General features: G+C 41.0%; 1 protein-coding gene across 1 annotated transcript; it reads left to right on the top strand.

The window, feature by feature from the left end:
- The first annotated feature begins 93221 nt into the window (after positions 1 to 93221).
- RGS8 (regulator of G protein signaling 8) lies at positions 93222 to 143492 on the top strand. Its single transcript, XM_070749002.1, is given in 8 exon segments — positions 93222 to 93260; positions 93262 to 93313; positions 93316 to 93422; positions 93640 to 93695; positions 108707 to 108808; positions 112458 to 112522; positions 140277 to 140443; positions 141408 to 143492. Coding segments are annotated over 8 exon segments (771 nt in total). The 3' UTR covers positions 141591 to 143492.
- Positions 143493 to 144179: the final 687 nt, after the last annotated feature.

The raw sequence follows: 144179 nt of genomic DNA, 5'->3' as shown, positions 1-144179 counted from the left end.
TCATAGAGTTCAAATAAGCAATCAGGAAACAATATTAATATAAATCATAAGGATACAAACAACAAGTTACAGTCATACAGTCATAAGTGGGAGGAGATGGGTGACAGGAATGATGAGAAAAACTAGTAGTAATCGTAATGCAGCCTTAGTGAATAATATGACAGTGGTGAGGGAATTATTTGTTAACAGTGTGATGGCATTCGGGAAAAAATATATAATAAAATATAGTAATAATAATAATGCACTAATATAAAATATAAACAATAAGTAATTGCAATAAAAATTAAAAACTAGATTTACATTGATGGCTCTCGAGTCAATCTTGAAAGAGCCTCAAAAAAAAAATCTTTCTAGAAGGCCATAGGATTGGAGGCCATTCCTGGCTCAGAAATTTGAACTGTTTAATGGAAGGAAAAGCTCCGATAGAAAATGCCCATTTCCTCCTATTGTACTTCCTTAGTAGGTTCTTTAACTGGATTGGGCAGGCAGATCTGATTAAAGAAATTTCTTATATATCCAAGCTGCAATCTATTTAAAGGCAGTGACCAGCACCTTGAATTATACTCCAGAACAAGCCGATAGGCAATTCGACTCCTACAGCATTAATATAATATGGGAGTACCAAGATTGATGAGTAAGGCTGTGTTTCATACTAGTGGAATGTTCCAAGTGGCCGTCAAGGACAAATTCGTGCAGAATGAATTACAGTAATCTAAAGGAAAGATGACAAGGATCTGAATAATTGTGCCTTTCTTTCCAGTTAAAACCACAATTGTGGCAGCAGCTCAAGATGAGCAAAGTCATGGTCTCCACCTACTCCTCTTGTAGGAACATTAGTTGGGGGAGGAGGAGGGGACTTCAGATTTCAGTCCCATTATGATTGACTGATGGATAACTCACATTTCTAAAGCCATTCAGCTTCTCAATAGTATAAAACAACATCAGACATAGAAAAAGAACATCAGTCTGGTTGATCAAATAGAAACTTCTGATAGAGGAAACCACATTTATTTATATTTTATTTTATTTTATTTTATTTTATTATTTTATTTCATTTCATTTCATTATTTTATTTTATTTTATTATTTTATTTGTTTTGTCAAGTACGTATTGATAGTATACAAAGATATAACAATGTTTATATACATGATAGTAAGAGAGAAACATAAGGACAGAGGACGGTAGGCACGCTGGTGCACTTATGCATGCCTCTTACTGACCTCTTAGGAATCGGGTGAGGTCAGCAGTGGATAGTTTAAAGTTAGGTAAAGTTTTGGGGGTTAGGTGATGATACTACAGAGTCAAGTAATGAGTTCCATGCATTAGCTACTTGGTTACTAAAGTCGTATTTCCTGTAGTTGAATTTGGAGTGGTTTACTTTAAATTTGTATATGTTGGGTGCTTGGGTGTTGTTGTGGTTGAAGCTGAAGTAGTCCTTGACAGGAAGGACATTGTAGCAGACTTGGAGAAAGAGCCAGGTTTTCTGGGCTCATGCAACGTTGGGCCAACTTGAACCTTTGAGGAATACAGAGGCCAGGCTGTTATGTAGAGAAGGCATGTTTCCAAGTCCCATCAGATGACATTGTTTAATAAATGGGATTCAGGCATGTCAGCTGTATCTGATCTTACCTGATGGTCAGAAACAATGGAAGAGATATGGTCTCTCAAATAACTAGCTCTGTGCCATGTAGGGCCCTGTGAGAAATAACTGACCTCAGTTACCCCTGGAAAACTACTAGTAACCAATTCAGCTCCCAAGTTGAGGTGTTCCATGGGTGTACCACACAGTATGCCCAGGGCTGGGCAGCAGGCAGGACGGGGTGGAATGCAGTTTCACCGGCGGAAATAAAGATGTGTGCACAGCTCCAGCTGATCGGCGGCTGTCACTTCCTGGACTACCGGGCTCGGCTCAGCTCTCCTATTTTTCCCTGCTGCTGCTGCATCTGTGCTCCTTGCTTTTTTCCTCTTTCCTCCTTCCTGGCCTCAGACGAGCTTCCCTCGCTTCTGCCCGGCTCCCCTCCAGCCTCATGCGGCCACCTCCCACCTGAGGTGCAAGCAGAAGGCGTGGGTAGAAGTGGTGCTGGCAGTATTTATGCTTCTGGCAGCACCCATTCGCCTGTCTACCCAGCGTGAGGCGTGAGGACGACCCAGGAAGGAGAACGCAGGAAAAGCAAAGCAAATTGTCACCCCAGCGAGCAACGCTGGTAATGTTGTAAGTCAAGGACTTAACAGTTCACTTGAACAATGATGATTGTTCAAGCCATTCCAACCTGGTCCCATGGCCAGCAAGCCACTCCTACCCAGTCACATGACCATTAAGCCACACCCACAAAATAAGTCACAGTAAAAATTTTGGCTGCCCCAACTTATTCATTTACTTATTTTATTTATTTAATTGGATTTGCATGTCGCTCCTCTCCGAGGACTCGGGGAGGCTCACAGCATATATCAAAACAGAACAATAATATAAATACAATTAATACTACATTTAAAAACAATCATGTAAATTCAATTAAAAGAAAAACTTACTAACCAATCATTCAACAATCATACTTAAAATATTCATTGGTTAGTCTTGTCCATTGAGACCAACCATCTCCTTGGATTTCTGAAGAACTCTTATAAAATGGGATGCAGAAGTGCTTGGAGCAAAGATTTTAGAAAACAAGAGAGGTCAAATTTCATCTGCTCTAATGTCAAAACCATATTTATATATCAAAAGTGAAAAGATGAACAGTAAACAAAAGGGATTTGTTTTCTTAGTAATGAAAGTGCAATAGTTTAAGTATTAAACTGAAGGTGTAATAGTTCAAGTATTACAATCGTGCCAGACAGAGAAGACTGTATTAACAGCTATAAAAATATGTGCTATATTACATAATGTTGTTAGCAAAGTTGTTTTAAAAAGCCAGGGATCTGATTGTCTTGATGAATATATATTTTAAGGCAAAAAAGTAGCATTACTGTCCTGTCTTGATGCAGTTTGGCAACACATTGCATGAATTTCAATAATTTTTCTTCCAACTAACACTATACAGTGGAACCTCAAGATACGAACTTAATTGGTTCCAGGGAAAGGTTCGTAACACGAAAGGTTCGTAAGACGAAACATTGTTTCCCATAGGAAACAATGTAAAGTCAATTAATCCGTGCAACAAAAAAAAAACAACCGCAAAAAAACGCTGCCGCCCGGCTGTCACCTTTAAAAACAGCCGGGCGGCTTCCCTCTCTCTCTCTCTCCTTCCTCCCTCCTCCTCCTCTTCCTCCTCCTCCCGTATTCCACCTCCCTCCCAGCCCGCTAGGCAGGCCAGTGGTCCCCGTCACGGCGGCCCGATTGAGGGGCCGGCGGTCTCCGCCAGGGAGAGCTTCCTGGCTTTCGTTCTTGTTGGATTCGCGCGTTTTCATGCCCAGGAAGCTCTCCGAAGTGAGGAGAACCGCCGCTGTCGCCGCTCGGCCGCGCCTCCTCGCCCACCGCCCGCCCGCCTGCCCAGGATGCAGACCTGCTGCCTCGCCCTGCGCCTGCTGCCGGCCCGATCCTGCGTCTATTGCTTCTGGGCTGGTTCCATTCTGTTCCCTACCGGCCCGATTGAGGGGCCGGCGGGAGGAAAGCGAATGCCTCTCTTCGTTGCGCTGCCTGGCTGGCAGCGGAAGATGTAAACGAGCCCACGGGGCCGGTCTCCGTGGCCGACAGGGAACGGAGCCTTCCATGGCGGCTGCCTGCTGGGCTGGTAAGAGGGGGAGCCGAGCCCAGCCCCGTGAGCTCGGTTACATCTTCCGCTGCCAGCCAGGCCATGCTGGTGGAAGCGCAACAAAGAAAGGCACAATCTTTGGGGTTTTCGCTGGGGGGGGAGGAAGTTAGGAAGGTCCTACCTCTCCCCCCAGCGAAAACCCCAAAGATTGTTTGCTGCCATACGATTTAGCAGCAAAGTGACGTGGATGGATGGAAAGCTGAAACAGCCCGTTTTCAGCTTTCCATCCCTTCACGTCACTTCGCCGCTAAATCGTGTGGCAGCAAACAATCTTTGGGGTTTTCGCTGGGGGGGGGGAGGAAGTTAGGAAGGTCCTACTTCTCCCCCCAGCGAAAACCCCAAAGATTGTTTGCTGCCATACGATTTAGCAGCAAAGTGACGTGGATGGATGGAAAGCTGAAACAGCCCGGTTTCAGCTTTCCATCCCTTCACGTCACTTCGCCGCTAAATCGTGTGGCAGCAAACAATCTTTGGGGTTTTCGCTGGGGGGGGGGGGAGGAAGTTAGGAAGGTCCTACTTCTCCCCCCAGCGAAAACCCCAAAGATTGTTTGCTGCCATACGATTTAGCGGCGAAGTGACGTGGATGGATGGAAAGCTGAAACAGGCGAAAGGCGAGGAAGCCTATTGTAGCAGCTGCCACAGCGGAGACATTTGGGGTTTTGGCTGGGGAGGGAGGGGAAGGCAGGAGGTCCGGCCCTTCATTTGCCCTCCCAGCAAAAGGCAAAGCCGCGCAGCTCCGCATCGCCGAAGGAGGCTTAACCCCACCACTCTGTCCCACCCCTCGGCCGTATCCGGCATAACTTCCTCCTGCCTATCCCCGCTCTTCTGCCGGCCACGGCCGAGGGGTGGGACAGAGGGGTGGGGTTAAGCCTCCTTCGGCGATGCGGAGCTGTGCGGCTTTGTCTTTTGCTGGGAGGGCAAATGAAGGGCCGGACCTCCTGCCTTCCCCTCCCCCCCCCCAGCCAAAACCCCAAATGTCTCCGCTGTGGCAGCTGCTACAATAGGCTTCCTCGCCTTTCGCCCGTGCCTGGCGGGAGCTGAAGAGTGCTTTGCCCAGTGCAAAGTTGACAGCAAGCAGCTCCGCAGTCCCGAAAGGAGGCTTAACCCCACCCCTCTGTCCCACCCCTCGCCCGTGGCCGGCAGAAGAGCGGGGATAGGCAGGAGGAAGTTATGCCGGATACGGGCGAGGGGTGGGACAGAGGGGCGGGGTTAAGCCTCCTTTGGGGACTGCGGAGCTGCTTGCTGTCAACTTTGCACTGGGCAAAGCACTCTTCACCTCCCGCCAGGCACGGGCGAGGGCGTGGAAGCTTATTGTAGCTCGCCCATGGCCGGCAGAAGATCGCTCTTGCCCGGCTTCCCCGCGAGGCATCAGGTCAGCATTCTGGGCGGGCGGGCGGCGGACGAGGAGGGGGAAAGCCTCCTGCAGCAGCTGCCACAGCCGCCGGCTTCCCCGCCGCCCGCCCCACAGAATGCTGACCTGATGCCTCGCGCGGAAGCCGGGCAAGAGCGATCTTCTGCCGGCCATGGGCGAGCGGCAGGGAGTCGGGGCTGCTGGCAAGCGCCCCAGCCTGGCTGTGACCTTTTAAAACAGCCGGGGGGCTTCCCAGGAGCCTCCGGAAGCCAAACGCCAAACCCGAACTTCCGCGTTCGGCGTTGGGAGGCTCCTGAGAAGCCGCCCGGCTGTTTTAAAAGGTGACCGCCGGGCTGGGGGGCTTCCCAGCACCCCCCCGAACCCCGAACCTGGAAGTTCGGCAAAAGTTCGGGATTCGGGAGGTTGCTGGGAAGCCCCCCAGCCCGGCGGTCACCTTTTAAAACAGCCCGGGGGCTTCCCAGGAGCCTCCCAATGCCGAACCCGGAAGTTCGGGTTTGGCGTTCGTAACTTGAAAAAAGTTCGTAAGAAGAGGCAATTTTTTTCTGAACCCCGGGTTCGTATCACGAATTGTTCGTAAGACGAGGGGTTCGTATCTTGAGGTACCACTGTATAATTTAAGCCCCCCCCACCTCTTTAATTATTGTTTTCTTCTTGTTCTGCACATTAGTCTTTTTTATCTGTCAGTGCTGCCTGATGGAAGAAGCGACAACCTATAATTTTATTTTCTGTTTGAAACTCAGGTTCTCAACTGGCAGAGAAGACTTCGTTCCAAAGATTATTCAGGATTAAAGGATGACTCATTTGTAATTCTCCTATACAAAAATCAGCAATGATACAATACTTCCAAGAAATATTTTGGAGACACTTAATACTCTTTGGAAAGATGGAATGGAACCAATGTCCTCAGAACTATAATTGAAAAAATCCTGTCTTTCTTTTACATATGTGTTTAGCAATGTGTTTAAATTCCTCTCACAATTCATAGGACCATTCATAGGATCAAATTTCCTTCTGAGTAGTAAGGCAGATACAGATCAACACTTTGACATATATATTGTGGTCTTATTAAGATGATTAGAAGGTTATATATAGTTAATACTATATATAGTTATAATAGTTTTATATATATATATATATATATATATATATATATATATATATATATATATATATGGATGTATATATATATTTGTTTTCGTAAATTTTCACGGGTATATGTATGTAGATTGTTCTGAGTTCGGGTTTTGCCCTGTGTAATATTTTGCATGTTTATGCGACGTTTCGGCGAAATCACATTCACCATCATCAGGCTAAAGTTCCAATCTTTGTGTTGTTGTAAAATGGAATGTTAGCAACTGTCATTTCTTCCTAGTATATAGTGTGGGGGTGGAGATTTGTTTTGAATGACTTTGAAAAAACTAAATTACTCCACAAAACAGAGAATTTATACAGAAGAATTGCTCTAGAAGCTATAGAGATTGAGAGGAGACCCCTTTGCATAAATAAAAGAGATGACACGTCCCGACTACCAGAAATTTGGAAACCAGCCTTAAACAAAAAAAACACTTCATAATAATCAGCATGTCAATCCTTCTATAATTATGATTTTAGAAATTTGATATTTGGAAATCAGCCTTAAACAAAACACTTCATAAAAATCTCCATGTCATTCCTTCTAATAATTATGATTACACCAACCAATCAGATCACTGAAACATAATCACCCAATCTATTTGCTACATTCAAAACAAATCTCCACCCCCACACTATATACTAGGAAGAAATGACAGTTGCTAACATTCCATTTTACAACAACACAAAGATTGGAACTTTAGCCTGATGATGGTGAATGTGATTTCGCCGAAACGTCGCATAAACATGCAAAATATTACACAGGGCAAAACCCGAACTCAGAACAATCTACACACACACACACACACACACACACACACACACACATATATATATATATATATATATATAAAAAACTATATATAGTTAATATTATATATAATATTATATATAATATACTAATATCAAACGATCTAAGTGCCAAAGCCCACTGCAACAATATCGCCAAAAAGGCTTCTAGAGTTGTTAACCTGATCCTACGCAGCTTCTGCTCTGGCAATCTCACACTACTCACCACCAGAGCCTACAAAACTTTTGCCAGACCCATCCTTGAATACAGTTCATCTGTCTGGAACCCATACCACATCTCGGACATCAACACCCTTCAAAATGTCCAAAGATACTTCACCAGAAGAGCTCTTCACTCCTCCCCTCGAAACAGAATACCCTACGAAAGCAGACTATCAATCCTAGGTCTAGAAAGCTTAGAACTACGTCGCCTAAAACATGATCTAAGTATTACTGACAAGATCATATGCTGCAACGTTCTACCTGTCAATGACTATTTCAGCTTCAATCGCAATAACACAAGAGCACGCAACAGATTCAAACTTAATATTAACTGCTCCAAACTTGACTGTAAAAAATATGACTTCAGCAACCGAGCTGACGAAGCGTGGAACTCATTACCTGACTCAGTAGTGTCAACCCCTAACCCCAAACATTTTTCCCTTAGACTATCCACGATTGACCTCTCCAGGTTCCTTAGAGGTCAGTAAGGGGCGTGCATAAGTGCACCAGTGTGCCTTCCGTCCCCTGTCCAATTGTCTCTCCTTATCTCATTTATCTTTTCTTCCTTTCAAATATGTTCACCTATACTTTTATATCTTTTCTTCTATTCTTTTCTTTACTTATATTATTACATATCTTTCTCTTCAATGTTATTATGTATTGGACAAAATAAAATTAAATAAATAAATAAATAAATAAATAAATATTTATAATTTGGACTGAATTATGAAATCCCCTTGTTGCAGTGTTCTTTCTTCCTGTCTTCCTGTCTTCCTGTCTTCCATAAAATCTTTGAGCTTAAATTTGAAACCATAAGTTTCTAATAAACAATGAAAAGATACAGAATCATTATGACTGTGGACCCAGTAGCAAAATGAGTTCTGAAAACAAATCCCCATCTGTTCTGTCTGGGTTCCCCCAGACCTCAACACCAACTGGAAAAAACAGCCAGACACTCTGGTAAAAGCCAAAAGTATTTTATAGCTGGAAAAAATAAACACAGAGGAAAACCTGTTCTTCCCAACAGACAGGCTATAATACTTTACAGCAGAGTCCTGATGTCCAGACAATACAGCAAGCTTCTTGCTGGCACACCCACCCCAAGGTTTCAGTAGTCAAAGGCACAAACCAGGATTCCAAGACGCCAAAGTTCACAGCCAGGTCCCAAGACTCTCAAAGATAAAACTCCACAAGCCAGGAAGGGTGGGTCTGCCTTTTAGCCTTTCCAAAGAGCACCACACCCAAACCCAGCTGTTGCCTCTTTAATGCTGAAAGTACTTAGCCAATTGATCCCTTCTCTGAGTAGCTCTTCTCTGTCGCAGATCAATTATGGCTTGTGCATTTTCCTCTAAGGAATCCAGGCTGCTTGCTGGGGAGAGCTCCCTCTGGGGGGACTCTGGCTGTCCTCCCTCTTCTTCAGCCTGGGATTCCTCCTCCTCGTCTGCCTGCACCTCCTGTTCCTCAGCCTCTCCCTCTGAGCTGGAAACCGACAGAAGATCAGCCGTTCCCTGAGGGGCCTCAGACGGAACCACAACACCATCCAGGCACCTCAATTGATTTCTCTGACTGAAATCTAAATGAGAAGGCTCCATTGAGAGTGTTGACATTTTCCTAGGAGTTTTGGTATTTTTCACCAAAGAATTTCACCAACTGGTGCAAAACCGCATTTCAACAAATTCTGAGCCAGGAATCTATTTTGAGTATCAGATCTGATTGCAGTTGTATTTTCAAACCCAACAATTAATTTCTATAAGGAAGAGAGGGAGGAGGCAGAGTTGGCCTATGTATTGTATGCTACTCCCAAGAGGGAAACATCATAAAACCAGGATATAACACCAGTTACTTGTTTGGAATTGTTTGTTTTTCTTTTTGAAATTCTGCTATGTGCACGATGGAGATTCTGCTAGGGGAATGTAGCTATTGTATAACCTTAGCGTAAGAAAACACCTGTCTAACCAGCTGTCTTACCCAGCTTAATCCTGACAAGCACTAGGATGACTTTTCTCCAAAGTATACTGTTCAACTTGCTCTCTGGGACACTATCATCTACATTAAAAAAAAAATGACATTAGTATTATTTTAGGATTAGCAGATCTCTGTTGCAAAAATCCAAATGACCAAGAGATGGCAAGAGGAAGTTACCAAAAATTATCTTTATGCTACTTTCTACTGGTTGTCATTAAAATCAGAGTTTTCCAGCCTACATCTGATATCCTTAAGTATCCTGATGTCTGAAGATAATAACAGCTTCCTACGTAACTGTTCTGTCTGGGTCACTCCGGAAGCTATGACCAACCCAAAAAGATAAGCCAGACACACCGGTAAAATTCAAATACAGTTTTATAACGTTCAAGAGAAACGAAGCTAACAGAAAATGTCCTTACAAAGCAGGAAAACACTGGAACTCCAAATATATACACGAAGGCAATTGTCCATGCATCAATATAGGATTCTTGCTGCCAAGACGAGGCTGTAGATAACAGACATACACCTCCCACGGGTCTTCAAGACTGCTGGGCCACAAGCCAGGAACAGAGACGCCGAGAAACAATGCAGGTTACAGCAACTCCAAACTGATCACACTCCACATGGCTTCAAGAGTTTGCCTGCCTTATAAACCCTTCTTTGCTAATGAGGACCACACCCAAGCCCTGGTGTTCCTTATTCAATGCTGATAATATTTCTTCAATTGATCCTTCCTTTGATCTAGACGTCTCTGTTGCATGTTAATGACAGCTTGTGCTTCGTCACCTAATGACTCCAAAGACTCCAAGCTACTGGCTGGGGAGAGCCCCTCCCCGGGGCTCCCATGCTGTTCTTCCTCGTCACATTCCTGACTGTACTCTCCCCCATCCGACTGCCCAGCCCCCTCCTCTTCGCTGTCAGCCTCCTCCGGGCATGGAGCCAGCAGAGACGCAGCTGGTCTTTGATCTGCCTCAGGCTGAACCACAACAGTAAACAGGATAAATCTAGTATTTGTCTAAATAAAAAAAAGCAGAATTAAGTTTGATTTAAAATTAAGTTCAATTAAATTGAATATTAAATTAAATTTAAAATCAAAATTAAAATGATGGAAAGGAGACCTGACAGTGAATTTGTTAATTTTATTTGCATTAAATATAGTTTAAAACGAAGTACACAGAATATGGGTTCTGGAATTCTTCTCAACTTTTAATAGCACATTTATTCTAGGTCATGTGTTCAGGAGGTACAGGAAGGGGATTTTAAGAATGAATCAGTGGCAGCATTCCAAACTCCTATCCAGAAGAATATACTGCTATATTAGGATAATTTTTTTCTTCCTCCCTATCCTCCTGTCACATCTGCTCCATTTTCAAAGTCAGTTTTTCTTTTACCAGTTTTTCCTATTATGTGGAATTTACTTCCACAGAAGAGTTATTCTGCTTTTAGATGGGACAGATGAAAGGCTTCAGCCACCTTATGTAATTTCTTTGAAATATTTCATTGGGTTGGAAATAAGAATAAGAATAAAAAAGAAGGTGCACATGCACGCACACACACACACACACACACACACACAGAGAGAGAGAACCACTCAGTTATAACCAACATGGATTCTCACAAATTTATGTAAAACTAAAAAGATCAAATTTTGTGAACAGTAAAACAAACCTGGTGATTACATTTTAAAATGAAAAGTCTTGTCCTATATTTCTAACTGGAATTTATCCACTCCTGGTAATTGTACCTGTTCTGTCTGGGCAGGTCAACAATCAAAAATAAAGGCCACGCTCACTTTTCAAACATTGATCATGGCAAAAGTATTATTTGTTTACACAAATGCAGGCAAAAACTGGTTAACTCTAAAGCATTCCATGCTAGAAGTGTTCCCGGCTAATGAGCGGAGATAAGCAGATCTGGGCTGCGAGCCAAGAATAGTTAATCTCAGTCCTTAAATGATTCTGGCAGTTTGACCAAATTTAAAATTCAACGAAACTCAGCAACACACAAAATTGGCATGAATAAAAAGTCTGTGAAAGCAGAAAATTCTCTCAGTGTCAATTCACCAACCGCCATGATGATTAATGTTGTTCACCACACCCACTTCCCCTCAGAATATACCCCTTATATATTGACAATGTGTGGCCAAGTGTCCTATAGGTCTACTAATGCCAATAATCCCTTCTTTTCAGATACTCATGTCTAGACCTAGTCCTGACCCTTGCATCTAACAGGGGGTTCTGCTCCTCTAATTCCCCATCCTCCTCTGACTCACTCAATCCCCTAACTGGGGGTGCTACAGTCTCTGGTGGTTACTCAGTCCCTGATTCCCCTTCACTCTTACTCTCAGACTCAGAATGGCAAGAACACTGGCCTGCGATGCGAGTACTCATCCGTCTCTTGATCCTCAAAATCCATGACCAGCTGAGCCGGATGTGGACCACTCACAACAGTACCAATAAAGGAGAATATTTGTAGCTCAGTAGTTGAAATAAAGGGTCATTGGTGGTGCTCATGGGTTAATAATAATAATAATAATAATAATAATAATAATAATAATAATAATAGCAAAACTACTGTGGGACTTCTGACTTCAGACTGACCAAATTCTGAAGCATAACACACCAGATATTGTGATTGTGGAGAAAAAGAAAGTATGGATCATCGACATCGCAATCCCAGGAGACAGCAGAATTGAGGAGAAGCAGCTAGAGAAATTAGTGAAATACGAAGATCTAAAAATCGAGCTGCAACGACTCTGGCATAAGCCAGTGAAAGTGATCCCAGTGGTACTTGGCACGCTGGGCGCAGTACCAAAGGATCTCAGCGGACATTTGAAAACCATCGGAATTGACAAAATCTCCATCTGTCAATTGCAAAAGGCCGCTTTACTGGGATCGGCAAACATAATTCGCCGCTACATCACGCAGTCCTAGGTGCTTGGGAAGCGCCCAACTGGTGATGAAATACGAAATTCAGCATAGTGATCTCGTTTGCTGTGTTGTACTGACATAATAATAATAATAATAATAATAATAATAATAATAATAATAATAATAATAATTTATTAGATTTGTATGCCGCCCCTCTCCGAAGACTCGGGGCAGCTCACAACAATAATAAAAACAATGTTACAGTGAAACAAATCTAGTATTAAAAGGAAAAAAAAAACATATAAAACCCCATCATTTAAAACCAAACAACACATACATAACAAACCTAAAATATAAAAGCCTGGGGGAGGTGTCTCAGTTCCCCCATGCCTGGCAATACAGGTGGGTCTTGAATAATTTATGAAAGACAAGGAGGGTGGGGGCAGTTCTAATTTCCGGAGGGAGTTGATTCCAGAGGGCCAGAGCCGCCACAGAGAAGGCTCTTCCCCTGGGCCCCGCAAAACGACATTGTTTAGTCGTAACTAATGATGTTACATAGTTTGGGTAGTGAAATGTGTGCAAGAAATCCATGAGATGACAAGGTGGGAAACAGGCAAGGGTTGAAGAGGACTGAAACTTTCCTTAAATGCTCAGAAACAGGATAGAATTTGGAAAAAAACTCCTCTCTGAATCACTGGATGTACGACGGTGTAAGAGGACAGGGGTGTAAAGCACAACCCAGCTTGCAGGATTCTGTTGTTTTAGCCAGCTGGTCTACAGTAGTTCTAGTCTTCCTGTGCAATATATTTCCTGGTCTGATCCACCCTGAAGGGCTGATAGTGTCACCTGGATGTTTAGTAATCCTGTCAATATTTCCATGTTATATATTTTACTGCTTCTTTAGGTGATAACCAGTAGGAGGCTGCTGCACGGATGGTCCAGTGCACAGTCCCAGTTGAAAAAATGGACATGCGCATCATGCCCGCGCCCGCATGAGGTCCAGCTTTTGTGCATGCACAGGAAGTGAAATCTCACGCGAGGATGCTTGTGCGTGTGAGATTTTGCCATTTTTCAGGGATTTTCTGCTTTCGCGCATGCGCAGAACAAAGAAATTGTTGAAAATTGGCAAAATCTTGTGCATGCGAGCGTCCTTGTGCAATATTTTGCTTCCTGCGCATGTGCAGAAGCTGAATCTCATGCAGGCATGTACACGAGTGCATGCCAGATGCACGCACACCCGCACCTGTCGCTGGGAGCGCATCGGTAGCACTGGCGATGGGCAGCCCTTCACTGGTGGTAACATACCACTGGCATTGCTATACAGTAGTCCCTCGCTATACCGCGCTTCACCTACTGCGGCTTCACTTCATCGCGGGTTTCTGAGGAAGCCGATCGGCAGATTTAAACAGCCCACCGAACTCGATCGGCAGGTTTTTCAAAAAATAAAAATAAAAATCTAAAATTGTAAATACTGTATTTAAATACTGTATCTAAAATAAATACTGTGTGGGAAGGGTTTATAAATACTTAAAACAATGAAAACTTACCAAACAATTACCATATAAATACTTAAATAAGTACTATCAGTCGATAAATTCCCCGTCGCGGATTTCACCTATCGCGGCCAGGTCTGGAACGTAACACCAGCGATAGGTGAGGGACTACTGTATTAACCATTTTTTTGAAACCTATTTTATTCAGGACGGTCAAATTCGCGGCCCCTGGGCCAGATGTGTCATGCGCAAAAGGGTAAAAAGCAAAAGGGGAAAAAGTCCTGATACGTCATGTCATGCTGCGAGTTTGACACCCGTGCTCTAAAGCAATCTCACTGGCTCAGAATTCTGGGAAGGGTTTTGATTATGATCTATAAAGCCCTTCATGGCATCGGACCAGAATATCTCCGGGACTGCCTTCTGCCACACGAATCCCAGCGACCGGTTAGGTCCCACAGAGTTGGCCTTCTCCGGGTCCCGTCGACTAAACATTGTCGTTTGGCAGGACCCAGGAGAAGAGCTTTCTCTGTGGCGGCCCCGACCCTCTGGAACCAGCTCCCCCCAGATATCAGAGTTGCCCCCACCCTCCTTGCCTTTCGCAAGCTCCTTAAAACCCACCTCTGTCGTCAGGCATGGGGGAATTGAAATTTTTTCCCTTCCCCCTAGGCTTATAGAATTTATACATGGTATGCTTGTTTGTATGATTGGTCTCTTAAGGTTTTTTAGATTATTTTTTAATATTAGATTTGTTACATTGTTTTCTTTATTGTTGTTAGCCGCCCTGAGTCTTAAATAAATAAATAAATAAATAAATGAATGAATGAATGAATGAATGAATGAATGAATGAATAAGGGTAGTCCAACCTACCTCAGCATCCGATGCCTTATATAAGGAGCCATCTTCATTTTCTAGTCCCGTCGCATTCTTAAATGAGGCCGGGTGCTTCTGTTCTCAAGCTCATGAGCCTATTAAAATTGTTTTCAGATGAGAAAAATTTCAAACTGACACCATATTGTGAGAGCTGTGGGCTAGGGAGAATTTAAGCTGCTGACAAATGTAAATGACATCTGCATTTCTTCCTTCTGCAGTGCAGCCACACCATTAATGTTTCCTCAGCTCATTACTTAGGAGAATCATTAAGGTGTCTATATTTGTAGAAAGATGTCATGTCTGTTTCTTGGACTATTCTTTTCTGTTTCCATAGGGACTCTGAAAATCAAAGCGGTTCCATTTTTAAAAAGAGACATCTCTCAATATTTCAACACAAGTCATGCTGTCTTGGAGATATGCCTTATACTTCAAGTATTTCCTATCCCTGGAGGATGTCTAATGTGGATCTAATTTGTAATGAACTATAATGTAATTACAATCATTGTGGTTCCATGGATACATCTTCTTAAAATTCTTAATATTTCCCTTTGATCCAGCAAGGGAAATGCATACCTAACAGGGTGACTTTTTGTGTGTCATTTGCCAACAATACCTATCAAAGAGATGGGAGCTTGCAATTATTGGTGCCTGCTATTGCATTTACAGAGAAACACTGGGGGAGAAAGAGAGAAATACTTGAGAAAGATAGCCACAACAGTTTATGCATGGTATGTTTGTGTGTATGTTTTTGCTTTTTAATAAGGGGTTTTTAGTGACTTTTAAATTATTAGATTTGTTATACATTCTTTTATTGTTGTTGTGAGCCGCCCCGAGTCTAAGGAGTGGGGCGGCATTCAAATCAAATCAAATCAAATCAAATCAAATCAAATCAAATCAAAAAATGTCCTTTGGGATTTTTGTTGTTCTGTTTTGTATCATATTTTAGCCTTGCATCTATTTTCTCTATTTAAAACAGGGGTGGGTTGCTACCATTTCTAACTAGTTCTTTAGAACTAACTATTAGTAGTTTAGTGATCACCTGGTGATGATGACCAGTGTCTCCATGGATGCTGCCATCTTGAATTTACTTAAATAACATTTCCAGCAGCCGGTTAGGTCCCACAGAGCCAGCCTTCTCCAGGTCCCGTCAACCAGACAATGTCGCTTAGGGGGACCTAGGGGAAGAGCCTTCTCTGTGGGTGCCCCGGCCCTCTGGAATCAGGTCCACCTGGAGATTCGCACTGCCTCCCACTCTCCTTGCCTTCCATAAGAGTCTTAAGACTCACCTATGTTGCCAGGCTTGGGACAATTAGGTCTCAGCCCCCTGGCCAACGAAATGAGATATATATATATATATTGTATGATTGAGCTGGTATGATTGTTTTTAACTATTGGATTTTTAGATTGTACTTTTAAATTTAATTAGATTTGCTGTTGTACTGTATTGTTATATGCTGTGAGCCACCCCAAGTCCTCGGAGAAGGGCGGCATACAAATCCAATTAATTAAATAAATAAATAAATAAATAAATTAATTTATCAGTTTCCGGATTTATTTATTTATTGGATTTGTATGCTACCACTCTCCATTGACTCAAAAAGGAGATAAATCATTAGCAGCTTCTAATCTGCTGCTCATTGATCTTAGTTCCTACGCATCATGAAACAGGCTTCCCTATGGATGCATTGTTAACATTTGGAGAAAGAAGCCTTCCTATGAACTTGCTAGCTATGCTATTTACTGAGTTGGACTTCACTGTTCCTGCCAAAAATTTCGTCTTGATATAAGTGAGGGAGGCAAAGAGCAAAAGAGTCATGGTGGACAATATGGAAGCCTCACATTCTACACCTCCCTCTTTTGTTTTAAAGAAAGAAAAAGGTACATATGATTTGTAATGGGTGTTGATTTTGCTTTTACAGGGCGGGGCATTTGTGTCAATCACTCTGATTTGATTATCTTGGTCTAGAATTTTTTTAAAAAAACCCCAATGGTACAAATCACTATCAACATTCTTATGTCTTTTAGGAATGGTGTTGATTCCAATGTCATTTGGCCTGAGACTTATTAATTAAAAATAATAATAATAAGGAGCCACATTTTTCATATTGATGCTTCTGATGCTCTTCTCAGAAAATGAAACAGAAACTGAGGATGCTTCCAATTTAATTAAAAAAGTCCCCTCTTATTAAATAATTTAAAATATTTTGTTAGTAACTTTCTATTATATAATTTCATAGAACTCATAAAGCCTAACAAACAAGTACGAGCTTAACATTTCACCTGGCCAATTAAAACCAGCACTCCATTAAATTAATGTTTCAAATTTGATTAAGCCACCAATTAGCCAGTTAACCTTGCAGTCTGAAAGATTACTCTTGTCATCGAAGTATATGTAATGAGGGAAACCAGAGCAGTCAGGGTAGTAGTATCCTTAACTGTTAGAAAAGAGTTCACATGGATTTATAACTATAGATCACAGATGGTAGCCATGGCCAGGAGGATCTTTGCAGTGCCAGTTGTACCTCTTCCAGGACCGTGATGCTGTGCCCTGTCGTTCATGAACCTGTCCTCTTTCAAATGGATTACTATAATGCAGTCTTCCTGGAGCTGCTCACAAAGAACATCTGGAAGGTGCATTTGGTACAAAATGCAGTAATGTGGACAATTATGTGAGGTAGGACCACCTCTTCCCAGTTACATCTATACATCCCATCAGGTCTGGCAGGAGAAGTATACTTTGGATCCCATTGAAGTTTTTCTGTTGGGCTGAGAAATATACCTTTTTTGCTGTGGTGGTTGCCCTTTGGAACATCATTGTCATAAAGTTTAGATTAGCAGCATGGCAGCATGAGGTAGCCACAAGTTTGCCAAATATCAGTCCCATAAGAATCATGGGGTTTGGATTTTAAACGCATTGTGTAAGCTAGCCCACTTGAGCTACGTTGATTCCAATATTACCCTATGATGCACCATTTCACCCATTCAAAGAGCCATGAGAAATGTAATAATAGATAATATTTCTCTGTACTTGTTATTCTGGCTGTGTACTTGAAGGATACTTAGCAAAGATCGTGTCCCTGGTTTAGATTAAAGCTTGTTCATATTGACCCCACGTTTTGCTTCAAAGCCATCAATCTCAGAGCAATCTATTTCTTCTGTGGGAACTGTCCCTGGTCCTGAATATTATAGAAGCACCACTTAGAATACACCAGGAGTAAGATAGGAAAGGGAATATGCACAGCAATCCAAACTAAACTTCATGTTTTACTTAAACTTCACCAACAATTCAAAATAAAATGATTCTCCCTCATCCACTCTTTCCCATTATTTTCCATTCTTTAAACTTACTGAAAATCAGTGGCTGTTTATAAAAAAAGAAAGCAGAAGATCATACCTACACCTATATACTCTCACACATATAAGCCTAGGAAAAGCATGATCCCTGGCCATAGGCTGTTTTATTCATTTATGCACACCATTTTCTCCACCTGTCCTTATTTGATCAAGATCAATCCACATTAGTCTTTGTTCAGTTCTGGCAGGTTTCAAGCCTGATATGAAACATTGTATTAAATTCAATTTTAAAAAAACTTGACTGACTAACTAGTAAATGGTGCTCTTTAAATATGTCATCTTTGCCACTTGATGTCTCTCTATTTCCTTGGAACATCTTGTACTTTTTTCCCCAATTGATAATGTTGATCCCTCTGGGTAGCTGCTGCCCTGGTTTCCAAAATAACAAATCGACAGATATAATTAAATCCGCACATAACGATGCTCACTTAGAAAACATTCCCATCTCTTGTCTTCCTCTTAAACACCATGTTCCTTTCAGTCTGCGGCTGTCACTTTGACATGTTACTGTTTTCAAATGAAGTAGGCTTGGCTTCTTGTTTACAGTACATTGCAAAATAACTGGTAGTTATATTTTTAACAAGCAAAGTTGAGAACATGGCACATCTCTTCCAAATTGCTAGTAATTGTGGGATGTCAGTATTGCTAATTGATCAAATATTGTTTGGAAATGTAAAAATCTGGCACAAAGCTCTTTTGCTTCAGCTCTGTTCCATAGAAACAAAATATTGACATGCATTGCTTTCTAAGTCCACTTCCCAAATCTCATTTGAGAGCCAGAGTTCAACCTCCTTAAATGAGAAACTTGTGCCTGTCAAAATGGTCTTAGAATAGGTGGATAACCTATAGCAGGGGTGTCAAACATGGGCCTGTGGGCCAGATTCATCACATGCTAGCCACGTCCATGTCCAGTTTAGCAAAGGAGGAAAAAAATTGCAATATGTCACAGGGAACCTCTGACCTATAGCCTCCAAATGTTGAATTGCAATTCCTGTTCTTCCTCCCCATTGATTACATTATTTTAAGCTCATATGTGTTGAAGCTTAATGCCTGGCAGCTGTGCATTACCTACCACTTCATTAAAGTATAAGCAAGGAAATAGCAAGCAGTGAGCCAGATGAGTTCACCTCTCTATCCAGCCTAGGAATGCCTGGACTAAGGTTTTAAAGACCACTAAGACCCACTCTAGGAATTTAAATTTTAAATTAATTAAAAATAAATTTATGAAGCAGCCCACAATTTTCTTTCCCATTGAAAGAATCCACCAAATCTACTACTTTTATCCAATTGGAAAGTATGTATGTATGTATGTATGTACGTACGTATGTATTGAGAGTGTGATTGTGTAGAATTGATTGTTTATTAGTAATAATGGGTTTTCAATTTGGTTTTTTATATTGGATTTGTATTGTATTGTATTATTACTGCTGTTGTGAGCTGCTCCGAGTCCTTGGAGAGGAGCGGCATACAAATCTATTATTATTATTATTATTATTATTATTATTATTATTATTATTATTATTCAAATATACTGACCTTACTGATAAGGTGAATCTAGGTGGCTTACAAAATGTGAAAAGATAAATATAGAAACAATGACAATTACAATGCCATAGGAAGCTAGGGCAGCCTGGGGATGACAACTTCTTTCTGTCTGCCATTTCCAGGAGTGAACTCCCTGCTTGGGGTCCCAAGTCAACTGGCAAAATCAAGTTGTGATTCCTTTCTGGAAGTTCAATAGGGTGGTGGCAGTTCTCATTTCCAGTCCTAGAATGTTCCACAGGAACACAACAGAATAGGCTCCTTGGCCCCACTATCTGGCATTCCTGGGCCAGTGGGGACCACACCAACCCCTTTTCCTCAAGTGAAATGGACAGGCCAATCCCATTGGAGCAAGATTGTTCCACAGATACTCATGTCATTATGCCATAGTCTCTGCTGCTTTTTGTTGGACATGCAACATCACAATAGCTATAAGGTGTTCTAAAAGAGGTATACTGTGTTGCCTTTTAGTTTCTAGTTTCATATCACAAGTAACTGTTCTTTTTGCCGATGATGTAAAACTCTTCAACAGCACGGACAACACAGCTATTCTCCAAAAAGACCTTGACTTCGTCTCAGATTGGTCTATCAAATATCAACCAGCAAATGCTCCGTCCTCCACATCGGCAAAAAGAATCCGAACCTCATATACAAACTGAATAAACAAAATCTCACAGACAACCCCCACTCAGTAAAAGACTTTGGAATACTAATATGAAATGACTTAAGTGCCAAAGCCCACTGCAACAATATGGCCAAAAAGGTTTCTAGAGTTGTTAACCTGATCCTACCTAGCTTCTGCTCAGGCAATCTCACACTGCTCACCAGAGCTTACAAAACTTTCACCAGACCCATCCTCGAATACAGCTCATCTATCTGGAACCCATATCACATCTCGGACATCAACACCCTTGAAAATGTCCAAAGACACTTCACTAGAAGAGCCCTTCACTCCTCCACTCAAAACCAATACCCTATGAAACTAGGCTTACAATCCTGGGTCTAGAAAGCTTAGAACTACGGCGCCTTAAACATGACCTAAGTATTGCCCACAAGATCATATGCTGTAACATCCTGCCCATCAACGACTACTTCAGCTTCACCTGCAATAACACAAGAGCACACAATAGATTCAAACTTAATATTAACCACTCCAAACTTGACTGTAAAAAATATAACTTTAGCAATCAAGTTGTCAAAGCGTGGAACTCATTACCGGACTCCGTGATGTCAACCCCCAACATTTTTCCCTTAGACTATCCACGGTTGACCGCTTCAGATTCCTAAGAGGTCAGTAAGGGGCGTGCATAAGTGCACTATAAAAAAATAAAAATAAAAAATAAAATAAAAAATAAAAAATAAAAAATAAAATAAAAAATAAAAAATAAAAAATAAAAAATAAAAAATAAACTAAAATAAAATAAAATAAAATAAAATAAAATAAAATAAATAAATAAATATACATCCCAAAGGGCCAAAGCTTCCACTGCATTGTGTCATTTCCTTGCCTTCCTGCAAATGCTGCTGCTTTGCACAAATAGCTCAGGGCTCTGCTTTTGTGCTGCAACTCTGTCTTAGGCCAAAAATATGTAGGATATACAAAAAGGGTGAAAATGGGAAAGAGGTGTTCTATATGCATCATTTCAAAGTGTGTCCTTCAAAGGACATTTTAAAAATCGTGCTGGTAAATGTTAGTAGGCCAAAGTAGATTATTTTTTAAAAATAATCTATCCTGATTTGGAAATGAACATGCTGCATTAGGTGACTTTATAGAGCAAGGGTGTCAAACTGGCAGCCCACAAGCCGGTTATGTCATGCACAGGCCACGCCCACCCCAGCTCCTCAAAGAGTATAATGTCACAATACATCAAGTGATGGCAACGCTGTGAGTCTGACACCCTTGTTTTAGAACTACCCAGGTAGATGTTGCTTTTTACATGGACTTGTGCTTTTTCCAAGTTTGAGGAAAAAGAGGGTATACTGGAAAATATTAGGGAATTAGGCTGTACCATCCAGAAAGGAGTGGGCAGAAACAATTACCCAGAAAACGTTGGACAGAGGAAAATCTGAACTGAGTTTTCTTAGCTGGAGAAAGGATTAAAGATTAATAGCTGGCAAGGTGTTTAAGGAAGCCCTCAAAGAATATCTGGTCCTGAAGCTATGGCCCTCCTTCTTCCTTTCTTCCATTTCCCTGCCTAGAAATTGTTGGTGTTGTTGAATCATTTCCAACTATCTGTGACCTGATAGGCAGCAGTATTCCATCAGGATCTTTTGAGTTGTCATACACAAATGTTTTTGTCATCATTCACAGTAACAATAGTAACAGCACTTAGACATATATACTGCTTTTACAGCTCTCTCTAAACGTTTTATACAGTCAGCATATTGCCTCGAACAATTTGGGTCCTTATTTTAAGCACCTGGGAAGGATGGAAGGTTGAGTCAACCTTGAGCCTGGTGAGATTTGAACTGTCAAATTGCAGTCAGTTGGCAGTCAGCAGAAGTAGCCTGCAGTACTGCACTCTAACCACCAAGGCTCAGTATCTTGGCTTCTATTCTGTTAGTCTCTTTAATTTTATTTTGAGAACCTTTCTATGGGTGCAGACTAAAGCTTTTTTTGTTTTTTAATGAATTAATTTACTTATTTATTAGATTTGTATGCCACCCCTCTCCACAGACTCGGGGCGGCAAAAATAATAAAACAATGTATGACAAATCTAATATTTAAGTAACTAAAAACCCCTTATTAAAAAAGCAAAACATACACACAAACATACCATGCATAAATTGTATAGACCTGGGGGGAGGGGATATCTCAATTCCCTCATGCCTGATGACAGAGGTGGGTTTTAAGAAGTTTACAAAAGACAAGGAAGGTGGGGGCAATTCTGATCTATGGGGGGAGCTGGTTCCAGAGGGTTGGGGCCGCCACAAAGAAGGCTCTTCCCCTGGGTCCCGCCAAATGACATTATTTAGTCGACAGGACCCAGAGAAAGCCAACTCTGTGGGACCTAACTGGTCGCTGTGATTCATGCGGCAGAATTGCTCTGGGAAAACATTTCATTTGAAGCAGCAAGAGAGTTGTCTTAGCATATGGAAGTGCTGCCATTCCTTCTTTCCAAAACGACAACAATAAAATTGGACAGTGGCAATTTTTCAGGGGAGCAAGGACCCAAAACCATGTTCTTAATCCTTCTCCTGGCTGCAATATTCTTCCCTCCTGCTTTTATGCCCATTTGCTTGACTTAGGCTTAAGGTTCACATTTCTGTTTATAGACCCTGTTTAAAACCTTGGCTGGATAGAATACAGCAAAAAGAAGATTGCAATGAAAAAGCACCAGTGAAGGAAAGTATTAGCATTTTCCTTTTTGCTCTTCGTTTTACTCCTGCAAATCATCTCTCTGCTTCACGTGGCAAAAGGAAAGCAATTCTCCAGATATATAAATTAATGTAGGTGTAATTGATTGTGAGGAAGGCAACACAATGAATAAGCAGATTATTCCAGGCAGTTGAACTGACTTTGCTTTTAGCACGATTATGTCAGGGAGAGAAAGCATTAAAAGAGAGGAGCAAAATAAATATTGTATTTTCCCCTTCTTTTTGACAGTCATCAAAGTATTTGCTGATCCCCCCCCCCCTTAGAGATATAGTATTTAGGACAAATGTGGATGTTTGTGGGCTGGTTATTTCCACTGGTAGATGGAATGACATGTTGTTACAAAGGAAGTGGAACTCCTGAGCATTCAAGGAGACTAACTTATCTATCTATCTATCTATCTATCTATCTATCTATCTATCTATCTATCTATCTATCTATCTATCTATCTATCTATCTAGTCAAACAATTATAGGGTGATAATTTGTACAAATAAAACATTAGATAAGTAATGATAAAAAGTAACAAAAGAAGACAATAGGACAGGGACGGTAGGCACAGTGGTGCACTTATGCACGCCCCTTATAGACCTCTTAGAAAGGGGGAGAGGTCAATTGTAAATAGTCTAAGGTTAAAGGTTTTGGGGTTAGGGGTAGAAACCACAGAATCAGGTAGTGCATTCCAGGCGTTGATTACTCTGTTGCTGAAGTCGTATTTTTTGCAGTCAAGTTTGGAGCGGTTGACATTTAGTTTAAATCGATTTCATGCTCGTGTGTTGTTGCGGTTGAAGGTGAAGTAGTCATTAACAGGTAGGACATTTTGGTATATGATTTTATGAACTATAATTAAGTCGGAATGGAGACAACAGAGTTGTAAGTTGTCTAAACCAAGAATTTCAAGTCTGGCGGAGTAAGGTATTTTGTTGTGACAAGAGGAATGAAGGACTCTTCTTGTGAAATATTTCAGGACTCTCTCAATTGTGTTGATGTCAGATATGCAATGTGGGTTCCATACAGGCGAGCTGTATTCTAGGATTGGTCTGACAAATGTTTTGTAAGCTCTTGTTAGCAGTTCAAAATTACCAGAGAAGAAGCTGCGAAGGATTAGGTTAACAACTCTTAAAGCCTTTTTGGCAATGTTGTTGCAGTGGGCTCTAGGACTTAAGTCATTGGATATGAATACTCCAGGGTCTTTGACAGATTGAGAGTTATCAATAAGTTCAATTCCTCCAATTTTATATTTAATATTCTGATTCTTTTTACCAATGTGTAAGACAGAGCATTTAGTGGTAGAGATTTGAAGTTGCCAGGTTTTAGACCATTCTGCTATGTGGTCAAGGTCTTTTTGAAGGGTAGCAGCATTGTCGGTGGTATTAAATAGTTTGACATCGTCTTCAAAGAGAATGCAATTACTAGTGATGCAATCGCAAAGATCGTTTAGCAAGAGTCTCTGAGCTAGATACCACTTGTTAGAAGTTGGATGGAAGGATAAACTCCACAGGAGCACAACCGAGAGAGGAAAAGAAATGTGGAAATAAGTTAAAATTGAAATAAATTTGTACAAAAATGTTGACAGTTTTGCTAAACCGACTGCTGAGCTTGATCGTCCATTGATTTGAATTCACAGGCTGAATTTCATTTTGCTTTTGTATGGGAAAAAAATATCCTGAAGCAATGCTTTCAAATTAAAGCATCTAGGATTAGAAGACATCATAAAAATAGGAACATCCTTATCAGCTTTTATAATGTGCAGCAAGTGGGTTTGATAAATTATCTCTTTAGAAGAAACATTTTTTTTTCATCTGCTTGCCCTTTCATATACACAAAGCCCAAAATAGCTATTTATGAGTAAGTAGTCATACATACTGTTGTGGTTCGCTCTGGCCCAGCTCCTGCCCCAAGGACTGTGGATGTGGGGGAGACATCCACATGCTGCAGGCCTGTTTTGCCCCTGGTGGAATCTGCTGATGAAGGCTCCTCTGACCAAGAAGACATGAGTGACAGGGAGGAGGAGAGCGTGGCAGATAGATCAATTATCTAGCTCCTCCTTGGATTCAGAACAAGAGTTAACGATACAGCCACGCATGCGGAGAGCGATGCATAGTCAACAACAACTGAGAGATTATTACCAAAGAAAATGAGGCCACCTGTGGTTAGGTGGGGCTGTGGTAATTAGTGAGGCTGCTATAAATAGCAGCCTGTGGGTTTAGCCATTGTGGAGGATTATTTGATCGTTGTGTTTCGTGACTGCTTTACTGACTTTGACCTTCTGTGTGCTGATTTTCCCCCGCTTTGAAACTAAACCAGAGCAAAGTGTGTTTCACTTTGTGAAAGAAGAAGGACTGTGAATTGCCTCACAGCTGTAAGCTAAGTATCTCAGAACTGATAAGGGACTTGTACCAATTACCAGTTTGTTTGGAGACGAGTGCTCTTTGCTATACCAAAAGAGGGCTTAGGTTAAGTGAATTTTCATTATAAAGAACATTGTTTTGAATTTTCAAACGTGTGTGTGTCTGAAATTTGTACCTGTGAATTTTTGGGAGGAGTCTGCCAGAGAGCTCGACAGAACACATACTGTGTAAGAATGAGGTCTTGATCCTGAAATGAAACTCTACCATTACATTTAATAATGGAATCTAAACACCCAATATATATGCTAAGAAAGGCTTGATATTAAGCAGAAGACTTGAATTCCATTCCCAGCACTAGGTCATCTACTCACTGTTATCATCATTTACAGGTATTTATTGAAACACAGTTCAACTGGCAGAATAAGGATCTGGCTCATTAGCTGAAATTACAAACACTTATGCATTGCATATAATGGGGTTCCCAACTTGTGAGCTGTGGCCTACTAGTGGATTGCAACTGGGCCATGGAAATAGCCAACCAGCATGTGTTCAGACACAAATATCCTCACTTGCACAAGCAGCAGGTGCATATGTGCTGCTTGTGCAAATGGAGCTGTATGAGTGCAAGCACACCTGCTAGTCACTCTTACAAAACCATCCTCTCCCCCCCCCCACCCATTCCATAAAGCTGGAAACATTGGGTGGCTCTGGCATCTAGAACTTACACTCAGTAATGGACAGCTAAATTTTTTACTACCACACTGTGGGTGGGGCTTATTTTGTGGGCATGGCTTAATGGTCATGTGATTGGGTAGGAGTGGTTTGCTGGTCATGTGATCAGGTGGGAGTGGCTCGAACGATCATCATCGTTCAAGTTAACTTAAATCCTCGAATTACAACCTTACCAGTGTCACTCGCTGGGGTGACAATTTACTTTGCGTTTCCCGTGCTCTCCTTCCTGGGTTGCCCTCCCCACCTCAGGCTGGGTAGCTAGACGAATGGGTGCTGCCAGAAGCTTAAATGCTGCCAGCACCACTTCCACCCACGCCTTCTGCTTGCACCTCAGGCAGGAGGTGGCGACGTGAGGCTGGAGGGGAGCCGGGCAGGAAAGAGGAAGGAGCAAAGAGGAAAAAAGCAAGGAGCGCAGTAGCAGCAGGGAAAAAAAGGAGAACCAAGCCGAGACCAGTAATCCAGGAAGTGACAGCTGCCGATCAGCTGGAGGTGTGCACACATCTTCATTTCCGCCGGTGGAACTGTGTTCCACCCCATCCTGCCTGCCGCCCACCCCTGCTTACAATGCTTCAGGATCAGCTTTGGGTTTCCACAATGCAACTTTATTTCCCTTACTTGGAAGCAAAATTGAGATATTTTTGGCTCACCTGGTATGAAGCTAATGTAAAGAGTTTGGAATGAAAATGATAGTGCAGAAGTGCCCTAACTCTTTCTCAAACATCTTAATTAGCTAAAGTGGATATTTCTTCTGGTTCTGTTTTTACAAGCTTTTGTATTATAACAGTGATGGTGAACCTTTTTTTCCTCGGGTGCCGAAAGAGCATGCATGTGTGCTATCGCACATGCACGAGTGCCCACACCAATAATTCAATGCCTGGGGAGGGCGAAAGCAGCTTCTCCTGACCTCTAGAGGCCCTCTGAAGGCTGGAAATGACCTGTTTCCCAACTTCTGATGGGCCCAGTAGGTTCTTTCCCCCAGGCTTTTTTATATTTATGTTTGAGTGTGTATATGTTGTTTGCTTTTAAAAATATGATAGGGTTTTATGTACTTTTTAATATTAGATTTGTTTTCGCTGGAATATTGTTTTTATTATTGTTGTGAGCTGTCCCGAGTCTTTGGAGAGGGGCGGCATACAAATCTAATAAATTGAATTGAATTGAAATTGAATTCTTGTTTCACCTTCCCCACGTTCCAAAGGCTGTCCTGGAGCCCCAGGAGGGTAAAAACGCCTCCCCTGGAGGCTCTCTGGAAACCAAAAACACCTTCCCAGAGCTTCTGTGCAACATACATGTTGGAGCTGAGCTAGGACAATGGCTCGCGTGCCAGCAGATATGGCTCTGCATGCCACCTGTGGCACCCGTGCCATAGGTTCACCATCACTGTATTATAACAACCCAGGAGCACCATTCTGTTTCTACTTCCATTCAATCACCTATTAGGTTTTTCCTCAGCAGGGTGGAATAGAAATAATTAAACAGGTACAAAAAATCCAGGAACTTCTTATTATTTTATTTTTAGAAAAGCTAATGGTCATGACGAAAGCATTCCAGGGACTGGAGCGTATCAAATACAAATTCAACAGTGTTCAAAGTCCTTCCTTCTCTTTCTCCTTCCTGATTTACATAAGGACCTAGAAACAATTATTTTGGGAGCAGGAGATAGACATTTTTTATCAGTTCCTTGTTTTGTTAAAAACCAGATTAAAATATCTAGCTATTTACGTTTGATCATGTGAAAACTAATTTTCACCTCAATCTATTGTATTTATCAGATTCATTGAATGCTAAATTTTAAAGTATCCGAGATGACCATGGTCATACAGCTATTTGGTAAGCCCTAAAACACCATTGTAAAATAAACTTCAAAATATTGTCTGAGGTTCTGTTTGGTACACACTGTAGCAGCTAAAACTATTAGCAAAAACCACTTGATACTGGCTATTCTTGTTCCTAGTCCTCCAAAAGTGCCAGTATACAGCATTACAAATAATTCAGGAAGCAGCAATAATAGTTCCCCTACATGATATGTTACTGCACACATCAAAACAACTGCTGTCTTAAAAATGGAATATTAAGGCAAAAGATATCTGCACTTAAGAAAATTGTACTACTTTGGTCTTTCAAAAGAAGCAAGATTTTCCATTGTCTGAGAAATGGTAGGAAGAAAAGCATAGAGAAAATAAAGGATAATAATAACAATTTGATGACAACATTTGGCAAAGAGCTTGCATAATGTACCAAACAACGTTTGGCTATTGCAGATTAGAACCTAGTATGGGAACTTATGTAACATCAACAAATAATCCTTTACATTTTCTGTTGCACAGAGCATCCATAAAACAAACAGGAATACATTACCCTGTAACAGGTGGTTTCGAAGTCCTATTCCACTACTTCACTATATTTGCGTTGATTTTATTGAGATCTTTACAGCTAGGTTAGAGAAGTTTATATGGAGTTGAAAGTGTGCCCAACATGCTTAGAAGTTTATGTTAGATCCATTATACACATATGAATGTAATGATGACAGATCATTTAGTTTTGGAAAAGATATCAGAAAAAAAGTGAAGTTGGTGTTTGAGTAAGAAAAATAGAGGTAGTTACTGTTATATTACATTCCAAATTCTGTGTGATATTTTCCTTGTCATTAATGACTTCAAACAAATATAAGAATTCACTTACCATAAGCTGCTTTACAAGGTGGCAAAATTGCTATGTAAAGCAAGAAAAAAAAAAGCAGATTTAGAAAACAATCTTGACCAGTATAGGGCTGCAAAAATTTTACTACCACGCTGTGGGCGTGGCTTATTGTGTGGGTGGAGCTTGCCAATCATGTGACTGGGTAAGTGTGGCTTGCCACCATGTGATGAGGTGGGAGTGGCTTGACGTGGGGGGGGGGCTTAAAGGTCATGTGACTGGGTGGGAGTGGCTTACTGACCAAGATAAGTTTTCAAATAAGTGATTGGACTATTTTTCAATTGATTAAGTCACATTAGCCACAAAAAGGACAAATGATAGACAGCATTATTTGTTGAGGAGCACAATAACATTTTAAGGTTTTGTACTGAACCCATAAGGTTCAGTATGATAACAGATTAAGCAAGTAGCTCAATTTTCTTTAATTGCTAAAAAAGTTCAGTTCTAGATAATGATTAAAATGATTAAAGCATTTATGGATTAAAATGTACTATTTAATTATTTCCTATTTTAAAAGTAATTAAGGATCATACTAAGGTACTAGAGAAGGAAGGACAATAAAAAAACCTATTAAGTATTCAATAAATAGTACATAAATTTACTATCCCCACTGCTTCTCTCCCTCCAATGGGGGCAGCAGCCCATCACTGGTCTTGACCGATTCCTTTTTTTTGTTTTTTGGTACTAAAAAAGGATGCCAGGTTAATAATACTCATAGTTGTACATAGTTATATAATTTGAGGCTTAAACTGTCTTTCACTATTTTTTAAAAAGTCTCCCTGAACAATATGTGTAAAAGGTTAGTCCTTCAACAGTTTGTTTACTGAATGTTTGAATGTTAATGACCTATGACTGTTTTTCACACTTATGACCATTGCTGCATCTTCATGGTCACATGATCAAAATTCAGATGCTTGGCAGCTGACTCACTGATGATGGTTGCAATCTCCCAGGGTCATATGATCACCTGTTGGGACCTTCTCACAAGCGAGGTCAATGGGAAAGCCAGATTCACTTAACAGCCAGGTTATGACCTTTAAAGCCCTACATGGCAATGGACCAGATTACCTCCGGAACCGCCTGCTACCGCACGAATCCCAGCGAACGATAAGGTCCCACAGTGTTGGCCTTCTCTGGGTCCTGTCGACTAAACAATGTCATTTGGCGGGCCCCAGGAGAAGAGCCTTCTCTGTGGCAGCCCCGGCCCTCTGGAACCAACTCCCCCCGGAGATTAGAACTGCCCCCACCCTCCCTGTCTTTCGTAAACTACTCAAGACTCATTTATACCGCCAGGCATGGGGGAGTTGAGATAGCTCTTCCCCCTAGGCCATTACAAGTTATGCATGGTATGTTTGTGTGTATGTTTGGTTTTATAATAGGGGTTTTTAGTTGTTTTTATTATTGGATTGTACATGTTGCGTTTATTATTGTTGTTAGCCGCCCCGAGTCTGCGGAGAGGGGTGGCATACAAATCTAATAAATTATTATTATTATTATTATTATTATTATTATTATTATTATTACTAACTTAACTGCAATGATTCACTTAACAACTCTAGCAAATGGGGAAATTAATTAATTTATATGAGCATTGAAGCAGGGTATTTAACTATGGTTATGTATAACATCACATGAGTCTGACCCAGAAGTGTGCTGTTGAACCTGCCATAGAGCAGTAGGCAAACTGTAGAACATCTATTTTGTCAATGATATACATTTCATTATAGCCTCTGACTTGTAATGCATTGGTTGTCCTAAATCCTATCATGGAATCTAATTTGGAGGTGTCTAGTTAGTTGAGTCACAGTTTAGGAAAAAATATGTTAGTCGTGTATCTTAATTTCTACTTCTGTTTGCATGAGATTGTTTGCCAGAATATCAGGCAGAATTTCAACTGAGTGATTATTTCTTTTCAGTTCTTTCTTTTTTTCATTCTTTCCTAGAGATCAGGGCAGTTATTTTGTCAAAGCATTTTCTCAGATATGACATTACGCCACTGTTTGTGTGGTTTATCTCAATATTCCAGATGATCTACTTTGACTGGCAGAATAGTAGGAGCTTACAGACCTTTGACATGATCAGTTTCTTTACGAAAGCCTTGATGGCGTTTATACTATCGCTTGACTTACAAATGTACAACTTATAAATATAGAAGCTGTTCTGTTGGGCTCTCTGGTAGACTCCTCCCAAAAATTCACAGGTACAAATTTCAGACACACACACATTTGAAAATTCAAAACAATGTTCTTTATAATGAAAATTCACTTAAACTAAGCCCTCTTTTGGTATAGCAAAGAGCACTCGTCTCCAAACAAACTGGTAATTTGTACAAGTCCCTTATCAGATCTGTGATGCAGCTGTGAGGCAATTCACAGTCCTTCTTTCACAAAGTGAAGCACACTTTGCTCTGGTTTAGTTTCAAAGCAGGGAAAAATCAGCACACAAAAGGTCAAAGTTAGTAAAGCAGTCATGAAACACAATGATCAGATAATCCTCCACAATGGCCAAACCCACAGGTGGCCTCATTTTCTTTGATAATAATCTCTCAGTTGTTGTTGCCTATGCATTGCTCTCGGCATGCGTGGCTGTATCGTTAACTCTTGTTCTGAATCCAAGGAGGAGCTAGATAATTGATCTCCTTCTGAGCTGTCTGCCACACTCTCCTCCTCCCTGTCACTCATGTCTTCTTGGTCAGAGGAGCCTTCATCAGCAGATTCCACCGGGGGCAAAACAGGCCTGCAGCATGTGGATGTCTCCCCCACATCCACAGTCCTTGGGGCAGGAGCTGGGCCAGAGCTAATCACAACAGAAGCAAATATACATCAAGATATGCAGTCTTAGAATAGCTACACTTAAGTAGAAAACCAATAGAGTTGCGGCAAGACAGACTGGAAATAGCGAGCTGAAAACCCAGGCTGATCCCCGCTATTGGGCGGGTATGTGTATGTGTCTTCGGATTGGAACAAGGGACAGTGAAGGAAAGGCATCTTGGACAACCAAAGAAGAGTAGGCAAGTTCCTCGAATGGTCAGAGACAATTCTTCGGGTAGGGGCAGCGGTGGGCTACTGCCTAGATTTGGAGGAATGCAGTGGGGTAGCGAAAATGGAGTTCCCCCCAGAGCACCCAATTTGCACTAAAAGATGTTGAAAGAAAACGCAGGGCATCCTGGATAAGCCACGCCTACAGTGTGGTAGTAAAAATTTTGGTTGCCCTTCACTGGGTAGGAGATATTTTCAAATGACCACTGCATAGCTGGAGCAACCAGACCAAGTTTAGGTGCAGGAGTCATTTTGGATGGAATGCTGAAACTTGGTGAGAGGGTGACATACTCACAGGTAAAAGGCAACTTTGAATTTGGATTTTTAAAGAATTTCCAAAATGGAAAATAGTGGCTAATTGGCATTTAGGAACTGTGCGGATGAAAGAAAGAAAGCGGAGCCTAAATTAATAAATCCCAAGAAGACTATTTTGGTTACAATTGTAATTGGAGAAAAATAAAATGATAAAAAAGGAAAAAATCTGGGATATTTTTTTTTTGTGGATTGAAATTTTTTTGACAGCTTTGACAATCATCTGATCTGAGTCAATTGTGGATTGGAGAGTGCCATTTGCTGGAGAGAAAAAAATATTGCAACACTTTGTGGAATCGTAAAGAGGACAGCTGTGTAACCTGACCACCTTTTCAGGTCAACAGTGGCAGGGAGTTTGTTCCCATGCCTGAGCTACCTATGGAAGCCCCCACCTCGATGTCCCTGACTGAATGGATGGACACACTGAAAAACAGATACGGGAGAACACCAACAAAGCACTAGCTGAAGGTCAGAAGCCTATAAGAAGCAAGCAGACAGCACCGATCACTCCAGCCCACCTTCCAAATGGGGAATAAAGTTTTCTTGACCACAAAATACATCCGATTGAGAATGCCCAGAAAAAAGCTAGGGCCAAAATTTTTGGATCTGATCCCAATAGTAAAAATTATCAACCCAGTCACTCTGCAGCTTACATTGCCTAGAATACTGGGAAAAAAATTCACCCAGTATTTCATTGCAGCTTATTAAAACCGGTGATTGGGTCAAATATAAGACCACCACTTTCCCCTAAGATACACTATGTAGTGAAGAAAAAATTAGACTCCAGAATGTTTAGGGGTCAATTACAATATCTAATCAATTGGAAGGGGTACACTTTATTTGAAGCTAAGTGGGTGAAAAGTTGGAACGTAAAAGCTGACAAGCTAGTTAGACAATTCCATGATAAATACCAAGACAAACCAAAGGGTCCCCTGGGGTGGGAGGGGTGGTTAAGGATGCTGTATTAAGCCCGTATGTTATTCTTTTTCTTTTCTTGTAGGACATGGTCTTTTCCTGAGGGGAGACTGCCTGTCAGACAGAAGCCATTTTAGTTGGGTCTTTGGCTTGCCACACTTTATGTTATTTTAAATTGTATTTTTAGCTATGGGAATTTGGGAGGGGTAGTTACATGAGGGATGTCTCAATGTAGCCATAACAAATTCCTTCTAGAATAGAATAGAATAGAATAGAATAGAATTTTTATTGGCCATGTGTGATTGGATACACAAGGAATTTGTCTTGGTGCATATGCTCTCAGTGTACATAAAATAAAATATACATTTGTCAAGAATCATATGGTACAACACTTAATGATTGTCATAGGGGTCAAATAAGCAACGAAGAAGCAATATTAATAAAAATCTTAGGATATAAGCAACAAGTTACAGTCATACAGTCAACATGGGAGGAAATGGGTGATAGGAATGATGAGAAAAACTAGTAGAATAGGTGTGCAGATTTAGTAGAAAGTCTGACAGTGTTGAGGGAATTATTTGTTTAGTAGAGTGATGGCGTTCGGAAAAAAACTGTTCTTGTCTCTAGTTGTCTTGGTGTGCAGTGCTCTGTAGCGACGTTTTGAGGGTAGGAGTTGAAACAATTTGTGTCCAGGATGTGAGGGGTCAGTAAATATTTTCCCCGCCCTCTTTTTGACTCATGCAGTATAGAGGTCCTCAATGGAAGGCAGGTTGGCAGCAATTGTTTTTTCTGCAGTTCTGATTATCCTCTGAAGTCTGTGTCAGTCTTGTTGGGTTGCAGCACCAAACCAGACAGTTATAGAAGTGCAGATGACAGACTCAATGATTCCTCTGTAGAACTGTATCAGTAGCTCCTTGGGCAGTTTGAGCTTCCTGAGCTGGTGCAGAAAGAACATTCTTTGTTGTGCTTTTTTGATGATGTTTTTGATGTTAGGTGACCATTTTAGGTCTTGAGATATGATAGAACCTAGAAATTTGAAGGGTTCTAGATGGTCAAGGTCAGCCTTTGTCTTTGTACTGTTGCATCAGCACGGAAGGAGATGGCAGATGAAGATTGCTCAACGTGATGGACTTGGCGGTATGGGGACAAAGGATTGAACTTTAAACTGTGTGGAGAAACCCTTAGGGTTTCAGATTAGAGTTTCTCTTAGATGTGCCAACATGGCTCTGTTAATAAATTGGAACTTATATCCTCACTTTGCCTAAGACTCTGATTTAGTTTTTGATGCTATTTGGAACTCTGACAGGAAAAACACTAAGGAGAAAAGATATAAGACACATAAAAATAAAAAAAGAAAAAGAAAAAATTAAGGGAATGGGATAAAAGGAGGAAATTAATAAGAAATGGAATTCTTGAGAGAATTAAAGATTAGTGGAAAGGAGGAAGGAAAAAAAGTTCATATTAGTAGATTTAAGGAAATGGTATTAATATTATTAATTGTGGATAGTTAATTAAGTTATAGGTTTTCCATGCTAGATTAAAACATGATGATGTATACTGATTATGATAAAATAGATCAGTAATAAATAAGCTATATAATTATGTATATTTTATGACAAAACATTAGTAGGAAAAAGGGGATGGGAAATTTGATATATTATTAATGGTGGATAGTTAATCAAGTGAAAGGGTTTTTATGTATGATTTGAAGTTAATAATATATATTGATTATAATAAAATGGAACAGCAGATGAAATGTGAAAGGGTAATTTGGTTTTAATTTTAAAGACAACTTAAATTATTTTAAATTAGGGATAAGTTGAAACATAGTGGGATAGAAACTTTGAGAAGTGTATGGATAATAAATAAATGTTTATTTATTTATTTGATATTTTTTTAAATGCCACCCTTCTCCTTAGACTCAGGGCTGCTTACAACATGTTAGCAATAGCACTTTTTAACAGAGCCAGCATGTATCATTAAATATGATAGTTAATAGATATGATAGTAAGAGATTAGGAATTTGGGCGGTTAGTAATATTGTTTATATGTTAAGAAGAAAATATTATGGTTGAAATTGAAAATAGAGGGATGATATAAAATGGATTATGCATATGGAGAGGTATGTAAGATTGGTCTGGACCATCACCCTGTTCATAAAACATTTATTTATTTATTTATTATTTATTAATTGGATTTATATGCCACCCCTCTCCAAGGATGTAATATATATATATATGTTGGGAGAGGGCAACAAAAAATTGATTAAAAAAAAAGAATAGCCACACTTTCTTCTAAAACAAAGCATAGCTCTAGGGCTCTTTGAACATTAGACATTTTCTTTTCCAGGTAATTATGGTACAATTTTCTCAACTCAAGCACATAAATAAAGGTACAATATTGTTTTTCATTTCTGTCCCCAAAATACCTAGTAGCTGCCAGCTTTCAAAAGCCATTAAGTAGGCAGTCTATTTTGGGATGAACTGTATTCTCAGAACATCTACTTCAAACACTGGTCAGTGTGATAAACTTGTCTTTTGTCAAATAAAAAGACTTTATTAAGCTCAAAGTTCTATAATAAAATTAATGCTAGCAATCTGTCAAAAAAGCTTCAGAGGTACAGAACATATTCATTCAACCAGATAATAATATTATAACAAATTCCAAAGAAAAATGATAGTAAAATGTGGGCTTTCTTTTGATAAAACATTTTCTTTCCCTTTTGAATTATCTTGGAGGCAAATTTCTTACCACATTTTAGCCATTTTCCCACAAGCAAGTTCACCCACTCAGATTGGCTCAGAATTCTAAGACTTCTTAAGATTTCAGCTGTATTTTAAGAGGAATGTTATTGGGGGTTTTTTTCATTATACAATATATCATTGCTGTTTTTGTTTTTGTAGAAAACAAATAATGCCTTACTATGCAAACTAGAATGTGGATTGGGAAAAATCAGTGATGTAGTTTATTTCTCTCTTAAGAGGAATAGATTTGAAGGATTTTAGTTGCTCCAGAAACTTTGTAGCTCAGTTGGTTGGATGCCATGTTTTTGGGACAATAAAAGGTGGGCATTCATTGGCTCATGGCATTCGCTGAATGTTCTTAATGCTTTCAGATTTCAGCAGTGAAGGTGAATGAAGATGGCTGTCAAATGTTTTGTGAGGGATTGGGAAAGAAAACATGCTAAGCTATGGGACTGGTGCTTGATCACCAGCCATTAGAAAAAGTTCAGGAGTCAGATAGGAGCTGAAGTTTTATCTTTCTAGCTGGACAGTAGATACAGTAGGTAGTCCTCAACTTACAAAGAATCCCAATTATACCTACCAACCGATGAGGACCAAGCTTTTTGAGACAACCCAAGAAAGGGATCTTGGGATTTTGGTGGACAGCTCAATGAAGGTGTCAACCCAGTGAGCAGCAGCAGTAAAAAAAAGCAAATTGCATGCTTGGCAAGATTAGGAAGGGAATTGAAAATAAGTCAGTAAGTGTTTTATTGCCTCTGTACAAATCGATGGTGAGACCACACTTGGAGTACTGTGTACAGTTCTGGTCACCTCACCTCAAGAAGGATATAATGGAACTGGAAAAGGTGCAAAAAAGGGCAACAAGTATGATCAAGGAAATGGAGCACCTCCCTTATGAAACCAGGTTGCAACGCCTTAGTCTCTTCAGCATTTAAGGGGTAACTTGATCGAAGTGTATAAAATCATGCATGGGATAGAAAAGGTGGATAGAGAAAAATTCTTTATCACACAATACTAGGATGAGGGGGCACTCCTTAAAGCTCATAGGTAAGAAAGTGAGGACAAATAAAGGGAAATAGTTCTTCACCCAGAGGGTCGTTGGTTTATGGAATTCATTTCTAGAAGAGGTCGTGACAGCTATCAGCCTTGATAGCTTCAAGGCAGGACAGATTCATGGATGCCAAGTGTATCAATGGTTGTTGAAACGGATGTCCATGTGCCGCCTCTATGTTGGTTGAGGCAGGCAGGATTCCCTTGAGTACCATTTGATGGGGGTCAGGGGAAAAGGAGGGTCTTGCCTTCTCTTTCAGCTCAAGATCCTCATGTTTCATCAACACTCTGCGGCCTGCACTGATTGCCGATTAGTTTCTGGTCACAATTCAAAGTGTTGGTAATGACCTATAAAGCCCTTCATGGCATCGGACCAGAATACCTTCGGAACCTCCTTCTGCCACACGAATCCCAGAGACCGATTAGGTCCCACAGAGTTGGCCTTCTCCGGGTCCCGTCGACAAAACAATGCCGTCTGGCAGGCCCCAGGGGAAGACCCTTCTCTGTGGCGGCCCCGGCCCTCTGGAACCAACTCCCCCTGGAGATTAGAACTGCCCCCACCCTCCTTGCCTTTTGTAAGCTATTAAAGACCCACCTATGTCATCAGGCATGGGGGAATTAAGCCCCTGGGTTATATTATTTATGTATGGTATGGATGTGTTGTATGGTTTTTAAATACTGTGTTCCCTCGATTTTCGTGGTTTTGAACTTCGAGGATAGCCTATACCACAGTTTTAAAAAAAATATTAATTAAAAAATACATCGCGGTTTTTTTCCTATACTACGGTTTTTCCCACCCGATGACGTCATACATCATCGCCAAACTAATAATTTTTGAAAATAAATAGCAAAAAAATTAATTATTGTTAATAAATAATTATGTTTATAAATATCAGGATCACTAAGTGTCTTATTCAATGGTGAGTACCAGTAACAATAGTGAGTAAATGGTTGTTAAGGGAATGGGAAATGGTAATTTAGGGGTTTAAAGTGTTAAGGGAAGGCTTGTGATACTGTCCATAGCCAAAAATGGTGTATTTACTTCCGCATCTCTACTTCGCGAAAAATCGACTTTCGCGGGCGGTCTCGGAACGCATCCCCCGTGGAAATCGAGGGAACACTGTAATGGGTTTTAGATTTTTTAAAATGTATTAGATTTGTTACATTGTTATTGTTGTGAGCCGCCCTGAATCTTCGGAGAGGGGCGGCATACAAATCTAATATATTATCATTATCATTATTGGGAGAAATGAGATGGGATGATGAATGTGTGAAAAATATTGGCTTAATTCCATCTACTGAACTTGTGTCAGTGAGCTGAAATTTGAAACAGGGGCTTCCTCAGCAGCTGCTTCCTAGCTGTCAACTCTCATTTTTTTGCAGAATGGGGTGCCCTCTTCTGAGAGGAACAAGGCAAGCTTTTTGAGGGACAAAATAATGTTGTCCCTCCTTTACAGCAAGGCCTGTACACAACTCTACCAAGCCCTTGATTTATAAGACAGCTATGATTCCTCCCTCCCTTCCCTTCAACTCTGTGTTTCTAAGAGTCCAGGAAATGGCAGAAGGATCCAAAACCTGTTTTCCTTTTGATAAGGCTCTTTTTCCACACTCTGCTATTAATAGGCCTTTTTACTCTGATGCCGGGGTGTAAGGGTGATATTTGTAATAAAAATAAGCACTGCTGTTGCCAGGTAACTGCATTTCTGATAGCACCATAACACTAGAGAGGAACTGAAAGCTGGCTTGAGGAAATGGCTCACTACCTACCTTTGATCAGTGACTCACAGACAGGGAATGAAGGAACATGGCAAAAGACAAAGACCAAATGGGGGAAAAAAAATCTATCCCCATGCCACAAAAATGCAGAAAGATCGTGTATAATCACCAAAAGGGACATACAAACCTTTTGCAGATGGAAAGCCTTTAAAAATGCCTTCTGGGAAGGTCAAAGAGCAAAACAGTGACATGTTACCATGAGTGAAATCGCAGGGCCTAAATTTTGGGCCTTTCCCTCACCAAAGGACAGAAAGAAATTGAATATGTCTTTTTTTCCTTCCCACAAAAAGTCCAAAAATAACATGCTACCAAATGTGGAGTTTACTAACCAAAGTTAGATCTGGGGGCACCAAAAAGGAGGTGAAATGGTTTGGCTGAAACCTACAGACCAACCACCCACTTTCCTTCAGTTGTTAGACATGCCAAGGATGGAAAGCAGGGATAGAAAATGAAATGTTTCCTCTGTTTTTCCTCTGTTTTCCCCCCCAACTAAAGGGTTTATGTTCAGCTCTGCATTGTAGCTAGGGACTAAGAATAGGAAAAATACAGCTCTTCCATCCAATTCCCTTGAAAGCTTTCTGATAGCCAGAGGGACACGTGGCATTCTGATTTTAAAGATGAAACTGGAACAAGATAAATGAATTGGGTTGTTTATGCTCATGCACATTGCATGGACATATCCACTGTCCTATTCAAGGCTCTGAAGAATGAACCCAAGAGGGTAAAGTCCAAGGGCAGCAAGGAGCAATATATCAGGCACTCTGAGATTGTAATAGAAAATATATGTAACTCATCTTTGAAGTGTTGCAATCTTAGTGTTCCCTGAGCTAGCTTATCTACCTTCAGATACAGTGGTACCTCGGTTCTCAAACGCTTTGGTTTTCGTACATTTCGGATACCGAACAAAATTTTCTGCAAAAATTTGCTTCAGTATCCGAACAAAAATTCGGATACTGAACAGAAAATTTTGTTTACTATCCGAAATGTAAGAGGGGACGAGGTGAGAGGGAATGGGTGCCGGAATCCCGACACGCCCCTCCTGGCCACCCTCTTAACAGCCTCCCAGTCTCTACCTTGTAACTGCTCCAAGCTGCAGGAAGGGTAGGGCTGGCTGCAATACCGGCAGCTTCAGGGGGCTCCTTTCCTCAGCGGTTCAGTTGATTACTTCCAGGCAGCTGCCTCAACATTTTCTTTCCCGCCGCCGGCGGCTCCGGCAGCTTTCCTTCGAGGAGCAGCAGCAGCATCAGGAACGTCACGTGTTGAAGGGAAGCCGCCGGAGCTGCCGCTGGGAAAGAAAAGGTTGAGGCAGCTGCCTGGAGGTAATGAACTGCTGAGGAAAGGAGCCCCCCGAAGCTTCCGGTATTGCAGCCAGCCCTACCCTTCCTGTAGCTTGGAGCAATTACAAGGTAGAGACTGGGCGGCTTGAGGAGCAGCAGCAGCGCCGGGAACATTGCGCGGTTCAGTTGGTTGCCTCCAAGCAGCTGCACGAACTTTTTCTTTCCTGGCGGCGGCGGCTTCCCTTCATCACGTGACGTTCCCGGCTGCCAGGAAAGAAAAAATTCGTGCAGCTGCTTGGAGGCAACCAACTGAACCGCTGAGGAAAGTAGCCCCCCGAAGCTGCCGGTATTGCAACCAGCCCTACCCTTCCTGCAGCTTGGAGCAGTTACAAGGCAGAGACTGGGAGGCTGTTAAGGGGGCAGCCAGGAGGGGCGTGTCGGGATTCCGACTCCCCTTCCCTCTCACCCCATCCCCTCAGATCTTTATCCCATAGGAAATAGAGGAAATACTGTAGATTTAATTGGTTCCCAGCAAGTCAATGGGCTGGGAACCAATTAAATCCATTTCCATTATTTCCTATGGGATAAATTAATTCGGTTCTCGACCAAATCGGTTCTCAACCATACTTCTGGAAAGGATTGTGGTCGAGAACCGAGGTACCACTGTATATCAATACCAGGCTAGGAAACATCTAGCATTAATGCAAGAGAGCCAATCAAAGAAGAAACAACATGATGACAACAACGTGATCAGTGATGGACAGAACTGGTAGAAAAATTTTGGTCAGGTACGCAGAACCGGTAGAAATATTTTGAATTTTGTTCTTTTTTTCTCTTCTGGGTTCTGGGTATGTTTTTCCTATTGCAGTAAATGAGGTTGAATGTGTAAAATTTTAGAAGAGCTGTGCATGTGTGTGTGTGTGTGTGTGTGTGTACATACACATACAGTTATATAGTAGATGATGTATATTTTTGTGTGCCTGTGTGTAATATTTATACAGAAACATTGCATATATACATAGAATTAAATAGTATGTTTTGAATGTTCAGTAATAGTAAATAGATTGGGAAATTGTACAGTAATACCCCGGTTATTGCGTCCCCAACCATTGCGAACAGGGTAATTTGCGATTTTTCAACCCGGAAGTCAAAACACCATCTGCGCATGCGTGCCCTTTTTTCTATGGGCATGCATGCGTAGATGGCGCCCGGCAGATCAGCTGCTGGGCGGCTTCCCTGGGTCTTCCCCCTCTTGCTGGCGGGAGGGCGAGCAGCGGGCATCAGCAAGGAGTTTCCCCACCGCCCACGCAAACTCCTCGCTGCCGCCCGCCCTTCGCCCGCCCACGCCGTTCATTCTCGCCGCTTTCCAGCTGAGTCCTGAAGCGAATTCGCTTCAGGACTCAGCTCGAAAGCGGCGAGAGCGAGCGCGGACAAACCGTTCGCAGGCGCTAGCTCTCGCCGCTTTGGAGCTGAGTCCTGAAGCGAATTCGCTTCAGGACTCAGCTCCAAAGCGGCGAGAGGGAGCGCCAGCGAACGGTTTGTCCGCGCTCCCTCTCGCCGCTTTGGAGCTGCGTCCTGAAGCGAATTCGCTTCAGGACTCAGCTCCAAAGCGGCGAGAGGGAGCGCCAGCGAACGGTTTGTCCGCGCTCCCTCTCGCCGCTTTGGAGCTGAGTCCTGAAGCGAATTCGCTTCAGGACTCAGCTCCAAAGCGGCGAGAGGGAGCGCCAGCGAACGGTTTGTCCGCGCTCCCTCTCGCCGCTTTGGAGCTGCGTCCTGAAGCGAATTCGCTTCAGGACTCAGCTCCAAAGCGGCGAGAGGGAGCGCCAGCGAACGGCCTGCCTGCCCGCTAGCGAGGAGCCGAAGTTTGGGGGGCTGCTAGGAAGCCCCCCATGCCGGCGGCGACGTTTTAAAACAACCGAGCCGCCCCCAATCTTCGGCTCCTCGCTAGCGCTGCGGAAGTAAAAACACCATCTGCACATGCGCAAATGGTGTTTTTACTTCCGCAGCGCTACTTCGCGAAAACCCGCTCGTTGCGGGGGGTCCTGGAACGGAACCCTCGCAACGAGCGGGGGATCACTGTATTTCTTTGAGGCGAGGAGAGTCCAGGCATCCTAACCCTAACCCAAACCCTTGACATGAGTGACGTCAAGTTGGCCACCTTTAAGCCGGACACATGACCTTTAAGCCACCCCCTGGTCACATGATTGTCAAGCCACTCCCACCTGGTCACATGGCCAGCAAACCACTCCCACCTGGTCACATGGCCAGCAAGCCACACCCACAAAATAAGCCATGGCCACAGTGTGGTAGTAAAATTTTTTGCAGCCCTTCATTGACCCCGATCAAAGCTGGATAGATAATCAACCACACATAAATAACTCCCCTGCCCCATGCACGGATGATGTTACCTAGCTGGGTAAGGAAATGTCTGCAGAAAGAGAAGTAAACTCAGAAGATCAAAAACTCAACAACTCAAGATTAAGCATGAAACTTAGCAATTACTGGAGCTCCCAAACTGCAGCTAATGCTTTCAGCAATGAACTGTTCTCAGACAACTCCTCCTCATATGTAACTGCAGCAGAAACAAATCCCACTACCGGTAATTGTTTTTGGGGGTTTTTTGTAACGAAGTTTCCATTTTCAAAAAAGGACTGCAGGAAGTCATCAAGTTTAAAGTAGGATGAAGAACAGAATATTTTAATCTTGTCATGTCACTGGCTAATTCTCATTCAAAATTCAGTGTTCTAGGAAACGTAAATGTGATGCAAGATATGCAAAACCTCTTATTCCCTATCAACCCTTTCCTGTATTTCACCAACTATGCTAGAAATAAACATAGAAACATAGAAGACTGACGGCAGAAAAAGACCTCATGGTCCATCTAGTCTGTCCTTATACTATTTCCTGTATTTCATCTTACAATGGATATATGTTTATCCCAGGCATGTTTAAATTCAGTTACTGTGGATTTACCAACCACGTCTGCTGGAAGTTTGTTCCAAGGATCTACTACTTTTTCAGTGAAATAATATTTTCTCACGTTGCTTTTGATCTTTCCCCCAACTAACTTCAGATTGTGTCCCCTTGTTCACTTTCCTATTAAAAATACTTCCCTCCTGAACCTTATTTAACCCTTTAACATATTTAAATGTTTCGATCATGTCCCCCCTTTTCCTTCTGTCCTCCAGACTATACAGATTGAGTTCATTAAGTCTTTCCTGATACGTTTTATGCTTAAGACCTTCCACCATTCTTGTAGCTCGTCTTTGGACCCGATCAATTTTGTCAATATCTTTTTGTAGGTGAGGTCTCCAGAACTGAACACAGTATTCCAAATGTGGTCTCACCAGCGCTCTATATAAGGGGATCACAATCTCCCTCTTCCTGCTTGTTATACCTCTAGCTATGCAGCCAATCATCCTACTTGCTTTTCCTACTGCCCGACCACACTGCTCACCCATTTCGAGACTGTCAGAAAGTACTACCCCTTCTCTTCTGAAGTTTTTGCTAACACAGAACTGCCAATGCAATATTCAGATTGAGGATTCCTTTTCCCCAAGTGCATTATTTTACATTTGGAAACATTAAACTGCAGTTTCCATTGCTTTGACCATTTATCTAGTAAAGCTAAATAAATGGTCAAAGCAATGGAAACTGCAGTTTAATGTTTCCAAATGTAAAATAATGCACTGCTTTTTTTGTCCAAACAGTCTCATCTTCAACTCAGATGAAGCTGCAAAGGGTGGATGGGACTTTGCACAGTTGCTGCTGCCCTCAACTATTTATCCCATTCCCTTCTCCCTTCCCTCTCCCCTGAGCAAACAACGTCAAGTAATTACACTTTAAGACTTAGATAAATATATCGTTACCAGGTGAGATGCAGAGGAATGAATGGGACAAAGAGCGAAGTACAGAAAAAATGGACAATAATGCAGAAAGTTTCATGTATGCATCATGCAGTTTGCTAAAGAGATTGGCTCTAATTAGAACATGAAACGGTCCAGCAGGAAAAAAAACAGAGCACTGAGATATTCTTTTTTAAAAATAATTTAATTTTATTGGGGGTACATTCCTGGTATTTTAGCATATCATCTGTATCAGACTTTTAGTAATGAAGAATCCTGTTTTGTTGTATTTGTAGGGTCCTGCCGTTTTTGCCAAACTGACAAAACAGTGTTGGCTTTGTTATCTTGCAGGTGCTGCCTCATTTGGAAGTATGGGCAATGTCACAACACAGGTGCAAAAGGAGCTGGGCTTTCATACAAAAGCCTAGTGGGAACTACTGAGGCTTGTGAAGCAATAATGGTACATGGGCATCACCATTATATGCCTGAAACTGGACATAGCCCAGCCTTCTGATCCAGCTGCAGCTGCTGAATGCTGTCCAGTGGGTAGCCCCACATAAAATGAGTTGTAATATTCCAAGCAGGAGTGTCTAAGCACGAGAGATAGAACATAGAATAAAAGAGTTGGAAGGACTTTGGAGATCTTCTAGTCCAACCCTATGCTCAAGCAGGAGACCCTATACCTGCAAACTTATGGCACGCCTACCACAGGTGGTACATGGAGCCATATCTGCCAGCACATGAGCCATTGCCCTAGCTCAGTTCCAGCATGTATCTGCGCATGAGTCAGTTGATTTTTGGCTCCGCGGAGGCTCTGGGAGGGCATTTTCGGCCTCTGGATGGCCTTCGTTGGGGTTTTCACTCTCCCCAAGTTCCAGGGAAGCCTTATCCAGGAAAGCCCATGATCTTAGGCAGGACTGCCATTGCCATCTCATTCCATGCAACGATCTACCATAAACATCTTCTGTGACATCACCCAAATTATATCTGAATCACAACCAGATCCATCGGGCTATGGGGCCAGACTGATCAAATAGATCTTTCTTCCCTGTTACAGGGGCAGCCAAATCATTCCAAGGTTAACAAAATATTTTGACTGCACCAGAAAACTGACAGTAATGTTTATTTTATTTTATTTTATTTATTTGTTTTGTCGAGTACGTATTGGTGGTATACAAAGGTATAATAATATTTATATGCGTGATACTAGTAAAAGAGAAACATTAGGACAGGGGACGGAAGGCACTCTGGTGCACTTATGCACTTATGTTCTACAACTCCAGGTCATATAACAACTCTCCCAAAACAAAATTCAGAATATGATGTTCAGTAATGTGGATCCGGTTGTGGATGCTGTTGTGGTCATTTTGGATTCATGTTTGGATAGTCACCTAGGAACAAGGTTTACATTATTTGTTATACAAGAATAAAGTTTTTTTTTTTAAAAAAAAGAGCATTACCCCCTTTCCCTTCCTCTCCGCTCTTTCTCTTTGTGTGTGTGTCAATGTACATACACACACATTCTGTATATAGATAAACACTGTATGTATGTGTATGCACAGTCTTTTAAGTAGGGCTTACTTTGGGGTTAGGGCTTATATTAGGTGCATGCACAAAATATGCTAGTTCTTATTTTCAGATTAGGTCTTAGTGTATAGTGGGGGAGAGGGAAAGAATACTTTTCCCAAAAATAGTAAGAAAAATAAACGTTCCTCTTTGTCCCCAGCAAATATATCCAACATTAACAATTTATCTTTTTAGGTTTAGGTTTAGGTTTATTGGATTTATATGCCGCCCCTCTCTGCAAACTCGGGGCGGCTCACAACAATAATAAAAAACAGTACAGTACACAATACCAAATCCAATGCCCACCCATCCAGTTCCAATTTAAATTAATAATCTCATAAAAAACAGTATATATAAAAAACAGGCACATAGTCAATCAATCAACAAAACAACATGGGCAAGGGGGAGGTGTTTTAGTTCCCCCATGCCTGACGGCAAAGGTGGGTCTTAAGGAGTTTACGAAAGGCAGGGAGGGTGGGGGCAATCCTAATCTCAGGGGGGAGCTGGTTCCAGAGGGTTGGGGCCCCCACAGAGAAGGCTCTTCCCCTGGGTCCCGCCAGACGACATTGTTTAGTCGACGGGACCCGGAGAAGGCCAACTCTGTGGGACCTAACCGGTCGCTGGGATTCGTGCGGCAGGAGGCGGCCCCGAAGATATTCTGGTCCGGTGCCATGAAGGGCTTTATAGGTCATAACCAACACTTTGAATTGTGACCGGAAACTGATCGGCAGCCAATGCAGACTGCGGAGTGTTGGAGTGATATGGGCATACTTGGAGAAGCCCATAATTGCTCTCGCAGCTGCATTCTGCACGATCTGAAGTTTTTATTTTAACTAACCAACCAACAGATATGTCTTCTTTCCATACCTCATCCCATTTTGTATAAAATCATCTCTCCTTACTGAACAGCAAAGATCCAGTAAAAATTAGTTAAAAATACCTAACAGCATAAGTATTGTATATAATCCTCCATTCCATTTAGTCTAAATCTCCCTCATCTCTCTCTTAATACTTAAACATTACACAATAATAATACATAATAAAATTGAACTGTATTAAGCACCACCAGAAATAATAATCCCTTAAGTTAGACATCTAAAAATGATAACAAATATTACAAATGAATCCATTATATCATAATGGACAAATAATAACAAATAACATCACTAAAGATAGCAATCATCATCAAATCAAATAAACCAATGTTGTAGATATTTTCCTTTTTCTTCTCTCTTATCCAAGTCAATTTGTACATTTTCATGAAATAACTCCAATAAATTCTAATATTTCAATTTAAAAGAATATTCTACACCACTCTTTGGGTACATTATTTGTACATATTTCTTGGTTTTTAAGTGATCAATCAGTTACATGTATAAATCCAATATTTCCTCTCTTTTGTGTAAATTGTAATTTTTAAATCCACCTTAGAAACAATTTTGGTTGTCTTCAAACAAGTTTGTTCATCTTCAGGCACAACTCTTTGTTCAGTAAAGAATTTAAAAGATAAACCCGTTCAGATATCCAGAGATCAAAGGTTTCCTTTAAAGAAGCTATCATATGTTTTAATAAATCATATGCTTTCAAGGTCTTGTTTGCATTGAAATGTAAACAAAACAGATTTTCCCCACACAAGAGGGTCATACTAATTAGTTTCAAAATCTTTCTTTAAACCGGTTTCACAAAATTTTAGCATTTAAATTGTTTACAAACAACTCTAAAGTTTAAAGTTATTCACTTACTGTATAATGACAAAAAGTGACAAAATATTTAAAATCTTGCTGAAAATACAGTTTTCTTTCTTTTAAATAGAATGAAGGGAAAGTCACCAGGGAGTTGTAGGCTTGTAGTTCTAAGGGCTTTTTCAATCTTAAAAAGCAATACCAGTAACAATAGCTACAAAAGATGAAATTTGGTCAAGCCTTGAGTCCTTAAGGATTCACTTATAGTGCAGAGCATGATGGAACCCACTAATCCCAGCTGATTACAAATGGCTGCAAAAACAACAGCTTCTGTTGCCTGCTTATAAAAACCAACTGCCTGAAGTACATGTGGGCACTCTCCAGATCTCTCTTTTTTCCAGAAATAATTTCAGCAGTCTTCACCTCACATCCAGCTGCCTTTTCATTTGAAATGCCTCCACAATCTGCAAAGAGCAGAAAAAATGTTGCCTCATCTCATTCTAAACCAAGACATTGAATTTTTAAAAGACTGTTCTCAAAATTCAATTTATCTTGAGGAGAGAGAGAGCAGAGGAGTCAAAATTGTTTTTCAATAGTAGGACACAGTGTGGAGAGACTTATTTATTTATTTATTTATCAGATTTGTATGCCGCCCCTCTCCGCAGACTTGGGGCGGCTCACAGCAATAGTAGTACAATGTAAACAAATCTAATATTTAAGTTAATTTAAAACCCCAATTTAGAAAACCAATCATACATACTAACATACCATGCATAAATTTTATAAGCCTAGGGGCAGGGAAAGTCTCAATTCCCCCATGCCTGACGACAGAGGTGGGTTTTAAGGAGCTTACGAAAGGCAAGGAGGGTGGGGGCAACTCTGATATCTGGGGGGAGTTGGTTCCAAAGGGTCGGGGCCGCCACAGAGAAGGCTCTTCCCCTGGGTCCCGCCAAACGACATTGCTTAGTTGACGGGACCCGGAGAAGGCCAACTCTGTGGGACCTAACTGGTCGCTGTAAGTCATCACTTTCTCTATTAAGAAAATGCACTTGTTTAAATTAATTTTCTAATTGCATACATACATATAACTCAGCCTGTCAGAAAGTTATGTTCATCTATGATCTTGTTTTTAATATTGAATAAATGGTTGGCCTATTGGTTTTAAAAAAACCATTGTGGATGTATTGACTCCAAACTGTGGGAAAATTCTGGCCAGTGGTGATGTGCCTCTGACCTGTGGTGATGTGCCTCTGGCCTGTGAAGCTGGCACCTGAGGAGGCTGGAGAGGACTCGGTGCCAGAGGTGGAGATTCAGCCAGGACCTTCAAAACCTCCAGAAGATCCCATCAGTGAGAAGGAAGAAGAGGAGCCTATATTCTCAATGCATGGGCATGCAGATCTGCCAAAAGTCAGGAATTGTTCCCAGGAGGTGATATCCTCCGGAGTAAGGCTTGGGGAGCATTGGCCACTTCCCTAGCCTATTCAAGGGATGATGATGAAGGAGCTAATTTGCAGGAAACAACTATGTTCTTCGTGACTCCAAAAATGTCTGATTGGCTCTTGTTCTCTCTCTTGGCATTTTTCCTTCAAATTGCTTCTGGCTTTTTGCCAACCACTATAGGATTGCTGTTATCTACAAGACTGCTTACTCAGAATTGAGTTATTATTTTGTGGATTATTTTGTGCTGGCTGTTAGTGAAGTTGAATTCACAGCGGGTGTTCAGAAAAGACTTCTTTAAACTATTTGTGTTTGATGACTACTAAGAAAGCTCATTAGTAGTCCTTAATTAGTAAACTAAGGTTTGTACAGGCTTTGTGTGTGCTGCATTCTTTCTGGTCCGTAACAGGAATGGAGATTTTGCAGTATTCTTCCTGTTCTGCCGGCATGTCTCAACCACCCATAATTACAGGGTAATTAGTCCAGGAAGACACACACCACACGATAAAAGGAAAACCCAAAATTTTTATAAACAAAAAAACAGAAACAGCTCCCTTTTTAAATGTCAAAGGGATTTTCTGGCACACACAAGGCACAAGTTAAATGCAGTCCAATTGCTCACCCAATAACTGGGAAATTGAGTCCAATTCTAAAGTCCAGAGAGTCCACACACACAATCCTGAAGAGCAAAAACCACGATCTTGACGAAATAATGAATCAGATAAACTGCCATGAGGCTAAAACACCAGGCTGCACTTTTATCTGTAGCACTAATTACAGCAGCCCCACCCAACCACAGGTGGCCTAATTTTCTCTTGTAATAATCCTTCAGTTGTTGTCTCCTATGCATCACTCTACGCATGCGTGGATGTGTCATTAATTCTTGTTCAGAATCCAGGGATGATACAGATGACTGATCTCCTCCTGGGTTTTCTGCCAAAATCTCCTCTTCCCTGTCACTCACGCTTCCTTGGTCAGAGGAGACTTAGTCGGCAGATTCTATTGGGAACAAAACAGACCTGCGGCATGTGGATGTCTCCCCCACATCCACCTCCACATTCCTTGGGGCAGGAGCTGGGCCAGAGCTAACCACAACACTTCCCCTGCCATGCCCACCAAGCCATGCCCAAGGAACCATATTTTTTTTTTGAATCCTGCCACTGGATTGCAACTTACTGTGCAATATGCATTCACAACATTACAAAAGACAAGAACATGACTCCCCTCTCAAACATGTGGGGAAAAGCTCATCCAGCTGAAAATCTACCTCTAAAGTAAACAAGTAAATCTTGTTTAAATACAAGAAGAGCTGAGGTAGAAGCTGAATTTACATGATAAAGGTCACAGAAAACTCAGCTCAGTAATGGGGGAAAAAAAGACTAGAACCTGGCTCATTTTTCTGAATAAAGAAAATAAATTGTTTCACCAGCAATAGTTTTACAACCTGCTCCTCAATCCAAACAACTGGTGCCTATATAAGGCGGTCCCAAACTTTAGGTTTCTGACAAAAATCTATAACAAAGACTAATCTTCTATTGTATAGATTAGAATCATTTACCCTGATGTTTCTCCAGCCTAATGAGGCTTACAGGAGGGTAGCATTCTTCTCCCTTAATATGAGCTTTATTGAACATCACCAGAGCCAATTTCTACAGCCTTGCTCTGGTCTTAGAGTACCAGGGGGAGAAAGAAAGGATTGAGCATATTTTTCAGTATTATTTTCACCCAACACAGGGTGAAGTCAGTACTTCTTAGAGATTTAATTATTTCTGACCATTGGTCAGGAAATTTTCCTAAATCTCTCCTTTTCTGCCATTCCCTCTGCCTTTATGAATACCATCTCAACCTTTAAAATGTATTCACCTTGTTCCATCTGAGCTGCAAAGCCAAAACTAGCACAGACCATTTCCAGGAGAGGATGTTATATTGAAATTTCCCTAAGGCTAAGCTATTTAATGCTTTTAAGCAAATGTTCAGATTATAAGGCCTCGCTTGTCATCCTTCTGTGTTTTTCCCATTTTTTTCCCCAGACTTAAAAATACTACTAGAGGAAAATGAAATAGATACATAAAACCTTTTGATTACTGCTACTAGGAGCTCCCCACATTAAAGAACTTATTGTATAACGTAAACTCACAGATTACATCAAGATTTATAGAGTAAATTGGATTTACATTGTAAGGAGGGATGGTAATTGTTTACATATAGCAATTCAAACAATGTCTCAGCTGTTCTACCACACTTGAGGTAGGTGACTGCTTAAACACCACCTTGTTCATGCATCAAACAAGTCTTTCCCAACCTATCTACTCTCCAGATATGTGGATTTCAACTTCCACAATGATAAAAAAGGGCCATTCTAATTAGTAACACACTTGGGGAGTTGAAGTCTACACATAAAGAATATCTGATTTCGTAAGGGTGCTTTACAGTATTCACTTGTCGCTTATTAAATTGAAAAATAATAAAATATCTGTGTAGCTCAGAGAGTTTAATGGGCCCTATTCAGAAATCCCCAACATTTTTTCAGGATGCCTGTTTTCAAATATGTTTGCTCAAAAATTTCAAAGAAGTTTGTTCAATTTTCTGCTGCTATTTGTTGGCTCAGTTAAGAATTTTGTACACTAGTTCCAGAGCTGTGAAATAGTCTTTAACTGATATTATAAATCCTCTTAGGCAGAAGCTGAAGACAGCTTTATTTTGGATAACGCTTTTAACTTCTCACTCTGCATTTAATTGTAATTTTACAGCAAGTTCAATAATTCGACAAAATTATTTAAAGCAGCATCCCCTAACCTTTGGAGCACCTGGGACTGGTTCTGCGGAGGACGTTTTTTCCATGAACCAGTGTGGGTGGGTTGGTATGTTGTCTGAATCCCACATGTGTGTGGATGGGGCATTGCTTATTTGTTAGGCCTGGTTCCTAGCGCGCCATGGATTGGTGATGGTCCATACCCCATTGGTTGGGAACCATTGGTTTAAAAGACCATTCAAAATACTGCATTTGATCTACATTTTTTCCACTGCCCAAATAAAGTAAGGAAAGGAGAGGAAAAAGTGTAGATAAGAGAAAGCAATACCTGCTGTTGTACTTTGATCTTCCTATGTCTCATAATTATGAGGCCCCACAATGTTACTCTCCGCCTTTAAAATAAAAGTGGACATATTAGACACAGTTTGATTACAGTAGTACCTCTAGATATGAACTGCTCCACATGCAAGTATTCCAAGTTACGAGCCGCGACGAGAGCGAAATTTCTGTTCGACACCTGAGCTCAAATTCAGGATACGAGCCGAGTTTCCACTAGGTGGCACAAGAATCTCCTTGCTTCCAGTTATCTCAGCGCGAAAAACAAAGTCTAAAGGCATTCGTTTGAGATGTGAGTTGATCGACTTACAAGCTTGGGTCTGGAACGAATTAAACTCGTATGTCGAGGTACCACTGTATTATTATTTTTTAAAAAATAGACTTCAGGCATGTGCTGCGGTGATTCTAATCCAGGAAATATTTTATATAAATTTTTATATCATAATTTAGAGTTCTGAAATGCTAATACAAATTACTAACATTCTGATACATACATTTTACTTCTGAAATTTCATTAGGGTTATAAAATTGCTTTTTATGTACAAATAGTCCTGGATGTACAACCAATCTTTTAGTAATAGCTCAGAGTTGCAATGACATTGAAAAAAGTCACTTACAACCAGTCCTTGCACTTATGATGATTTCAGCACCCACAATCACATGATCAGAATTTGAGAGTTTGGCAAATGGCATATATTTATGTTAGTGGCAGTATCCTGGGATCAAGAGCCCAGGGTAGGGCAGTGGTTAGTGTTAAATCAGGAGACTGGAGACCACGGGCTAATAATCAGCTCTTTATTAGCACAGACAAGTAGAAGTGATCAGCTCAACTCTCAGTCTCCAATTGAGACAATGGCTTGAAACTGCGGCTATTTATACTATTTTGGAAAGCGGGAAACTTTTGACAGTTCGTTAAAATTGGCAGCAAGTCTATTTGACTTGCCGCATCTTAGCCAATCAGTGTTCGTTTCCAAAACGGCTTACAGAGACATAACAGTTAGAGTGCAGCACTGCAGGCTACTTCAGGTAACTGCTAGCTGTAGTTCAGCAGTTCAAATCTCAGCACCAGTTCAAGGTTGACTCAGCCTTCCATCCTTCCGAGGCAGGTAAAATAAGGACCCAGATGGTTGGGGGCAATATGTGGATACTGTAAACCACTTAGAGAGGGCTGTAAAAGCACTACGAAGTGGTATATAAGTCTAAATGCTATTGCTATGTCAGGGGTGGGTTCCTTCCAATTTGGAACAGATCGGCCCAACTATTAGCGACCCACTGGTGATGTAATTTTGGCATCACAGATCTGGTTCTGCCTGTGCTGGTCAATGTGTGCCGCCATCTTTTTTTGTATTTTTTTGTGATTTTTTTTTCATTGTTTGTATGACTTTTCTTGCCTCTGCTGGGAAAAAACCCCTCCCGCCCATTTGTGGGTGAATGCCAACCTTTATTTCTTCATCCGAAGTACAGTTGAGCAGTTCCATAGCTGCGTTTCAGCCTGAAACCACCTTCTGAGTGTCACGCTGAATATTGCCAGCCCCAGAGACATTCAGTAATTAAAGAGTTAACTGTGTGTGTGCCTTATTAAGATCCTCCTATTATGATGTAATATCCTGCCAAATCTAACATCACTTCCTTCTTCTTCCTCATTGTCTTTTTCTTCTCTTTCTATCCACCATCATGGAAGACGTGTTTGTTATGTTGTCCATCGAGACATGTTTCATTTTGTTTTTATAATAAAAGAAATCTTGTTTTGAACAAATGACTAAAGGCTTCTATCTATCGCCTCCGCGGGATTAAGGTTCAAACGGACTTTAATTACTTACAAACCGCGACACTGAGCATGCACGGAAGAGAAATTTACTGGAAGGGATGCGCACACACAGTGAGCGCATGTGTGCAAAACATTGCGATACTCACCGGTAGCAAAGCTAAGTGGAACTTACCCCTTGCTCACATTATTATCATTTGCAACTTTTCTGGTCATTTTTCAACAAAAAAAGCCAATGAAAGCAAACTTGGTTTGCTTAACAATCATGTGTGCAACAATTCACTTAAGTGTAGCAAAGAATATTGTAAAATTGGACACAACTCATTTAACAACTGCCTTGCTTAGCAACAGAAGTTCTGATCTTTCAGTAATAGCAGTACTTTATAAAATCACATAACATAGCAAAATATGTGTAACATTGTTTAATATAACCCAATGAACCCAGCAGGAATTAAAATAACTCCCCTCCCTCAAACAGCACATGTTTTGCCTCTTGGTGATATTTTATTTTTTGCTGTGACTTTTCGCAGTGAGATAAGCGTCATGAACTTCCTTTAAAAAAACCCCCTCTTCTGAATCAAATTATTCTAACTATTTATTCATACCTAAAAGAAGTTGACAAACTGGAATTCTTCTTCTGGGAGAAAGATTCAAAAAGTTGGGTTGCAACGAACAGGTATGGGAGAGAAGGTGAATGATCCAAAAGGACATCTAATGCAGCCAAATGTCTCACATACCTAAGACTGGCCTTATCTACTCTTTAGAAATATTGGCATGCAACAGCTATTACTATTGCTTCCATTAGCCATCATGGCTTAGGAGCTATAAAGCAACATTTTATTTATTTATTTTATTTTATTTATTTATTTTGTCCAATACAAATTGAAAGTTAAGGAGAATAAAAACATATAGTAGTAAATATCAGGGAAGGGATAGAAGAAGAGATATGAGAATAGAATGCATCAATGAAGAGTAGAGGAGGGATATATGGATGGGAGAAAAGATATATAAAATATAGGAGAGACAATTGGACAGGGGACGGAAGGCACACTAGTGCACTTATGCTCGCCCCTTACTGTGGAAAGTCTAAGGGAAAAATGTTGGGGGTTGGGGGTTGACACCACGGAGTCTGGTAATGAGTTCCACGCTTCAACAACTCGATTGCTAAAGTCATATTTTTTACAGTCAAGTTTGGAGCGGTTGATATTAAGTTTGAACCTGTTGCGTGTGTTATTGCGGTTGAAGCTGAAGTAGTTGTTGACAGGCAGGATGTTGCAGCATATGATCTTGTGGGCAATACTTAGATCATGTTTCAGGTGTCGTAGTTCTAAGCTTTCTAGACCCAGGATTGTAAGTCTAGTTTCGTAGGGTATTCTGTTTCGAGTGGTGGAGTGAAGGGCTCTTCTGGTGAAGTATCGTTGGACCTTTTCTAGGGTGTTGATGTCCAAAGTTCAGTGTGGGTTCCAGACAGGTGAACTGTATTCGAGGATGGGTCTGGCGAAAGTTTTGTAAGCTCTGGCGAGTAGTGTGAGATTGCCGGAGCAGAAGCTACGTAGGATCAGGTTGACAATTTTAGAAGCCTTTTTGGCGATATTGTTGCAGTGGACTTTGGCACTTAGGTAATTTGATATTAGTATTCCAAAGTCTTTTACTGCATTGGGGTTGTTTGTCAGATTTTGTTTATTTAGTTTGTATACGAGGTTCGGATATCTTGGGAATGACAGGTTTGGAAAGCTGACTTTGTCCAAACGAGTGGTGGGAAATCTCTGACTTCCAAATACTGTATTGCTGAATTATAACTCACAACATTCCTCACTACTGACCATGTTGGCTGAGAAAGCTGGGACTTGGACTTCAGAAATATCTAGCAGCGCTCAGAAGACTGCCAAATGCAAAAATACCATTATATGATAGTCAAGAATTAGAAGCAGTTTCTTTGCCATTTTTCTACAAATAGCCATCAGATTTTTGTAACCCAGTTCTGGTAGTGTTGACTCACATGTCCTTTACTCTTTTCTTGAGACAAATGGTCAAAATGACACATATTTATTCATATTCTCTTTCTGTCAAGCATTATGTTAGATGTAAGAGCCCTAAATCCTTCATCAAAAATAACCCCGTTTACTTGTCACAGGTAGGAGGGCTGTGGGTTGAAGCAGGAAGAAATGATTGATAAGAGATGACAGACTGCTTCAAGGCACTACCAATTCCAATAATGAGAAACCATGGCTGGCAGCATCCAGTAGTAGCCAAGCTGGCATCGGATTAAGCAATATGGTATTGTTTTCCCTAGAGTAACAAAGAGAATAACCAGGCATATATTTTCAGTGAAATCAGTGAACAATTGCAGCGCATTAATTGATGGCAGGACCAGCAACACACAGCTGGCAGAATCCAGCTTTGTTTCCTAGTATAAATAGATGTTTGCTGCAGCATAGAAATAACTCTCTCTCTCAGCCTCGGGGGAGTATTAGTTCCATTTTTAAAACAGGTCTAACATTCTTTCAAATGAACTCTACACCCGTGTTTAAAAATATTAGACTAGTCTTTTTACGAAGAATTCTTTAAATTGGCGGTGTCCAACTTTGGCAATTTAAGACACACGATTGCAGACAAAGTATAAACATGATTGTGAATATTTATTTATTTATTTGGTCGGATTTCTATGCTGCTCTTCTATGCAGACTCAGGGCAGCATATATAAGATGTACAAGCATGGTTATGAGTACATGATATTTTACAAAAACATGGGGACATTAGGACAGGGTCAGGAGGCACCCTGGCATGCCCCTTATAGACCTCTTAGGAATGGAGAAGGTCAATGCTAGACAGTCTAAGGTTAACGTTTTGGGGTTTTTTTGGAAGAAACTACAGAGTATCTGGCTCCTTCAGCCCATCTGGGCAGACCATAAAACCCTTGTGATGATATGGAAAGGCAAAAAATAGAGCTAGGAGATGGACACTAAACACACAACTATTACAAGACAATGGATATTTACAAGTGATTGAAAAAGAATTATTTTTATTTATATTTTTTACAGAGAACAAAAAACAAATTACCACATTGCAAAATCTATGGGATCTTTCAAGATGATAATGCACCAATCCATAGAGCAAGAATTGTTAAAGAATGGCACGAGGAACATTCTAATGAAGTTCAGCATCTCATCTGGCCACCACAATCATCAGACCTCAATGTTATTGAGTATTTATGGTCGATTTCAGAGATTCAAGTAAGAAGTCGATTTCGACCACCATCATCTCTAAAAGAACTGGAGGGAGCTTTAACTGAAGAATGGGCTAAAATTCCTTTGGAAACAATTCACAATTTGTATGAATCAATACCTCGGAGAATTGAGGCTGTGTTTGCTGCAAAAGGTGGACCAACACCATACTAAAAGACATTTTGATGATTTTTCAAGGTGTTTCTGTTTTTTTCTAGATCCCCTGTATATTTTTATTTATTTCATATAATATGTAGTTCGAAGTTTTTCACATGTTACAATTTCAAGTCACCATTTTTCATAAAGGCCCAGAGATATTGATCTCTGCTATCTATCAAGTCTTTTATTGAATGTGTCTTTTACCTAATGCTTTTAGTTAGCCACTGGTCTAGACTTAGCTATTATCCTTAATCATATTTGGGTCACATGAAGCATTCTCTGTTAAGAATAAAAGCAACATTACTCAAGGCATCCAAATGCAGTTTTACTCCAAATTTGCTCAGTGCAGGCTAGGATATCTAATCCAGAAATTGTATTGCAAGCCAACTTTCTGTTGCCTGCATCTCACCATCTTGGAGATATATATACAACCTACTAATGTATATTCTAGATGCAAAATTGAATGAGCTATTCAAACTGCTTAAAGCATATCAACAGATGGAATGCAGTGGAATGGAATAGATCAGTAGTTGTTATTTTAAAATGAAAAGTGAGGTCTGATTATTGCCTCCATGGTAAATTTGCTTAATGTCTGACAATGGAATTGTCAGAGTATTCATCCTTAGAAATTTGTTTCATGAATTGAGACTTACTCCCAAGTAAAAGTAAATAACTTTACAGCATGAGCTTATATAATAGATCTCTTTTTTTCATTTTATGGAAGTATTATATTCAAATTGATCTGTCAACAACATTGGACATTTTGTCTTAATGATTCTGATGTAATAATTCATAGTGGTATTTCAATGCTCCGATAAACATTAAATATGAATAATTGTCTTCTGTTTCTGCCTAATCAAGATATTGGTTCATATTTAATTTTTGTTACTTAATTTTTATAGGAGTATTTCAAAACCACTATTATTATTATTTATTAGATTTGTATGCCACCCCTCTGTGTAGGCTCTATTAATTAATTGTAGAACTATTAATTGTAGAACTGTAAAATGACACATATATTTCTTGAAATCTAAATTATTTTTCACTTGCAGAGCATGAGGCTAAGGGAAAACAAAAAGTGGGCCCTTTGAAAATTCTTTTGAGAAAGACTTTTGAAAATATGTTGGCACTTAAGAAAGAATGCAGCGAAAAGCAACAACGGTGATTAGGGTACTGGAGGCTGAATAGTTGTGGGAGTTGGGTAGTTGTGGGAATTGGGCCTAACAAAGTGAAGGACTAAGGATGACATGATATTACTCTTCCAATATTTGAGGGGTTATAACAGACTAGAAGGAGTAACCTATTCTCCAAAGCACCTGAGGAGGGAAGGACAAGAAATAACAGATGGAAAGAGCAATCAAATCAAAAATTAAGGAGGAATTTTCTTTTAATGAGAGTAATTAATCAGTGGAATGGCTTGCCACCAGAAGTTTTGGATGCTCCACCGTTGGAGTTTTTAAGAAGAGATTGCACAGCCATTTCTCGAGAATGGTCATAGTATCTTAGGGGACCTGAAGTCCACTTCATTTGGAGGTCTGCAAATTTAGGAATCTACTGAATTTGGACTATCTCTCCCCATGTGATCAATGTTCTAAGTAAGTGAACTAACACTCCCTCTTCCACCCAGCATAAAAAAGGAATTAGAACACAAAAATTTAGATCAACCTAAGTCTCCCTCCCCATTTTCTCTATTTTTTGTGTACTTAAAACTAACCATCACACAGAAGAAGAGAATGCCAATATAACCTTCCCCAACTATATACCGTCCTCATGTAAGAAACATAGAAACATAGAAGACTGACAGCAGAGAAAGACCTCATGATCCATCTAGTCTGCCCTTATACTATTTTTTGTATTTTATCTTAGGATGGATCTATGTTTATCCCAGGCATGTTTAAATTCAGTTACTGTGGATTTACCAACCACATCTGCTGGAAGTTTGTTCCAAGGATCTACTACTCTTTCAGTAAAATAATATTTTCTCATGTTGCTTTTGATCTTTCCCCCAACTAACTTCAGATTGTGTCCCCTTGTTCTTGTGTTGACTTTCCTATTAAAAACACTTCCCTCCTGGACCTTATTTAACCCTTTAACATATTTAAATGTTTCGATCATGTCCCCCCTTTTCCTTCTGTCCTCCAGACTATACAGATTGAGTTCATGAAGTCTTTCCTGATACGTTTTATACTTAAGACCTTCCACCATTCTTGTAGCCCATCTTTGGACCCGTTCAATTTTGTCAATATGTTTTTGTAGGTGAGGTCTCCAGAACTGAACACAGTATTCCAAATGTGGTCTCACCAGCGCTCTATACAGCGGGATCACAATCTCCCTCTTCCTGCTTGTTTTATTTATTTATTTATTTATTTATTTATCATTTATTTATTTATTGTTTATTACAGCGTTTTCAATTTGCCCAGACTCCCCTTCTTTCCCCCAACCATTTTATATTTGAAATGGAGACTATATATTTCTTGGACAGGAATTCAGTGTGCTTGGAAACACTGAAAAACTTCAATAAAGTGGCATGATGAAAATGTGATCCTGCCTTATCATTTCAATTTTCTATGCACACAGAGGAGGGAGGGAGTTTCACTTGGTAGTTTTCTTTTCCTGCTCCTTCTGTGTATTTAATTGCTGTACAGTGTCCCCTCAATTTTCGCAGGTTCGAACTTCGCGAAACGTCTATACCACGATTTTTCAAAAATATTAATTAAAAAATACTTTGCGTTTTTTTCCTATACCACGGTTTTTCCCGCCCAATGACATCATACATCAGCGCCAAACTTTCGTCCACCTTTAATAAATTTTTTAAAATAAATTTTAATAAATAAACATGGTGATTAATGATCTAAATGGTTGCTAAGGGAATGGGAAATTGTAATTTAGGGGTTTAAAGTGTTAAGAGAAGACTTGTGACACTGTTCATAGCCAAAAATAGTGTATTTACTTCCGCATCTCTACTTTGCGGAAATTCGACTTTTGCGGGTGGCCTCGGAATGCATCCCCTGTGAAAATTGAGGGAACACTGTATTCTCTTTCCTTTTTTACTTACCTTATTTTTTAACCTTATCTTTTTACTTATTTTGTTCCTCTGTGTATTTATTATTTTTGTATTGAATACTTTTTGTTTAACACCCCCACCCCCATTTTCTTAAAATAAGATTACTGCTCTAACAAGGAGACATTACTTGGCATTTTCATGGATTTGGTGTCTTTTTTTCTTGGAAGAAAGAAAAATGGAATGGAAGGTGAATGGCCTGTAGAACCAGTGGAAATTTACCAAAGTGTAGTGAAAAATACATTGATAGTACAAAGAAAGTACAAGGATAACTGGAGGGTATCACTGAAGAATTGGACAGATTGATTCTTTTAAAAGTATCTCTAGCTGTGTATCCGGCTAAAGTCAATTATAAGGGACAAAGTAGCCAAAATAGCCCATGGTCTGCTGATCTTATATCTACCTGACAGATGGGTTGGAAAACTTTGTCTCCAAGGTTTTTGCTGAGCATATAAATAAAAATGAAATCAGTAACAGTAGTTTTATTCTGTCTCTTTGTTTTGTATAATTGGAAAAGTTTTACCTATTGAGTTTTTCTTTGTTGTCTAGCAATCCTTGCCCTAGAAAGCCTAGAACTAGAACTAAGATGCCTTAAACAAGATCTAAATATTGCCCACAAGATCATATGCTGCAACGTCCTGCCTGCCGGCCACTACTTCAGCTTCAACCACAACAACACAAGAGCACACAACAGATTTAAACTTAAAGTTAACCGCTCCAAACTTGACTGTAAAAAATATGACTTCAGTAACCGAGTTGTCGAAGCGTGGAACTCATTATCGGACTCCATAGTGTCATCTCCAAGCCCCCAACACTTTACCCTTAGATTATCCACGGTTGACCTATCCAGATTCCTAAGAGGTTAGTAAGGGGCGAGTACAAGTGCACTAGAGTGCCTTCTGTCCCTTGTCCTATTGCTCTCCTATATCTCCTATACCTTTCTTCTATTCCTATATCTCTTCTTCTATTCTTTCATTGATATGTTCATTGATATGTTCCTATATCTTCTATTCTATTCTTTCTTAGATATATTTTACTATGAGTATATCCTCTATAACCTTCATCGTGTATTTTACTATGTGTATACCCACTAAAACCCTCATTGCGTATTGGACAAAATCAATCAATCAATCAATCAATCAATCAATCAATCAATCAATCAATCAATAAACAATTAATAGACAAAAGTATGTAAAATAGAGATATGTGATGGAATGTAGCCTGGATTGCCAGGAGGCTGCATTCCAGAGGGCCAAGAGACAGTGGAGTTTAGATATATGTGTGGAATGAAGAGATTTAAGACTCTCCTCTTCCAGCAGTTCTCCAAATATATGTTCAATGGTGCAAGTCAGTGGTGGGTTACTACCAGTGCGGAAGACGACTCTGCACTGGTAGCAACCGCCAGATTGTGCAATTTGTGCACATGACCGCTCCGATGTTGGTCCTTTGGGCAGCACCATCTTTTTTCTTTATTTTCTCAGGTTTTTGGCTTTCTCCGCATACACAGAAGGAAAATCTCACAAGGGGATGCTCACATGCATGAAATGTTACCGATGTTTTGCTTTTGTGCATGCGCGGAAGCAAAAAAATCATCAAAATCATGCAAGTGTCAGCATCGTTTTGGGAGATTTCGCCATGATTTTGCTCCTGCGGATGCACAGAAGCAAAATAGCACACGAGATGCATTTCGCACACATGTCCAAATGAAGAGGATGCGCGTCTGAGCCTTTTTTGTAAGAAATAAAAGGAGACAGGCGGCCGCAGGCTGCTTTGGCGGAAGATGGGAGGGCGGGGCCAGAAGTGTTGGGGTTGGGGTTCGAGTTCTGCGAACTTACCCAAACTCTGCCGCCAAGTTTGGCCGAACCCGCCAAACCCGAACATTGTTGGGTTCACCCAACACTATTCGCCATCACTGACCTAGGGAATGTTTTAAGGATAGATATGAGCACTGATACTTCCCACCTTTTCCCCAAAAGACTGGAAAAAGCCCAGCTCCATCCATTCTTGTGACATCACAAAAGGCACCATGCAGTTCTCGAGGTAATTGGGGGAATGAAGCCAAACGAATGTTGCTCATCTAGGTTTAAAGCTTAGTTATCTATAGAATTAATGTATTAGCCTTGCTATGGACATGTTGAAAGATCCATTTGAAGAGGAGGCACAAAGAGGTTTTTCCTGTGTTGTTCTAAACCATAAAATACTGCTTCTGAGCTCCTATCATTCACTGTTTCCAGAAAAGGTGTCAAAGCCTTTCTTTTCAAATTAGTTTTTAAAACGGTTACATTTTTAAAAAAGTATTTAATATTTCATGAAGTATATTTTTAAAATATTTTATAATACTTTTGATTTGTGTTGTCCTATCCTCTTCATATTTTTTAAAAAAGTTTAGACATACTTCTAAAGAGATGCACAAATAAATAGCTTATACATTTAGTAGAAGTCCTCTTATCCAACAGTAAGCAATAAAGCCTATTTTACCTTAAATATATAATAATATAAATAGATAGATTTATAAATAATAGATTTTTTTGGCACATACCAGTTAATGGTTTAGGTGAGAGGTGCTGCTAGGTACTAAACTGCCAGTAAACCATTAGGCATTCATAGCAATGCCCTAAAATGATTTCTGGCATGTCAGTTGTCAAATTATATTCAAGCAATTATGGTTACTGAAAGCTTATAGTTAACTGCATATTCAGAACATAATGGAAATGAGTATCACGTGATTACACATCTTAATATTCTTTTTACCAACTTATATATTCCAAATATGTTTCAATTCCAATTTGCATTACCCAGCAACTAAAAAACATCACACTGGGGAAGACCGCTGCATTGATGATGGACACAGTGTACTTGCAATGCAGGAGACAATATGTGCATGATTTTAAGGTATATTATTTGTTGTTAAGATCCAAGATGGCACCACTGAAGGCTGCCTCAGTAAAATGCTCACTAGTGGTTTCTTTATTTTTTTATTATTCTCTTTGACTCACTATGGACATCATACTCATTGTTGTGGTTGGCTGTGGCCCAGCTCCTGCCCCAGGGAATGTGGAGGTGGATGTGGGGGAAACATCCACATGCCACAGGCCTGTTTTGCTCTGGATAGAATCTCCTGACTAAGTCTCCTCTGACGAAGGAAGCATGAGTGGCAGGGAAGAGGGGAGTTTGGCAGACAGCCCAGGAGGAGATCAACCATCCTTATCATCCCTGGATTCTGAACAAGAACTTATGACAGATCCACGTATGCGTAGAGTGATGCATAGGAGAGAACAACTGAAGGATTATTACAGGAGATAAGTGAGGCCACCTATGGTTGGGTGGGGCTGCTGTAATTGGTGCTACAGAGCAGCGTGCTGATTTAGCCTCGTGAAAGTTTATCTGATTCATAGTTTCGTCAAGATCGTTGTTTTGCTGTTTCCCTGTTCAAGATTATGTGTGGACTTTCTCGACTTTGGAATTGGACTCAATTTCCCAGTTACTGGGTGAAAAATTGGATTGCATTTAACCTGTGCCGTGTGTTCCAGAAAATCCCTTTGACATTTAAAAAGGGAGTTTTTTCTGCTTTTCTGTTGATAAAGATTTTTGGTTTTCCTTCTATCGTGTGGTGTGTGTCTTTTTGGACCAATTACCCTGTAATTACGGGCGGTTGGGACACGCCGGCAGAACACTCCCGAGACCATCTTCTAGAAATTAAGGAACATTTATTTAAGGAGCAGCTTTCTGTGATCCCACTCTCCTATCTTTACAAACATGGAGGAGATTTTAAAACATCAAGAAGCAATTTCTCCGGAGCTATGGATTACTAAAAACCCCAAAAGCAAAACAAAGCCCCAAATGGAGGAAACTAAGACAGAGAGGTAAAAGGATGGGAATTTTAAACAGGCTAAGGAATAGGAGAAATAAAACCCTCCACCATTAATCTTCTTAACCAACTTACGTTCACTTGCAAATAAGATGGATGAAATAACCCCCTTAAAATGATACAATTCTGATTTTTTTGTAATTTTTAAAATTTTTCTCCAGATCAAAAACATACATAACATCACATATACCTTAATATGCATATATTATTACTTAAAACTAATATAATAATCAAAGTTACATTCTAATTTTAATTTTATTATTCAACCTATCTCAATCTTCTCACTCCCCTCTTTCTATCTCAGGTGGCTATTCCATCTCTGACACCTACTTTCTTGCAACTTCTCTCCCCTTTCCTACTGCCATCTCCCCCCCCTTCCTCCTTCCTCCTTCTCTACCTCTGATTTTTTACTTCTCCTTTCTCTCCTTTCTCTCCTTCTTCCATCATTTCTCCCCTTTCCTACTAACATCTCCTCCTCCTCCCTTCTTGCTTCTCTACATCCCTTTCTACTACAGTATCTCTCCTTTCTCTCCTCCTCATCTGTCCTACCATCATTCCAGATACTCTTTTAACTAAGCTGAACCAGCTAGTGGTACCCGAACACACATGTAAGTAGATCATAAGCTTCCTAACGAACAGGAAGCAGTAGGTGAAGCTAAGGAGAATCATATCAGATACCTGTACAATTAGCACCCCCTCCAAGGCTGTATGCTCTCTCCAACTCTCTTCTCTTGATATACCAATGACTGCATCTGTAATGATCCATCTATTAAACTACTGAAGTTCACAGATGATAAAACAGTTATCAACCTCATTCAAGACAATGATGAGGTTGAATAACTAACCTTGTGATGTGACTGGAACAATCTGGAACTAAACACACTCAAAATCATAGAGATGGTTGTAGACTTGTCCATACTTCCATCTCTTACAATGCTAGATAACACAGTATCAATAGTAGAGACCTTGAAATTTTATATCACAAGATCTAAAATGGACACCTAACATCAAAAAAGCACAACAAAGAATATTCTTTCTGCTCCAACACAGAAAGCTCAAACTGCCCAAGGAGCTGTTGATACAGTTTATTTTTATTTATTTGTCAAGTATGTATTGGTAGTATACATAAATATAATACTGTTTATACTGTATATATATGATGGGTACTAATAAGAGGGAAACATTAGGACAGGGATGATAGGCATGCTGGTGCACTTATGCACGCCCCTTACTGACCTCTTAGAAATTGGGTGAGGTCAACAGTGGATAGTCTAAGGGTAAAGTTTTGGAGGGTTGATGATGAAACTACAGAGTCAGGTAGTGAGTTCCAGGCATTAACTACTTGATTGCTGAAGTCGTATTTTCTACAGTCAAGTTTGGAGCGGTTTACTTTGAGTTTGTATCTGTTGTGTGTTCGTGTGTTGTTGTGGTTGAAGCTAAAGTAGTCATTGATAGGAAGGACGTTGTAACAGATGTTTTTATGAGCTATGTTTAGGTCATGTCAAGGGCAATGTACTTCTTCTAAACCTAAGATTTCAAGTCAGGTTCCATAAAATATTCTGTTGCAAGTAGAGGAGTGGAGGGCTCTTGTAAAGTATCTCTGGACAACTTTCTAATGTATTTATATCCGAAATGTGTTGCGGGTTCCAGACAGAAGAGCTGTAGCTCTAGCGAAAGCTCTGGTTAATAATATGATATTACTGGAGAAGAAGCTACGTAAGATTAGATTAACAACTTCTTTTTGGCCATGTTGTTGTCCATTCTATTCAGTATGAATTTGATGTTCTGATTCTTTTTGCCAATGTGTAGGACAGAGCAATGTGTAGGATGTGTAGGACAGAGCATTTGTTAGTTGAGATTTGGAGTTGCCAGATATTTGACCATTCTGACACAAAGTCAAGGTCTTTTTGGAGGGTAGCAATTGTATCGTTTTACATCATCGGCAAAGAGAATGCAGTTGCTTGTAATGTAACCACAAAGGTCATGCCTTGGGGTACACTGCTGTTAACAGGAACAGGATTAGATAGGGTGCTCCCTATTTTGACCACTTATTGTCTGCTGTCCAGTTGTCCAGTCATGTAGGGGTCCAAAGATGCTGTAGGATTTCAGTTTCAGAAGTAGTTTATCATGAACCACTGAGTTGAAGGCTTTACAGAAGTCTATGTAAATTGCATCTATTTATTGGCTCTGATCAAGATGTGTAGTCCATGTTTTTGCAGTGTAGTTGCAGGTTACAGGATAATTTTTTCTGAAACCAAATTGCTTGTTTGAAAGTAGGTTGTTAGTTTCTAGGTGGAGGGTAATGGGTTGGTTTATGATTAATTTCATGATTTTGCATGTGATGCAGCATAGAGAGATGTAATGCAGCATAGAGAGATTGATTTGATATGAGTATTCTAAGGTCTTTTTCGGCCTTTTTTTAAAAGTCCAGTTGTACCATCTATTCCATATTTTGTAGTATTCTGAGTCATTTTGTCCTTTAAGCTCCATGGTCAGCCTATTTATCTTTGCGCACCTGTAAATTTTGTCCATAAATACTGTACATTTTCAGGTGGGATTAAATTTTTCTTCCAGTATTGGGCATACGCTATTCTTGCTGCCATTATGATGTGTATTGTTAAATATTGTATTTTGGGGGGGGGGGGAGGGAGGTATACTGTTTTTCATTATTCCCAGTAAAAAGAATTCAGCAGTTATTCTATCCTATCCTATCCTATCCTATCCTACCCTACCCTACCCTACTCTATTCTTCTATCCTACCCTACCCTACCCTACCCTACTCTACTCTATTCTATTCTTCTATCCTATCCTATCCTATCCTACCATACCCTACCCTACCCTACCCTACTCTACTCTATTCTTCTATCCTATCCTATCCTATCCTATCCTTCCTGCTTTCTTGGTGTTCTAATTTCATTTCTCATGAAGTTAAACCAACACTAGTCATATGAGAGGATGAAATTCTAAAGTGACCTTTCTACGGAAGAGCATAGAGAGGATGTCAGGCCGAACCCATCATTTGGAGCTAGAAACTTTGATCTGCCACAGTAGAATAATCTCATGGGTACTGAAAGGGGTGGTTGCATGGGAGGGAAAGTTACTAGCCACAACAAATCCCTTTCTTAGAGTCCAAGCTCATCCTTTGTTCCGCACCAATAGATGTACGAAGGAGGTCGGTGGAATTCCAGAAACCAGACTGGTCCATGTGATGAACTTGTGGGTGTGGGGACAAGGGGTGAACCTTAACTTGGGTGGGGTACTGGAAGGAAGTTAGTACCATGTGTAAACAACATGGCTCTGTTAATAAATCGAACCTAGGATGAGAGAAATGGACTGAAATGTGATTTATTTTGCAGATGATAATTGGAGTGCTGACAGAAGAAGGCAATCAGTTGCCCATAATTTAGGAGGGATCCATTATGAAAACTGTTGGGGGTAAACATAAGTTTTCAATCAATCAAACAAAACAATAGTTGTGCGTGTGTGTGTGTGGGGAGGGGGGAGGATAGGTTGGAATAGTCTTGTCTCTTGATTTATTTCTTCCTTTCAGGCAATCCAGTTAGCAGTAGTACAGTACTGTATCTTAAAATCCTGTGTGGCTCTTTCAGTCAGGGAAAAAAAAAACACAAGTAGATTTTGTAGGTTTAAGATTGTTTTTGCAATACAACTTCCAATGTATTTCAAAAGAAGATATCCCACAACCAGTTTCTCCCTTCCCTCTAGTGGCATTGATAAATTGACAACAGCAGCAGCAGGAGAAGCTGAACTCTGCAGGGAGAGGCCAGTATTAAGCCGAACAGCCCAACATCTATCTCAGTCTTTACACTTTAGCTTCTCCATTCCATTCACACTCATTTCCCTCTCAACACAGAGTTAGCACATTTATCTCCATCGGAGCCTTGCCACTCTCCTCGAACGGGCACTTCCAAAGAGCTGTCATCCAAATGAAATGTATTACTAGGGGGCAGGGAAGAGAGTCCTCTGGGAAGAAGACAATTGTTTGCATTTCAGTGTTATCTGTCTGCACCATTCCCGCTACCTGGCTCTGGGGCAGAATGAAGAAAGCCCGAATTTAAGATCCTCCGTTGGCTGTCTATGGAAGCTGAGCAAGATGTCTGCGGATGCATAAGATTAGAAGCCAGGAGGAACCTTTCGGTCCCTTTAACTACAGTTGTGACATCCAGTCCTACTCCCATTGGCACAATATTCAGAATCCACAAGCTTCACTGGGCAGCGTAATTGGAAGAAGGTGGACTTTAGAGAGTATCATACCATTATCCAGCAGATTAATTGTTTGTATTTTGTGTGTTTAAATAAAGTTTACTTTTATAATAAATAAACAAAATATTAGATACTAACACACTTCACCTTCTCAGACTTTATATGCATATACTATTTTGAACAAACCCCCTACTTAATTTACAACTATATCTATGGAAATCAGATTTATTAAATTCACAACATACTTACAAACAGTTCGCTCAACCAGGGCCACCATCAGGAATTTTGGGGCCCCATACAGCCTAAGTGTCTGGGCCCCCCCCGGCCATTTTAAAACTACTGCCCCCCAAATCCCGTGCCATGCCCACCATGGCCACACACCCTGGGCAAGCCCTCCCCCGGCCCTCTGAGGTCAAACTCAGCCCTGATGTAGCCCTCAATGAAATTGAGTTTGACACCCCTGGCCTAGAGGCTAAATTCTCTGAACAAGGGATAAGAGAACGAGTATGTTTAGCTCAATAAATAGAAAACTGAGGGGGAATAGAATAGTAGTTTCCCAATCCTTAAAGGGCTGCCACAGAGCAGATGGCATCTATTTATTCTCCATGCCACCTGAAGGTAGTACAAGAAGCAATGGGCGGAACTTCACCAAGAAGAAATGCAATCTGGAAACTTGGGACTGGGCGGCATAGAAATAAATATAAACAAATAAATAAATAAATAAATAAATCCCTTCTTTTTTATTAAAAGAAATTAATAGAAACATAGAAACATAGAAGACTGATGGCAGAAAAAGACCTCATGGTCCATCTAGTCTGCCCTTATACTATTTCCTGTATTTTATCTTAGGATGGATATATGTTTATCCCAGGCATGTTTAAATTCAGTTACTGTGGATTTACCAACCACGTCTGCTGGAAGTTTGTTCCAAGCATCTACTACTCTTTCAGTGAAATAATGTTTTCTCAGGTTGCTTTTGATCTTTCCCCCAACTAACTTCAGATTGTGTCCCCTTGTTCTTGTGTTCACTTTCCTCTTAAAAACACTTCCCTCCTGGACCTTATTTAACCCTTTAACATATTTAAATGTTTCGATCATGTCCCCCCTTTTCCTTCTGTCCTCCAGACTATACAGATTGAGTTCATGAAGTCTTTCCTGATATGTTTTATGCTTAAGACCTTCCACCATTCTTGTAGCCCGTCTTTGGACCCGTTCAATTTTGTCAATAATAATTTAAAAAACCAAAATCCATTACTATTAAAACTAAAACAACCAGCGAAACTATTAATAAAAACAGGTGAGGGCTGGGTTTTTTTCTCTGTTATTATTTAAGTGCTTTTACCATATGCTTTAAATCAAGAATCACTTCTCTCTCTGTTTCTCTCTCTTTTCTGTCATTCTCTGCCTCAATCATTTTCTCATTTCTCTTTTTTTCTCCCCTTTTTTCTATCATTTCTCTCTCTCTTCCTTCCACTCTTCTCTCTCTCTTTCTTCCTCTCTTTCACTCTCTTCCTTCCTCTCTCATCTCTTTCTTTCTTTCTCTTTCTCTATCTTGCTTTCTTCCTCTCTCTGACTCTCTTCCTTCCTCTCTCATCTCTCTCTCTCTTTCTCTCTCTCTCTCTTTCTCTACCTTGCTTTCTTCCTCTCTCTGTCTTCCTTCCTCTCTCATCTCTTACTTTCTTTCTCTCTCTCTTTCTCTATCTTGCTTTCTTCCTCTCTCTCACTCTTCCTTCCTCTCTCATCTCTCTCTCTTTTCTTTCTCTCTCTTTCTCTATCTCTCCACCTCTTTCTCTCTCTCTCTTTTTCTCACTTTCCCTCTCTTGTTTTTTTTCTCTCTCTCTCTCTTGCTTTCTCTCTCACACTCTTTCTCTCTCTCATTCTCTTTCTCTTGCTATCTCTTTCTCTCCCCATATTTCTCTCTCTCTCACACACACTTTCTCTCTATCTTGTTCTGTCGTCGCTCTCACTCTCTCTCGTTCTCCGGAGGCTGGCGAAAGTAATTTTCAATGTCGGGTGCGCGGGCTGACGCGCACTCTCCCCATCCCCCTGCTGCCAGCCCAACCCGGAAAATTCAAAGTAAGAAAAACCTTCGCTCTTACTTTGAATATTCCGGGCAGGCTGGCAGGGAGATGGAGAGAGCGCGCGTCAGCCCGCACGCCCGACATTGAAAATTGCCTTCACCGGCCGGCGGCCCCCGCTGTGAGAATGCCTGCAGAGAAGAAAGAGAGGCGGAGCGGGCAGGCGGGCGAGGGCAGCGGCGAGTAGCCACGGGGGCACGAGGGGGCTAGAGGCACGGGGGGCGGGGGGGGGGGGCCGCGGCTTCGTGCGCGCCCTTAGAAAAGGGGCTTTTGGGGGATGCTGGCGCACGCGTGCGAAGCCTACAACTTGCGCTTGTGTTAAATTTTGTTTCTTTCCTAAGCAGCCTTCTGTGTAAAAAAATCCATTTGGGAACGACTCGTTCCCAAATGGATTTTTTTACACAGAAGGCTGCTTAGGAAAGAAACAAAATTTAACACAAGCCCAACTAACACAAGCGCAACCGCCACCCCGAAGGGGCTCCTACCTTCGCCGCACGCTTTATTCTGGGACTGGAGGACCAAGCTGCCAAAGGCTCCGTCGGGGCTTCGAGTCCTGTCTCGCGAGGGCCAGAGGGCCCGCCTTTTTCATTGGTGAGGCAGGCGGCCGGCAAGAGAGGGCCGGTACTGCGCATGTGCGAGGAGCTGCTCACTGGGCACAAATTACTGCAGGCGCCAGGAGGCCGGCAGGCAAAACCGGCCCCCCCTCATTGTTCAATTTGGCCGGGCCCGTGACACCACTCCCAGTAGTACCGCCCTATCGGTGGCCCTGCGCTCAACTACTAGAGCCAATAATAACAGTTGGCTATCCTTGTTCCTCCCCCCTATTTTCCCTTCTCTCCCCTTCCTCCTTTTCTTTTTTCTTTTTCTTTTCTTGCTACTATTTAATCTATACTCATGTATGACTATAAGTATGTTTATTGATGCTTTGTATTTTAATTGTTTATATTTAATTGTTCAAATAAAGTTTTTTTTTTAAAAGGAAGAAGGCGAAATAACTAGTGAGTTTTTGCCCTTGGACCTACCCTCTGCCCAGGCCTTTGTCACACGTAGCCGAAAGAGAGTTTATTGAAATAGCCTTCCCAGAGCATTGTTAGCTATCTAGGTCAAAGAGAAATCAGGATGACAGCCACATGGTTTTGGAGCGGACAAATTTCCTAAAGACTAATCCATTTGCATATTTATTTCATACTTCTAACTTGGAAAGATATAGTCTAAGAATGACATGTGGTTGACAAACCCTGCAGTTTTTATAAGTATTCTATAATCCATGGATGCACCAATTATTATTTTTTTAAAAAAATGGTCTCCTTTGGGTTACTTCCCTAGCCAGTGCTCAATAATCATGATAGAGAAGAACCCTTCATCTTCCCAATCAAAATGACTCTGAAAAATTTGGGTAAGCTGTGCAGCAAACAAGGAAGAATACAGACTTAAACAGGATGTGATTTCTCTCCTATATCTAGTCATAACACCTAGGTACACTCACATTACACCAAATTCTCTCTGGACTGCACTAGCCCCTGATTGGTCTCCGGGTGCAATTCAGGGTGTTGATAATTACCTTTAAAGCCCTACATGGCTTAGGGCCAGACTATCTTTGAGGCTGCCTTCTACCACATAGCTCCCTGTGACCCACAGAGTTGATCTTCTCCGGATCACATCTGCTAAACAGTATTAGCTGCCGGGTCCGGTGGGGAAGGCCTTCTCTGTGGCTGCTCGACTCTGTGGAACTAGCTTCCTCCTGAGATCTGGACTCCCACACCTTACTGGCCTTCCAGAAAGCTGTAAAGACCTGGCTTTTCCGGCAAGCATGGGGTCATTGATCTGACGGTGCATCATTGGTATCCGGCCATAAATGGCATGCATGGTTTTCAACGTCGATTTAAAATTGTTTTTAACTTGTTTTTAACTTGTTTTGTTAGAGGTTTTAATACTATACTGTATGTTTTATTTTTTGGTGATGAGGTGCCCAGCGTTCCCAGGGAGTTGGGAGGCATACAAATTGAATGAATGAATGAATGAATGAATGGATAGATAAATAGATAAATAGATAGATGGATAGATAGATAGATAGATAGATGATTGATAGATAGATAAATAGATAGATAGATAAATAAATAGATGATTGATAGATAGATAATTGATAGATAGATAGATAGATAGATGATAGATAGATAAATAGATAGATAGATAGATAGATGATAGATAGATAGAAGATAGATAGATAGATGATAGAAGATAGATAGATGATAGATAGATAGATAGATAGATATATGATTGATAGATAGATAGATAGATAGACGATAGATAGATGATAGATAGATAGATCTGTCTTGTATGTCTGAATAATTACTCATTTCTCCTGGATATCTGGTGGAATCCTACATTTTCCTCTGTGCATGTCCTTGATAACTCAAAGGCTCTGCACACTCCTTAACAACCCTTCTTTTTCTTTTTCTCTCATTGTTCTGAAGCTGCAGTAATTAAAGTAATAGGAACAGATTATTCTTTTCTTTCCAGTTCCTCCGTAGGCTACAGAAGCCCTATAGTGAGGACAAACTGATAGTTCAGCTTGATAGAAACAAAGCAGCAATGTTCTTACTTGTAGCGCGAAATTAAGGAGAGAGAGAAGCTTTGTGGTATTGTGGGCAGAGGATGGGAAAGCAATAAGAACATGTGTCACCTAGCCTGTGAAAAAAAACAAAAAAACCCCAACCCTATGGTGTGAAGTAAGGGGTGAATGCAGCATGAGTGTCCAGGGTTGAGTATTCTTTATTGACTTAATAGGCCATTGTTGGATCCCCTGCAAGTTTACATAGCAGCACAGGACCAAATGGCTGCCAATGGAAATGGCTAGCTGCTGGATAGATTGGGAATGCCAGGAACTGCAGTCACTTGGAGCAAGGTCCACTAGACTAGTAGAAAGCTCTGAAGGGCTTAAGGCAGATGAGGTTGGAAAGGAGCATAGAATAGAGTAGAATAGAGTAGAGTAGAGTAGAGTAGAATAGAATAGAATTTTATTGGCCAAGTGTGATTGGACACACACGGAATTTGTCTTGGTGTATATGCTCTCAGTGTACATAAAAGAAAAATATACATTTGTCAAGAATCATGTAGTACAACATTTAATGATTGCCAATAGGGGTCAAATAAGCAATGAAGAAACAATCAATATTAAAAAAAATCTTAGGATACCAGCAACAAGTTACAGTCATACAATCTTAAGTGGGAGGAAAGGATGATAGGAAGGATGAGAAAAACTAGTAGAAATAGAAGTGCAGATTTAGTAAAAAGTCTGACAGTGTTGAGGGCATTATTTGTTTAGCAGAGTGATGACGTTCGGGAAAAAACTGTTCTTGTCTCTAGTTGTCTTGGTGTGCAGTGCTCTGTAGTGATGTTTTGAGGGTAGGAGTTGAAACAGTTTGTGTCCAGGATGCGAGGGATCAGTAAATATTTTCACCACCCTCTTTTTGACTCGTGCAGTATACAGGTCCTCAATGGAAGGCAGGTTGGCAACAATTGTTTTTTCTGCAGTTCTGATTATCCTCTGAAGTCTGTGTCGGTCCTGTTGGGTTGCAGCACCAAACCAGACAGTTATAGAGGTGCAGATGACAGACTCAATGATTCCTCTGTAGAACTGTATCAGCAGCTCCTTGGGCAGTTTGAGCTTCCTGAGCTGGCGCCGAAAGAACATTCTTTGTTGTGCTTTTTGATGATGTTTTTGATGTTAGGTGACCATTTTAGGTCTTGAGATATGATAGAACGTAGAAATTTGAAGGTCTCTGAAGGAACTGAAGCTGAAAAATGTAAGCAAAGATTGTATTTGCAATGGGCTAGAAGTGGAGGGAGAATAATGTTGTCTGTCCTTGAACTCAATTAGGGAGAGTGGCTTGTATAGAAAGTATGGATCTGCCCTACTGCCTTCTCCTGGTGCAGCACATTATATATGATTTAAAGCTGGGCCATGAGGAAATTAATTTAAAATGATTGCTTGATTCACATTATTTTTAAGAGTATCATTGATCATTTTAAGGGTATCATTTTTATCATTATGGTTGTTTTATCAAAATCTATTACTGGTAAGTAGAAGATTGTAATTTCTTCTAATGCCATGATCCCTTAATACAGTTCCTCATGTTGTGATGACCCCCCCAACCATAAATCTAGTACAAATTATCCAACAGAGCTTTAAGCTGATTGGCAGGAAGGTCAGAGGGACACCCCCACTGTAAACATCCGATTGGTCAGATTGTAAAAATATGTTCCAAGTTGCCAGAATAGAAACTTTAGTTCCTAACACCATGGGAAATTTGTCTTTTCCCATGGACTTAGGCAACCCCTGTGAAATGGTCATTCAATCCCCAAAGGGGTCCTGACCCCCAGGTTGAGAACCACTGCTCTAGACCAACAAATAAACTGAACCTTAGAGAATGTTGGGGCAATCTATGCTAATATTTTCCATTTATTATTTTCCTTGCCTCAAAATAAAATATCGGGAAATGCCATTCTGCTTTTAGCAATAGTACTTAGATGTATAAAAAATAGATATACATACTGCTTCACAGTGCTTTACAACCCTCTCTAAGTAGTTTACAGAGTCAGCATATTGTCCCCAATAATCTGGGTGCTCATTTTACTGACCTCAACCTTGAGCTAATCAGGATTGAACTCTTGGCAGTCGGCAGAGTTAGCCTGAAATACTGCATTCTAACCACTGTGCCACCATGGCTATTATTGTCCATTAATTTTATTTGCCACGAGACTTGCAAATACTTAGCATCATTTCAATCCTAAGGGATTGTACCCCTAAAATAGTGAAAGTGTAAAGTAAATGGATTGGATCTGATATATATACAGATGTTTTTGTTTAGCTTCCAGGAAGCAAGCTTCTTTATTAATAATTAATACTTATAGATATAAATATTTAAACTGACCACACACACACACACACACACACACACACACACACACACACAAGTACCACATAATTTTGTTTTAGCTTTTGGAGATGCCATTGTTGCATTCCAAATTCATTGTCATGGTTTGGATGATCTGGCTGATATCACCAGATCTCTTTGGATGATCTGGCTCATATCAACAGATCTCTTTTGCTCTCTTAGCCCTAAATTTCAAGAACAAATAGGACGTGATATATGAGCCAGTTTAGGGAGAATGGGAGGAATGCTGTAGAGCAGAACCAAGAAGACATGGAGATTTACCTTCATTCTCAGCATGAATTCATAGTTTAACCAGCTGAAAAATTATGCTGCCCTGGATGTAAATTCTCTTTCAGAAAATAAAATAAAAAAGAAAATAGAAAGAAAAGAAAGAAAAGGAAAAAATAAAATAAAAGCTTCTGTAAGCAGTTTCAGATTCACCGTGTTAAATTTAGCCCTAAGTATCGCAACACATTTGAAAGTTTGCGTTGTGTCATTGCAGAATGTAAACAAGGCTCATATAAATCTTCTTTCACCAAGAAATCCTATATATAGTATTATGTACTGACTGTGTACATGGTTTCACCCAGGTCCAACATTTGAGCAGGAGACTGCTTAAACACTATTGGTTGAAGCATTTGACAGCTCCATATAAAAGGGTTAGCCGTCAGACTGCAAGTTGCTGATTGCGCAGAGAAGTTACCTAGTAAAGAAGCGTTTCTTAAAGTCTGTCTCCTGTCATTATCCCCACAACTCAACAGTGGTGACCAGGGCTTAGGAACTGGAGAACAAAGACGATTGAACCTTTTAGGCATTGCAACTAGGCAGGCAGTTTTTGGAAGACTCCACTGACAACTAGCCGAGCATGTCTGCCTTCTACCCATCAGTGCCATTTAATCCAGTGAAGGAGAAGTGGGAGACATACATGATGAGGTTTGATTGCTTCCAAGAAACTAACAATTTGTTATGTCTGGCATACAATAGAAAAAGAGCACTTTTCTTAAGTCACTGCAGCCATGATGTGTTTGACACAACAGAGGTCCCATCAGACCCAACCCCAATACAATCTGTACCATGGCAGGTCCTGCAAGTGACTTAAAAAACCCATTAAGCTCCCACTCTATCAAAAGTTCCTAGATTCGCTCACGTTTCTGCAACACTCCATGGTCTGCATTGGCTGCCGATCAGTTTCCTGTCACAATTGAAAGTGCTGGTTATGACCTTTAAAGCCCTGCATGGCATGGGACCAGAGTACCTCCGGAACCGCCTGCTACCGCACGAATCCCAGCGACCGATAAGGTCCCACAGAGTTGGCCTTCTCCGGGTCCCATCGACCAAACAATATCGTTTGGCGGGCCCCAGGGGAAGAACCTTCTCTGTGGCAGTCCCGGCCCTCTGGAATCAGCTCCCCCCAGAGATTAGAAATGCCCCCACACTCCTTGTCTTTCGTAAATTACTCAAGACCCATCTATACCACCAGACATGGGGGAGTTGAGACACCTTTCCCCCAGGCTTTTTTTTTTATATCTATGTTTGGGTATGTATATGTTGTTTGCTTTTTTAAATATGATAGGGTTTTATGTGCTTTTAAAATATCAGATTTGTTTTCGCTGGAATATTGTTTTTATTATTGTTGTGAGCCGCCCCGAATCTTCGGAAAGGGGCGGCATACAAATATAAATAAATAAATGAATGAATGAATAAATAAATAAATAAATAAATGCATAAATGCATAAATGCATAAACAAACAAACAAACAAACAAACAAACAAATAAAAGTCTTCCGGTGCTATGAGTTCAGCAGTGAATGCAGCAGGATGGTGAGATGATAAATCAATAGATTGCTGCCCTCCATAAAGCTGCAGGTCATTGTGAATTCAGGGACCTAAATGATATTTTGCTTTACCAACTGTGGTTGGTCATGTGGTGTCCAAGTTATCCACCTACAGTGCTGGCTTCTGGCAAGGGCTAATTTGACCCTGGCCTTCATTCTGGACAAGGCCAAATCCTCCACTAAGGCTGCAGAATCTCTGCACAAGTTTGCTGCTTCAAAAACTGAAGTCAAACCGGTGGCCTCAGTGCACAAGGGATCCCTCACCAGGAACTATCTCTGGTGGCCGAACATGGATTTAGAAATCCAAGATTGGGTAGCAAGGTGTCGGCCATGCCAGGAATCCAGGCCAGGTCCCCCTAAGGTCCCAGGACAAGACTGGGACAAACCAAAAGCCCCCTGGTCAAGGTTGCATATTGATTTTGCTGGTCCCTTTCATAGACATTCAGGATTCTGGTTGATCCAAGTGGGTTGAAATATTTTTAATGGACTCGACATCTGCCAAGGCCATAATCAGAGTCCTCCAGCACCTGTTCGCCACCCACGGGCTACTTGATGTTCTGGTGTGGCCACAATTCACTGCTACCCAGTTTGAAGACTTAAGGATCTGCCATGTCCTATCAGCACCACTCCACCCCTCAATGAATGGACTTGTAGAACAATTTGCAAAATCAACCAAAGAGGCTTTAGGATTGCTTGCCCAGGGGACAGGCAAGTCATGGTGGACAAATCTCTCCTGTCCCAATGTATCACTCCTTGTGCAACCACAGGCCACAGCCCAGCTCATGGGTCACAGGCTTTGATCAGTCCTAGACTGCCTGCACCCAGACTATGCCCCAAGGGACAGCAGCACACCAGGCCAAACCATCAGGCCCTTCAAAATAGGAGACCTGATATTCACACAAAATTATGCTAAGGGATGCCTATGGCTACCTCCAGAAGTTGTGAAAATTACAGTTCCAATGTCATACAGAATCAGGCCTATCAATGGCCAGCAGTGGAGAAGGCACATTGATCAAATTAGAAATCAAGTATGGGGTGAATTACAAAATCCGAAAACTGAAAATAATTATACTCCTTCTCTAGCTAACTCAAGCCCAATAGAGCTGGAAGACTTATTTGCTGCCTCACCAATGACTGAGCTTTGCAGGTCAGGGAACATTCCCAAATGCCCCACCAACTGCATGATTACATATGTTTTATTTATTATTTATTTATTTATTCGATTTTTTTATGCCGCCCTTCTCCTTAGACTCAGGGCGGCTTACAGCATGTTAGCAATAGCACTTTTTAACAGAGCCAGCATATTGCCCCCACAATCCTGGTCCCCGTTTTACCCACCTCGGAAGGATGGAAGGCTGAGTCAACCTTGATCTGGTGATGAGATTTGAACCAATGAACTTCAGATCTACAGTCAGCTTCAGTGGCCTGAAGTACAGCACTCTACCTGCTGCGCTACCCCAGCTCATGTTGCAAGGATTGCTCCATCGGGGAGGGGAAGGGTGTTATATACTGTGTATATGATTTTACCCAGGTCCAGTGTTTGAGCGGGAGAATGCTAAAACACTCTTGGTTGAAGCATCTGACAGCTCCTATAACAGACTACAAGTTGCTGGTTGTACATAGAAGTTGCCTTGTAAAGAAGTGTTCCTTGAAGTCTGTCTCCTGTTGTTATTCCTACAACTCCACACATAGCATGTTTGTTTCTGAATGTAATGATCTTGTTTGCTTGTTTGTATGTACCACAAAGGAGCATTCTGTGTAGCCCTGATATCTTAGTTTCCATCTGAAGAGATATAGATAGTGCAACACAGGCTTATCATGAGCACGAGGCCCATCTCTTGTTTCCTGCTAATTTTCATCCCTTTCTGTCATAATATGAGCCTGCAGGTTCTCTAGGTGGTTCAACGCAGTGCATGGGAACTGAAGCAGCAGTGGGTTGCTCCTGGTTCAGCCCAGTTCTAAGAACTGGTAATGCTGGTAGCAGGATGGTCCACCCACCCAGGATGGAGCGCATGGACAGAAGCATCGCACACAAGCACACATGCAAACCAGTAAGTAAAGTTTAGTTTAGTTTAGTTTATTTAGATTTGTATGCTGCCCCTCTCCGAAGACTCCGGGCGGCTAACAACAATGAAGAAAACAATGTAACAAATCTAATATTAAAAAGTAATCTAAAAACCCCAATTTAAGAGACCAGTCATACCAACAAGCATACCATGTATAAATTCTATAAGCCTAGGAGGAAGGGAGATTTTTTTTTTTCAATTCCCCCATGCCTGACGACAGAGGTGGGTTTTAAGGAGCTTGCAAAAGGCAAGGAGGATGGGGGCAACTCTGATATCTGGGGGGAGCTGGTTCCAGAGGGTCAGGGCCACCACAGAGAAGGCTCTTCTCGTGGGTCCCGCCAAATGAGAGTTTTAGAACCCACTACTGGAACTGAAGTGATGTCCAATCTCTCTTTGAGATAGCAACCCCCTGCCAGACTTTCCTTCTTGGTAAGAAACCCTGGATAAAGTTTGGTGCCAGCTTATCATAGGTGATGGTGACATCTCTGTCACATTTGCTCTACTAAGGAGTGGCCAGGCTCCTAGAGCCAAAAGTACAGAGGGGGTTTGCTGGCCTTCTAGTTGAGACCGGCTTTCACTGACTGTAAAAGAGAAAAGTAGCAGCCTAATGTGGCACTGAGCCTTGCATAACTAGCAGGCTTGCATCAAACCAGCCTAGCTCAATGGGTGTCTCATGGACAAACTAAATTCAATGGGCTTTATTAAGTCCGATTCTGATGGGTGCGTGTTTACAAAAAGGCAAGGCAATATTTATGAAATCATACTTGTGTACGTTGATGACATTGTGTACATTGGTCCAAAAAAACACCTGAGTGAAGTTTTTGCACTTTACACTGAAAAGCTTAGGACACATTCATGATTACCTAGGTGTTCAGATTGAAAAAACTCAGAAGGGGTTTAGCCTTTCACAAGAAAACAAAATCGATCAATGGATGAAATTGAGTGCTTTGAATTAGATAACAATGGTATGTGTGGCCTTTCCCCCCTGCGTTCTTTTCAATTATTATTATTATTATTATTATTATTATTATTATTATTATTATTAATTAGATTTGTATGCCGCCCCTCTCCGAAGACTCGGGGCAGCTCACAACAGTAATAAAAACAATATAGTAGTGGAACAAATCTGATATTAAAAACATATAAAACCCTATCATTATTTAAAAAACCAAACAGCACATTCATATCAAACATAAAACGAAGTATAAAAAAGCCTGGGGGAAAGGTGTCTCAACTCCCCCATGCCGGGCAGTATAAGTGAGTCTTGAGTAGTTTACGAGTAGTTTACGAGTAGTTTTGCGTCCATCAAAATTCCATCACTTCTACCTTGCTTTAATTTTAACCTCTGTCTGGGTTTCTAGGTTGCTTAGGTTGCCTAGAGTAGCATGAGTATATCTGAGCAGTAGAGAAGAAGCTGGTAACTACAGGCCAGTTAGCTTGACATCAGTTGTAGTTAAAATGATGGAGACTCTACTCAAAAAGAGGATAAATCTGCACCTAAAAAACAATAACTTATTGGACCCAAATCAGCATGGCTTTACTGAAGGCAAATCATGTCAGACTAATCTCATTGATTTCTTTGACTATGTCACAAAGGTGTTGGATGAAGGTGGTGCCATGGATATTGCCTACCTGGACTTCAGCAAAGCCTTTGATACGGTTCCACATAAAGAGCTGATAGATAAATTAGTGAAGATTGGACTTAATCCCTGGATAGTTCAATGGATTTGCAGCTGGCTGAAGCATAGACATCAAAGAGTTATTGTTAATGGCGAGTATTCTGAGCAGAGTCAGGTTACAAGCGGTGTGCCACAAGAGTCTGTTCTGGGTCTTATTCTTTTTAATATGTTTGTGAGTGACATAGGGGAAGGTTTGGTAGGGAAGGTTTGCCTATTTGCCGATGACTCTAAAGTGTGCAATAGGGTTGATATTCCTGGAGGTGTCTGTAATATGGTAAATGATTTAGCTTTACTAGATAAATGGTCAAAGCAATGGAAACTGCAGTTTAATGTTTCCAAATGTAAAATAATGCACTTGGGGAAAAGGAATCCTCAATCTGAGTATTGTATTGGCAGTTCTGTGTTAGCAAATACTTCAGAAGAAAAGGATTTAGGGGTAGTGATTTCTGACAGTCTCAAAGTGGGTGAACAGTGCAGTCAGGCGGTAGGGAAAGCAAGTAGGATGCTTGGCTGCATAGCTAGAGGTATAGCAAGCAGGAAGAGGGAGATTATGATCCCGCTATATAGAATGCTGGTGAGACCACATTTGGAATACTGTGTTCAGTTCTGGAGACCTCACCTACAAAAAGATATTGACAAAATTGAACGGGTCCAAAGACGGGCTACAAGAATGGTGGAAGGTCTTAAGCATAAAACGTATCAGGAAAGACTTCATGAACTCAATCTGTATAGTCTGGAGGACAGAAGGAAAAGGGGGGACATGATCGAAACATTTAAATATATTAAAGGGTTAAATAAGGTCCAGGAGGGAAGTGTTTTTAATAGGAACGTGAACACAAGAACAAGGGGACACAATCTGAGGTTATTTGGGGGAAAGATCAAAAGCAACATGAGAAAATATTATTTTACTGAAAGAGTAGTAGATCCTTGGAACAAACTTCCAGCAGACGTTGTAGATAAATCCACAGTAACTGAATTTAAACATGCCTGGGATAAACATATATCCATCCTAAGATAAAATGCAGAAAATAGTATAAGGGCAGACTAGATGGACCATGAGGTCTTTTTCTGCCGTCAGACTTCTATGTTTCTATGAGTATAATGGGACAGGCATAGTTGAGCATAATGGGACAGGCTTACTTGACCAAAGCTGAATCTATGAGTCCACATGGAGGATTGTGACATGAAATGATAGGGAGGTAAATGGCAAAGAGCCAAAAGGAAAGGGAAAAGAAGCAAGCAATATTAATGGACTGTGAAATAGAAAAAGATGGGTTTAAAAATATTACTGAAGATGCTCTGATATTATGAAACTGGGTTGATGAATACAACCCAGGTCCCTGTTCAATAAAGAATGGAATGACTAGAAATGTATGTCAGAGCAAAATAATTAGTGTCACTTAGGTTAAATATAAAAGTAGTAATCCACCGACCGGAGATAGTTTCATTCTATGCCCCAGTGAGTGGTGGTGATGAACCAGAGATCTGCAGGTGGCATAGGTAGATGGATGGAAATGAGATGAGAGAGTATAAAAGCGTAATTGGGACATCCATAGCCCCTAAAATGAACAAGAGTGTTAATCACTAAAAGAGTACAATCTAAATACAAAATTAAAGCCTGATTTATACATATGCCAGGGGATTTAATTAATATTAATCTAATTGACTGTTTTGATCTCAATTATGAAAAATTGAGTCAATTAGTGAAGGATACAAAAGATATGGAAAAATGAAGGTGACAGAAAAAGAATGAAAGTAGAACAACTGCAGGAAGCGGAAGTACAGGTTCTATATGAAAAGGAGCAATTCATCTGCCATTAGAATGAATGGAAAGAAAATCTGGAAATGGTTGGAACAGAATGAATAAATGAATGGTGTGTGTGTGTATGTATGCACACGCACATGCCAGAATATCCCTGAGGTTTTAGGAAGTTTTAAAATAGAAAATATGTGAAACTGCTTAATGATAAATGATAAAGTCAAATATACTATGAAAAATGTATATCAGCCGAAAATGAGGCTGATAGGGAAAAAAAATGTTTAATACTTGTGAGAGAAAATGATAATCAAAAGAATATAGTCAGAAAGAACATGAAGCCATTGAGATCAAAGCCTCTAAGAGGTGTAGAAAATGCAGGGTGATTTTGGAAGGGATGAAAAACCCAGCAAAATGAACTAAAGATAAAAATATAGGTATGGTTTGTTTACTGGATGGGTTGTAGGATGTATTTAATGTGTGTGAAGACTACATTTGTGTCTCAGGATTGGAAGAATGCTGTTACTATTCTTGTAAACAAACAGTTTACAAGTAATGTATGAATGTGAAGACGAAAACTAGTATTGCTTTCTGTTCCTGAATGGGTAGTAAGATCAAAAACCCCTTCTCTTCTTTTTAATTACAACTTGGCCAAAAGGGAAAATTCTGGATACAAGGCTCAAAATCTCCACAATTTACATAATACCTGAAGATCAGGAATATAAGCCTAACTAATATAGTTATCCAGTCTATCATCAATTCTTATCAGGGAACCCTTAAAAAAAAGGGGTGGTATGGTGGTGGTTTACTAGTGAGGTGTATGGGATCGTCTGCAAAAAAAGAAATATGCCCTGGCCTGTTATAAAATGACAAAATACAGCTGTCTTCTTCTCATGATTACCAGCAGCAGAGAGAACCAATTTTGCTAATAAGTATTTATTAATTTATTAAGTGAATTTACAATTTACTTAGAATTATATGGCTGTCCATCTCATTAGAGTGACACTGGAAGGCGAATTTTAAAGAAAAAAACCATAATGTGAAATCATTAAAACATGCAATTCAGAACATAAAGTTTAAAAAAAAAGTAGCCAAGAGTAAAAGCAATATAATATAATATCAACCCAGCCAAGCTTCACTAACTTTACAAATTCCTTGCCTGGGCAAACAATCAGATTTTTCAATACTTAGTAGAAGGCCAGCAGAAGGCTAGCAGGGATCTATCAATATCATTGTGCTTTATTCTGTCTATATTACCTTCACAACTGCTGACTTTTTATAGAAAGATGATTTAGACACAAAAAAAACTCAATACTATATAAGCCTTGTCTTTTTATGTCACATTTCATACAAACATATACAGTATACTAAATACAACTATTATTATTGCTCCTATGATGAAGTGCCTGATTAAACTCTCACCTGAGTTGATATTAAAGTTCATTGCAAAAATCAAAACCAGAAGCACTCATAGATGACTGATTCAACTGCATTCGTAAACCTATTTATAAGCATAGTAATATATATATTTAAAATACCACAAGTAGAATTCTTCTTCAACCAGTTACAAGCAGCAGGGAACAGTTAGTTCCATTTCAGCAAAGAGTACAGAGAGGTAAATGCAGACTGTGGACCTGGAGCTACGTCCAGGGCCACCATCAGGAATTTTGGGGCCCCATACAGCCTAAGTGTCTGGGCCCCCCCGCCATTTTAAAACTATTTTAAGTCGCCAAGCCACTCCATCCCCCGGGGATCATTTCCCGCTTCACGCCAAGCGAGGCGGTCCCATAGGCCAGTGTTTCCCAACCTTGGCAACTTGAAGATATCTGGACTTTAACTCCCAGAATTCCCCAACCAGCGAATGCTGGCTGGGGAATTCTGGGAGTTGAAGTCCAGATATCTTCAAGTTGTCAAGGTTGGGAAGCACTGCCATAGGCTATTTCAGGAACTGTGTTAAGCCGATTGTGTGGACTCGTCCAGGAGAAAGAAAGAAGCGGGAGTGACAAGGGAAAGAAAGATCCTGGCATCGGTCAGGCGGAGCGAGGCTTATTTATGGCTCCTTGGCACTTCTCCCTTCTTGTTGACAAAACCATGTGCTTTCTAGCGAGGGGAGAGGGGAGGGGGATCCCACACCCGGCAGCCACCGGAGAGGAGCTGGAAAGGACGAGGGGAGAGAAAAAGCAGGGTACCAGCAGTCGGGCAGGTGTCTTGAGGGGGCACTCCCATCTGGAAGGAAGGGAAGAAAGGCGACGGCGAGCTAGGAAGGAAGGAAGGAAGGAAGGAAGGAAGGAAGGAATGGTAAAAGGGGCGATCAAGAGAGGAATGGGTGAATGAATGGACGGAGGGTGGGAGGGAAGGAAGGAAAGAGGGAAGGGACAGGAACAGAGGAAGGGTGCAAAGGAAGCAAGGAAAGGTGTGAAAGGGGAGAGTAAGAGAGGAAGGAGTGAAAGAAGGGAGTGAGGGAGGAAAGAAGGGAGGAAGGAGAAGGAAAGCAAGAAATGGAGGGAGGGAAGGAAGGAAAGAAAGAAAGAAAGAAAGGGGAAGGGACAGGAACAGAGGAAGGAAGCAAGGAAACTTATGAAAGGGGAGAGTAAGAGAGGAAGGACTGAAGGAAGGGAGGGAGGGAAGAAGGTAGGAAGGAGAAAGAAAAGAAGAAATAGAGGAAGGGAAGGTAAAAGAGAGAAAGAGAAAGAGCAAGAAAGAGAAAGAAAGAAAGAAAGAGAATGAAAGAGAAATTAAAAGAGAAAGGGGGAATGAAAGAAATGGAAGGAGGAAGGAAGGAGAGAAAGAAAGAGGAAGAAAGAAAGCAAGAGAAAGAAAAAAAGAATGAAAGAGCAAGAGAGAAAGAGAGAAAGAAAGAAAAAGAAACGAAAGAAAGAAAGAAAGAGGAAAGAAAGAGAATGAAAGAGAAATAAAAAGAGAGGGGGAATGAAAGAAATGGAAAGAGGGAAGGAAGGAGAGAAAGCAAGAGAAAGAAAGAAAGCAAGATAAAGAAAAAAGAATGAAAGAGCAAGAGAGAAATAGAGAAAGAAAGAAAAAGAAACGAAAGAAGTTGTGATTTTGACTATGCCGGCTCATTCCCTCCCCCACTCCTCACAAACCACCTACCCCTCTACCGCAAGAGGGAAGCGCCCATCCTTGCAGCGGTGACTCACCAGGAGAAGGCTGGAGACCCACGCTGCTCCTCGGGGGGCCTTGCGGAAGGCGGCGGCGGAAGACCCCATGGCCAGTGCTGGATGCGAGGAAGGATGCTTTCTGCGCGGGTGGAGGCCGAGAGCTGAAAAGGGCGCGCCTTGCCCACCCTCGCCGGAAGAGCTGCCCATCTAGCAGTCCCGCTGCCCCATTGCCCGGCAGGGGATGATGGGCAACTTGGGACGCCTCGGGGAAGGAGGGCAGGGCGGGAAGGGAAGGAGGGGGCTGGTGGGGGTTTAAGAAAGGGGAGCCCGCCGGGCACGAGAGAACGCTGGCCGCGTGGGGCTCCGAGGCCAGCCTTGCAGCTCCTCGGCAGGAGGAGCCGAAAGCCACAGGGAGAGGACTGGGCTCAGCAGGAGAAGCGCCGCCCCCACCTTATTCAATTTTCCCGGGCCCGGTACGCCCCTCCCAGTAATACCCGTCTATCGGCGGCCCTGGCTACGTCCAGCCTTAAGTTTAAGTATTCAATTTTGATTCTCTGCACAAACTCAAAAGTAATTAGCTCCCATTGGCTGATTGTGATATTATGCCTATTTATTCGCTGATATTGTTACCATTGGCCCTCCCAGCTCATAAACATCTTAACACTCCACCCTTCATGACTGGAAGAGACATAAATAATTTAATATCCTTCAGACATTTGTATTTGAAGATCCACATTCACAGTTCCTTCCAAATACCTGAGTATCCCTTTTATTGTGATACATCCTTTGCAATGAAACAAAGATCACCCACAAAAGCTAATAGTTGACAATCCACACCTTGCAGGGGTGGGCTACTGCCTGGATGGGGGGGGGAATGCAGTGGGGTAGCAAAAATGAAGCTCCACCCCACAGCACCCAATTTGCACTGAAAGATGTTGGAGGAAAATGCAGGGCATCCTAGATAAGCCACACCCACAGTGTGGTAGTAAAAAGTTTGGTAGCCCTTCACTGCCACCTTGTAACTTTCCAGTGTACACGCAATCATCAGCCTTGCAACTCTTGAACCCAAGATCCTTCAATGCCCTATCTATGATCCTTCAATGCCCTATATTCCAATTTCTGATTGACTGCTTCAGCCTATAAATGGCCTTGTTCTATTTATATACCATATTAGGCTTTTTATTTTCATAACCTGGTGCTTGAACAATTTAAGTTACTTCTTCATAGTGTACATTTTTTTGAACTCTGAAAAACCTTGTGCCGCTAACCTCATATTGCACCTCATTATTGGGTAATACTTTCTTCTTGTATATGCACTTAAATTCCACAGCTTTGCTACTCTGTGGCAAAGTCACAGATGTTAACACTTCATGGTCTCCCATAGATTTCATTTCCTTGTCCATGTCTTCTTTCCAATTTACTTCTTCAACTTTAGGTAATGCCAACATTTCCTTATACTCCTTGGCTCATACCATACATTACACACTCATACACACTTTATTACCTGTCAGGTGGAACCCCCTTGTTCCATTGCTCTGACCTGTGTGGCATTGACAACTCCTGTGTGTCAATCAATCTGTTGCTTGATATCTTGTTCGGCTTCTCCTCCCTGAATGCTGACACCATCACTAAATGAGTTGTCACTAAATGAATTACCATCACTAAGTAAATCATTCCCAAAATTTGCATAAATTCTGTTCCAATTTTGTTCTGCAAAGCTAGCAGACTTGGAAATCACTATTCTTTTTCTTTCTTTGCTAAAACGATAGCTTTTTGAACCTGACTCATAGCCCATAAACTTCAGCTTTCTAGCTTTTTTTTGTCCCTTTCTTTTAACTGCCTTTGGAATATGCACCCATGCAGTACTTCCAAAAACTCTTAAATGTGTCAGAGATTTCTTCTTCTCATATAGCACTGCATATGGAGTATCATTAATGGATGAACTCAACAACCTAATAATTAAATAATTAGCAGTCAATATGGCTTCACCCCAGTATGACCTGCTTAGGCTAGAATCCTCTAGCAGTGAGTTTTTCATTGTTTGTAAGACTCCATTCTGCCTTTCAACAACACTGTTCTCCGCTGCTGTGTACAGATTTGTGTATCTGTGTTTTATTCCCAATTGTCCCAACCACTGTTGAAAACTTGTTGACCTGAATTCTGAACCTCTGCCAGTTTGCAACTGACATACCTGTTGTTTATACCTTCTTTCTATGAAGCTTACCCATTGTTTAAACTTCTATAGCACCTCTTTAGTAAAAAGCAGAACCCGAATCTGCTGTAGTCATCTATAGCAGCGTTTCCCAACCGGTGTGCCGCGGCACACTAGTGTGCCGCGAGACATGGCCAGGTGTGCCACCAAGCTCCAGCTGGGTGGGGCGCTGCCGGTACTTCCGTCCTGGGGCTCCCGCTCGCAGCTGTCAACCGGCTCCTGCTCGATGCCACGGTTTTCGGCGCTCTCCTGCTGGGCCCCAAAGAAGGAAGGCAGGAAGAAGGAGAGCTCAATTCTTTGCGCCTTTTTCCCGCCTTCCTTCTTTGGGGCCCAGCAGGAGAGCGCCGAAAACCGCGGCATCGAGCAGGAGCCGGTTGACAGCTGCGAGCGGGAGCCCCAGGACGGAAGTACCGGCAGCGCCCCGCCCAGCTGGAGCTTCTCTGGCGGCGACGGCAAGTGTCCTTTGTGGCCCGGCGGGAGGGCACTGGCGATGGGAGCGGGGGGGGGCGCAGCAGCCGCAGGCAGTCACGGGGAGATGGCGGCGGCGAGAGAGAGCGCTCTCTCTCTCTCTCTCTCAGCTGACTGCAAGTGGGAGCCCTGACGGTGGCGGTCGGACGTGCTACTGGACGTCATACATGCTGGCGCTGCGGGCCTGGCATATACGGTGTCCAGCTGCCGCCGTCAGGGCTCCCGCTTGCAGTCAGCTGAGAGAGAGAGAGAAAGAAAGAGAGACATATAAGAGAGGCAGAGAGAGAGAGAAAGAGAGACATAGCAAGAAAGAGAGGCAGAGAAAGAGAGATAGAGAAAGAGAGAGAGAAAGAGAGACATAGCAAATAGGCAGAGAGAGAGAAAAAGAAAGAGAGACATAGCAAGAGAAAAAGAGAGACTTAGCAAGAGAGGCACAGAGAGAGAGAGAAAGAGAAAGAAAGAGAGACATAGCAAGAGAGACAGAGAGAGAGAAATAGAGAGAAAGAAAGAGAGATAGCAAGAGAGGCAAAGAGAAAGAAAGAGACATATAGCAAGACAGTGAAAGAGAGAGAGAGAGCAAGAGAGAGAGCAAGACATAGAGGAAGGGAAGGAGGGAGAGAGAAAGAGAGCAAAAAAGAGAGGAAGAAAGAAAGAAAGAGGGATGGAGAGAGAGAAAGAAGGGAAGGAAGGAAAAGAGAGAAAGAGGGAGAAATAGAGCGAAAGGGAGGAAGAGAGAGGGTTTTTTGTCCAAACTTTTCTTTAGCCCGCCCCCCCCGCCCCGCCCCCCCCGCCCCTCCTTTCAGTGTTCCCCAGGATTTTGAAAATATGAATAATGTGCCGCGGCTCAAAAAAGGTTGGGAAACACTGATCTATAGTGACCAGTGCATTCTTTGCTCCTCTCAAACTGACTTGCATTGGCCCAAACAAATCTGCATGTATCAGCTCTGGAGCTCTGCCCCATGCTATTTTTGCTCACTGGGAATGCCTTGGACTTTGATGCTTTGCATACTGCATAGTCCAAATATGCCTTACATCCCTTTAAATTTAATTCTTCTACAAACGGTTGCATCATTTGTAAAAGTCTAAAGCTAGCATGGCCAAGTCTTTTGTGCAAGAGATGAATACATGAATCATGCTCCGCAACATTTCCTAATGTCTGCACACATTGAATCTTTTGTCCCTGCCACACATAAAGATTATTCTCTTTTATGTCCTGTGCACATACAATCCCATTTCTTTTTATGAGACACTTCCCATTTAATAAATGTGGTCTCAAATCCTTGCTTGTCTAAACTAGAGTCATGCAGTAAATTATGCTCCATTTCAGGTACACATAATACATCATTAAAACTTGATTCCAGATATATAATTTGCACACTGCCTTTTCCAATTACCTTAGCCTTCTGGCCATTTCCCAAGACTACTGGAATCATTCTGAAAAACATTTTAGAATTGTTAACAATTGTTTGACTTGACCCACTGTCTATTAACCATTTATTTTTGCTATTACAATAACATTTTTTACAGCAGCAATTTGACCATCAGTGGATTGTCCTCCTTGCAAATAATTTTACTTTTCTTGCAAATAATTTCTTCTTTGTAAACAGTTTTTTCTTTGCATACAGTCCTTCTTTAAATGTGAAACTTCACTACACCCCTGTTCCTGGGCTGTAATCTGATCCCTTCTGCTACTTTTTTCTTCACTGCAGACTTTTAGTCTAGGGAAATTTCCATTGTTCTCTCTTTGCTCCTTGGGCCCCCACCTCAGGAATTTCTCCTCGTGGCTTTTTCTATAATGGCAGTTGTTCTCTTTTGTAATCAAATAATGCCTTCAGAGCTTCCAAATGCAAGTCCTGCTCTGATTTGCATTCAAATATTGTCCCAGGTTTCATCAAGGCTGTTTAACACCAACAACACCTTCTGAGTCTCAGGAATATTCATTCCATGCTGTTCTAATTTCATAAACAAAGTTTGCATTTGCAATAAATGTCTTTCCACAGATTCACCTGGTTGCAGAAAGGCTCTGTATAATTTTCTTGATAACTGAACAATATTGCATGCAAACATTCTCACATGCACAGATTTCAGCCAGACCTCATTTGCAGTCTTTAAATCGGCTATATTGATAAAAGTTCATGTTCTAAACTTAAGACATTGCTTTGTCATATTTTCTTTGTTCTGCAGGTGCTAAAACTTCCTGTGGTTGAGTAATAATGAAATCCCACAGCTCCTTAGCCTTCAGGAAACATCCCAACTTTCCAGCCCATATCCAGCCCACATCATATAGTTCTTCTACCTCAAACAAGGCACAGAGCATTCCTTAAATTCAACAGCAGCCATCCTGCAATCTATGTCTTGTTTCTCTTTCTAAACACAAGCAGTCTCTGGACCCATAATCTATTAAAGTTTGTTGAAAAAAATCAAAATCAGAAGCACACAGAGTTGACTGAGCTGGATTAAACTTCTTTATAAACATCGCAATTTACAATACCACAAGTAGAATTCTTCTTCACTCAGTTACAGGCAGTAGAGAACAGTTAGTTTCATTTCAGTAAAGAGTACAGAGAGGAGAGTGCAGACTGTGGTCCTGGAGCTTCAGTTTCAATTATATACACAGACTCAGAAATGGTTAGCTCTCATTGGTTGATTTAATTGCTATGCCTATCCACTGGCTGATTTGTTACCATTGGCTCTTTCAGTTCATTAATATCTTAACAGTTGATTTGTTTACTAATTTATCTGTGTTGCATTTGGGGAGGGGGTATGGCAGTGCCAGACAGGTAGAACACTTTGTATAATTCCTAGAAGTATTTTTGTGATTTGCCTGCTTAATGTGATAATGATAATGGTAAAACACAATGCTTCAGGAATCTTGTTCCAACTTGCTGGTCTCCTTTATAGCTAACTTTATAGCTACTGTGACTGCATCAGTATTACAAAATGTTAGTTGTGATTGCTTGTGTGTTTGTATCTAGCCCAGGAGCTCTCAACTGGGCCCCTGGGACCAGTTCTTTGGAGAGTGGTTTCCGGTGCTGCCCACAACCTGCGTACCTGCAGTGGGGCTTCACTCACTTGCGTGGCCTGATTCCAGGTGGGCTGCAGACTGGCACTGCTCTTCAGTCTGGGGTTGGGGACCCCTGAGTTAGTCTTTGAAATCATACCGGAAAGAAAGGCCAAGCAGAATTTGGATTGTTCTTGGGGACTCTTACAAAAGCATTATCAGTCTATTCTATGTATACAATCTCATAATTTAGACAGATAGAAAATATCGACTCTCTGCTAAATTGGAATCATATTGTCTGATATGATATCCATTGTATATAATTGAATCAATAATTCAACTGTTTAATTAAGGGATTTTAAGTTTTATGACAATTGTAAATTTTCTCTTTGTTTCCTGCTATTTTATTTTCCATCCACTATGTAATTTTTCACTTTCTTCTCTCTTTTATGTACACATTTATTTTGTCCCTTAAATGTTTCTAAACAAAAACAAACAAATAATATTCACAAAAAAAAAAATCCAGATTTCTAGTGTTACCAAGCAACCAAGCATGCAAAAATGTGGTTTGATTCAGAATTTAGGTACCTAAAATAACATTGTCTGTGACTTTATAGCTTGTATTTTTGCTCTAAGGAAAACACTGATTTTTGAGTCAAGTTTAATTCTGAGTAGCTACATGTCATTGTTTGCTTTGGGCACAGTGCAGGTCAGAAGGGAATCAACACTGCCAATTGGTCAGCAGAATGGAGGGGTGAGACTGCTATTCAGAATTGACTTGAAAAGTATTAATTAGGATCATTACTTTAGGGTTGAGCCAATCTAAAGCTTATGGTACTACCTGCAGGATTTTTGAGTCAGTGATCATGAATTATTTCTTTTCAAGGACCAAAATGTTTTCCTTTAAAATCTTGGCCTTCTGCTCATGCTTGTTCAATCATGGACTTCAGGAGAAAGCTTCAATTATAGTTCTAACTAAGATGAAGATATACGATTACATGGACTGATGGCAGATTTACAAATGAAGGGCGTGTCATGGGCTTTATTTGTATTGTATTGTATTGTATTGTATTGTATTATATTGTATTATATTATATCCCATGCTTATTATTTTAATAAATAAATTAAGGCATTGAACATATGCAAACCACGATTGACCTCTCCAAGTTCCTAAGAGGCCAGTAAGGGGCGTACATAAGTGCACTGGTGTGCCTAACGTCCCCTGTCCAATTGTCTTTCCTTTATGTCATATATATCATACATATTTTCTTCCTCTCATATACTTTCTCTTCTATATTACATATTATCTTTATATATACTACCCAATGCCTATTCTATTCCATATGTATTGTGTATTGGACAAAGAATAAATAAAAAAATAAAATAAATAAATACGTCTTCCTATTTTCCTCACAACCACCTTGTGAGGTGAATTGGGCTGAGAGAGAGAGAGAGGCCCTAAGTCACTCAGTCGACATTCATGCCTAAGGCAGGACTTGAGTCCACAGTCCCCTGGCTTCTAGTTTGGTGCCTTCACCGCGAGACCTGACTGGCTTTATCACAGAATGTTGTTATGGAAGTTAATAGAATCTGGCAGGCAGGACATCCGAGTGTTGATTTACTCAGAAATAGAGCTAGTCCTTGAGTGCAAATACATCCTTTTATCATCCAATAAAATGTTTGACCTAACTACAACAAATGTCTCATCAAGCTAGGATTGCCATTAGTTTTGAGGGCTTTTCTTTCTTTCTAGACCCTTTAACTTTTGCATTATTATAAGCAGTGAAGGGCTACCAAAATTTTTACTACCACACTGTGGGCGTCGCTTATGCAGGATACCTTGCATTTTCTTTCATCTTTCAGTGCAAATTGGGTGCTCTGGGGTGGAGCTCCATTTTCGTTACCCCACTGCATTCCACCCCATCTGGGCAGCAGCCCACCCCTGATTATAAGTGTTCAGAACATGCTCAGAACCGAGTTACTATAAATTGCAGAAATAAATAATGAATAACCAAGCAAACTGTTACTGTAGGTAGGGCGAGTGTAGCCAACTGAAAAGTCTTGTAAATCTTGGGAAATTCTTTTACTGCAGAGAGGCATCATCAAAATTCTTTCCTCATATATATTTTTTTTTAAAGGAAGAGAAATAGATGCACGTAAGCCGGCAGGAGATCTCGACTGATGATGGTATTCAGGTGACAGGAAGCATGAGGAAATGTGAGATAACACCAAGCTGAAGAGGGGAGGAATTCACACATTTCTCTTTGGCTTACCTTTTATAAAGAACTGGCTATGCATTTATCACATAGCTGCACCCAATGAGAAACCTTCATTGGGATTTAATAGATGCAATTTGACTTTCCTGGTGTTGGTGCCTTTTAAGTAAGCTCAGTGATGTTATTTCTTCTCTGCTTGGCTCCAGTAGCCTAGAATCTCCATGGACCTCCCACCTTACCCTAAATCCACCAAGGACTTACATTAAACACTGCAAGAAGATGCTGTATTCTAACGCCTGGGATAACAATTGCACGGAATGCTTGCGGGAGAAGAGAACTTCGGTCTGAATCCGCTTCCAGCCTGCCAATGTTTGTCAGGCATTTATTGAACACTCCGAGCAAAGCCTTCATTTAAAAGAGACTTGCCATCAGGTGGAGAAGAAAAGAGCAAGATGAAAGAAGATGCTTCCAAAAGCTCTGATCAGGTGGACACCTCTCAAATCCCACCCAAGAAACATGTGAGCTGGCTCTGCAGTGCCAGACCACAAGCCTGCTCAGTTAGATGGCTTTAGGGTTTTCGTGGATGTGATTTGCAGACGGGATGATCAGAGCTTTCAGCTGAGCTATTGCTCAGGGGGAATACTGGGAGGGGGGAAACTGGGAGGTGTGTCTGTCTCTCTCTCTCTCTCTGTGGCTTTTGCCCCTGCTAAAGAGATTGCTCTATTCTCTTCCTAGAGTCCGCCTGATCACACGCTTGGCAAAGATCTCCGGAGCAGGACAGGTCAAAGGCAGTGAGTATCTTTTCCTCCTCGTCTGTTTATTTGTCTGTCTGAGATTCTGATCCCTATTGAATTGTTTGCTCTCCCTATGTATCAGCATTCAATAGCTGCTACTATCTATTTTTTTTTATCCCCTGCAGGAATGTTTGTTACATGCTTGTATTCCTCATGCTTCTTTCTGTACAGAGTAATTCCTACTGAATTTAATACGGGTGGGGGATTAAATGTCGACAACTTGGTCTCATTCAATGGGAAAATACCAGCAACTCTCCCCTCCCCTCTGCTTTTCATTCCTCTGTCCTCAAAACCTGTTCCTGGAATCCACTGGAAAGGTTTCTCCCTGCACTTATTCTGTTCACTGCCAGGAGGAAATCCAATGCTTCTGTTGAGGAAAGGACAGGTCAGAGGGATGGGACGACCCTGGCCATCGCCCAAGCAAAGTTGAAGTGCTCTTTTCCATTGTCCTTCTCGTTGTTTTATGAATGGTGGCGGAACAGGCTATGTGGAGCAGAAAGAGATTTAATGCAGGCTTTAGCATATTTCTGCAGTACCTGAAAAATCAGGGGGAAAAAAGAGATTAAAATCCTTCTAGAATCTGGGAGGAGCTGGAGAGAGAGAGAGAGAAAGGGGGGGAAAAGGAGGAAATAATGTAAAATCTGGATATGGTTCACCTGAAGCCTAGCGAACAGGGCACAGTTTAGCAGAGAAAAAGATGAATGGAAATTAATACGGATGGTATGAAGCATCAAAAGAGTTTCCCCTCCACCCCCCACTGAGTGAAATGAGACCAAATGACACCTCAGCAAAAGTTTGAAATGTTTGCAAGCTGATACTGCAGAGAGAAGAGCGAGGTTGTCTTTCTCTCCACCTCCCCACCCCCACCCCAAAAAATCCAAAACCAAGCATGACAGGGAAGGTCAAATTCTTGGCCAAATGGAGACAAGGCAGAGGAGTCAAGCCAGTTTTTCTCACCCGGCATTGGAATCCAGGAAGCAGCCTTAGATGCTCCAAATGGTTAAGGTGGGGAGCTGGGTTTGTGCTAATCAAAGGCTTTCAAAGGATCTTTCCAAATTGGAGGGATTGATTTTCAGCTAAAGCCAAGCCAGGGAGTTGGGGTTGGGATTTAAAAAAATCCATTGGCTGGCCAGTAATGCTCTACCCCATTAGGTTAGATGGAATGAGCTGCTCTGTGTACATGTGTGTATTTTAATTTGATCAGAATTTTAATGGATGTGGGAATTAACCATTGGCAACTCACTTTGGATTCCTTTCTCTCTCTTTTTTTTTGAATGCCTTGAAAACCCATCTCATTATTTCTCTGCTGCCCATCTTCTTCTTTTTTTAACCTTTGTTTTCTGGGAGGCAGATTGTGGGATTGTTCTAGCACAGTGGTTCTCAACCTGGGTGTCGGGACCCCTTTGTGGGGTTGAATGACCATTTCATGGGGGTCGCCTGAGACCCTGGGAAAAGACAAATTTCCCTGGCATTAGGAACTAAAGCTTCTATTCTGGCATCTTGGAACGTATTTTTACAATCCGACCAATCAGGTTTTTACAGTGGGGGCGTCTCTCTGACCTTCCTGCCAATCAGCTCAAAGCTCTGTTGGGAGAATTGGCGCTAGACTTATGGTTGGGGGTCACCACAACACGAGGAACTGTATTAAGGGATCGTGGCCTTAGAAAGGTTGAGAACCACTGCAGAAAGGCGCTTAAAATACAGAGTAACCACATCCATTATAAATTGGACACAACTAACAAGACAATATATGGTTCCATTCGCAACAACTAATAACAACTAATCACTAATAACTTTGGGGCCATTTTGAAGCACTTCACGTGTGCTCTACCAATAATCCTCAACAAGCTAACCCTCAAAGATAGGCCAGTGATAGATGCCTGCATTGCTTTTACAGGAAGCACAGCTTGTCTAAAGTTGCTGGTGGATTTGAACCCAAGGTGAGATTTAAGCCAGGGATTTTTTAAAAAATCTTAATTTGTCTCTGTAGCTGCCTTCTTTATTACTGGACCTCAGCTACTGATAAGGGACTGCAGCGGAGAGATACTATTTAGTCACCTTTAAAAAATGTCAGCAATGCTCTTCCATTTTTTTCAGAATCTCGGTCTGTCATTCCTGTCTGCAATATTAGCTCAGTTCTTAATTTGCTTTTTTTTTTTAAAAAAAAAAAAACCACAAAAAACATCAAACCAAATCAGACCAAGTCATTATTTCTGAGCACATACAAAGAAAAGCCAGAGTTCTGCATTTGGGATTGCATTTACATTTTGGATAGATATGATTTGATGTCAAACATTATTCAATATTATAAAATATAAATGGATCTGCATAAACATCTGGCTGATGATTCAACCCCATTTTACTTATCTGTCATTTTTTGAGAAAGGCCAGGTTGTTACCAGGAGGCCTCTTGAGTCAGAGGACCAGGTTTATATTGGGCAGAATGGGATGGCTATCTGAAGTGGTATATGTTGCAGGGATTGGAAGTGTTGGGACACAGAACTGGGTGTGGACAATAGGACAATAAGACAAGGACGGTAGGCACAATGATGCACTTATACACACCGCTTACAGGCCTCTGAAGAATGGGGTAGGGTCGACTGTAGATAGTCTAAGAACTACATTTAGATCGGATCGAAACTCTAAGCCATCTAAGGCCAAAGTTATAGTAACAAGGATCGTAGCCAGAACAGTTAATTATTATTTTGGTCTCAGGAGAACCACCATAAGGAAGGAACCGCTACACAGATTTATTCCTTTTTTCCAATCTCCCCCCCCCCAATGGCCAGTTGCGATAGTCTCTGCCGGGTCTGAAAGAGACTCCCCCCACCTTCCCACTCCTCGCCTGGAGCCCTCCCCCAAAGGCCCAGAGAATCCTCCCACTTTCCCAATCCCTCCCCCGTTCTGCCCCTCTCCCCAAAAGGTGTGGAATGACTGGCAGGGGATTTCCTTTTTTATTTATTTATCTATTTATTTTGTCCAATACACAATAATACACAATGAAGGTTATAGAGGATATAGTAGAGAAGAAATATGAGATATAGGAGAGACTATAGGACACGGGAAGGAAGGCACTCTGGTGCGCTTATGCACGCCCCTGACTGACCTCTTAGGAATCTGGAGAGGTCAACCGTAGATAGTCTAAGGGTAAAGTGTTGGGGGTTAGGGGATGATACTACAGAGTCCGGTAATGAGTTCCATGCTTCGACAACCCAATACTTTGCTGTTTACCCTACATTTTTTATTTTTTTTCTCAGACATACTAGAGGATGCTAATGTTGATGTAAGATTCAATGGCCAAACTGGTTGCATCTTGTACATAGAGAGGAACCATCTCCCTTGCCTCAGGCCACTAAATGTCTTTAGGGTAGACCTACTGGATGAGAACTAAAGAGAGACATGGAGCTAAACCTTTCAGACCAAACCAAGTCAGTATGTAGCCTAGCTATAGGTGGGCTGCTGGGGGTTCGCAGGGATTCAGGAGTACCTCTATCTAAGATTCTGTCCAGTTTGAAGAACCCCCAAATCCCACTCCTGGCTGCCTCTGCCCATCCCACCGGGCCCCTCCCAAGCCCACATGGCCCGTTTTGGATTCAGGTAAATGCATGGCAATGTGGAGGCTCGGGGAGGTAAAAAATGAAAGTTTGGGAAGGCCAGAAATGAGCCTGTTTCCAGATGACCTCTGGAGACTGTTTTCACCCTCCTGGAGGCTCCAGGAAAGACTCCGGAGCCTGAGAAGGGCAAAAATGCCTCCCACGTGGTGCAGGAGGCTGACTAGGCCACATTCATCATGACCATGCCCACCAAGTAACCGGGCAGAGAACCCCTTGCTAAAATTTTTGAAGCCCGCCCCTGAGCCAAACATACTGGATATGTGAAATTCTCTCCTTTCATTTGCAGAGAATGTGAGCAATTGCTTTTCATGCACCAGATCACCCAGGTTGAGCAAGGATGTGCTAGCCTTCTCAATAGCACTGAGAAACCTGAAACAGACTCTATTGCACTAGAAAGAGCCCTTGAGGGAACGACTTGGAGAAAATAAGCAGGTGTGGGTAGGATTAAGCTTTTCCCATTTGTCTGTTTAGCTCTGCAATTGCCCCATTGAAGCACCACCTTCTCTGCTTGGGAGGTGATTTCTGCTTTAGGATCAGCTGGAGACAAATGTCCTTACAAACAACGAGGATATTTGCAAGAGAGAGAATGATGGAAGCCTGAGGCTGCTATCTTTCCTTCTTTTGTCAGCACAGGGTTGGAAATCTAAATTTGCAAAGATAACACACAATTGCACCCTCTGCCATTAGCTATTACTGTGACTTTCACCAGTTTACTTCCAGGTTATTCTTTCATCAATTGCATTTCCTTTATTCTTATGCCTTTTGACGAATGTCTTTGTCAATGTTTGTTCAATGAATGTTTGAAATAATTTAAGAGGTAGAAATATTTTAACATCACATTGTCCTTTCCCCCCTCCATTCTTTAACAGCTCAGTTTCAGTGCCAGCTTTTCTTTAAATCTTTAGAAGGACTCCAGCCTTGATGTAAAGAAATGGTAGCTTGCCCTTCTTAAATCAGTATGACCTTTAATTGAGATTCCCTCTGCTGTTCAATAGCTTTGCTGTCTTGTAACCTATCTTCCTGTAGCTTAAACTTATTGACAGAAGAATAGCAAAAATAGCACCTTCTGTGGGAGCAATCCTGTGAACAATTACAATGAAAATCTGTGCTTACTTCCAATGAAAAACTGTATTTACTGAGTTAAGAATTGTTAGCTTCCTTTGCAGTGGTGTTACTGCTTTTAAACCAATAATTGTCAATATCTTGTATCTTAAATTTCAGCATTGAGTCTCAGCAAGATTTCAAAAAAACCCATTAAAAAAAATTCCCAATATGCTTACAAAAAATTGTTGTTACTTAACTTGAATAAGGAGTGAAATTCAGCAGGTTCTGGAGACATTTTGAGTAGTTAGGAGAGCCAGCTAACACCACCTCTGGCTGGTCCCAGAGTAGGATGGGAATGGAGATTTTGCAATATCCTTCCTCCAGGAGTGGGGAGGGAATGGGGATTTTGCAGTATCCTTCCCCTGGTGTGAGGAAGGAATGGGGATTTTGCAGTATCCTTCCCCCGGTGTGGGGAGGGAATGTGCAACTAATGCTGTTTCCATCCCAGCAAGGATTCAGATGGATCTGAATTCTTACTGAAAAGGTTTCAAATAACTCACTTCTTCCACAGTCCTCTGAACCTGCTTAGCAATCACCTTCCCCCAGAGGGGTTAGATATTTGATGAATATAATCCAGTATGATGGGTTCCAGTGATAACTTCTTGTAAAAGGGAAAACCAAGGCATTTTAAGAGGTAGAGGAACAACAATCCTCTCATTAGCCACCATTAGGCCCACTGACATAACATCCCCTGGGTCACTTTAGCAGGCCAGGAGGGGCAGATCTAAAGAGGAGATGAATGAACTCATAGTTCTAAGGGCCCTGTCTACTTTCTCATATCCAATAGGTTCAAACCGTTCCCAGGTATCGGTAATTGGGCAAGACGTCTTCCCAGACATGTCCTCTGGACCTGCAACAATGTTGACATTCAACTATAAACAAAGCCAAGCAACATGTCCAATAAATACTGAGCAAATTCTCCTGCAGGGGAATCCCCAAGCTCCCTTTCCCAGGAGGCTTGTATCACCCAAAAGAGGACTACAAGTCAGCAAGCTATGGACCCAGTAAGGATTGAGATGTTTTGAGACTTTGCACTCTTATCTTAGGCCTTAATAATAGCTTTAGACCATGTTTGGTTGAGTTTGCCTTTTGTTAAGTGCCAATGATGGTCTAGACTCTAGACATTTCTCATTTTGTCTCTATCTACTCCTTTGTGAATCATGGGAACTGACAGAGTCCTCAAGAGGGGGAAGTATGGGATCCAATCCAATGCCTTAGTTGCACTCTTACTCCAAATAACAACCAAGGCTTGGATAGAGCATACATCAGACCAACAGGAAAGCTTATCTGGGTCCATTGGACACTGGAGGTAGACCATCTAATGAATCCAGCCTCTACAATGGATAATGGCACTAGAAAATTCCATGGAAATCAGGGCACAATCTTACTATGACCAGGGAGACATCAAGAGCTTCCTTGGTTTCTGATCAGATACTCACTGTTCCAACAAGAACACCAAATATGGAGGATATTTTTTTGTTTACAATAAAGACTTAATTCAAATTTTAATAACTGAATTATGTCCCGCCGTATTCCTGAATTCTACTTGTGGAACATTTTATCACTGGATGAAGATCATTGTTTTAAATAATCAAAAACCATAGTAATCTTTCTGCCATGGGGTTTTGAATTCTGGAATATATGTTGATGGTCATGCTTCAAAGGGAATCATATGAACACAATATAGTAAAACTGCTGTTGACATAACTGTAATACTAAGAAAAACACCTATTTGGACTATTTTTTATCTTAAGCATAATTACCCAATTCTCACTCATTCACGAATGTGGAACTTGACATGATCTATTTATTTATTTATTTATTTATTTATTTAATTGGATTTGTATGCTGCCCCTCTCCGAGGGCTCACAGCATATATAAAAAAAGAACAGTAATATAATCCAATTAGTACTACAATATTAAAAACAACTAGAAAGAGAAGATTAACCTAAAAAATTAACTTATTAACCAAACATTCAGCAATCATACTTAAGGCATTCAATGGTCAGGGGAAGATCTAAGAGTCCCAAGCCTGGCGGCAAAGATGAGTTTTTAAGCTCTTTCGGAAGGCAAGGAGGGAGGGGGCAGTGCGAATCTCTGGGGGGAGTTGATTCCAGAGGGCCGGGGCTCCCACAGAGAAGACTCTTCCCCTAGGTCCCGCCAACCGACATTGTTTGGTCGACGGGACCCTAAGGAGGCCAACTCTGTGGGACCTCACCGGTCGTCCAAAGGTCAACTTCCAAATATCATGTTTTTCTACCTCCCCCCCCACTTCAACTCTGGATTATCCAAATAGAGAAAAGAAAAAGGGTAAAGCTCTCATAGGTTGGGAAAACAGCAGAATAGTACATTTTAGACTGCAGGTGGGACAATTGTTTCTGTAGATATAATGGAATATTACGAAAACAAACTTGAGCTTGGCCATCTCTGTGATATGGTATTTCATTATGTAACAGAACTTCTCAAGTAGGGCCAACTGAACTATCATTTGCTTTTGGACTGAAGTAGTAAATTCATGGGGATACTCTCTCTGTCCCCCAACTATACTTTCCCCTTTCCATTTCACAAATTTTGATCTCCTGTTTCTCTGTCTTGGATATTATCCAAGATGAGGCTTTCTACATTTTTGCTTAGCTCTCTCTACATACCTTGTTTCCCCAAAAATAAGACAGCGTCTTATATTAATTTTTGCTCCCAAAGATGTGCTACGTCCTATTTTCAGGGGATGTCTTATTTTTTTTCAATGAAAAATTCACAGTTATTGCTGAACATAAAAAATGAACATTAAATACTGTAACAAAAACGCATCCAAACATGCAGCCGCATGTTGGATGTGTTTTAAATCTGATTGATGCAGCGTTTTGGGATGCAATTTATGGACAGCAGTGTTATATATGTTCTGTTTGGAAATGTTGCAAAACAAAACGTCTCCTACGTCTTACTTTCAGGGGATACCTCATATTAGGCAATTCTACCTACCATGTTTCCCCGAAAATAAGACACTGTCTTATAATAATTTTTGCTCCAAAAGTTGTGCTATGTCTTTTTTTCGGGGGGTGCCTTATATTTCTCAAATAAGACAAATTCACAGGCAGAAAAGCTGACAGCCCCAAAGGAAGTGTACCGTATGGTACACTGATTATGGTACGGTACCTGTCAGTATGGCACCCACACACACAAACGATGGCACTTATATGGTACAACAGTATACTCCCGCTATTGCAGCTTCCGGCCACGAGAGGAACTACAGTCTACGGCTTGCACTGTAGTGGAGACTATAATAGCGGTGAGACAGCAACAGACTGTGTCTGCTGTACTGGACGGTACAAAGCGATGGAAGGGGCCAGCAGGGGACGCCACATTATTATGGTACCAATATGAACAGCTTTGAATGGTACCGTATGTAAACTTGACTACACCTTATTTTCAGGGGGTGCCTTATATTAGCAAATTCTGCAAAACCTCTGACATGCCTTACTTTCGGGGTACGTCTTATTTTCAGGGAAACAGGGTATGTCTCATTTTCGGGAGGTGACTTATTTTCGGGAAAACAGGGTATTATCATTGCCTCCTTGCTCTGACCTCAAAGGAATTTAACCAGCACTGCAGTACTGCATGTCATTTGCTTTAAATAAGTGATTCTGAGCTTTCCCCAGTATTTTACCTACAAAAGTGGTGGGTGGAGAACTGTATATTGAAGGCATCAAATTCAGGGCAACTCAAGGATTTGAATAAATCTCTGCTAGGTATTTTTCCATTAGCGTCACACAGCATTTGTTTTTCTGACTTGCCAGTTTTAGTGTAACCTTGTCCTTTAGACTAGGATATTACACAGTTCTTTGTATAAAGGGTATGCCTTGTTTATGTCATCACCAGTGGTAGGTGGGTAGTAAATGATTTTGCTACTGGTTCATGCTTGTGTTCACACTCAACAGTTCTGAGCAGGCACATGTCCCAGGCGGGTGGGTGGAGCCTCCCATCACAGGCACTACCAGTTCTAAGAACAGGTCCCAACCCGAAGAAATGCACCACTGGTCATCACTATGCCAAAGTAGGACTAAGGAAACTCGGGTTCAAAATCAGATTCACTCACTCAGATTAGCCTACCTCCTGAGAATTCTTTAAGTAGTAATTGGGGGCTCATGAGCTTATTAAATAAAAGGCAGTATATGTATATAATTAATTGACACATCTGATTTTTTTGTTAAATGAACATATCATACTGTGATGACAACTGAATTAGAACTTATCCATCTTTTTGGTTGGCAAATACAATATAATGTGCTCAGGATGGTTCTTCTGACTGTTATTTGTTACTTGGTGTGCAATTATGCCAATGCTTGTATTAGTTTGAAGGATACTTTTTGCCAGCAAGAACAGAACAGACTTGTCATCCATCTGCAGACAATGCAGAGAGCTGAATTCTTAACAGCTAATACCTGAGTAGACTAAAGCTGCACTTTTCATGGATGAAAATGCATTTTAACTGATGTTGCTTTAAATTAAACATTCACTTGTTCCTGCTTTATGAAGCCATTTTGGTGATATGAAATTGATGTCATAGCCTTTCCCCCCCAATTTTATTTATTTATTAGATTTGTATGCTGCCCCTCTCCGCAGACTCCTAATATAATTTTTAAAATCCTAATATATTTTTTTTAGTATTAAAGAAAATGATAACCTGACAACGTGCAAATGTATTTAAATGTGAATTAATTGTTGAGTGAATACTATTGGATGGAAGGCCAGCTAAATCATTTTCAAAATGCACAACAATCCTAACAATAAGCTTTTATGATGGAGAGGAAATAGTTATCATTTTGGAATCCTTAGTTAAACAAAGAAACGTGACTGTTCTGAACATTTATTTGGCTGCTAGCTACTAAAATCTGATTTGATGAAATACAGGTGCAAGTGCTGGAAATAATGCTAATGCTATTTCTATTGTTTTGACGGAACTAAATGCTATGGAGCAGGCTGTATGGCTCCAGCCAGATAATTAGTTTATTCAGCAACATTTAGATTTGCTCTAAAATTACATTAAAATATTCAATAAATAGAAATTAGCCAAGAATGCTTATAACAGAAGGGAGATGTGGGCACAGTGAAATTATCTCAGAGACAGTGCCAAAGCTTTCTGCAGAAGCTTCCCATATGGCAGGGAGAAATGTCATTTTATATTTAACTGTGCAGTGATACAAAGCTCTTGTAGGCTGTTTCAGAATGAAATTAACAGAAAAAGATCCTTTGAGGCTAGGAGAGAGTCAAGAGAAGAAGATAAAGGTCTGTAGGGATGTGGCATCTTTCAGAGCTGATACAGTTTGAGGCTATACTTTCCAAGGTCTTTTGAGAGGATCATTGAAAAATGTATGAGAATTCCTCAATAACAACATAAACCACTCTTTCCTAGAAAAATAACTTCCTCTTTTTTGTCCTGAACAGTGGAAAGGAAGCCAGGATAGGTTCTGAGAAGCTATCAACATACAACTGGAACATTATAACAACCGACCTTCCTTGTCCACTGTTTTTGTTGTCATAGTTTTCCCTATCCTGATACAGGATATAGGAACTCCATAAGTTTTTTTTCTATATATTTTTATTAGAGAGGAAAATATCTACGAGACCGCCTTCTGCCGCATGAATCCCAGCGACCGGTTAGGTCGCACAGAGTGGGCCTTCTCCGCGTCCCGTCAACAAAACAATGTTGTTTGGCGGGGCCCAGGGGAAAAGCCTTCTCTGTGGCGGCCCCGGTCCTCTGGAACCAACTCCCCCCGGAGATTAGAATTGCCCCCACCCTCCTTGCCTTTCATAAGCTCCTTAAAACCCACCTCTGCCGTCAGGCATTGGGGAACTGAGATATTCTTTCCCCCTAGGCCTTTACAATTTATGCATGTTATGTTTGTTTGTAGGGATGTTTGGTTTTACAATAAGGGTTTTTTAGTTGTTTAGTATTGGATTTATATGCTGTTTTTTATTACTGTTGTTAACCGCCCCGAGTCTACGGAGAGGGGCGGCATGCAAATAAAATAAATAAATAAATAAGTAAATAAGTAAGTAAGTAAGTAAGTAAGTAAGTAAGTAAGTAAGTAAGTAAGTAAGTAAGTAAGTAAATAAATAAATAAATAAATGTGCATGTGTGTGTATATGTGTATGCATTAACCCCCCTATGGGTTTCCCTGCATTGTGATCCCTTTCAAGCAATCCTTACCCAGTCATTCTGGAGCACAAAGGAAAGCGACCGGATGCATAGATTTATGCTTCTTTAACCAGTGTCTACTTTGACATTCAGTTTAATGGAGACAAATGGAGATGACCCCTTATTCACTCTTCACGTTTGCATTTGCTTTCCAAGTTTGATTTTATGAAGGCAAAATGCTGAGAATTTGATGAGAGAAGTCAAACCAAGCCATATGGCCTCTTCTCACTTTCCTCCTCTGCTTGAACTGTGGCTGGGTTATATTCATTAAAACAGGACATTTATTATGCTGTCTTTCAGCCTCAATAAGGATGCAATCAATAGTCACATCATACCCGTTCAGCTTTAACCATGGTGGGTATGGGTCCCCTGAAAGAGGAAAGTGAAAAGAAAACTCACACTTTTCAACGCTATCTTGCTCTCTGGGGTCGCTTAGAGTTATTTTAAGCTTGGTTCATTTCCCAAAACAGAAGGAGATGGGGTTGAAAATGAAAATTTAATTTGGTTTGTAGAGCTTTTGGCGCTCCATCTGCTTCAAGGGTTATCTCTCCCAGATGTTAAAAAAAAGAAGAAGCCATATTAAAGTTTTTAAAATAATTAAATAATTTAAAAGAACATTGATAAAATTTTAATTGGTTTTGACTTGAAATAGAGATACAAAGTAGGTCTTTGTGTTTTCTCTTGAGCTATAACTTATTCTTTCTAGCATTTCTCTGCAAGCCTTGGGGACAGTGGAGGGACATACATCCAATCTCAAACTATTATGACCTTATTTTTAAGTCATGTTTTTTTAAAGTCATGATTACAAAAAATTCTCTTGGCTTCCGTAAACAAGCTGCCTTGGATCCCTTGCTAGTAATCCATGGATTACTAGTGTTTCACAGGCCTCATAATGCCAATCTGAAATATAACTTTTATTTTAGACTTTATAGAAGCCAGATAAAACATTTGCCGTGTTATGTTGGCCTTTAAAAATGAAAGTTTGAACCCACATGCTATATAGTAGGGTTTTCTTCATCAATAGAATTTCTGCAGTGCAAGGCTAATAAAAGGCAAACGGCTTTTTCGACAGTCAGTATAGGCAGCAACTGATTTTCCCTGTATTCAGTTTTCTTTAATGCTTTGCACCATTACACTGTAGAGTACAAGGCACACTTTACATCCACTTCCTTCAATGCTTTCTTTAAGAAAAACGCTATTGGAAATTATTTATTTATTTATTTATTCATTCATTCATTCATTTGTTCGTTTGTTCGTTTGTTCGTCCGTCCGTCCGTCCGTCCATCCATCCATCCATCCATCCATCCATCCATCCATCCATCCATTTATTAGATTTGTATGCTGCCCCTCTTCGCAGACTCGGGGCCTTCTGTTTCCTGCAGGCAACAGTACAGAGAGGTGTATGTACACACACATGTAGAAGTATGGTTTGCAAATAGACTTGAACTTTCCCTATCTTTCAATTTATTTCTAAGAAAAAAATGCGATTGTGGCTTGGAGGGTTGGGTTGTTTTTACGCCCAGAAATTTAAGAGATAACCAGAGGCAGACCATCTGTAACAGATGATGCATGGCTTCATGTATTTGATTGTCAAATTCTATTCTCCAATATTCTTAACTTTGAAAAGTGTTACTGTCATTGAGCTGAAATGTATCTTGCAATAGTTCAGGTCTATTTCATTTCTTCTCAGAAGCAGTGAAGGACAAGCCTTTGCTCTCTTCTGCTGGTCAATTCAATTATTAGAGAAGTCAGAAGTGTCTCTACAGCAAGATGGAACTTTCTGCTCTCACCAGCACATAGACATTGCTATAATTGCCTTCATTATAGTTAGTTCCTGAGTCATTGGCCTACCTCTTAACCCATTGAAGATTTTGCGGTGCCCCTAATGAGCGATGTGTCAGCAGTTAAAGACACTGAGCTTGTCAGCTTTAAAGCTGATACACTGGTTCGAGACCTGGGCACTGGTGGGTTCCCATTACTTGCCAACCTAATGCAAATGCAAGTAGATAAATAGGTACCACTTCAAAGGGAAGGTAACAGCATTCTGTTTGCCTCTGCATATAGTCATGCTGACCACATGATCATGCAAATGTCTTCAGACAATGTTGGCTCCCACTACTAAGAAATGGAAATGGGCACTACTCCCTAGAGCTGGAAATGACTGGGCACGGGAAACCTTTACCTTTAATGATTGCTGAACCTAAGTAGCTCTGTTTGGTGCCTGTGTTGGCTTTCTACATATTCCATATATTCTGAGAAGAGAAAGAAGGCACCAAATGTATCTTCTTACTTATAAGGCTAGCTTCCTGAAATTGTTTTCAAGACCTATTTTAGCCCATCCCTGCAGCATTATCTCTCAGTGAAATTGATTGGCAGTAAAATAAATTAGAAAAGACAAAAGAAAACCCTTTTTCTCAGTGACTAATGTATGGAATTTGTTGCCAGGAGACGAGAAGTGGTGCCTTTAAAAAGTGTTAGGTTAACAAAGCTAGTACTTAAGTGGCATTTCTGGTTAGTTGGTTGGTTTATTTATTAAAGGCATATATGTGCATGCATCACTCTCTCCTGCTCTTACAGAGATTTAAATCAGTTATAAAAATACACAATAAAAAGATCAAATAGATAAGCAATTTAAAAAAAAATAGAAATAGTATAAAAAAATAATAAGCATTAGGGACGAGGTCTAAGGGCTTGAAGTAAAAACCACTGTAAACATGCTTTTGTGAAGCACATGTGAAACACATCAGCTTTGCAGCTTAAAGTGTCATACAACTGACGTCCCCCAAGAAGATCCTAAGTTTCCATGAGATTGATATTTGAGAAGATGCTCTTTTGGGATTGCTTACATATTCTACCACTTTCAAGTAAATGAACAATATATAACCTACGCAACTAGACTTACAATCCTAGGTTTAGAAAGCTTAGAACCATGTCGCCTTAAATATGACCTAAGCATAGCCCATACAATCATCTGCTCCAATATCCTTCCTGTCAGTGACTACTTCAGCTTCAACCACACGAGCATGCAACAGATACAAACTTAAAGTAAACTGCTCTAAACTTGACGGCAGGAAATATGACTTTTGTAACTGAGTAGTTAATGCATGGAACTCATTACCTGGCTCTGTAGTATCATCACCTAAGCCCCAAAACCTTACCCTTAGACCCCACCCGATTCCTAAGAGGTCAATAAGGGGCGTGCATAAGTGCACCAGCATGCCTTCCGTCCCCTGGTCTAATGTTTCTCTCTTCCTAGTTTCATGTATATAAACATTGTTATATCTTTGTACAGGGGGTGGACAAATAAATGGAAACACCTTGCAGATCTTCCATGGAATCCAGATTTGTGAAGCTCCCTTTGAACAGTTTTTGTGGAAACTGGGTTCTGTACGTGTCTATTGAGCTCTGCAGTGATTTTAGGAGCTGCGGTCCTGCGATCCGCTCTAACAATTCGCTTTAGAGTCTGACGGTCTCTCTCAGACAACTTCAACTTTCGACCAGACCTGTGCTTGGCTGAGGACGTTTTCTCTTGTCTTTCAAAAGCAGTCATTACTTTTGAGACATTACCTCTTGAAACGCCAAACATTCGGGCACTTTCTGTTACACTAGCACCTGCCATTCGAGCACCAACAGTTTGGCCTCTTTGAAAGTCTGAGAGGTCTGCCTTTTCTAGAAGGTTATAACCAATTTCCTTAAATTTCTGTTTTAAAAAAAGGTAGTTTTAAAAAAAACATATCAAATAACAGAATTTAAAAAAACCCATTAAAATATGTCAAGTTTTGATTGCTTTGAACATGTTCAAACATTATGCCAAAAAGTCAAGTGTTTCCATTTTTGTGTCCACCCCGTGTATATTACCAATATGTACTTGACAAAATAAATAAATAAATAAAAATAGCATAAGAGTTTCTTGCTCTTCTTGTGGGCTTTTATGAAGCATCTGGCTAGCTAGCATTGAATAGAGAACACAGAGGTAAATGGACCCAATGACTGATGAAGCACAGATCCCTCTTGTGTTCTTTTGCACTAGTGTTAATTGTTATCCCTTTTCCTTCTCTCCCATTTGCTCCCCTATCGTGTATGACCGACTGCAGAAACAGAGGGATGAGGACTCGCCTGGGCTGTCTGTCTCACAAGTCAGACTCATGCAGCGACTTCACAGCCATCCTTCCAGATAAACCCAACCGGGCTTTGAAGTAAGTCGGGGGCTTTGTTTTCCATGAGGGATCCCTTTCTCCTTTTATCCCCCCTTTTCTTTGCCAAAGCACCAACTGACTGACCATTTTCAGGAGACACAGGAGGAATCTTTTAAAAGATGAATCCTTGATGATTTCATGAATGAGAATAAAAATAATGCTTACAAATTTCCTTTCACTATCTATCTATCTATCTATCTATCTATCTATCTATCTATCTATCTATCTATCTATCTATCTATCTATCTACCTACCTACCTACCTACCTACCTACCTACCTATCTATCTACCTACCTACCTACCTACCTACCTACCTACCTACCTACCTACCTATCTACCTATCTACCTATCTACCTACCTACCTACCTACCTACCTACCTACCTACCTACCTACCTACCTACCTACCTACCTATCTATCTATCTATCTATCTATCTATCTATCTATCTATCTATCTATCTATTTATTGGATTTGTATGCTGCCCCTCTCCGTAGACTCGGGGCGGCTAACAACAGTGACAAAAAACAGAATGTAAAAATCCAATACTACAACAGTTAAAAACCCTTGTTATAAAACCAATCATACATACAAACATACCATGCATAAATTGTAGAAGCCTAGGGGGAAAGGTTATCTTAATTCCCCCATGCCTGATGGCAGAGGTGGGTTTTGAGGAGCTTACGAAAGGCAAGGATGGTGGGGGCTATTCTAATCTCTGGGGGGAGTTGGTTCCAGAGGGTCGGGGCCGCCACAGAGAAGGCTCTTCCCCTGGGCCCCACCAACCGCCATTGTTTAATTGACGGTACCCGGAGAAGGCCCACTCTGTGGGACCTAACTGGTTGCTGTGATTCGTGCAAGCATGGCTTCCTGCATACCACTTTCAACAAGACAATCAGCAAAGTGAAGGAATTTACCAAGATAGGGAGAAATGCAATAACTGGCAAGAAGGACATAGGGGGCGAAAAATGGTATCAAAATGATAAAATGTGTGTAGGAATACTTTAATGTGAGTGCTACAGCTAAAAACTTGCATCGATAGGAGTATTTAAGTTGTTATTTGCATACTGTTATTTGCCTACACAATGCATGAGTCATCATTGTCACCCACTCCTCTCTACACACACCCTGATATCCACAAGGGGAATGGTATAGAGATTCTAATAAACAATAGCAATTGCAGCTTTATACTTCAAATGGGTTAGCTTACAGAATGTCTCCAAAATGCAGGGCCCATGATTGGCATGGAACTGAAATTTGGCAAATTTTATAGAATGTAGGACATAAAAAAGATCATAAAACAGTTTATGACATAATACACAACGTTATAAAACAGTGGTTCTGAAAAAAATTTCTCACTTTTTTTTTACCACGGACCCCCTTTAAGTACCTTTTGTGGGCTTGGACCATGGCCATAGACCAGTGTTTCCCAACCTTGGCAACTTGAAGATATCTGGACTTCAACTCCCAGAATTCCCCAGCCAGCATTCGCTGGCTGGGGAATTCTGGGAGTTGAAGTCCAAATATCTTCAAGTTGCCAAGGTTGGGAAACACTGCCATAGACCACCAAGACTTAAGACTTAAACTATAACATTTTTTCAAGCCTTCATGGACCCCTTGTGTTAACATCACACCCTCCCCCTCGAGGCTGATGGGACACAGATTGGGAACCACTGTAACAAAACATTTCCTAGGTAATATTTGACTGTGCTAAATCATTCAACATCAGTTATTTTCAAGCCAGATACATCTCTGATTCAAGGATGGGTTCCTACCAGTGCGATAAGCGAGTAGCAGCCTCCAGACTGCGCAATTTGCGTGCAGCTGCTTTGGCGCCGGTCCTTCAGGCACCACCATAATTTTTATTTCGTTTTTCATATCTTTTGCTGGCTGTGCATGCGCAGAAGCAAAATCTCATGAGGGGATGCACGCGCAAGAGAGATTTTGGCAATTTTTTGCTTCTGCACATGCACAGGAGGCAAAAACGGACCAAAATCTTGTGAGGGGACACGCACATGTGATTTTTGGGTTCCGTGCATGCACAGAAGCAAAATCACACACAAGACAACTGAAGCTGCATGTGCAGTACACTGGTAGAAGCAGGTAAGAGCAATCCGCCTCTGCTCTGAATATTTCTCAACTTTTCCAGTGAAAGCAATGCATTAGATGTTCTGTCAATGTTGAAGACATTGAGGAATTTGGTAAAGAAATATCTCTGAAAGGATGACCCAAGGGACTGCAGATTCTCTAGTTTTAAAATTAAAGTTAGAAGAATTTTGCTGCCGATCTCCTATAACATATCTTCTATGCCAATGTCTCAGAACAAATTAACAACTTGAGTGGATGAACATAGAAGTTTTGGAAAAGGATCATTAAACTTCTAAGGACTCCAGACAAAGGGAGAAAACAGATTTTCTTATAATGCTTTCCCATCGAAGTTAAGGAATTGAACAATTCTTGTATAAGAGATAATGTAGAACAAAGATGGGCATTTTCATTGTGGGAGATTTTCATTTTACAAGAACTTTAAGATGACCAATCTAAACTCAAACGAAATAATACAGTTTCGATGTATCCTTACTATCAGAGACTGAATGCTTCTAAGGCCATTTTACCATTGATGTCCTACATCAGGATTGTCAAACTCTTGGCCCGTGGGCCAGATGCGTTAAGTGCTGGCCATGCCCCTGGCCGATTTAGAGAAGGGGAAAAAAGTCCTGATAGGTCACATGACACTGCCATGATGATGTGAGTTTGACACCCCTGTCCTACATTATCTTCTCGAGTCCTTCAACCACTGTTGTGCCAAAATAACAATAGTGAGGAGAATTATTTCAGGAGTAGCTGGATGATCATGCAAAGATATGGTGGAAGGTCTTAAGCATAAAACGTATCAGGAAAGACTTAATGAACTCAATCTGTATAGTCTGGAGGACAGAAGGAAAAGGGGAGACATGATCAAAACATTTAAATTTGTCAAAGGGTTAAATAAGGTTCAGGAGGGAAGTGTTTTTAATAGGAAAGTGAACACAAGAACAAGGGGACACAATCTGAAGTCAGTTGGGGGAAAGATCAAAAGCAACATGAGAAAATATTATTTTACTGAAAGAGTAGTAGATCCTTGGAACAAGACGTGGTTGGTAAATCCACAGTAACTGAATTTAAACATGCCTGGGATAAACATATATCCATCCTAAGATAAAAATACAGGAAATAGTATAAGGGCAGACTAGATGGATCATGAGGTCTTTTTCTGCCGTCAGTCTTCTATGTTTCTATGTTTCTATGATATTAAAAATTTATCGCTGGAGAGATGGCCAACCAAGTTTAGTTCAAGAATTTATTCAGAACTGAGATCTAAATTAATTCACCACAAAATCCATTCCCGATTCCTCTCCTCCCCGTTTCTTTGCTTGAGCAACATAATTTATAAAAAATGGGCATGGTAGGTTCTCTTCTTGTTCAACAATTGGGACTTTGGGACTCTATTGTGTGTTTATCTTCTGCCCATTCCCGATACAGCAGAATAAGCTATTTAATGATCTGTAATATTATCCAAATTATTTCATATGGACACATCAGATTTAAAGAATTTTAATACATTATTTTGGGGCAATTGTTGTAGCTCTTGATTTCCCCTCTTTCCCCATAGAAGATTGTCCACAGAAGAAGCTACGAGATGGGGAGATTCTTTTGATGTTCTCCTGAGTCATAAATGTAAGTAGAAAAGCCTTTTCTTTACATTGCCTCCATGCTTAAAAATTTGCCTATAGCTTATTAATAGAGAATTATTGAGTAATTATACATGCAGCAGGAGAGGGATTCAGTTCTCTTAAAATCTCTGGTGGATTGGATACTATGGGGATTTTCTTTACATGGGTGAGTTTTAAATTGATTGTGACAAGTCCAGGAGGAAATAAATGTGACTCCCCCACCAGTTCAGTTGCTATTATTCTCAAGTGACAAAATGTATTTCAGATTTTTTTTTTTAAAAAAAAAGCCAAGGTGGCCAATTTCATTTCAACCATTTCTGGATTCCTGCTCCTGTCAGTCATAGTGATTGCTCCCCCCCCCCCAGTTTACAGCCATTACTGGTATAATACAGTGATAGAAATTCCAAATCAGGAATGGAAAGAATAAAAGATAGGGAAACTGTATTTATATATTACAGTGTTCCCTTGATTTTCACGGGGGATGCGTTCCGAGACCGCCCGTGAAAGTCGAATTTCCGCGAAGTAGAGATGCGGAAGCAAATACACTATTTTTGGCTATGAACAGTATCACAAGCCTTCCCTTAACACTTTAAACCCCTAAACTGCAATTTCTCATTCCCTTAGCAACCATTTAGATTATTACTCACCATGTTTATTTATTAAAGTTTATTAAAAAAAATATTTATTAAAGGCGGACGAAAGTTTGGCGATGACGTATGACGTCATCGGGCGGGAAAAACCATGGTATAGGGAAAAAACCAGCAAAGTATTTTTTTAATTAATATTTTTGAAAAACCGTGGTATAGCCGTTTCGCGAAGTTCGAACCCGCGAAAATCAAGGGACCACTGTATATGCTATGTGCATTTCCTGAGCCCTAGTTTTGACATGAATGAGATAAAGAAAGGAGGCAGAATGCAATTTATAGAATTCTTTCCAAAGTCTTAATTATAGCAAGTGCTAGTGGTTATATGTTTGGGAACGAGATGGAGGAAGAATGCAGATCAAAATTGAGCAGTTGGGGACATTCTGACTCCCCACCTCTCTCATTGGGGGGATTTTTTCTCTTTGCAACTCTCAACCTTCCATTTTCAAACTTGATCTTCCTTTGGTTGGTGTTTCCACCAACATCACATTTAGTCTTAGTTTCTTAATTTTGGGGAGAGTTATCTTGCTGATGGAAAGGCAAGTGGACAATTGAATAGGCCTGTGTCCCTTTATGGAATGTATTTCCAACATTTTGTGGAATGCTTTGGTTAGCTACTGGGGAATTTTCCTGTATGAAGAGAAAGAGTGATTCAGATAAAATGATTAGATACGTTTCCATGGTTGAAGGTGCACTGGAATCTGGGTGTCCCCAGTATAAACCAGCACTTTTTGTCACTCTACCAGGATGGTCTTCCTTTTTTCACCACATTCAGATCATATTCATTTTTCTTTGGCAGCTGAGCTGATTGTGGCTGAGTTATTGTGGCTGAATTATTTTAGAGAAGGAACCGTTTTGAAACCAGGACTAACAGAGCTCAGGTCTCACCTTCCCTGTGCCAGCTCACTCTTTATTCCACTATTTCTGAATCAGCAAAATGAAGAGATAATATATTGATATCCAGCTGTATTTAAAGGATGCAAGAGTGAATTCTTGCTCCAATCTACCTATGCTATATATATATACTGACTCCAACCTATCTATATTGTAAATCTCTTTTTCAGATGTCACCCTCTTATTTGGTCAGGCATAATAAATACAACCTCTTAATCAACTCTTCTCCCTCCTGAATATACCACATAATGGCATAGAATGCAACCTTTTTTTGCTGAACATAACATTGGAGACTTAAAAGAGACAGATGCTAATTTTCAACAGTAACCCCACATGTTCTAATTATTGGCTAGAGAAGAATGTTCCCTCACATCATGAGTCTTGTTCCCACTTTATATTCCCATTTTAACAAGGAGCTTTGGGATTTTTCAGAGGTTTCTAATAAGTTAATTGAAATGAGTGGAATTTGGCAATCAGATATCTAAGGTAGGCTGCAGATTTCCGCCCATGGCATTGTTTAGTATGAAAAGCTACTTATTTCAGATGGTGTACAATATAATTTATGTTCAGCAAGAAAAACCTACAATCTGCCACTTCCATATAATTTTATTTAAATCTGTGAAGCTATACAATCAACTTGCTTTGTGTAATTTATAACCAATCTATTATCCCAGTGGTAGTCATGGAAAATATTATTTTGGTACGCTGACATATTTCTGTTGATATCAACATATTTGCTGATATTATACGCATGGCTGTAATTTTTATGAACCTACCACACATCTTAGCTAACCATAGTTAGATTGTTAACATATTTCTTTTAAAGAAATATTTGATTCTGCTTTTGTTTAATATTTGGTATAGTAGGCAAGGCACCAAGGAACATGAATTCTAGTTTCACCTTAGGCATGAAGACATCTGTCTGATTTTGAGCTAGTCATTTCTCTCAGACTTAGGAAGCAGGTATCTTTGAAAAACTTTATCAAGAATAATGCAGAGACTTGGCTAAAGCAGTAATCATATACAGTGGTCCCTCGACTTGCGCGTTCTCGATTAGCGCGAAACGCTGCAACGCGGTTTTTCAAAAAATATTATTTAAAAAATAAAATATTAAAATATTATTAAAAAAAAAATATTAAAAAATAAATTTTTTTTTATTCTGTTCCCTGAATGGAGACCGCCGGCCGCTCAATCGGGCCGGCAGGGAACAGAATGGAGCCTTACGCGGCGGGGCTGGTAAGGGGGGGAGCCGAGGGGGGAGCCGAGCCCAGCCCCGTGGCATTCGCTTTCCTCCCGCCGGCAGCCGACTGATCGTGGGCTCCTTCGCAACCTCGGAGAGCTTCCTGGTTTTCGTGAGCTTTCATGCCCCGGAAGCTCTCCGAGGTTGCGAAGGAGCCCACAATCAGTCTCGGCTGCGGGTGGGAGGAAGGCGAATCCCCCGTGGGCTCCGTTACATCTTCCGCTGCCAGCCAGGCCATGCTGGCGGCAGCGGAACAATCGCTGGGTGGAAGGCGTGCTCGGCTCTGCCGCTCCAGCCGCTTTCGGCCGAGCCTCCCTAGCCAAGCGACTGCCTTCCGTCGCAGCGGGGAACATCGGCGCAGGAGGCAGGAGAGGACCGGGCGACCGGAGAAGCAGCGCTGCCGCCGCCACGCCTGGCTCGACTTCCCTGGCTGCTTGGCCGGGGAGGCTCGGCCGAAAGCGGCTGGAGCGGCAGAGCCGAGCATGCCTTCCGCCCGGGAAGTCCTGCCCCTTCATCCCCACCCCTCGGAGCCGAAGATGGGGTTTCCCCTTTGCCTTTACCCCATCTTCGGCTCCTCGCTGCTTCCGCGCTGCGGAGCAGATCAGCTGTTGGGCGGCTGAAGGAATCTTCCCTTGGTCTTCCCCGCCGCCCACACGCAAACTCCACCATCTGCGCATGTGCGGCCATGAAAAAAATGGCGCACATGCGCAGATGGTGGTTTTACTTCCGCATCCAATATAACGCGGAAATCGGTTAGCGCGGGAGGTCTTGGAACGTAACCCCCGCGCTAACCGAGAGATCACTGTATCCTGTTTCTCCAAAATAAGACATCCCCTAATAATAAGCGCAATTGGGCATTTGAATGCATGGCAATAAGGCCTAGAGGTTATTACAGGGTTCAAAAAAAATATAAGACAGAACCTTATTTTGGGGAAAACACGGTATATATTCAGACTATTTTCAACAAGCTTAAAGTAATCATAAAAATAAAGGAAACAGACAATTAGTAACATGAAGGATATATATACTAATTAGCTGCTTGCTTTATAATTATGGTTGCTTTAAACTTGTTGAAAATAGTTTTAATGATTATGGTTTTTACGCTTTTTAGACCTTATAAATGGCTGTGATTAATTTTGTGAGAAAGGGGAATCATGATATGTCAATGATCTGATTTATAAATGATAGATATACTATGTCATTACACTTATGAAAAGCATAGAAGATGACCTTTGTGTAGGAAAAGTGATCAAGATGTGTTTATATCAACTTGACTAAACCATGTACAGTGATACCTCGTCTTACGAACTTAATTGGTTCCGGGACGAGGTTCTTAAGGTGAAACGTTTGTAAGACGAAACAATATTTCCCATAGGAATCAATGGAAAAATGATTAATATGAGTCAGTCAAGGTGACTGGGGCACGTACTTGTCCACCTGTCTGGGAAGAGTTTGATCTGGTGACACCTGATGAAGTGGACAAGGCCATTGGATCTGTGAGTTCCCCCACCTGCTTACTGGATCCGTGTCCCTCCTGGTTGGTCTCGGCCAGCAGGGAGGTGACACGGAGCTGGGTCCAGGAGATTACCAATGCTTCCTTGGGGAGGGGAGTTTTTCCAACTCTCTATAAAGAGGCGCTTGTGCGCCCCCTCCTCAAGAAGCCCTCCCTGGACCCAGCCATACTTAATAACTATCGCCCAGTCTCCAACCTTCCCTTTATGGGGAAGGTTGTTGAGAAGGTGGTGGCGCTCCAGCTCCAACGGTCCTTGGAAGAAGCCGATTATCTAGATCCCCAGCAGTCGGGTTTCAGACCCGGTTACAGCATGGAAACTGCTTTGGTCGCGTTGATGGATGATCTCTGGCGGGCCCGGGACAGGGGTTTATCCTCTGTCCTGGTGCTCCTTGACCTCTCAGCGGCTTTCGATACCATCGACCATGGTATCCTTCTGCACCGGCTGGAGGGGTTGGGAGTGGGGGGCACTGTTCTTCAGTGGTTCTCCTCCTACCTCTCCGGCCGGTCGCAGGCGGTGTTAGTGGGGGGTCAGAGGTCGACTCCGAGGACTCTCCCTTGTGGGGTGCCTCAGGGGTCGGTCCTCTCCCCCCTGCTATTTAATATCTACATGAAACCGCTGGGTGAGATCATCCGAGGGCATGGGGTGAGGTATCATCAGTACGCTGATGATACCCAGCTTTACATCTCCACCCCATGTCCAGTCAACGAAGCAGCGGAAGTGATGTGCCGGTGTCTGGAGGCTGTTGGGGCCTGGATGGGTGTCAACAGACTCAAACTCAACCCGGATAAGACGGAGTGGCTGTGGGTCCTGCCTCCCAAGGACAATTCCATCTGTCCATCCATTACCATGGGGGGGAATTATTGACCCCCTCGGAGAGGGTCCACAACTTGGGCGTCCTCCTCGATCCACAGCTCACATTAGAGAACCATCTTTCAGCTGTGGCGAGGGGGGCATTTTCCCAGGTTCGCCTGGTGCACCAGTTGCGGCCCTATCTGAACCGGGACTCATTGCTCACAGTCACTCATGCCCTCATCACCTCGAGGTTCGACTACTGTAACGCTCTCTACATGGGGCTACCTTTGAAAAGTGTTCGGAAACTTCAGATCGTGCAGAATGCAGCTGCGAGAGCAGTCATGGGCTTACCTAGGTATGCCCATGTTTCGCCATCACTCCGCAGTCTGCATTGGTTGCCGATCAATTTCCGGTCACAATTCAAAGTGTTGGTTATGACCTTTAAAGCCCTTCATGGCATTGGACCAGAATACCTCCGAGACCGCCTACTGCCGCACGAATCCCAGCAACCGATTAGGTCCCACAGAGTGGGCCTTCTCCAGGTCCTGTCAACTAAACAATGTCGGTTTGCGGGCCCCAGGGGAAGAGCCTTCTCTGTGGCGGCCCCGACTCTCTGGAACCAACTCCCCCCGGAGATTAGAACTGCCCCTACTCTCCCTGCCTTCCGTAAAGTTCTTAAAACCCACCTCTGTCGTCAGGCATGGGGGAACTGAAACATCTCCCCCAGGCATGTACAATTTATGTATGGTATGTTTGTGTGTGTGCTTGTTAGTATATTGGGGTTCTTTTAAAACTTTTTTAAATATTTAAATTTATTTGGATTTGTTACGATTTGTTTATGCCTTGTTGTGAGCCGCCCCGAGTCTGCGGAGAGGGGCGGCATACAAATCTAAATAATAAAAATAATAAAATAATAAATAAAAGTAAATTGAAAGCCAAAAAAAAACCCCATTTGGAAGCAACTTAGATAGACACCACTAATTCACAGAAATATGAGGAGGAGGAAGTGTAGCACAATAAGCTTTGCAAGATTCTGTTATTATAGCCACTACCAATAAAGTGGTTTTAGCATACCTGTGGAGTTGACTGCATTGTCTAATCTGCTTGATTGGGCTGACGTGAATCTTGCAAGTCTCATTCTGCTGCACTTCCCTTTCCTTCTGTGGAATAAGGGGATATTTGTCTCAGCAGCTTCCAAATGTTATCTGGACATTTTAGCACCTTTTGCCTACGCAACAGCTTTGCATATCTCTGTCAAGGTCATCCTCCTTACTGTCTACAAGAACATACTGAATTCATTCCTTCTATTTGTAACTAAGGCACGTGTTATTATATTGAGATCTGTAACTAAGGCATGCGTTATTATAGCCAGAACTGAGTTTATTGGGGATAGAGGTAGCTGGATTACCAGTCTAACTTGTGCTGAGTGCAATTGCACACTTGTGTAAAGTGAGTTCAGAAGTATTCTGAGATTCAAATAGGTTGCTAGGTCTGATTCAAATAGGCTGATAGGTCTGGGAGGGCCAGGAGCACCAATAAATCCTTTGATCAAATCCCAGTGTATTAACATTTAATGAACCCATTATCACCCCTGAGACAGTTCAGAAGATATAGCTGGAAAATAGAAGAACAGAGTGAACTGGAAAGGATGCTCAACCCAGAAGTAATTTTTTTTAATGTTTTGGAAAAGAAAGACATCATTGCAGAAATGAAGGAAGCCTCATCAGATTTAAAGGATTTCATGTGATCAGATAGAGGGAGTTCACTTCCTAAAAACCTCTATTTGAGCTGATAACAACTGAATTAGAGAATCAACCTTCTGATTCAGTGTTTTTGTCAGTTTCTTATTATTGATTCCCTGTTTTATTTCAACAAGGGATTTTGTCACAAAGATTGAACTGTTGGTAAGCAATAAACCTTAGAAAATTACAAAAAGCACTATCCATAAAATTTAAAGAAAGGAGTCATTATTCATCACTAGTAATGTCATGGCAATATTTTTTTTTTTAAATTGTATCCTGCCTTTATTTATTTTTACAAACAAGGAAGCAAATATATCCCCCACATCTTCCTCCTCCTATTTTCCCCCCAATAACCACCCCTGGGAGGTGAGTTGGGCTGAGACAGAGCAAATGGCCCAAGGTCAACCAGTTGGTTTTATGGATAAGGCAGGACTAGAATTCATGGTCTCCCACTTTTCAGCCTGATGCCTTAACCACTAGAATAAATGGACCTTTTCTTTCAGTCCTCTTATCATCCTCTGATCACATTTATCAATGACCTTCCTAAAATGCAATTCCAAGAATTGAACACAATATTCTAAATGCAGTTGTAGAATATAAAGCATCAATACTTTTTCTTGATCCTGAAATGGTACTTCTGTTGATAAGGTTCAAAATTGCGTTTAGGTTTTTTTTTGCAGCTGCCTCATAATGTTGGCTCATCCTCATAATGTTGGCTCATGTTCAGCATGTGATATACCAAGATGCTCAAATCTTTTCCACATGTATTGTGACCCAGTGTGGTTTTCCCCATTCTATTTAATCTCTTTGATTTTTCCTATCCAAATGAAGGACTATACATTTGTCTCTATTGGAAATCATGTTACTGGATTTTGTCCAGTGGTTTTCAGCTTTCCTCTCTATTTACTATCACTTTCATGATCTTGGCATCAATTAATTGGGAGCTTGATAACTAGATCCTCATTCATGTCCAGTCATTTATAAATATGTTGTTAAAAACACAGAGCTGTCATATACCACTCTACACTTCCTTCCACTTATTGATGGACAATATATTCTTTAGGTATGATTGTGCCATCAGTCCTATATCCATCAAATAATATAGAAACATAGAAGACTGACCGCAGAAAAAGACCTCATAGTCCATCTAGTCTGCCCTTATACTATTTCATGTGTTTTATCTTAGGATGGATATATGTTTATCCCAGGCATGTTTAAATTCAGTTACTGTGGATTTACCAACCACGTCTGCTGGAAGTTTGTTCCAACGATCTACTACTACTATCACAACCAATCCCTCATTTTGTCATCCTGTGGGCATTTCATTCAATAGCTTGCTGAAGCCAAGATAATCTACATCCACCACATTCCCATGGTCAAACAACAACAACAACAACAACAAAGTTGGAAGCGACCTTGGAGGTCTTCTAGTCCAACCCCCTGCTTATGCAGGAAACACTGCACTACTTCAGACAGATGGTTATCCAACATCATCTTAAAAATTAAATTTATCACTTTATCAGAAAGGAAATTGGGATGATTTTTAGGATGACTTAGTTTCAGCCTGCTGCCAAGAAGGGAATTCTTTTTTTAAACACTCATAAACTAACAGCTTCATAACTTGTTCCAGATCATTGCCGCACGTAAGATGACTAGACTGTAGTTACATGGAGCCTCATTTTTCCCTTTTGATAGTAATAACATTGATTGCTTCATTCCTTCATTTAGAAGCCACCCAATTTCATATCATTCTGGGCAGCTTACAAAAAAATGTAAGAACAAAAAGAGGTGAAGCATAAATGTCCCAAAGTCATACTGCAAATAACAATAAGCAAACCACAGGGCTGCAACCACTATTCTGTCCCAAGGCCTGAAGAATAGCCAATTTTTCAGTTTACCTTTCTTTGACCCTATTGCACTGCCTGCCACCATACACTCATTTTGCCATGTTTTTAATTTTTATTTATTTATTTTGTCCAATACACAATGAATTATAGGATTAAAGGTTATAGAGGAGATACTCATAGTAAAATATATTTAAAAAATAATAGAAAAGAAGACATAGTAATAAAACGTATCAATGAAAGAATAGAAGAAGAGATATAGGAATAGAAGAAAGGTATAGGAGATATAGGAGAGCAATAGGACAGGGGACGGAAGGCACTCTAGTGCACTTGTACTCACCCCTTACTGACCTCTTAGGAATCTGGAGAGGTCAACCGTAGATAATCTAAGGGTAAAGTGTTGGGGGTTTGGGGATGATGCTATAGAGTCCGGTAATGAGTTCCACGCTTTGACAACTCGGTTACTGAAGTCATATTTTTTACAGTCAAGTTTGGAGCGGTTAATATTAAGTTTAAATCTGTTGTGTGCTCTTGTGTTATTGTGGTTGAAGCTGAAGTAGTCGCCGACAGGCAGGACGTTGTAGCATATGATCTTGTGGGCAATACTTAGATCTTGTTTAAGGCATCTTAGTTCTAAGCTTTCTAGGCCCAGGATTGAAAGTCTAGTCTCGTAGGGTATTCTATTTCGAGTGGAGGAGTGAAGGGCTCTTCTAGTGAAGTATCTTTGGACATTTTAAAGGGTGTTGATGTCTGAGATGAGATATGGGTTCCAAACAGATGAGCTGTATTCGAGGATGGGTCTGGCAAAAGTTTTGTAAGCTCTTGTAAATAGTGTGAGATTGACAGAGCAGAAGCTACGTAGGATTATGTTTCCTGAAAGATCACAATGTTATCTGCAACCTCCTTGAAAACTCTTCCATATGATTTTGTATGATCCTAAGGACTTAAACACCATTATAGTATCGATCTTTTTACTTACCTTGGATATCTCTCTCTCCTTTTGTCAGTCATTTTGCTTAAGTCCAGTTGAACATGTCATTTAGGGAGAAGACTGAAGTAAAGTAAAAGATGAAGAACTCTTCTCGCTGTTACTTTTTTCTATCTTACCATCTTCTCTTGGTTAACTCTTTTCTTGAAACCAAGGTGAGACAGATGTCTTCTAGTAACCAATGCTGCAGCTTCCAAACTGATCTAACCTGATCTCCATACTTGCTACTGGTGTGTCTCTCAAATATCACATTTGATTTTGTTATCTTACGTTTTTGGAGAGTCATCTTGCTCTTGGAGAAGCACATGGACCACTAAGCCTTTTATATCTTTCTAATTATAAGTTGTTCTGTCGGGCTCTCTGGTAGACTTCTCCCAAAAATTCACAGGTACAAATTTCAGACACACACACGTTTGAAAATTCAAAACAATGTTCTTTATAATGAAAATTCACTTAAACTAAGCCCTCTTTTGGTATAGCAAAGAGCACTGGTCTCCAAACAAACTGGTAATTTGTACAAGTCCCTTATCAGTTCTGTGATACTTAGCTTGCAGCTGTGAGGCAATTCACAGTCCTTCTTCTTTCACAAAGTGAAACACACTTTGCTCTGGTTTAGTTTCAAAGTGGGGAAAAATCAGCACACAAAAGGTCAAAGTCAGTAAAGCAGTCATGAAACACAACGATCAGATAATCCTCCACAATGGCCAAACCCACAGGCTGCTATTTATAGCAGCCTCACTAGTTACCACAGCCCCACCCAACCACAGATGGCTTCATTTTCTTTGATAATAATCTCTCAGTTGTTGTTGCCTATGCATCGCTCTCCGCATGTGTGGCTGTATCATTAACTCTTGTTCTGAATCCAAGGAGGAGCTAGATAATTGATCTCCTTCTGAGCTGTCTGCCACACTCTCCTCCTCCCTGTCACTCATGTCTTCTTGGTCAGAGGAGCCTTCATCAGCAGATTCCACCGGGGGCAAAACAGGCCTGCAGCATGTGGATGTCTCCCCCACATCCACAGTCCTTGGGGCAGGAGCTGGGCCAGAGCTAATCACAACAATAAGTAATATTTATATGTGTATGTATAAACACATATAAATGTATATGGACACACCCTAGTAAGTTGAATTGAATAAAAATAATCCTGGTGAATTTAAAATATAACTCGGTTTGAAACTTGGAGGGGAAAATTCCAATGGGAGACAATTTGTTGTGATTCCACCAAGCTCTGGAATAGTTTTTCACCTGTTTGGTAAATGTTTGCATTCCAAAAATCAATTGAAAAATTAGTGCGTACTTATTAAATATAAAATCCCTCTTGAACACAAGAGGTCAGACAAAACTGAAAGATACACCAGCATTTCCTATGCTAGTGTTTCTATTATTAAAATTGCAACATTAGACTTCCTCTAAATAGAAACAACTCACTGGGACTCCACTTCAAACATTACTTATTTACCATTTGATGTTTTGATAAACTGCCAATGACAGTTCAGGAAAACAACATTTGGATTGTTTCTCTTCCAGCTTATTTTAACAATGCCTCATTTTTTTCTCAATTAACTGGAAATGGAATAAAGAAGGCTTCCGCTCATGGATTATTTTGTATGTGCCTTTGACTCAGCCCATACAGTTTTCTTGGCAAGAGTTTTAAGAGTGGTTTCCTTCATCTTCAGATAATAACTGGTCCAACTCACATAAAGGCTTCATGCCTAAGATGGAACTAGTTACTAGAACATATGCTTTCCTCTTTTCTGGCCTGGCATTATATCAAACTGGTTCCCACATATACAATGATTTTATATCATTCAGTCCTGAACAACATCCTGCTACAACATTTACTCATACGTAGATCATACTCAGTAAAAATTCTCAAGTTATGTTAATTAGAAGAAAATTCTACTACCAAGTTAAGCCTGCTTAGTGTTTCCTGTTGAGCATAGGCGGGATTATTGATATGTTTGTTCTAATTAATGGACAGTATTTCTGTGTTTTATTGAAATGACAATTTGTCTTCCTACAAAAAATAGGATCACCAATTTCCTCTTCCTTTTATAAAGGAATACTATTCTGCTGCAAACCATTGCATGAAGAAACAATAGCAATGAATGGAAAGCAGTAACAAAGCCCATTTTCCATGTCAGAACAGAAATAGATGTTGCAGCTATTAATAGGTTTTTAGAAAAAAATGATTAAATCAAGTTTGATTCCTGGTGATTACATTGACACATAATTAGCTGTTCTGGGCTAATTATCTACCTGTGCTCAGTAGGAAATGGGTTACATTCATAAATAGAACAATTTTAATTAAAGGTCACAGATATTTAAAAGCATCAAAAGTTTTGTGCCACACAATGCATTTAAGCAGGTTACCATTACAGTTACATTTCATTCTTTTAAAAAAAAATCTGAAAAAATATGGAAGAACAGCACAAAATACTTATCATCTGGGTACTCTGTAAAATATTATTATTATTATTATTATTATTATTATTATTATTATTATTATTATTATTATTATTATTATTATTATTTATTAGATTTGTATGCCGCCCCTCTCCGCAGACTCGGGGCGGCTCACAATAATAACAAGAACAATGTAAAAAACAAATCTAATAATTTAAAAAACACTAAAAACCCCACTATTAAAAGCAAACACACACACAAACATTCCATGCATGGGTGCAAAACCCCCCAAAAACCAGCAGTTCCAAAGAAAATTGCTGGTGTGGACTTTGAAGTCCCTTCTTTTTGCTATACACAGCATGAGTAAAGATTATTAGGTTTGAAATAATAACAAAGGTCCATCTGCAGCAGTTGACTAATAAAGACCACTTCATATACACTAGTTATCTTCTGATATTATTGACATTGAGATGAATTTGTCACAGTGAATCTATTCTCTTTTGCTGTGAGTTGTTATCTTCCCTGTGGCCATATCATTGATGTGAAGTGTCTTATTTTAGATGCTAAATCTCATAAGGAGGAGGAAAATAGAAAGAGAATTGCTCTTCGAAAGGAAGGGAGGAGAGCTGAAATGGCAGAGAGATAGAACAAACTTGTTTTCCTTGTCCGGTTTTCGACAATATACTATTAGGCCAAACAAATGAAGATTTCTTTCGACAAGGCATTAAATAACATTAGTTCACGCTATATCGTCAAAGGCTAGCTCTGTTTTTTCCAGGTCATAGTGGGATGACTCTATCCTCAAATCCACAGCCTGACAACAACTTACTGACATAGGGGAAAAAAATCTGATTGGAATTGTCTAGCTTTGCTGCAGGGAGATTTCCCCTTTTCTCATCCTTCCTGTTCAACTTGGCAATGTTGGACATTCCTAGTAGCCTTCCACTTCTTCTGAACCCAATTTTTTTTAAAAAAAACTTTTGTATGTGGTTGCCAGGTTTTAAAAAAGAAACTCTCTAAAAATATATAAGGTCAAATATCAATCACAGGGCTTTGGTTGTTGTTTTTGTTTTAAATAACTGGTTGGTTAACAATGCCAAATCATATTTAAAGGTTTGTTTCTGAGTGTAGAGAAAGGACCAAATGGCCCATTTTTAAAGAATCAAAATTGTCTTGCTCCCTTTACAGATAAGGTTGGGCAGGGGAGACTTCATTTTGAAACAAAGCCTATAGGAATGAGCAGCTAAGTTGCCTTCGCCTTTGCAGCCTCAAATATATTTCTTTTGGCTGAGCTCCAATAGCTGAGAAGAAAAGTACTTGAAATGACAAGGCATGGATGTTAAGGCCAATGTTAAGGCCCCCTCAGCATTCTGAGGAGAAATAAATAAGCTGCTTGGGCAACAAGGCCCCCTCAGCATTCTGAGGAGAAATAAATAAGCTGCTTGGGCAACAAGGTCACGGATCCAATCCTCTGTTTCAGTCATACACCATTTCAGAGTTCTAAATCCTTTGGGAATAGAAAAGGTTCATGTTCGTAAAAATTATCCTCAGTAGGTGAGAGACTGGAGGGGAAGTGTGTGCTCTAATTGTATCACTGTTCCTTCCTGGAATGTCTGGATTCCTTCATGACAGTCACCTTGAAATTTCCTGTTTTTTTCCACTGGCTGCTGTTTAGACTAGCAAGGAAGCTCACAACTCCAGAGACAGAATCAGGCATGCTACTTTTAAATATGTGTTTATGTGAGGGAAGTTGTCAACTTTAATCTGCTAATGGAGTGACAGCTGTACAGTCTGCATCGGTGTTTCTCAACCGTGGCAATTTTGAAGATATGTGGCCTTCAGCTGGAGAATTTACCAGCCAACCATGAAGACTTGTGGACTTCAAATTCTTGGCTGAGGAATTACATGCTACAATTAATCAGTGGAACAACATGCCTCAGAAGTTGTGGGTGCTTCAATGTGGGTGCTTCATTTGTCTGAAAGTTAAAAGTTGTCCTGCTTAGAAAGGGGATGTCCCTAAATGACCTCCAAGACCCCTTCCAACTTCGTTATTCTGTTGAAGAACCGGGAAATTACTTATATCTTCAAGTTGCTGAGGTTGAGAAATGCTGATCTATATAACAGAATAACGAAGTTGGAAGGGGTCCTGGAGGTCATTTAGGGACATCCCCTTTCTAAGCAGGACAACTTTTAACTTTCAGACAAATGAAGCTCCCACATTGAAGCACCCACAACTTCTGAGGCATGTTGTTCCACTGATTAATTGTTCTCACTGTCAGGAAATTTCTCTTCAGTTCTAGGTTGGTTCTTTCCTTGATTAGTTTCCACCATCATCTCTTCTGAGAGCCTTGGGGATAGGTAATGTTCCCATCCCCGCTAAAGTGCTGAGATGACTATGAAAGTGTTGCTGTTCTTTTGTAGACATCTTTGGCTTTCATCTTCTGCAGTGTGGTATTTTAATATGACAGACTATAAATTATTTAGAAATGCAGGAGAAGAGAGCAGGGTAGAAAAATATCTCCGCACGACCTGAGGAGAGAGGGTTGTTCCAAACCATTTCCAGCTTTCTTAAATTATATTTTCAGCTTTTTGCTAAAGAAGTCGCTTTAACAGAAAGGTTACTTTCGTCTCTTGAAAACAATTTCCTCTTCCTTCCTTATCCCATTCATACAGATTCCATCAATTTCTTTGTTACTTGCTATTCCTGGCACGTACAGGGGAGATGGATGGGAATGAAGGAGATCATTTGAAGAAGACAGGCAATTAAAAACAATGTTTCATTTTTGGATGAACTAATAAAAAGCTGAAAAATAATGGTTAAAGCATTAAAGATGCTATCGAACTTCATCAAGCAGAATATCATTTGTTTGTTTGTTTGTTTGTTTATTTATTTGATTTGATTTGATTTGATTTGATTTGATTTGATTTGTATGCCGCCCCTCTCCGTAGATTCGGGGCGGCTCACAACAATAACAAAGACAATGTAAGAACAAATCTAATAATTTAAAAAAACGCTAAAAACCCCATTATTAAAAGCAAACGTGCACACAAACATACCATGTATAAACTGTATAGGCATGGGGGAGATGTCTCAGTTCCCCCATGCCTGACAGCAGAGATGGGTCTTCAGAACTTTACGAAAGGCAAGGAGGGTGGGGGCAGTTCTGATCTCCAGGGGGAGCTTGTTCCAGAGGGTCGGGGCCGCCACAGAGAAGGCTCTTCTCCTGGGTCCCACCAAATGACATTGTTAAGTCGATGGGACCCGGAGAAGGCCAACTCTGTGGGACCTAATTGGTCGCTGGGATTCGTGCGGCAGAAATTTATCATGCTTATAAATTCATCGAGCCATTTCTTAGCTAAAAAAAAAATGGGGAATATTTGGCTCATTTCAAGAAGGTGAATATTACAGAAAATTCAGAAGGATTGAGCACAATTCTATAGAACCATATTTATTGCAACAATCATTGGTGCCTCTTTTACAAGAAAATAAATGGAAAGCAAAGACTTTTTTTTTAACAGAAGTTGAAATCTACAAGGCAAGAAGTCCTAGGGCAATGACAAGTCCCAGATATATCTGCTGACACATGAGATATTGCCCTAGCTCAGCTCCAACGTGCATGTGTATGCTGGCCAGCTGATTTTTGGCTTGCACAAAGGCTCTGGAAGGATGTTTTTGGCTTCCAGAGAGCCTCCAGGCATTTTTACCCTCCCCTGGCTCCAAGGAAGCCTTTATAGTCTGAGGAGGGCAAAACACAAAACAGGCCATTTCCAGCCTCCAGAAGACCTCTGGGGGCAGGGAGCTGTTTTCACCCTCCCCAGGCATTGAATTATGGGTGCAGGCACTCATGCATGTGTGATAATGTGTGCACACGCTCCTTCGGCACCCAAGGAAAAAAAGGTTCGCCATCACGGTCATAGGCATTTGATTTGCTGGTTAATTTGAGGAAACCAGTGGGGTACTTGTCTGTGTACCTGGGATTGTTTCTACCTCTAGACAAAAGGACTCTTTCAAGAGTTTGAAGGTAGGGTGGGTTAATTTGAGCCTGATGGAATTAGACAAAGAAAGGAGCTGGATATTGTTAGATCCTTGCAGGAATGAAGCTCGGTGGCGACAGTAGTTGCAAATTTGAGAGGCTCAGCGCCGGTGCTGGCAGTGACGGTGGCTGAGGGGAACCCGAGGCAGCAGCACTGGCTGAGGGAAGTCCCTGGTTACCTTATCTCTCGGGGTGACGTTTCCTCCTCACCAGATGTTAGATCCTTGCAGGAATGAAGGACTGCAGACTTAGTGTAAGTAACGGTTCTTTTTATTTAGAGCAGAAGGTAACGGTTTAAGGAACAAAACAAGACAACAACCAAACATGGCCGTGCCTGGCAGCTATATATACCCCAGGCTGCCAGGGTCAGTCAACCAATCACCTTGTAGTATTTTCCCACCCAAGGAATATGGGGCGGGTACAAGGCCTAACTGTCCTCTGGACACAACAGATATAGTCCTGAGGGCATCTAAAAGATAAGGAGGAAAAAAGGGATGTACCATCCATTTTGTTTGTTAGATTTATTTTCTCCAGAACAGTGGGTAAATGTCAAGAGTGTTTGTCTTACAATAAATATGTAGTGGCCATTTCTGTCCTTTGCAATTAACATTTTTGGGAGCCTCAAATTTGCAGATTTTAGAGATACTGCAATCACATTCCATGGACAGAGGAACAAGCTCTTAGGATCAGTTATTCTTGTGAACTTCCCTTCCTCAGACTTCGACTGGAACAGCCAAACCATAGAATGAATGATTGGCCAATCCTTTTTTTAGAGAGAGGGAAAGGGGGAGAGAAGGAGAGGGAGAGGAAGTGAGGGAGGGAGAGAGAGAGGGAGGGAGAGAGAGAGAGAGAGAGAGAGAGAGAGAGAGAGAGAGAGATTGTGTGGGAACCTAGCTACATCCTGTTTCTGGTAGTTTTAGTAAACTTGGGATTTTATCATCAGCCCAAAGGTTAATCCAAAGATTTAAGCCACTGTTGCCCCTGAGATTTACCCAAATCGTAGGACTGATTATTCTGGCCCAGCATCAAAGAAAAGATACAGCAACCATTTAAACACCCCCCAAAAATCTTCCAACTCTGCTTTTTGGTTGTAATGATAATAATTGTTATAATAGGGAACAGATGACATGATTTTCATCACTCCACCAAGTATCCAGTCTTCATATGCGTTCATAGTCCACTGATGGTTTCTTGCATGTTAATGAAAACTCATCCTACAGAATCCCCCTTCAATTAGATGAAGGCATATAGAATAGAATAGAATAGAATTTTTATTGGCCAAGTGTGATTGGACACACAAGGAATTTGTCTTGGTGCATATGCTCTCAGTGTACATAAACTAAAATAAACAATTGTCAAGAATCATGTGGTACAACACTTAATGATTGTCATAGGGGTCAAACAAGCAATGAAGAAGCAATATTAATAAAAATCTTAGGATATAAGCAACAAGTTACAGGCATACAGTCAACATGGGAGGAAATGGGTGATAGGAATGATGAAAAAAATTAGTAGAATAAAAGTGCAGATTTAGTAGAAAGTCTGACAGTGTTGAGGGAATTATTTGTTTAGTAGAGTGATGGCGTTCGGGAAAAAACTGTTCTTGTGTCTAGTTGTCTTGGTGTGCAGTGCTCTGTAGCGACGTTTTGAGGGTAGGAGTTGAAACAATTTGTGTCCAGGATGTGAGGGGTCAGTAAATATTTTCCCTGCCCTCTTTTTGACTCGTGCAGTATACAGGTCCTCAATGGAAGGCAGGTTGGCAGCAATTGTTTTTTCTGCAGTTCTGATTGTCCTCTGAAGTCTGTGTCGGTCCTGTTGGGTTGCAGCACCAAACCAGACAGTTACAGAGGTACAGTAGTCCCTCACCTCATCGCTGGTGTTACGTTCCAGACTCGGCCGCGATAGGTGAAATCCGCGATGGGGAATTTATCGACTGATAGTACTTATTTAAGTATTTATATTGTAATTGTTTGGTAAGTTTTCATTGTTTTAAGTGTTTATAAACCCTTCCCACATAGTATTTATTTCAGATACAGTATTTAAATACAGTATTTACAATTTTAGATTTTTTTTTTTTGAAAAACCTGCCGATCGAGTTCGGCGGGCTGTTTAAATCTGCCGATCGACTTCCTCAGAAACCCGCGAACCAGCGAAGATCCGCAAATGATTTTTCTCATTAATATTTCTTGAAAACCCGCGATGAAGTGAAGCCGCAGTAGGTGAAGCGCGGTATAGCAAGGGACTACTGTATATACAGTGATCCCCCGGGTATTGCGATCCCGATCATTGCGAAACAGCTATATGGCGATTTTTCAACCCGGAAGTAAAAACACCATCTGCGCATGCGCGCCCTTTTTTCTATGGGCATGCATACGTAGATGGCGCCGGGCAGATCAGCTGCTGGGCGGCTTCCCTGGGTCTTCCCCCTCTTGCTGGCGGGAGGGCGAGCGGCGGGCATCAGCGAGGAGTTTCCCCACCGCCCACGCAAACTCCTCGCTGCCGCTCGCCCGCCCTTCGCCCACCCACGCCGTTCGCTCGCGCCGCTTCCCAGCTGAGTCCTGAAGCGAATTGGCTTCAGGACTCAGCTGGGAAGCGGCGCGAGCGAACGGCATGGGCGGGCGAAGGGCGGGCGAGCGGCAGCGAGGAGTTTGCGTGGGCGGAGGGGAAACCCCAATCTTCGGCTCCTCGCTGCTGTGGCGGAAGTAAAAACACCATCTGCGCATGAGCAGATGGTGTTTTTACTTCCACAGTGCTACTTCGCGAAAAACCGATCATTGTGAGGGGTGCTGGAACGGAACCCTCGCAATAATCGGGGGACCACTGTATATGCAAAATATGCAGTCTAAGCAGGAACAGACCCAGTGGGGAGAAGATTAGGATTAGTGGGGTGGGAGGGAAAAGAGAGACAAGGCTAGCTTTCAAAAGCTCCTTTTTCTTAAGATGTTTTCTTTGTATAATCCCAGAATAAACTGAGGATGGGAAGTCAGCCAGGGGTCCATATTGGATCTCCTACTTCCAGCTGTTTATTCTGTCCTCTGACGTCTCCAGTCTACTTTCTGAAGCAAAGAGGGTTTTTTTTCCAGTCTATCAAACATGGGAAAGTATCCCTTTTTTTCCAGCCTCTGCTCATCTCCTCACGTCCTCTGACAAGCTGAAAAAACCCCTATTATGTAAGGATGCATGTCATCAAACACATTTAAAAGAAAAAAAGAATTTAGTCCCCCGGCATTATGAGAAGATATTTTAATGATAATGATTAATAATAATTAATTATCACAATTACAATATTTTCTCAAAATGTTTCAAGTATTGTCCCTTCCCCTCCCCACACACAATCTGCACACACGTACAAATATACACACATATATTAGAAATTATCTTAAAAGAAAACTTGAGAAAAAGTTAAGAAAAAGTACTGTGTTTTCCCCCAAATAAGACCCTGTCTTATATTTTTTTGAACCCTGAAATAAACGCTTGGTCTTATTGCCATGCACTCAAAAGCCTGATTGGGCTTATTATGAGGGAATGTCTTATTTTAGGGAAAAGAGGGTAGCAAATTCAATTGTGTATGAATTCCCTTTATACATTTCCCTTCCCCAGCCTCACAAAAAACCCCTAAAGCATCACAGGATTCCCAGAGTTCAATTAAATCTCAAGAGCAAACCTGACAGTTTTGCTCCCACTGGGAGATTTCTTTCTTTTAAAAACAAACAAACAAACATTGTGTCATGGCAGATAATTCCCTTGGGAAGCAATTGTAGAATTTCTCCTGACCTAAAGTAATTTAAAGGCATTGCCATACCATTTGTCAGCCTCAGAGCATTTCAAAATCCCATTTGTCTCCTGCACAAATTATTTATTCTTTTTTAAAACATCCCAAGACAAAGTCGCCACAATGTAAAATGGATGTTGAGACTCTAGAAAAAATGCAGAGAAGAGCAACATAGATGATTAGGGGATGGAGGCTAAAACGTATGAAGAACGGTTGCAGGAACTAGATATGTCTAATTTAATGAAAAGAAGGACCAGGAGAGAAATGATAGGAATGTCCCAATATCTCAGGGGTTGCCACAAAGAAGAGACATCACTTCCTGGGGCCACCATCTTTAAAAAAAACAAAACTTTTTTTTCTTTTTTTCCCTTCTGGGCTCTGGAAGTTTTAAAGATGATGCTGGATAACCCTTTGTCTGAAGTAGTGTAGGGTTTCCTGCCTAAGCTGGGGTTTAGACTAGAACAGTGATTTTCAACCTTTTTTGAGCCGCGGCACATTTTTTACATTTACGAAACCCTGGGGCACATTGAGTGGGTGGGGCTAAAAAAAGTTTGGACAAAAAAATTCTCTCTCTTCCTCCCTTTCGCTCTATTTCTCTCTCCCTCTTTCTCTCCCTTCCTTCCTTCCTCTTTCTTTCTCTCTCTCCATCCCTCTTTCTTTCTCTTCCTTCTTTCCTCTCTTTTTTGCTCTCTTTCTCTCTCTCTCTCCCTCCCTCCCTCCCTCTATGTCTTTCTCTCTCTCCTTCCCTCCCTCTCTTTTTCTCTCTCTCTTGCTTTCTCTCTCTCTCTCTTGCTTGCTTTCTCTTTCTTTCTTTCTCTCTCTCTCTCTTGCTTTCTTTCTCTCTCTGAGCTTCGCGGCACACCTAACCATGTCTCACGGCACACTAGTGTGCCACGGCACACTGGTTGAAAAACACTGGACTAGAAGACCTCCAAGGTCCCTTCCAACTCTATTATTATTATTATTATTATTATTATTATTATTATTATTATTATTATTATTATTATATTATATTTCAACAAAAGAAACCACATTCAGTGTTTTCCACTGAGGTAAAATATTGCTAATGATATTTCAAAATACTATGAGAATTTCAAAACAAGAAAGAGCAGGGGTTTAGTGACAAATTGAAGATAAGACTGAATTATCATACCACGTGAGAGAGAATTGCATATTGACAGATTCCGAACTCTGGAGATTTGGGAACAGATTTGGCAGCTACTAAGTATGCCTCCCACTTTCCCGGGCCTAGCAAAACAATCATTATTTCACATTTATTTTAACATCACATTTAGAAGTTGGCAAAGCTGGGCCCAAAAGCTATTTGTAATCATAATTCAACTCACTTGAATTTAATGATTAGACAGAGGAGACTTCTAAAAGAGGAAAGAAAAAAATATTATTATTCACTCAAGGTTTGAAAGAAGATTGAATACAAGGAATTCTTTTACCTTCCTCTGCAGTTTCTTTGAGTTAAGGAAGAACAGGGAATGAATGCCAGCTTCATAACCTTTTCCATAAGTAGATGGGGTGAAGAATTTGTATCTGTAAAGCTCTCTACTTGATTTAGGTTAGTGATTTTCCAGTGTCATTACTCCCTGGAAGAATCTTTACTTACTGAAAAGGTTGTCCACTTCATTGATTTTTGGCTACAAATATATGTTTACTACCACTGGGAGAAGGCTACAAACTTTAATACTTGTGGACTTCAACTCCAGAATTCTCCAACCAGCTTTGCTGACTGGAGAATTCTGGGAATTGAAGTCCACAAGGATTAAAGATGCCAAGCTTGGGGACTCCTGTCATAGAGGGTAAGATGGAAAAAAATGTTCTATTGCACAATCTTAAAGGGGCCACTTCAGGCATTTACAAACCCAGTCAGAACATACTGGTTTCATAAATGTCTGAAGTGGTCCCTTTTATTGGGGGTAACTCATTCCACATGCCTCAAAAAAGATTTAGGATTGATTCTTCCTGCCTGTGTTTACATATTGTACTAACATAGTCAGCGTGATGGCTGCGGTGTTGGGATTTAGACCAGGAAAATCAAAGTACAAGTTCCCATTTGAACATGAAGCTTACTCAATGACTCTGAACCAGTTATTTTCACCTAGCCCAATCCATCTCACAAAACTGTGATTAAAGGATAAAACTAAAGAAGACTCTAGGTAGGCTATCTTGCACTTAAAGAGTAAAGGTGAGATATAAATTCAATGAATGTATAAAATAAGTAACACTAATACTATGGCTAACTGAATGCATTAAATTCACCTAATATACTAAATCATTGACTGAGCATATTGGCTGGCCTGGCACAATGCACTGAGCAACAAACAAGCCAATCTCGGCTTCTGAAGTAATAAATCTATGTAATTTCAGATAAAGAATGATAGGGTCTACTTCCTCTTCTGTGTAATAACAGCAACAATCAGACTCTCTACTTTCTGAGTGGATATGTTTTGTTGTTTCCAGAAACCCCACTTATAACCCGCAGCTGTACAGTCCAAATATATGTTTACTACCACTGGGAGAACTCAGTTGAATCACAACTAATTTATTTTAATAGAAAATCAGTGACTATAGTATTTTGAGAGACAGAATTTCTTAAAACCTGCTGAACAGGAAATGCAAACACTCTTATTAAAAGCCTATTTCTCTATTGCTCAAAGTATCACTCGACCTCTCAGCGGCTTTCGATACCATCGACCATGGTATCCTTCTGCACCGGCTGGAGGGGTTGGGGGTGGGAGGCACTGTTCTTCAGTGGTTCTCCTCCTACCTCTCTGGCCGGTCGCAGTCGGTGTTAGTGGGGGGTCAGAGGTCGGCTCCGAGGTCTCTCCCTTGTGGAGTGCCTCAGGGGTCAGCCCTCTCCCCCCTACTATTCAACATCTACATGAAACCGCTGGGTGAGATCATCCAAGGACATGGGGTGAGGTATCATCAATATGCTGATGATACCCAGCTTTACATCTCCACCCCATGTCCAGTCAACGAAGTGGTGGAAGTGATGTTGGGGCCTGGATGGGTGTCAACAGACTCAAACTCAACCCGGATAAGACGGAGTGGCTGTGGGTTTTGCCTCCCAAGGACAATCCCACCTGTCCGTCCATTACCCTGGGGGGGGAATTATTGACCCCCTCAGAGAGGGTCCGCAACTTGGGCGTCCTCCTCGATCCACAGCTCACATTAGAAAACCATCTCTCAGCTGTGGCGAGGGGGGCGTTTGCCCAGGTTCGCCTGGTGCACCAGTTGCGGCCCTATCTGGACCGGGACTCATTGCTCACAGTCACTCATGCCCTCATCACCTCGAGGTTCGACTACTGTAATGCTCTCTACATGGGGCTACCTTTGAAAAGTGTTCGGAAACTTCAGATCGTGCAAAATGCAGCTGCGAGAGCAGTCATGGGCTTACCTAGGTATGCCCATGTTTCACCATCACTCCGCAGTCTGCATTGGCTGCCGATCAATTTCCGGTCACAATTCAAAGTGTTGGTTATGACCTTTAAAGCCCTTCATGGCATTGGACCAGAATATCTCCAAGACCGCCTCCTGCCGCACGAATCCCAGCGACCGATTAGGTCCCACAGAGTGGGCCTTCTCCGGGTCCCGTCAACTAAACAATGTTGGTTGGCGGGCCCCAGGGGAAGAGCCTTCTCTGTGGCGGCACCGGCTCTCTGGAACCAACTCCCCCCGGAGATCAGAACTGCCCCTACTCTCCTTGCCTTCCGTAAACTCCTTAAAACCCACCTTTGCCGTCAGGCATGGGGAAATTGAAACATCTCCCCCTGGGCATGTTTAATTTATACATGGTATGCTTGTGTGTGTGTCTGTTAGTTTATGGGGGTTTTTAAATTTCTAAATATTTTAATTAATTGCATTATTTATGATTTGTTTCACTTGTTGTGAGCCGCCCCGAGTCTTCGGAGAGGGGCGGCATACAAATCCAAATAATAAATAAATAAATAAATCACAGTTATCAAGCAGTAGAGAGGTAAGGACACAAATATCATTACCTGTAGCCAGCAGCATCTCTCTCTGTCTCTTTCTCTCTCTGTCCCTCTGTCCTTCATCAGTAAGGATTGAAATAAAGGTACTTGTTTTCACACACAATGAGAATTAGAAATAATAATAATAATAATAATAATAATAATAATTATTATTATTATTATTATTATTATGTCAGTACAACACAACAAACGAGATCACTATGCTGGATTTCGTATTTCATCACCAGTCGGGCGCTTCCCAAGCACCCAGGACTGCGTGATGTAGCGGCGAATTATGTTTGCCGATCCCAGTAAAGCGGCCTTTTGCAATTGACAGATGGAGATTTTGTCAATTCCAATGGTTTTCAAATGTCTGCTGAGATCCTTTGGCACTGCACCCAGCGTGCCAAGTACCACTGGGACCACTTTCACGGGCTTATGCCAGAGTCATTGCAGCTCAATTTTGCACTCCTTCTTCTTCTTCTTCTTCTTCTTCTTCTTCTTCTTCTTCTTCTTCTTCTTATTTATTTCTTATTTATTTATTTATTATTTAGATTTGTATGCCGCCCCTCTCCGCGAACTCGGGGCGGCTCACAACAAAAAAATATAAATAATCGTACAAATCCAAATAAATTCAATAAATTTAAGTATTTAAAATAGTTTTAAAAAGAACCCCACTATATTAACAAGCACACACACAAACATACCATACATAAATTGTACGTGGCCGGGGGAGGTGTTTCAGTTCCCCCATGCCTGACGACAAAGGTGGGTTTTAAGAGCTTTACGGAAGGCAGGGAGAGTAGGGGCAGTTCTAATCTCCGGGGGGAGTTGGTTCCAGAGGGCCGGGGCCGCCACAGAGAAGGCTCTTCCCCTGGGGCCCGCCAACCGACATTGTTTAGTTGACGGGACCCGGAGAAGGCCCACTCTGTGGGACCTAATCGGTCGCTGGGATTCGTGCGGCAGAAGGCGGTCTCGGAGATATTATTATTATTATTATTATTATTATTATTATTATTATTAATTAGATTTGTATGCCGCCCCTCTCCATAGACTCGAAATACTTCATAACTGATCATTCAGATTCAGAGATCATCCGGGTACAATACAACTATCATGGCCAAATTGTATGAATGTTTAGTATGCATGTTGTTGTGATTGGTTAATTTATGGGTTTTTTAATTAGGATTTTTATAATTTTTTAGATTTTAAATTTGATTTCTTTTTTATTGTTTTGTATTTACATAGTTGTTACAAGCTGCCCTGAGTCTTTCAGGACTTTGCGGCATAGAAGTAGAATTAAACAAACAAACAAACAAATATAATAAATAAATATTCTATTCAATCCCAGTCTTCACTTCATCTTATTTTGACCTTTGATCCTATTATGCTTTTAAATGGTAAGCATTTAAAACCTATTTCAGTAAGATGCTTGTTTTTCTGATATGACACATTCCTCAGAAAGACACAACAGGATATTGAAGTGGTAGTGTGGGTTGTATTTTACCATATCTGCTTTGATTCTCTAGCTGAATGGAAGATTTGATTAAACAGGTGCTGCTATTCACTTTCTCCACAGACAAGAGGAAGTGATTCACTAGTGGGATTCCCTTGACTGGTAGTGTTGGCCTCATTAAGCACCTTCATCAGAAACCTTCAGGGTGAAGTCCCTGCCAAGCCTACGTTGAAGTTCCTGTTTTAAAACAATGGTGGGAAGAATTCTGGCCTATGTCGAGTACAGTGGAAATTGTTGGAAAGGAAACACATGTTCCAGTATAGCAGTGAAACCTGCAGAGAGCTAAGCTAGAAAATGGGAGTCAGCAGGATCTACTTCCCCTTCCCAATGCCTTTCATCCAAGAGAGCAGAGATGGATATCTTTTTCTCCAGAATGCCCAAGCACTATACTTGGCCTTTCCGTGAATATTTTATTTTAAGTTTGCAAATAACATGCTTAAGGATTATCGTAATCTCTCATCAGAAAGGCCAAGGAACCATTTTGGACAATAGCCTTCAGTTTATTGCAGACTAACATCACAGTATCCCACAGAAGCAGAATTCTGACTCAGTGCTTACCTTGATGTCTAATATCTTTTATAATTGATCATGAATGCAAATAATACTGAAATGGCCATAATTCTTGTCTGGTAAATGGAAGGTTGCTGGTTTGAAATCTGTCAGAAACTTTAAAAAATATTGTTTTTCTCTCCCCCACTCCTCTCTGAATTTTTTAAAAAGTTCCCTAGCGGTTGTTGTGATTCCGTCTGAGGCTCCTCAGGGAACGGCTGAACCTCTGCCGGCTCCCTGCTCAGAGGGGAAGGATGAGGAACAGGAGGAGGAGGAGGAGGCCCAGGCAGAAGGGGAGGAGGAATATCAGGCCGAGGGAGAGGGAGAACAGCCAGAATCCCCTGGGGTGGAGCTCTCCCCAGCAAGCAGCCTGGAGTCCTTAGATGAAAATGCTCAAGCCATCATCGATCACAGGCAGAGAAGAGCAGCACAAGGAAGGGGACAATTAGCCAGGTACTTCCAGTCCTAAATAGGTAACAGCTGGGTTTGGGTGTGGTTCTCGCCAGAAAGGCTGAAAAGGCAGACCCACCCTTCCTCTCTTGTGGAGTAGTATCTTTGGGAGTCCTGGGACCTGGCTGTGATCTTTGGCGTCTCTGATTCTGGCTTGTGGCCTTGAAGGCTGAAACCTTGGGGGGGAAATGTGTGGGTCTTATTCTCTACAGTGGTGTGTGTGCCAGCAAGAAGTCTGCTGTATTGTCTGGCCATCAGGACTTTGCTGTGAAGCCTCATAGCCTGCCTGTTGGGAAGAACAGGTTTTTCTCTGTGTTTATTTTTCAAACTATAAAGTGCTTTTGCTTTTACCAGCATGTTTGGCTGCTTTTTCCAGTTGGTGTTGAAGTCTGGGGGCATCCAGACAGAACAGCGGTGCACCAATTCCTTTTTCCCAGTCATTTGTAATATAAGGGTTTCAACCACAGTACACAAATAATCCAGAGATAATGTGGACTATTAGGAAGTTGAGGGTGATGTCCTCATAACTCAATTGATGTAAAAATCAATTAAGTACACCAGTGGACTTAGGTTTTCTTTTAAAACCCTCATATGTATATAAGTTAAAACTTCAGGGAGTAAGTATATCTGGATGCTCCCAATTATTTGCAATGTGGGCTGAATCAGGTTGATTTGCTAACCTCTATTGTTTTACACTCTCTACATGGGGCTACCTTTGAAAAGTGTACAGAAACTTCAGATCGTGCAGAATGTGGCCGCGAGAGCTATCGTGGGGGCTTCCCAGATTTGCCCACGTTTCTCCCAACACTCCATGGCTTGCACTGGCTGCCGATCATGGCATCGGACCAGAATACCTCCGGAACTGCCTTCTACCGCACGAATCCCAGCGGCTGATAAGGTCCCACACAGTTGGCTAAACAATGTCATTTGGCAGGCCCCAGTCTTCTCTGTGGCGGCCCTGGCCCTCTGGAATCAACTCCCCCCAGAGATTAGAACTGCCCCCACCCTCCTTGTCTTTCACAAATTGCTTAAGACCCACATGTATTGCCAGGCATGGGGGAACTGAGACACCTCCCCCAGGCTTTTATATTTTATGTATGGTATGCGTGTGTTGCATGGTTTTTAAATGATGGGTTTTTTAGATGTTTTTTAATATTATATTTGTTTCAATTGTAACATTGTTATAATTATTGTTGTGAGCCGCCCCAAGTCTTTAGAGAGGGGCGGCATACAAATCTAATAAATTATTATTATTATTATTATTATTATTATTATTATTATTATTATTATTATTTGCTCTGCAACCATTGATTCATGCAAAGATGCCACAATAGACAAGAGGAAGCCACCTTTATTTCTGAACCGTGTTAAAAATATTTTTTGCCAGATGGAGTGGCTGCATTTCGGGCCTTTCTGAAGACAGAATTCAGTGAAGAAAACCTGGAGTTCTGGCTGGCATGTGAGGAATTCAAGAAGATACGATCCACTACCAAACTAGCTACCAAGGCCCATCGGATTTTTGAAGAATTTATCGATGTGCAAGCACCACGAGAGGTTAGCAGATGCACGGCATGGGTTGTTGGGCAAGACATGACTGAGAATGGAGGATGCTCCTCTTGGGCTCATCAAACTTACCATACTTTTTGGAGTATAAGACACACTGTTTTCCTCCCTAAAAGAGGCTGAAATTTGGGTGCATCTTATAGTCTGAATGTAGCTTTTTTCAAAGCTTTTTTTCAGCCCTAGCTAGGTGCTAACTATCTTCCCAGTGCTTACCTGTTTGAAAGCTCTTTCTTTGTTAATCTCTGCAAAAAAGTTGTCTAAGCCCTAAATCTTTGCAGGTTTTTTTCATTGCTCTACTTGCTCTGAATGTTTCTTTCCAGCCCTAATGAGGTGCTAACAATGTTCCCATCTCTTGCAAGCTCTTTTTTTGTTACTCTCTGCAAATAAATCCCATTTTCTTCCCCAAAAACTAAGGTGCGTCTCATACTCCGGTGCGTCTTATACTGAAAAAATACACTATGTACTAAGGATTCTTAGAGATCCGTGGTATTACTGTGGCAACTTAAGAAACCATGATCACTTTGACGATGTGTCAGTCATCTTTTAATAAACTGCATCATCCCTAAAGTGTCTTTAAAATGATATTATTATCCTAAATATTTGAAGAAAGCAAATCCAAGGTTTGGTTACCCCACATATCACTTTATCCACATAACCTTGTGACGTGTGTTAGATTTTGAGATAATCAACTATGTTTCATGGTGAAAGGGAAGGATAGGAAATAATTGTGATTAATAATTACTTTCATACACTGACTGTTTTTTTACAAAAATTGTAAGTTGGCAATACGAACTCATCAATACGTCAGCTTGCCTGATATTAAATTCATTTTTCAGGTGAAAATAAAATATTTGTTTCTGACGATAGTAACAAAACTGCTACATTCAGGTGAAAGGAATCGCAAAATACCGGTAGTTATTTTATATACATTCTTTTCATGTTTTTCTCTCCTTAGGTAAACATAGACTTCCAGACAAGAGAAGCGACAAGAAGGAATCTAGAAGAACTGTCACCATCATGTTTTGACCAAGCCCAGGGGAAAATTCACAGCCTTATGGAAAAAGACTCCTACCCCAGGTTCCTGAGGTCCAAAATTTATACAGACCTGTTGTCTCAAACCCAGAGGAGGCTCAGCTAGGGCAGGGATCAAAAGGAGGAGGGTCCTCCTTAGACACCACAAGCTTCTTGCACTAGCCACATCCATTTCTATGTGTGATGTTAAATTCATTTACTTACAACAGCAATAGAAGGAGAGGAGAAATGGAAGAAGCATGGAGAAATTGAGTTGTGTACATGGATAAAACATTTCGCAGTGTGAATCCAGTGCTGTCCGTGGATCCTCATCATTCTATGTATGCATGTCCTTATTTTAACTGAAGACTATGCATATGTATAGCAGTAAAATCCTTAGTCCGAACCCTGATAGAAGCTTCTAGCATATCTCAATATATCTGGACAAATCAATGAATTGAAGTAAAAGTAGGGTTAAGAACAATGATCATATTGGACTATTTGCTGAAATGTTGCTGGAAGGAAAGCCTGTAAGAGAATTATAGTTGTACAGTACTTATCATCTCCAACCTGTTGGTTTTGAGGTTGCAGCTTCTGGTATTTCCAGCAGCGCAGACACATTCGCTCGGGACTAAACTGGGGAGAGCAATTTTGAATGAACCTAAAATGATTTTGCCAATTGTTATTTCCAAATAATTCAGGTTCATATAATTTCAGTTTATAGGATAGAGATAGAAAAACCCACAGCCTTCCAGATGTCTGAGCATCCTTTACCCTTGTAACTGCTGGAGGCAGCATCTGGTGGGTCGTATGGGATCATCACATCCCCATCCCACTTTATCCTCTGTATAAAACAGAAATGCTGAACTAACGACAACTGGATGCGAAATTCAATGTCTTCCCATCAATATTTTTTTTTAGAAAATAATTTGTGCAAATGGACATTAGAGAAAAGAGTCTCTAATTTAATGTAATTCGTTCGTGTTGCCTGATAGCAATGGTCCTGGCAAGGATTCTTGAATACATTTTTCATATTTTGGAGTAAGGAGGCAAAGGTCTTTCTTCCTGGTCAAAACATCTGTTTCCTGCACAGAATGGAACAAGCAACCTTGATTAACATGGCTAGTTCTGTTACTGGACCACTTGTCCAAGGTGCTAGATTTTTTTAAAAATGGCAGATGGGTATTAGAAGTAACAGATTACTTATTGCCCAGAAAGACTTGTTTGGCTAATGGAATTTTCTGGGAATTCCCTTCAGATTGAATCTAGAACAGCTGTCCCCAGCTCTTGGAGCACCAGGTTCCGGATCTGTGGACCAGATGGGCTTTGGTTTCATGTGCTGCATCCCGTGGATGGGGCTTTGCTTGTTTGCGCAACCCAATTTCTGACGTGCCACGGACCAGGGCCCATCCATGGACCAGGGTTTGGGGACCCCTAATCTAGAATATTTAATTACCAAGTAAGAACACATGGCTGCAGCTTCCTTCACTTGATTATTTCAAAACCCTCAGTTGGGTGATAATATTTTTGGAACCAAAAATGGCAAGTTTTGTTTTGTTTTGCCCCAAGTAATGACACTTCTGGGTGTGAAGCCCAGTTTTATTTCTTTAAGAGCTTCAACCAGAAAGAGACAAAGCTGCAGAACACCCCAGATTCTGATGAAAACGATCCTTTTCCTCACAAGGGGGGATTGAATGGCACTGTTCTCCCCACCTCACGGCTGTTATTTATTCTTAGACCAAACTGATGTTGGTGCTCTGACCCTGTTTCTAGGGAACCTGCTTTGTGGGGGGAAATATCCCTCTTTCAATGAAATGCCCTATCTTGAAACTCTGTTTGCGTGAACAGATAGATACTAGACCTCATGCAGCCCACATTTCTCTTCCCTTACAGCAGCATGCCCAATTATGTATGTACAGCAGATGTTGTATTTCATAACTTGAGATCTGCAGCTTAAAATAGACTTCACCTAGACATCTGCTGTGTCATGATGTTGTCAGGCTTTGCAAAGAATAAATATTTCATGACAGACTTTGTATATTGGATGTGATTGGAGGGAGGCAGTTGGGCTTATTTCTATTAACTAACAAAACCCATGTGGGATATCAGGTAAAATGGAGAGAGGAGGGGGCAGACTGGAAGAAGCAGAAGGAATAAATATAGGTGAATTACTGTGTACGCATTGGATTTCTAGCTGCCACCATCTAAACCAATCTGCCAATGTCACCTGAGAAAATATAGCACATGCCTGAAACATTCCTGAAATTTTATTTTTTTTGCCAGAGGCGATTTAAAAAGGATTGTTGTCTGGAGCTCTTTCTGATTATCACAATGGATGGAAGCCCCCAAAATGCTAAGCTACTGTCTTGGCCTTAGTTTTGGCTTATCATTTAATAAGTACTCAAATCAATGCAGTCTGATAACCCTAGTTTATGACTTAGCATAGAATGAATCCAGTATGATTCTCTGCAGTAGAAAATGTCAGTCTGAAAATGTCTGCAAAATGAAGATAAGGGATTGCAATATAGTTATAGTTTATTAGATTTGTATGCCGCCCCTCTCCGAAGACTCGGGGTGGCTCACAACATAATAGTGATAAAATACATTACAAATCTAATAGTAGAAGTTAAATCAATTTAAAAACATTAATACATAATAAAATCCCTAATTATACAATCATACACATTCAACCTAATCCATCATACAGTGAGGCCAA

Source organism: Erythrolamprus reginae, chromosome 3, assembly GCF_031021105.1.
Source record: "Erythrolamprus reginae isolate rEryReg1 chromosome 3, rEryReg1.hap1, whole genome shotgun sequence".
In the NCBI taxonomy this organism is placed as follows: Eukaryota; Metazoa; Chordata; class Lepidosauria; order Squamata; family Dipsadidae; genus Erythrolamprus; species Erythrolamprus reginae.
Note: the sequence above shows the minus strand (reverse complement) of the source record. Positions and strands in the feature narration are given on the sequence as shown.